This window comes from Uloborus diversus, chromosome 4 (genome assembly GCF_026930045.1).
Source record: "Uloborus diversus isolate 005 chromosome 4, Udiv.v.3.1, whole genome shotgun sequence".
Lineage (NCBI taxonomy): Eukaryota > Metazoa > Arthropoda > Arachnida > Araneae > Uloboridae > Uloborus > Uloborus diversus.
Window position 1 is genome coordinate 98,945,232 of NC_072734.1, and position 106,954 is coordinate 99,052,185.

General features: G+C 34.0%; 1 protein-coding gene and 1 long non-coding RNA gene across 3 annotated transcripts; one reads left to right on the top strand and one right to left on the bottom strand.

The window, feature by feature from the left end:
* Window positions 1-22,218: 22,218 nt before the first annotated feature.
* On the top strand, window positions 22,219-62,692 carry LOC129219706 (uncharacterized). Its single transcript, XM_054853992.1, has 4 exons — window positions 22,219-22,415; window positions 37,993-38,067; window positions 48,010-48,125; window positions 59,307-62,692. The coding sequence occupies exons 1-4, from the start codon at window positions 22,325-22,327 to the stop codon at window positions 59,667-59,669; spliced, it is 645 nt and encodes a 214-aa protein (XP_054709967.1). The 5' UTR covers window positions 22,219-22,324; the 3' UTR covers window positions 59,670-62,692.
* LOC129219707 (uncharacterized) lies at window positions 57,800-80,334 on the bottom strand. 2 transcript variants are annotated; one of them, XR_008580434.1, is made up of 4 exons: window positions 80,185-80,334; window positions 72,357-72,439; window positions 64,864-64,977; window positions 57,800-58,625 (listed from the first exon to the last, which is right to left on the bottom strand). It is a non-coding gene; the product is annotated as an uncharacterized LOC129219707 (long non-coding RNA). The 2 variants fall into 2 exon arrangements; XR_008580433.1 differs by lacking the exon at window positions 57,800-58,625 and having other exon boundaries at window positions 61,191-64,977.
* Between the last annotated feature and the right edge of the window lie 26,620 nt (window positions 80,335-106,954).

Below are 106,954 nucleotides of genomic sequence, written 5' to 3' on the forward strand. Positions count from 1 at the left end.
GATCTCGATTGTCAATCACTCGATTATCAGAAGTACCCGATTCCCGAGATCTCGATTATCAAAAGTTCTCGATTATGCTCATCACTACTGGCTACTATGTACAAATAAAGACATATAAAGACATTTAATCGTTGTTATTCGAAAAAACAAAGAATATCTAAAACCATTTTAAGTTCTAAAGAGACCATCTACTCAAGGAAATGGATGACATGAAGCAATTACAATTCCTTCGCAAAGTTCGTTTTGATGATGACCAAGTTTCGATGTTGCATATCATTATCATTAGTATTAACGTTGTAAGTTCATCTGTGTTGCTCATCAATGCACGAAGTGCACTTGTCATGATGATTATGTTATTTAAAATGTGCCTCCTTTTAATGCATGAAGAAGACAATTTGTGTTACTATGAAACTACGTCTCTAAATCTAGAGGATACTTTGCAGCTTGAATACATTCTAGAATTCGATCATGAAACGAAGAATATCAAGAGTTAGACACATTTTGGTGTATTTCATTACGAAGTTATGATGTAAGAAGATTCATGGAGTTTTTCAGCTGCACATTACTGTGAAACTACGTCTCTAAATCTAGAGGCTAATTTGTAGCTTGTATACGTTCTTGAAATTGAGCATAAAATGAAGAATATCAAGAGTTAGATACATTTTGGTGGATTTCATTATGAAGATGTGATGTAAGAAGATTTATGGAGTTTTTCAGCTGCTCATTACTATGAAATTACGTCTCTAAATCTAGAGGCTAATTTACAGCTTGAATACGTCCTAGAAATTGAAGCATGAAACGAAGAGTATCAAGAGTTAGATATATTTTGGTGGATTTCATTACGAAGTTATGATGTAAGAAGATTTTTAGAGTTTCTCAGCAGCTCATCTTGCAATGAAAGTTTAAGAAGGTGCAAATTCGCATTTAATTTATTTATATCCTGTGTATACTTCATCGTGAAACTTCTGTAAAGAAGTTAACCTGTGGTAGCGTAATCATATGCGATATTCAACTTATTTTTTTGTACCATAGGTGCTGGTCGCCAACATGCTGTCGCTCATTGTCAGACTATGTAAAATGTGGGAATTTCAAGTTTCAAAATTTCATGATGCTTATCGTAATTAAGGTAGTAAATACGAGATTTTTTTTTTTTTTTTTTGATATTTATAGCAATGGAAAAATTATAGCAATTTAAAATATATTTTTATATTTTGATAGAGATATGGTAAATCAATGATTTTATTGTCCTTGACGAAAAAGAGCATGATTATTGTAACCAATCAAGCGTTTCCAAATCATCACATGTCTCACAAAAGCAACAGCATGAATTTTTTTAAAAGCAAAATTTTACGGCTTTCATCAAAGTGTATAAGGCATTTTGCATAAATTTTAATATTTCATTTTGAAAAATTGAAGTTCCCACGAAATCAATTTTTGCAGACTAGTCAGTCTGAAATCATGCATTCATTATATTTATTTTCTTCGTTTTTGCTTTACTTTTTCTACTTGAGATTGAGAAAAAAGGGTATTTTTTAATTTATGTGTTGTTGAAATAAAGTAAAAAAAAATATTTATGAAATATATTTTTGTTTCTTTTTGTATACATTTATTTTCAAAACGCAGTAGAGTCCTGAAAACTCGGCACTCAACAACCAGGCCTCAGTCCCAAAAAACTCCACCAGAAAGTATTTAAAAGACAAATTAAAATGTTTGAAAGCTAGTCACTTTTGTTTAGATAGAAAAAAGCTATTTTAATGCAGAAGAGAATTTTTTTCTTCCACTTTACACTATTATTAAAGATAGCAACATTAAATGTTATGTGAAATGCAGAGTAGAACATGCACCGTGATCACAATTTAGAGACGTTCCTGGAAATTAATGGGCAGCTCATGTGCCCAATTTCTGCCAATAACACCACTTGCAAGAACCAAGAAACGTTTTCCGCCAAAAATCTGTAACCTTCGTAAACTATCCTTTAAACTTTCCGAAGAATATGAAGGTCTCTCATTGAGAGATAAGCACTTAGTGCTTCCTGGACGGGCCGTAATTGAGCTTCAGGACGGTAGGTTTAATAAACGCACATAGTTAATCTTTAAACTGGTAGCTAAAAATATTTTTTCACACCATTAAGGAGTCTACATTCGTGTAAGTTAAAGCGATTCAGGAAACTTTTTTCAAAAGACAATTGATTTTACGGGGGAAAATAGGCGAAAACCCGTGAAATCCCGCAACGTTCCACGAAAATAATCAGTAACGTTTCGGAATTTGTTTACAGTGTGCTATTAGCAACATCTGGCGATGGTAGTTTCCCTACAATTTCATTTCCCGATATGTGGTACATATATACTTCTTGTAGTGGAAAAAGAATAATATTTTGTGCTTCAAAGAACTTTTTCGTTCAACTTTTTCCCCAGAAGAAATGCATAATGAAATCAGTTGATTTGCATATGGCCTGCACTCGTCCAACATAATACGAAAGGCTAATTTTTTCCATAAACTTGACCAACACAAAGTCATTAAGGTTTATGTCATTGGTAGTTTGAATTATACAAAAATAGTTTTAAAAAAATGTAAAGAATTCCTTGGTAAATTGATTTATCACCTTTCAATAAGCAAATTCATTTAATAAGAAAAAGTCTTAAAAATCTGAAAAACACATTGAATCCTTTGTAAATGTCGTCAGTTTATCATTTTCAAAAAATCATTTTAGGAAGCAATTGCTAAAGAATAAAATCCCAAAATTTAATATGATGAGTAAATAAATAAAATTATTTGTAAAAGTACTCATCACTTTACAAGAATCTATCTTATTTTGTAAATTATTCCTAAAATATGAAAAAAATGGGACATGAAATTCCTTTGTAATTGAATGCATACCTGTCGAAATTAATCTAATTAGGCAAATAACGTAAAATATATTATATTTAAATCCTTATTTTTTCTCACTCAAAGGCTGCAAGGGGAGTAGCGTGTGTATGAGTCCACAGAGGCATCATTACCATGTGTCCACAGTAGCCCCATGCACCCATTTGTCCACTATAACCCCATGGGGCAATGTTTTCCTTTAAACTTTTTAATTATTAATTAAAGTTTATTGCAGAGCAAAACTGAATACCCAAAATATATATTTAATACACTTATTTAAGATATATTATCTCCTTTTACTTGAAATAATAAATTAAAAAAGTGCAATCAATTAAATGAAAGAAAATCCAAAATTGACTTTTCCACTATGAAAACCTTCTATTGTAATTTGCTACTGAAGTATCAAATGTGTTTTCATGAAACTACACATGAAAGAGCATGTTGGTGTTGTCATTATGCATAAATTAACAGAGAAATTTTGAAAAACAAATAAAACAATAATTCCATGTGTCCACACTAACCCCTTGTCGACACTTGCCCCCTTCTCCCCTACTAAGTAACGCAATCGCTATCACAATAAAGTATTCTAAAAAAATGTATCATTGAATATGAAAATGCGTTCTGCATAAATATGAAAATATGCATGGAAAATTATGTAAACATAATTTCCATTATCTGCAACATAAAGTAATCAAATGAATATTTTGCGAAACAGAAAGCAATATTGAAAAAAATGTCAGTTGTGAATGAAATATTTTCTTTTTTGTTTACGTCCCTTGGCGACATAAGTTTCATCTCTCCCAATCAATTAAAACAAATTTTTAGCTTTATTCTTACAAATTTTCGTGAAGCTAATAGCTGCATTTTATTAAAATTCTGGTCATTTTTCCTACAATTAAAATCACGCGAAATTCGCAGACGATAGTCTTTTACGATTTCTCTTTCTTATTGTTGCAATTATAAAGCTAATCCCCCCCCACCCCCATAGAGCGATTGGCGCCGAAATTAAACAAACGCCTATTTACATATGGATTCACATTTATTCCAAATTTCATCCAGAACATAGCATTACTTCTTGAGATATGGCACTCACAGTGGGAAAAAAAAGAATGTTCGATTGCGCCACCCCCCTTTTCAGCTGTTGACGCCAAAATAGAATCAGTTCTTAAACCCTCTAAGGGCTACTTGTCGATAAATTATTGTTTGATTCCGTTCATTATTTCTTGAGATACAGCAGTCACAATTGACGACAAAAAACGTTCTATAGCTCAATCCCCGTTTGAGCTATTGACATCAAAATTGAATCAGCACCTGTACCTGTTAGGGGGCAAACATATGGACCAGATTATGTTTGATTCCACTTGTTACTTCCTGGGGAATAGAAGGCATGCAGAATTCAAGAAACGTCCCATTGCTCCAACCCCCCCCCCCACCCCTCCTTAGAGGAACTCAACCGCCGAAAACCAATGGGCACAAGTTCACATAGGGGCACATATGTGTACCAAATTTTGTTAGATTTCATGCGGTAGTTTTTGCTGTAGAGCGACCACAAAAAACTGTCACACACACACACAGACATTTCCAAAAATGGTCAAAATGAACTCAGCACACCTCAAAACGTTAGAATCCGTCAAAATTCGAAAATTTGCACGAATCCAATACTTTCTTCTATATATTAGATATAGAAGAAAGTAAAAATGCAATTTTAAGTTACCTTTAGTGATAACAGGAAGGGTAGCAGGGATCATGTTCTCTGGACACGAACATTTTGTAAAACTGAAGGCTTAAAACGCAATTTTGAACTCTCTTTGGTCTTGTCAAAGGTCCAAAGAGAGTCCCGAACCCTCTTTTGGACCAACGGTGAGTTTTTATCGCAACACTCAAACTCGCTGCATTTAGTCAGAACTTGCTGACCGCAGCATGGCCCGACTCTCAGCCATTCCGAGGTCAAAAAGTAAGGAGGTATATGAAATTGAAGGTCTTTTTTTTATATATATATATCACATGTGTCTTAAATACAGGGGCTTCTCGTCCAGAAAGTTTAAGGATTTGTAATCTTGAAATTGCGTTTCTGACGATCTTTCGAAGAGGTTTGAGCAGGGCTGCGGAGTCGGAAAAAAATTGCCAACTCTGACTCCGACTCCTGGATTTTGAAACGTCCGACTCCGACTCCGGCTTTTTATTATTTATTTTTTTATTTATTTATTTGTTTTTTCAAATACCCCTTCCTCATGGGAAGGGGGGGAGGGAAACCATTAAACAGAGATTGAAATACCAATTCCTTTTTATGAAATTTTCGCGTTGTATTTTATTGTAAACCTAAGATGTATACAACGTTAGAAATTCAATTTGAAAATCAAATTATAAAGTAGTTGCGATTTCTAAAGTCAGGTTGCTTAAAAATCCCATTAAAAAAAATTGAATAGGATTAATTTGCTCCCCTTTAATGTTAAACTAACAGATGTTCATCAAATCCTGTGCTTTCAATTTTTAAAAGCTGTAACTTGAGGATTTTTTTTTTTTTTTTTTTGTTTTCGCTTAGTCAAAAAACTTTTCTTGACGGGGGCGGTCCTCCTACCTCCCGGGTAACACCCATCTGGTGGGTACCACCTCAACTTAATCTCAGAGTTTATAAAAATTGAAATGCTTTAATTCTGAAAAAATTCCCCAATATATATCCCCTAAATCTTAAATTTCATCTTAAAAATTTCAACGAAAATATTGCACTATATTGCGGGGAGTGGTCGGGTACATGTAGGGATTGCAATACTGGACTAAAAATTCAATACCGGTTTTCGGTATTTTGAAAACGTGATACCGGAATACCGGTATTAATACCGGTTTTTGAAATTTCTCAAAAAATGCTTGAAAAACATATTGTTTTGTTGCCATATTTCATATTTTGTACAAAAATTGTATTGCGTATGAAAACGTAATGTGAACAAACATAAAATAAAGGAACATATATCATAATAAAAAATCAATAATAGTAAAAAACATAATGAATCTATTGTATTGTTTATAAGCCTGGAACCCATTTGGTCATTTGCGGGTAATTTTTGGATAAATCCTTTTGTGTGGCGTATATATGTTTTTATTTTGGAGGGGGCCCATATAACTAAAGCCCCCCCCCCCCGTTTTTTTTTTTTTTTTTTTTTTTTTAGGGGGGAGCAACAGTGCTCTGATGTCATTTTTTCGAGGTGGGGGAAGAACTTCATACTGTCACCCACAGGCGCAAACAAAAAAAAAATGTATGAAGGCTTCCTTAAAAAATTCTCGTTTTTGGTGGGCGAGGGGGGGGGCGATCCGGGGGCTCTCCACCGGAAGTTTTTTGAAATTATAGCCGTAAGAACGCAGTTTAGACGGTCTCTGGTGATGCTACGGGAGGAAAAATTCAAGGGCCTTCAGCGGAAATTTTTAGAAATTGATATCTTAACTCGCCATTATTGATTATATTTGTTGTCGGAAGTGTAATGAAAGGAATGATAAAGTTGCCCCCGATTGATTTTTTTTTTAAATAGAGTGAAATCCATCGCCCAGGTTTTCAAAATTGACGTTCTGAAAACGCAGTTTCAGACTAACTTCGATGATGTTAAGGGCAGGACGGTTCTGGGGCTCTCTCCAAAAACTTTTGAAATTAAATACCTAAAAAAAAAAGAAGTTTTAAAAAGATATTCAGTAATACTAAGAGGAGGGATTTAAACACTCTCCACCTTAAATTTTTCGAAGTTGTAGTTTTTTCATTTTTGGATTTCATACGGTAGCAGTCGGACCCACGCCCGAAATGTTTTCGTAATTGAAGTCTTAAAAGCGCGACTGTGAACTATATTTAATAACGTTAAGTGTTCCGCTATTTTTCAAAATTGAAGCTCCCTTAAAAGCAATCTTAAACTATTATTGATGCTTCAGAAGGCAAGGCATTTGATAGTCGTTCCCTGGAAATTTTTCGACATTGAAGCCCTGAAAACGAGGTTGGAGAAGCTCTTTAGTGGTTTTAGTGGGTGGAGGCGGCTTCGAAGTGTAGCATTTTGAAGACTTTCTTATTTTTAGATCGATTAGGGGGAAAAAAGGAGGGCGGGGGGGGGGGGGCGAAAGAAATACGAGGTGTTGGGCGTAATGACCTGATCAGTAGTCAGCAACTTTTGAAATTTTTTATTTTGAGGTTCTTTTCAAAAGCAATTCAGATTTTTTCCAAACATTAAGCAATTTTTGGAACCAAGGAAGAGTTTAAGAATCCTCTTCTGAAAGGTAAAATGTAATTTCAGGTCATCTTTATAGACGTGTAGAGGTATGGAGCGATTTTACAGATCTTCCTCCAAAACTTTTCAAAATTGAACTCTTAAAGGCACAATTCCAGACCATTTTTGGTAGTAACCTTAGTGAAAGGGCGTTGGTTCGGGGACCCTCCCCCCAGAAATGTTTTGAAATTGATGTCCGAAAAACACCTAAATAAATGCGTTTTTAGGACATCAATTTCCATTATTACTCCGAACAACTAAAGCTTATTTTAAATTTCTTGCAGGGGACGAGAGGGAGAGAAACATTTTGAAGACCCTCATTTTCAGACTGACTAGGGAAAAAAAAGGGAGGGGGCAGGATGAAAGAAAGAGAGGGGTACATTATTTGCTAAGCAATTAACTGCATATGTTAAAAATAAAAATTTAACCTAAAGATTTCTTTTTAAAAGTATTGAGAATTTCCCCCCAACATTATTTTCTTTTCTTTTTGATAAAATAACATCGCTAAACCTAAGACACGTTATTTTCTTCAGTAAGGGATACGGATTCCCTGACCCCTTCTGAACATCATAGTCTGGTGCCATCTAACGCAGGATTTTAACACTTTAACGATTTGCAGTCTAGTTTTATATACATACTAGTGGTACCCGCATGGCTTTGCCCGTAATAGAAAATTAAAAAGTCTTTTGGTTCGCTTATATATTTACAAATAATGTATGGTGAATTTTCTCGCCAATTGGCTTGTGCCCATGTTACGGTTCCACGTTATGATAATTCCGTAATTTACTCGTCCATCTTATGATAATTTTTCTCGGGAAAATGTTCTTAAAATTGGAATAGAAAAAGAACCACATCGAAAAATTGCTTCGAGGTGAACACCCCAATGCTACAAACTAACTTTGTGCTAAATTTCATGAAAATAGGCCGAACGGTCTAGGCGCTATGTGTGACAGACAGAGATAGAGAGAGAGATCCGGACAGTGAGACTTTCAGCTTTATTATTAGTAAAGATTATTGTTACTCTGGACACTTCGCAGCACCCCTCACCTCTTCCTAAGACACCCAGTTCGGAAATCTCTGATCTAACGTATTATAATTATGTAATGATTATTTATCACTACCATATTTATTTATTCACTATTATTTTTTTTTTTATTTCTTTATTTATTTTTTATTTTATTCATTTATTTATTTTTTGTAGCTAAAAGTTTGGAAATTATTTGTGAGCAACTAAAACCAGAAATAACTACCTTTATTTACATTTTTTCCCACATTTTGGAGGGGGCCGGGCCCCCTCAGCCCCTCCCTTATATACGCCCTGGTGTGTGTGTTTCTTTTGTATTATGTGTATAGTTATTTATTTATTTTTTTTTTAATTTGTTTCTAGCTAGTTATAATTTCTTTTCGAGAGAAACGATACTTTTTCAATATTAACATCATAATTTATCTTGAGCAGGAGAGTTTAGTGTTTGTTTTTTAGGCCCTTTGGTTAAAATTTACGATTAACGTGACTAAGTGTGACGCGCATTACACTTAATATCTCAGATTCAAAAAACGATCCGAATAAATTTTACTTTGCTCTTTCGCAATAGAGATTTGTTTATAGAATGTGGAAATATTTATTTTTTAAGTGTACGTTCATAACTTATGGAGTTATTGAGTCACAAACTGGCTGCAATGAACTCTGAAAATTTAGGCTTAGCGTAAGCATCAACTTCTAATTTCAATAACAAAGCAACAAACAGTTTTTAAACTTCCATACTTTGCATTCCGTCATAGATATGTATGGTTTACCTGAATAAAAATTTTCATTGAAATCTGTGACTTGTCAGCCACAGTTGATTTGCTCATTTCGCATGGAATGACCCAGTTGTGAAAATTTTCTTAATATGTGACGTGCAGAAGGTTGGGGCATAATACTGACACTGAGTTCCCCAATCCAGATCCCACCCCAAAACTTTTCCGGACACCCGTGCCGTCAGAACTCATATTTTTCCCTCTCTCCGGGACAGGTGACCTCGGAGAAGAGGGGGGGGGGGGTCATTATACTTTTTTTTCCCCGGGCCAAGGATTGGTTTTCGTGCATGAAGGTTGGGGGCCTCTCTACTCAGGGTCTTATTACCGAACCGAATAAGCCAACTACACCGTGGCTTAGGACCCCTGCTATTTGGGTGCCCCCAAATTTCTAAAACTGTATTAGCAAACGAAAAAAATTGTGATATTTGGCTACAAGGACGCCCCGAAAAAGTGTTTGGTCTCGACTTCCCAATATCTTAATTGGCCCCATCTCTACTTGCATTGGAAAGAAGAGCAAAATTTTGGTACTCCAGAACCAATATAAGCTTCTCCAACTTAGTTTGATTAACGAAAAAATGTAATAAAATTAAATGAAAATAGAGCTCAAAAATTTTCGGGCCCCTTCTGACTCCGTCCCCCCCCCTCGCGTTGCGGGGTCGTGCGGTACGTAGTTACGCTACTGTTATTGAGTGTTGTAACCAAGAAATCATGTACTGGTTTTATTTTGAACTTTTTGTGATAACCAAGCATTCTTAGATAAAGTCTTTTGATTAAAAAGAAAAAAAAAATTATTTTATCGGATCTTTTGGATTTGCGCTTTCGGGCCAAGCCAACATTTAATTGAATTTACCAAGCATCCTCAGAAGTTTCCTGACTTGCTCAAGCGATTCATACCCTTCCTTTTACTATTTTATAACTGAGATCGAGCTAAAAAAAAATATATTATTATTATTTTGAAAGTGATTACTTAGGAAATGTTAGGCAACAAAACTTTTTGCATGCAGTTGCTATCATTTAAATAAAGTTAAAAAATAAGCAAATTGGGAGACGGGCGTAGCAAAAGCGCCCATATAGGGGGGCAAGGGGGGCTCGAGCCCCCCCCCCCCCTTTGAAATTAGAATTTTCTTGCTTTTGGTACTTTTTTCTTTTCAAAAATGTAAAAAACATTTCTTCTCCAGCCATTAATGAATAAGTTATTAAAAATGAAATATTTTAATAACTAATCTGTCCTGAAATCGGTTTCCATGGAGAAAATACCCTCCTAACCCATGGGGAAAATATCTGAGCCCCCGTTTACAATTTTGCATATGGGCGCCCTTGGAGCGTAGGTTACAGAAAGCTCGATAAACAATCAAGTCAGTTGGTTGCCATAATGACAAGCATTTCCTTATTAGTAGCATGTAATCAAATTAATAGGTATAGTCAGTTTTTTAAAAAATGCAAGGAGAGTCAGTGAAAATTAAAGAAATAAAAAAGCTCGGAGTTGCAGTCGGCAAGTTTTCGAACGACTCCAACTCCGACTCCTTTACCCCAAAATCAGTTCGACTCCGACTCCGACTCCACAGCCCTGGGTTTGATAGTGCTGCCCCGACAACAACAGCATCTCGTAAATTTTCCAAATTTTTATGCTAACTTATGAAAAATGATCTCCTAAATCCCGAAATCTAATTCTTTTTTCACACAAAAAATTCATTTATTACTTATTAAGCTTTGTAATTGCCCCAGAAGCGCAGAGAGAAGAAACGACCCCTGATTGGCCTGACGTCAGTCGTGCCCTCATAACCAGACACCACGTCTTTCTCCCTCGCTGTACGTTTTTCAATGGGAGTTGAACGCTTATGCTCCTCTAAATTTACTTATTTATTATGTAGGGGAATGTGGGGCAAAGTGAAATGGTTAAGTTGACGGAGTTTTTTCAAAATGAACAAATTGGGAATTTGTTTTGAAAATTACAGAACATGAAGAAAGAATATTGTATTGTATATTAAAACTTTCATTTAAATATTATTTTTTTACTTTTGGCAGTCAATTTTCGCTTTCAAGAAAAAGTGGAAAAGTTTCCTTTTTTTTTTTTTTCCACGGAGCAAAATGAAAAATGAAATATTTTTGCAGTAAAATATTTTCTATTTAACAATAAAAAGTATTTTTGATCAAATGAATCAGTAAATAAAAGGTTTAATGAATAAATGAAATTATACTGAAAAAAAAAAAATAAACGAATAATTAAATAAATTAACTAATAAATGTATGATGACAAATAAATGAGTGAGTAAAAGAGTGAATGCGTAAGAAAATAAACGAATGAATAAATAAATAAGTGAATTTCTAAATAAAGGTATGTTAATAAAGTAATTAATAAAGAATGCGTGAGGAATTTAATAAATAATTAAACAATTAAACAAAATTAACTATTTCACTTTGCCCCATCCAATTTGCCCCGCATTCACTTGTCTAATTGTGCAAAATATTTAAAATACAAATAATCTCAATATTAAGCAAATAAATACTGCACCGAATATTAGAAGGTCTCAATTAATATTTCAACTGTTAGTTACAAGAACTTTATCATTTAATAATGCCATAGTTTTCGACTTACAACAAAATGTTACAACATGAGTATCAATTTTTGAAAATTGATTGTATTATCATATTCTATAATTTTCAGAGGAAATTTTTCCTTTACTGGAATAGATTACATGTGTTACTACATAGTTGCTAATACATAGATGGTACTAAAAGCAAAGTAAATATTTCACCATTTCACTTTGCCTCGCTATTTCACTTTGCCCTATAATCCCCTACATTTAATATTTTGAATACCTTTTCAATTTGCAAAGATTTTTGTACAATAGAACAAGGGTTCTAGAAAGCTGACAGCTATAATTTGCAGAAAATAACGTTACAAACCAGCATTTTTTGGGGGTGGGGTGTTAGTATGAGAATGAAAAAATTTCAATTTTGGAATAGTTTTCAACTTACGAATGTCGAATTGAAAACATGCAGACATCTACAATAGACTGAGAATGCAACAATTTTAATTAGTTGGAAAAAATCTGAATTAATCATGCTATATGATTCATCATTCTTTTACAACGTTTCTTAGTTGAAAACTTCCAAAAGAACTCTTTTTTAAATAAAAAGAAGAGTTTATAAGCGGCGTAAAACAAGTGTTATTTCACGCTGTAGTACCGGATTTTCATCTCATACAGTACCCGTTAAGCACTGCAGTTTCATCATATACCCTGAGTAACGTCAGATGAATAGGTTCCATGGGCATGGGACACTTAGGAACTAGTCCCTTAATTATCTACTTACTTATTTATTTATTTAGAAGCTGAACTTAATTTCACAATGGTAATATAGAAGTATTTTTATCATTCACCAGTAAAAAGACGGGGGGAAGGGACTTTTTTCACATGAATGAAACAATTATAACTATCGTAGTGCATTTAAATTTATTTAGAAAGTAGAAATATTTCGAATGTATTGCGGTTGATAATGAACAACAAAACTACCTATATCAGACTTCACAGAAAATTATGCTTGATATGTTTCAAAGTATTTCTGTCAAACATATCATTATAGTGCACACTGTAATTAAACGATTTATCAAGAAATGTTTCAAGAGAGAAGTAAGAAAAAAATTAAAAGCAAGCACCTAACTTCCGTTTGACACTAATGAGACACTTGAGCCTGCCTTGAGGAGCAAAGACGTTTTGATGTTCTGCTCTATGCTGGAAAGAGCTATACACGAAATTTTTGATCCAAGATCTTTAGAGATAACCACTTGCTGTGTTTTAAAAGTGTGAGGGCTGAGAAACTGAGTTCGCAAAGATATGTTGGAAAATGGTAGTAGCGCATCAATAGCAAGACCAGAGACCACTCATTTTTAACCAGCAACCAAAATTCTTTAAGAGAACGGTCGCTCTTGAGGTCCATAAATTCTTCTCGCGCCTTCAAAGAAAGGTCTTTAACTGATGCGTCCGCAGAGGAAGAGAATAAATCACGAATCCAGTCATACTGTTCTATGTTAGTATTCTTGAAATAGTGCTTAGGCTTGTCCGACTAAATGTTCTGCCACCACATTAAGCAGCTTTTCTTTCATCCTTCACATACCATGCTGATAGTCTCTTTGAATATGTCCAAGGACGCACGATCTACTTCTTCTCTCCACAGCTGAATATTTGATTTGAACCTGTGTAGCTTGTCCACACATGTAGCCAAATTCTCTCCTTGTATTTTCTGGCTCAATTCGTTAAGATGTTCAAAATTGTCTGCCATGCACGCTAGTTTTGCCAGCCAATGTGTTTGTCTTTGAACAAACTGGCGTATGCATTTTTTAAAATTAAAAACTGTCCTAGAATGTCATTGCTGGTGAATTGAGCGTGCATAATTTGTCTAAAATAAACCGAAAAAAATAATAATAAAGGCAATAGCAAACATAAGTTTGAAAAAAAAATTTTTTTTTTTTCTTTTTTGCTGATTTGCTTTGTATAGATCAGCAAAAAAATCTTTAAAAGCAATACATGTCTGAACGTTGGCGCCAACGTATGCAACAGGTAAAGTAAAGGCTTCGCTTCACTCTCGGAATTGTTCAAAACAGCAATCACCGAAAAAATTCATTCGTCCTAGATTTTATTTTTTCAGTTTGATTTTTTTTTTTTTGTTTTCTTTTAATTTCTATTTTGCTAAGTCTCAAAATCGAGCTTTGAGAAACTACGAAAAATTGAAATTAGTATCGGAACTGGAAAAGTGCAGTGGCGTAGCATAGGGGGGGGGGGCAAAGGGGGCACCCGCCCCGGGCGGCACTTTGCTAGGGGCGGCAAATTCTGTAACACTACATTAACATCGGAAAGGCTTTTTTTCTTTTTTTTAAAATTTTTACTAAGAAGGCGCTTTGCTAGGGATGTATCACTAAATCAACACATCCAAAATATTTTTTTACTCTTCAGTTTTAACTTGTCTCAGAAAATTTTTCTCGTTAAGGCACGAGCACGAAATACTGGATACTGACATGCATGCGCACCATTATCACTGGCGCCAAGGGCTTATATAAGGGAGGGGCTGAGGGGGCCCGGGCCCCCTCCAAAATCTGGAAAAAAATGTAACAAAAGGTAGTTATTATTTGTTCCTGATCTAACGTCCTGATCCCTGGGTGCCGCAGGAGGAGGTGAGGGGTGCCGCTAAGTGTCCATAGTAATAATAATATGTACATAAAACTAGAGTAGGATGCCGTGAGAAAATTCTAATTCTTCAAAATGTGCTGCGAATCGTTAAAGTTTGGGAATACTGCGTTAGAAGGCACCAGGCGATGGCGTGGTGTTCAGAAAGAGTCGGGGACTCCGAAACCCTTACTCAAGAAAAGAACGCGTCTTGGGAAAGCGAAGTTATTTTTAACCAAAAGAAAAGCAAATAATGTTGGGGGGAAAATTCGATTTTTTCAATAAGAAATCATTGAATTAAAAATATTTAACAGATGCAGTTTATTGCTTAACAACTGAAGTTCCCCTCTCTTTCTTTCCTCCCCCCCCCCTTTATTTTTCATAGTCAGTCTGAAAAGAACGGTCTTCAAAATGTTTCTCTCCTTAACTCTCGTCCCCTGCAAGAAATTGAAAATAAGTTTTAGTAGTTCGATTGGAGTAATAATGGAAATTGATGTCCTAAAAATGCATTTATTCAGGCGCTTTTCGACCATCAATTTCAAAACATTTCTGGAAGAAGGTCTCTGAACCAAAATCCTTTCACTAAGGTAACGACCAATTATTTTTAAATTATTTAAAAAAAAAGGCAAAAATAATTGGTCATATTTACATATGATTTCCTACCCAAACCAATAAATCAAATTTATTTTACAATGTCAATATAAAAATTATCCAAACTAAACAACCAATTGTAAAATAAACACTGATTTTAAATATTATGCGACAAAGTATTTTAATACCTAACTCTACGATCTCTTAATTTTTATTCACTATTTGAAGTCTGTGCCTCCTATAAACTACTAGCTAACCTAACTGACAACCCACTGAACCCACTGCGTTTAGCTCAGGATCCGGTGGGTTACTTACCGGATCCTGAGCTAAACACTAATTTAACTAACACGAAATTAATCTTTGAAACCAAACCTAGTGAGTTACAATAGGTAGTAGTTTATAGGATTTTAATTTTGAAAAATTTCGGAGGAAGATTCCTAACCTCTCCTTACTTCGAAAAATCTCCAAAGATAACCTAAAATTGAGTTTTACCTTTCTGGGGGGAGGATCCTCTCTTCATTTCCAAAAATCACCTAATGTTGGGGGAAAATCGGAATTGCTTTTGAAAAGAACATTAAAATAAAAAATTTCAAAAGTTGCTGACTATTCATTAGGTAATCATGCTAAAGTTATCAAAACCGCTAACGTTTCCAAATATGGTCCGCAATCACGTTTTTAAGACTGCAATTACGAAAAAATTTCGGACGACGCTCCAACTGCTCCCGTATGAAATCTGAAAATGAAAAACCTACAATTTCGAAAAGTGGAGAGGATTTAAATCCCACCACCTAGTATCACTGGATATCTCTTAAAAACTTCGACTTCGTTTTTGAGGACTTCAATTTCAAACTTGTTTTTGGGTCAAACACCAGAACCGCACTATCCATAACATCATCGAAGTTAGTCTGAAACTGCGTTTTTTAAACTTCAATTTCGAAAAATTGAACAGAAGGGTGATGGATTTCGCTTTCTTTTTTTTTTTTTTTCTTTTTAAGAAATAAATTGGGCAAGCAATTTAAAGAAGTCTCGTTCCTTTCATTACCCTAACGTCAACAAATAGTTCATAATAGCATTTTTAAAATTTTAATTTCTAAAAATTTTCGCAGAAAGCCCCCGAATTTTCCCTCACCGTAGCATTACCAGAATCTGTCTAAAACTACGTTCTTTGCAATACAATACTTTGGACTAATTCCCCCCCCCCCCCGCCCCCTAGAAGCAAAGATTTTTCAGAGTGACTCCTATTTTTTTTTGGTTGCGCCACTGGGTGACAGTGTGAAGTCCTTGCCCCACCTCGAAAACAATGAAAAGATCATGACATTATTGCTCCCCCCCCCCCAAGAAAAATGGAAATTGCAAAAAAGGGAAAGGGGGAGGAGGAGCTGATCTTGGTTTTGGGCCCCCTCCAAAATAAAAACATATATACGCCACTGACTGGCGCTGACATACAAAGACGAGAAGAGAGAGGACAATCTCGTTGGAGAGGATTTTATAAATCACAAAGATCGACAAGCAGGCAGGGGAGGACTGGGTCCCCCAAGAGGGCGACAACCTTAACTACCAAAGGACACGAAAGAACTGAGGTTCAAGGGCTCAAAGGTTTTAAAGGTGCAAAAATTAACGAAAGGGCCCCAAAAATAAATAAATAAAGCAAACGAAGTCGCACAAATGTTAAGGGAGCCACGAAAAAAAAAACGAAGGCACACAGAGGACGTTTGAGGGCGCATCGGCCCGCAGGCCAGTCCGCCCCTGCAAGCAGTCACTGCCTTAACTAACGTGATTGCGCCCCTACGTGTTTCACTTGATGGGACTAAAAAACCTTATGCGTCCTCTGTTTTTTTTTTGCACCCTTGTTCCTGAGTTCCCCTCCCCCCCATCCTTTTTTTTAACGCTCTCAAACCTGCACTTTCGTGTGTGTTTTTCTTTCTTTTTTGCACCCTTGAACCGTTTTTTTTTCTTTTATCTTGTTTTATTTGTGCCTTCGAACGTGTGCGCCTTCGGTTTTTTTGCGCCCTTCATCCTGAGCTTTTTTTTTTCCGCTCTCAAACGTAAGCGCTTTTGTGTGTGTGTGTGTTTTTGCGCTCTTGAACCTTTTTTTTTTTTCATTTCATTTTGTTTGTGCTATCGAATGTGTGTACCTTCGGGTTTTTTTCGCCCTCTTCTCGAACCTGTGCGTCTGTTTCATTTTGCGCCCTCAAACCTGTTACGGCATCGGGGTTTCTTTTCTTTTCTTTTTTTTTTTTTTTTTTTTTTTTTTGCTCTTTTAAAACTGAGCGCCTTCTCTTTTTTTTGCGTCGCCTAACATGTGCGTCTTCGTGTCTTTCCCCCCCCCCCCCCAAACACTGAGCGTATTTTTTTTTTTTTTTTTTAAATTTCACTTGTGCCTTCGAACGTGTGCATCTTCGTTTTCATTTCTTTGTGTCCTCCCCTCGAGCCCGTGCAACTTTCTTATACGAGTATTTGGCCCTTTAAACTTGTGCGCCTTTGTGTTTTTTTTTTTTTTTTCTTGTGCCCTTTGAGAGTCAAAGGTTGGCGCTTTTTTTAGGGGACCTAGTCCGGCCCTGGTTGAAAGATCCATTTTTGGGTCCAAAACGTAAATTTCAAATTAAAAAAAAAATTTTAAATAAAAAAATAGAACAGACTTTAAAAAAAACTGCAGCTGGAAATTTAGTTATTCATTTATTTATTTATATTTATTTTTAGTATTATTATTTTTTTTTCAACCTGAACTTTTTTTTCGGACATGGGGCTCATAGAAATGAAACCTATACTTGGATTTTACATGGAAAAGTAAATAATGATTGTACATCAAAAAGTACACTCGCAAACAAACTGTGGGAAAAAAAAGAAAAAACAGTTCTTTTTGATAATTTTTTAAATATTTTAGGGGGGAGTACCATCCTGTGGGTTCCTCCTTGCTACAAATGCTCATCTTTTTAAACTTTTCTTTCTCTAGTCCTCCAGAAGAATGCTAACGATTAATATAATGCTCCCTCCCACTCCAAATAAAAATATTGGCTTAGAAAATATTGGGAGGGGGAGGAGGTTCATCTCCATATTTGCTGGTCCGAATCTATAAATTTTGGGCGCCCCCCCCCCCAACTAAATCTGCCCTAGAGGCCATTAGTGTATATTTGCAACGTTAATCAGTCTTAGTGCTAGTTTTTTTTTCTCCCCAGTTTCTTGGGCCGTCGGGTCTTTTAAAGCAGTGACCCCTCCCCCCCCTCCACACACACACCCACCCACTGCGAGGTTTACGGGTACGCAGATCCACGCCTACACATTTGGATTCAAGGGGTCGTTTTAAAAAACAACATTTTATACAACATTTTACAGAAACAACTGATACAATCGGTTTTGATAGTGTTGTTAAAGAATTTCCGCTAATGAAAAGTAGAAAATTACAATTTTAAGTTAAGAGGAAAAAATCTTTTCAAGTGTAAAAAAATTTATCGATCAGGTAATTTATAATCACATTTTTTTCTTCTTCTTTTCAAGAAATACTACCAGCATACAGTTTTAGATCATGTTTTAAATGTTTTTATCTAGAGAAAATATTATCTCTCATAATGCAATAATTTTTTTTTAACTATTTATTGTAATGTTTCGATCAACAGTATTTCCTGTTGAAGTAAGATTATATTAAAATGTAAAACATGTTTCCAGAACCGATCCTAGCAGGTGTGCAGAGTGTGCACCGCACAAGGGCTGCCAAAGCAAGGGACAGCCGCATCATATAGTTCTTTTAATCAAACAAAATTCCTTAAGAATTTCTCACAAGATAAACATAGTAAGTCAATTAAATATGCTGAATTTTAAATGTTCAATTATCAAAGTGCCAATTTTCCAACAGCATAGCATATTAAGAAAAATGAAATGTTTAGAGCACATATTGTGTTACTCCATTATCTATTAATATCAACTCATTATACACACATGATTCATTTGGTTGCAAAATTTGTGACAGAACTCGTAATCAGGTATGAATACAGGGGTGGGGCAATGACGAAAATCCCCCCCGTCCCGAATCATGAAAGGGTGCCTTCTAAAGGCCGCTAATGCTTCACCCAGCCTCCCAAGTTTTTATTCACCCTGGAACAATGCAGACATACATACTTTGTGCAAAAAAACTATGCTGATAGGACACTCTCGCAAGTATTTCAAACAAGAAAATTCTATGTTCAGCAGTCGCAATGGAAAATTGCAACTCCATAAACAACGAACTAAAATTTTTATTTTCCCCCCTTTACAGTCAATTTTTTCTAATTAAAATCACGAATGAACTACCCGGTTTCAGATCAAGTAGGACAGGAGGACAGGGCCCTTTGCCTCGGGTTATAAATTTTAAGTGTGGCTCCAAAACGAAGATCAAAAGGATGCTTTGACAAGACTAAAGAAGGTTTCAAACTGCGTTTTTTAGCACTTTAATTTCGGAAAATTTCGCTGGTTGAACCACCGATTTTAAGGATCCAATTAAGTCTCTTATTCACCCTTTCTTTCTTAATGTAATCAAACATAGTCTAAAAATAATAGGCTCCAAAATGTCTTTTCTAGAGACAGCCCTCTCTAACGTCATCAAAAATTGTTCAATAGCATTTTTCGAATTTCTTTTTCGAAATTTTTTGCTGTAGAGGGCCCTGAAATCCATTCCCTAACATTACAGCCGAAGATAGTCTGAATTAGCGTCTTTTGAGAGGCCCCCAATCCCCCCCCCTCCTCACTTACCGTATTCAAAAAACAAACTAAAATTGCGTTTTTCAATCATCAGTTTCGAAGAACTCAGGGAGAAATACCCTGGATCCCCCTTTTCTCCAACGTAATCACTATATAGCCCAAAATTTCGTTTTTAGACGGTTCCATGGAGCCACCAAACCCTTCCTGCCATAACTATAGCCTGAAATTGACTCCAGTTTCAAAAAACAATCCTTGAGGGCACACTGAACCCGCGCCCGCTCTTTGTCCCATCGTTATCAAACAATGCCTAAAATATGATTTTGGGGCTTCCATTTCTAAAAAATTCCGGATGGCTTATATGTAAATTTTCACGGCGCAAGGTCATCCGGCATCCCCCATCAATCGCCGAAGTGAAGTGGAGAAAAGTCTGCAATTGTATTTTTCAGACATTAATATCGAAAAATATTCAGAAAGATCCGCTGAAGCTTCCCGGTTTCCTTATACGTCACTAAAGATAGCACAAAATTGCGCTTTTTAGAGCCCCAAAATCCTTCCTTCACAAAAAAAAAGCCAAAAATTGATTTTAATTCCGAAAAATATTTCAGTTCGGAATACTTTCCCCGTTTCCCCTATCGTGTCCAAATCTAGCCAAAAATGTGTTTTTGAAACAATTGCGCCGATAAATTACCGGAGGAAAGATGTCAGACCCCCTAATGTCATCAAAGACAGCCTAAATTTGAGTTTTAAACTTCAATTTCGAAAACTTTCGATAATAGACGACCGAGTCTTCCTCCCTCCAGCAATTTCAACAAAGATGATCCGAAATGGCGTATTTAAAACTTCTGTTTCGGGAAGAGCGCCGATCCTTCCTAAACTAAGGTCACAAAAAATAGCTGCAATTTGACATCAATTTTGAAAGAATTTCAGGAAAGACCTTCGGCATTACTTTTCCTCTCAAGCCTCAAAAAATTTCCTAAAATGGCAATTTTTGACGACAATATTGAAAATTTCACCATGGACCTTGAATGTTCCCGTCTCATTGTCCTTGCAACCAAACACAACCAAAGATTAATTACAGCTATTTTTCATACGCCAATTTCGTATATTTTTGAGGGGCGTTCCCCCCCCCCCCCCTTCCTCTGATGTCACCAAAGACAGACTATAAAATGCATTTTTACGACTATTTAAATTTCGGAACCTATTACTTTCTCGAAAGATATAAATTGTACCTAACGAGTTTCTAAACTTTTTACATAAATTCATCCTTCTTCTGCTTTTTTTTTTTTTTTTTTAAATTTAGAACTTGATACAGAAATTTGAAGAAAGATTTTATATGGGCGTTAAGTATTTCAAAACATGCGAATTGCTCTTCAGGGGCGGCACATTAGGTCTTTGCACACAGGCGGCCGACACCCTAGGATCGGCCCTACATGTTTCAGATAATGAAATCTTGTTTTCGTTTAGTAAAATATTAAGCATGTCGTTTTGTTGTTGTGTGTGTGTGTGTGTGGGGAGGGGGAGGGGGGCATACAGCAGGACAATGTAAGAGGAGCGGCAAATTTTGTGCCTGCCCCGGGCGACAGAAACCTACGCTACGCCGCACTGTGGGGCGAAAACGCCAAACAGCGCTTAAAAGTGTTTTTAATCCTCTCTCGCTTGTTTGTTTACTCAGGCATGTTATAATGGATTTTTCTGGATTTGTTTGAGCGCAAAGTCCAAAGTTCGCAGGTTACGTAGCTAATTCCTTTTCAGGGTATTTCTACAGACCATTGATGACTAATTAATATTAATTTCTAAGAGGACATAAGAGGACATTTTTTTGTAGAACATTTTGAAAAAAATAACTTTGAATTCCCCAGTTTTCGGTGCTGATCAAAACCAATTATCTGTTTGAATATTCGATTTTTTTTTTTTTTTTTTTTGTTCTTTTACTATTGTCGGACACGAGAGAAATTAAATGTACCCTCCATTAATTACGAAAAAGATATATATAGATTGCTTCAAAGGCAATTTGTCTTTATTCATGGTTCTTCATTTTCTAAAGGCTATCTTTAGCTTTGTAATGGACGAAGAGCTCTAAAATTCCAGTTCTGATTGCCTAAGATATAGGCCTGTGCAAATATATTAATCTGCAATTGGTTGAATATAGAAAAAAATTTGCCCTTTTAAGCGGTTTTTGTCGTTTTCCGCCCCACTGTGCGCCACTGAAACAAAAACTAAAGCTAGGGCAAAAATTTTCTGCGGGAGGGCACGATGCCTGCCTGGCGGAAGGGGGCGATACTACTTTTTGTCAAAGATTTAGAAAAAATTCTGTGTAATTAGTTGATTTCGTGGAAATTAGAAACCGTTTTCAGAACTGAAAGTAACAGGATCACAAGAAATTTGAAAGATGTGGGACAGCAAAATCCCGCCTCTCCCCTTGTTGGGTATGTCTGATTGCACACGATTGACGAGATGAACTGAGAAGTTACAGAACGATACAAATGCTATTCGATAGTAACTTTAAAATAAAATTCATCAAGGCTCTTTCTTTTTATATAAATACGAAAATTCCGCGGCCACACCGGAACCCTTGTCGCGGCGCACCAGTGTGCCGCGGTACACCGGTTGTCTGTAACTACAGAGCCACGGAGGTCCCTACTAGTCCCTTATGTGTAACGGAATTCTAATTCGAAGTTTAGCGACTGCGTACTTGATACTAAAAGTCTAAAAGATCGATTTAAAACTGGGAAGGGATAAGAAAATAAGAATACAAGGAGATTTTTTTTCTTCCTCTCTGAAGAGGAGACACGTATATGAGAAGATGCTCTACGCGGGTTCATCTCTAATTTAAAAACAAAGAGTAACTGCAGCCGTAACTAAAATTTTGTTATTGTTGTTTCTGTTCGCACGTTCGCAATCGCACTTCGCGCTCGTGACTTCTTGCCATGTGCTTTAAAGTGTAAAAACGTGGGTAATATTTTTTGCTTCCTTATTAATATCTGTTAGAAAACAGACACCATGTCTATTGATGAGGAGCGAAATAAAAAGCGCAAGTTCGCTTCTACTTCATCCAAAGAGCTACTCTATTCCGAATATGTCGGTACTTCAGGTATATTCTTCATCTATCCTTCCTTCAATGCTTGTGTTATGATTTGAATGAACGTATGGCAAAATATTATTTGTCTTACTTTTGGTGAATATTTTTGTTATTTTGCTTATCCTGTACTACTAGTCCTAATCCTGTACTACTAATACCCTGTACTACTAATTTATTGCATTTCTACGACAAGGTTACCTCAGCTTTAGATAACAAAAAATGTGTGGATGTTGTTTATATTGATTTTCAAAAAGCTTTTGACAAGGTACCGCATGTTGCTCTTCTCAGCAAGTTAGCTGACATTGGAATAGGAGGAAAAACTTTACTTTGGGTAAGAAATTGGCTTACTGGTAGGAAGCAAAGAGTAGTTGTGAGAGGAAATCATTCTAATTGGAGTGATGTTTTAAGTGGGGTTCCTCAGGGATCAGTTTTAGGGCCTCTTTTGTTTATTATATTTATGAATGACATCAATGAAAATATTTCTGGAAGCATGAATTGTTTTGCTGACGATGTAAAAGTTATGGGGATTGTCGAAAATGAAGAACAAGTAAAACAGCTGCAAGAGGATTTAGATCATATTACTAAGTGGGCAGATAAATGGGGTATGGCAGTTAATGTAGGGAAATGTCAAGTGCTACACTTAGGTCATGGAAATAAGCGTATGAGATATCATTTACAGGGTTCAGTCATAAATCAGGCAGAAAATGTTATGGATCTGGGTGTCTTTATAAATCAGGACTTCAAGTTTAGTCAACAGTGCAGTATTGCTAGTAACAAAGCCAACAAAATGCTTGGGTTCATCAATAGATCTATTTCAAACAAATCTAAGAAAGTTCTTCTGCCTTTATATAGGAGTTTAGTAAGACCTCATTTGGAGTATGCTGTGCAGTTCTGGTCGCCTTATCTGAAGAAAGATATTTTTGTATTGGAAAGGGTTCAAAGAAGGGTAACTAAATTAGTAAGGGGACTCTCAGATTTAGATTATGATACCAGACTTAATAGGCTTAACATGTACAGCCTAGAGCAAAGGAGAGTCAGAGGGGACATGATTCAGTTATTTAAATTTATCAAAATGAAAGATGTAAATGGATTAAATTTTTGCGTGGAAAGCAGGACAAGGGGTCATTGTTTTAAGCTATTTAAATCTCAGGCTAACTTGGAAATCAGGAAAAACTACTACTTTAGCAGGGTCGTGGGCACTTGGAATAGCTTACCGGAAGAGGCGGTAATGAGCAAGGGAGTGGATAGCTTTAAGAGGGCCATTGATCTTCATTGGGGACTAATTAATTGACTAGGACCAGCCTAGCTGGGCCCAGAGCCTGTTGCTGGTCGTCACATTTGTATTTGTATTTGTATATATATATACCAAGGGCGATTCGGGAACTGATGTCTGCGGGAGGTAATGGAGTAAGTTATGCTTTTTTTTATGAGTAAAAATGTATTGATTTCACGCATAATTTCTAGAGAAGGGGGCAATACTCTCATACTTGTTGATATTTTAAATTATTTTTTGAATTAAAGTCATCCCGTCGTCATTGTCGTTTTTCGCTATCAAACTATGACATCTTCTGAAATGACTAGGTGACGATGGCCGTGATTTTCGTAAAGCATCCATAGAAAATGCAAATTAAAGGAAAAAGAACTATAAAAATGGGATAAAGAGTTAAATAAAATCAGTTGCGTTGGTGACCATCATAGTAAGATAAAAATATATGAAGTATCTGTGCACACAACTTAAACTTATCTGCAGGTATTTAAAACAATAAATAGTAGATAAGTAAAATTTTCAGTAGTACAATGCTTATTTTGCTTTCAGTCATGTATCCATGAAAGCAAGTGATTAATTTAACTACAGATTTTCAAGATAACCTTTTTTAATATTGATATTAATTTAAAAATTTTGAGTGAAGTAATGTTTGTAGCAAATGTATCTGGACAGAGGCATATGTATCCACAAGCGCTTGTGCGTCTACAATAGCTATGGTGGCCATTTTTTTTTTTCCTCAAACGGGACATATGGGCAGTTCTCAAAAGGTGGGAACAAATAAGTTAACTTTGAGCAATTTCAAAAATTTTCAAATTTGACATCAATTTTGCTTTTATTCTATAGTATGCATACCTATAACACAATATATGAACATGAAAACACAGCAGGTATTTGTAAAAATTGTTAATTAGCAAATTAAATCAGCAGTCTGTAGGTAACAGATTTTGGACATTGTTGTCCTGTAGGCAGGGTTGGCCGAATTGGACCCAATGGTTTTTTTTGAAAAAACCCATTTAAAAAAACCCATTATTTAGCCCACTTTTGAGTTTTTTAAAATTTTCTGAGAAGTTTTTAAAAAAATTAATTTAAATACTTTCATAATTTTAATCGGAACGGATGTGATATACCCCACCCTTGGCGACTTTTTCCTGTTGGCGCCAAGAAAACGATGTATGACGACATATGTCATACATCGTTCTTAGCGATGCTTTTTTAGCGCCAACAGGAAAAAATCAGATAAAAAAAACATGATCAAAGCACTTCAGAACACAATATATATAAAAACAACATAAAAGCACAACAAAAAACATCACGAATATATGCTTCAAAAATTTACAGGGCCGGGGTTTTTTGTAAACATATTAAAATACAATGAAATAAATTATTGTATTAATTACAAGTCGAAATTAATGCATTAATTTTTTTTTCATCATTTCTCAGGGATACGAGCCCTCGGTCTCATAGTACTTTCGTAATGAGACCTCGAATCGCCGGCCCTGCCTCGGTCTCATTACGAAAGTACTATGAGACCTCTGGCTCGCCAGGACCTCGCTCCGCTCGGTACGTTATCCCTCCGACTGTTAATATACATTACAGTCGGAGTATGTTCACAGTTATGTATACTACAAGAACCCCTCAAGGATTTGTAAAAACAAAGAATTTTGGAAGTGAGAGGTTTTTTTTTTGAATTCTAAAATAAAGAACTTACCTTTTTATATGGTATAAATATTCACACTCAGTCTAAAGCAATACATCATATGACAATGGCACGTTACAGATACACACCACGTTGGAGTTAACTTTTAATTAACCTTCAAGAAACTGGCATTTTCTAAATGTTTTTACTTCAAAACACAACTACTGAATTTAATCTAACACAAAATAAGCATTCCTGTAAGGTATATTGCACGAAACAACACCACGTATCTCTCCTGCGTGAAACCCAAGTAAACAAGTTTGAACAGATCTGTAAGATTGCCTTCGGGTTGCTAAACACAGGTTAGGTTGGCCAGGGATGCCATGCATAAAAAATTATCGCCTCATTGGCGAGAAAAATATTTTAATTTTGTGCAAAAAAATCGAATGTCGCCAAATGGGGGGGTATATCACATCTGTACCTTTAAATTTCTTTTTTATTTATTCTTCATCACAGACAATGAACACAAAAAATGAATTTTGAACTTTAATAGTATTTCTTAACACTTAACAGCATTAAAAAAATACTTCAAAGATTTTAAATAAATATATTTAACTTTTTTCTTTAACTGGTCAATAAATAACTCAAATTATCTTGACTAAGTCCTGTCTCGTCTGATTTGCTCAATATTTGTAGATTGTACAGAGGAAACTACTCTAGTTAAAAGGCTTTCAGGTGAATTATTTTCTGCAAACCAACACGTCACAAATCTCGAATAAACACAAGGTATATTTTTAGAAATTAACAGGTTTTTCAAACGGTCAACAGAAAACAGAACAGGATGTACAGTATTTTCATTATCTTCGAAAAAGTTTAATATTTCTTACTCTGTACACAGAAGTAGAAAAACAGGCAACATTCAATTCAAAGAAATGTGTTGATTAAGCTGGAATTCAGTAAAAACTGATTTAAACTACTTGAGGTTCTACAGTAGTTTTGCATAACAAAATGATATACAATAAAGTAAAATGCAAAAAAAAAAAAATGTAGTAATTAAAAACGAACAATAGATTTTATCACTCGAGAAGTAACTTTGCCTTAACTGTTGGTAATAATGAAAACTAAAAAAAATCTGAAACTTCACCATTCTTGGGTTTTGTAGTCTTTTATACTTTTCTTCAGAATATGCTGAATTTTAACTAGTTTTCCAGCTTTTTTACCAGAAGACAATTTTTGCACTTTGTCTATACACTTACGCTACAATATGCTACAAGTACCCCCACATTTTCCCTAAAAAAAGACAAAAAAAAAACCCACATTTTTTTTAAAAAAACCCAACTTTAGATGGGTTTTTTTGGATTTTATTTAAAAAAAAAAACCCAAAAAACCCTGGGTCCATGGGCTTTTTAAAAAAAACCCGGGTTTTTGCCAACCCTGCCTGTAGGTAACAGATTTTGGACATCATCATAATGTCAGTTTCAGCATTTTTGACAATTGTTAATCTGATTTTTAACTTTTCCAATGAAAATTTTATTTACTACTTTTTGAATTTTGCAATTTAATAATAACGAGGATATTAATGCAGTACTTGAATGGCTATACATACTGCTCTTTACATATAATAAAGTTTTGGAATGATTTTGAAGAAGTTGAAAGGTAAAAAAAAGCTTCAAATTAAAAATAATACAAATATAAAAAGTGACATCAGTTTTAATAATGAATATTTTTTCTAATGTCATAATAATTGAAACGATGTCTAAAAAAAAATTATCGAAAAGAGAAATTCGTATTTCTATTTGGAGATTGTCAAATTATCTTTCCAAAAGAAAGAAGAGAAAAAAAAATAAAGAAAATTAATCTGAATTCTGAAATTTTGAATCCAAATTATGTTTTTCGCAATCACGAACTGAGACAGGACCCTACTCATTGGAGTTATTGTTTCTAGAAACGGCTCCTGTCCCCCCCCCCCCCTGTACCGTTTCCACCTCTTGTGTAAAGACGACAAGAGATTGCATGGTCTTTTAGAGACGTTTAATCAGCATATCACTATGTACAGCTATATTACAAATTACAGATTATTTAATGTTACAAAGATATTTTGAACTGCGAGAGCCGCACTCCGCGACTACTCTGCCCTTTGCATCACAAGAGTCTCCCCCCTTGACCTCTTTACTTTCTCTTATATATGGGGATTCGTTTGGCGGGGAATGCACCCCTGTTTACAACAGTTAGACGATGTCGACAAAATGCGTTAAGATCTCTTCCTCCTGCTGTCTGTGGTTTTCAACCGCGTTGACAAGATGGCTGAAAAATGTTCCCTATAGTGTCACAGACATCATATCACACCAAACGGAGAAAGTTTATGTGCACAACAAATGTCCAGCTTCGGATGGAATTCAGCTATTCTGAAGATCTAATTTCGAACATTTCTCAGAAAAGGGGAGCAAAAACCGTATTTACGTGTGGTCTTGTACTTATCCAGCTCCCATACTGGTGACAGATATAAAACACCCGCGTTACATGTTTTTCTGTTACAACAGCAAACAATCTGGAGAAATCGCATCGGTATAGCTCCTTCCCCCTTAGAAGAACTTTTCGATTAAGAGAAAAGTTTCATTTTTCTGGTGATGACACTCACGTACAGTTGATTACAAAAATAGCACTTCTCTAGGCAGTACTATGCTAATTCTGGAGTTGTAATTGACTCGATAACTCAATTTCCATTTTAAAACAAATAAACTACTTTACAAATTTACTTCTACAATGTAAACACAGTGCTAAACTTGTAAGGGTCATATAATTAAAATAGAAAAATCATATATGAATTACAAAAGAAAACAACAACAACATTAATCATAAAAATAACGCGTTCAAAAATAACATAATTAAAAGTAAGCACATCCAACTACTTTAATTATTCATGAACATTGTTAACGTGCTATTCATTAGAACGCAGTACGAGTATACACAATTAACCAAACCATGCAATGAAATTTAAAATTATACAATTTGTTATAGTTAAGATTAACAACATTTAACAAATATATTCAGCATATTTTACCGGCATCCCGACATATGCTAGTCTTTCCCCCAAGTTAGCAAAACAAACTAGGTCACTCGTTTCTTTCGTTCCACCATGAATCCTTCCCGCTCGCGACACTTCGTATAATGCGCAAAACATAGTAACTTGAGAAGTATCCTAAGTTGAACCCGCGTAAGGGGATTCCGAAAAACGAAGAAGCGATGCTCTTTTACTTGCAGAGCTACTGCGTTCCCTCTTTCTCGCCCTGGAGAAACTCGACACTTGGACGCTCTGATAGCAGTTAGTTTTGCTTTCGGGATCCTATAAAGAAACTTCCCCGTGCTCGAAGATGCCTCTGTATTATCCGAACAAAGTACGACCAAATTTCCAAAACTCTTAATTAAATCATTCACTAATTCTGTGACGAGAACCGGCACCATTTCCTTTCCTAATTCTATAAAATGTATACATTTTAATGGAACGTTTTCCCGAGGATTGCACAACATTACGTTCTCGAATGAACCTGTTTGATTCGTATTTTCGGCTTCGGAACCGTTCCTCTCACTAACTTTCGGATCACGATTTGAACCCCTGTTGCGAGCTGTGCTCAACTCATTACTATTATTATCAAAAAGGACCACTTGCGAGGAGTTTTCCTCTGTTCCGGAAACCAAAACCTGCCCCTCAACATAAAGACAAGTTTTTTTCTTGTCATCAAGGACATCCTCCAGATCTGAATTTATATCAACAACTGCTGCCCCATTGCCACATTTAGTCAGTGAGAAATTTATATCAGAACCCGGGCGGCTCCCTCCCGCTCATCGAATCTACCAGGGAAAATTCATAGCCGGTCCTTTCTTTGATCAACACGGCCGTCCGATTTCCCAACAGGTACCGATTTCGATCAAACACATCTCCGCAAACTGCGGCTTTTGTTTTCACTGTACCAAAAGGCCCTGAAATTTCTATTTGAGCTAGGGGTAATGTTACTAAATCCAGACTTAATGGTTGCCTTATCCTTACCTTTTGATCGCACCAACTCGATTGTTTTACATATTTAGCGTTGACTAAATCAATGGTCGATCCTGTATCCCGATATAAATGTATCGGATTCCCATCCACGGTACCCTCGGTGTACGAAATCAAGCCCTCTGTTAGTTCTGCCGTCTCTATAAAATTTATAGTTTCTATTTCAGAATAGATACAATTGACATACTCCACTCCGGCTCCCTTTCCCAGTTTTGGACACGCAGGCTTAATGTGACCTACCTCATTGCAGTAGTAACATCGCGGAGCCGCGCGTTTTTCGAAATCTTTCCGCATTTGCACGTTAGAAGAATTTGCCGACTTAGATGTCTGTTTTAATTCTCCCGTTTTACTTCCTGTTTCTTTAAAACCAGTACCCTCCGCAGAAAATTTAAAATTTCTCTTAGAATTTTCCTCAGATTTTGAATTATGTTTTCGGGCTTCGTCGTAATTATCAAATTGTTCTGAAAGTTTGGCGGATGATTTGTAACTAGTCCAGTCGTCTAGAAAATGACTTTTCATTTCTGGACCGGCACGTTTTTTTAACTGATCCACTACCATGAGCTCTTTCAATTGGTCAAAACTTTCTATTTCCAGCCCCGCTAACCATTCATTTAAATAATTTGTGATTTCAAAAGTAAAATCTTTCCAGGAATTTTCAGGTTTCTTTTGATGTTGAGTGAACTTTTGTCGAAAGACTTCTGAACTTAATTTATATCTTTTTAGCAACACTTGTTTTACATGATGGTAATCCGATGCTACTTCTTCGGGTTCCCTCGCGATCAGCTGCACTATATCCAGTGGCAACAAGCTAAGCAAATGAGCGACCCAATTTTCCTCGGGAATTTCAGCTCTCTTTGCTTGTCGCTCGAAAATCACCAGATATAGGCTGATGTCCGATTGTTTCGCATCAAATTCAGGAATTAGTTTCTTAATGTTTAAGCGCGACACGATAGATGATGGAGGTACTCCATTATTATTTTCAAAAATAGAAGGGTTTTCACATTTTAATTTTATTATTTCCAGTTCGTGTTTTCTTTGTATTTCATTTTCTTTTAATTCGAGTTCTCTTTGTTTCTCCTGTTCAGCCCTTTCCTCCTCTAATTTCCTAGTAGAAATTATGTTTTCGAAGAGAGTCCTAACAAATTCCTCTTCGTAATCGTCGGAAATTGTAATTGCCTTTTTAAGTTCTACAATTTTCATTTCTGAGGTAACGGTTACCCCTAAATTTTCCGCCAGGATTATCAAATCCTGCTTCTTTCCCTTTCCGAGGAACGCCATTTCAAGGAATACAAAAATTACAACAAGAAATTACTTAATTAGCTAATTAGAAAGCAAAAGAAAGTTAATGTACTCGTACTTGAGTTCCCACAGTTAACTTTTAAATGACTTAAAATGTACACAATTTTCCCGTACAAGATTTGCACTGTCATACATTTAACTAATTAGAGTTAAGCAAATTCCAAAACTTAAAACTTAATATAGCAACAAGTCAATGACAACTCAAGAAAAAGCAAAGGTACATACCCCAGATTTTCCTGCGCGCCTTTCTTCTTTTTGTAATCCACAATTGGCACGTGCACAATAGATTTTCTTCGGCAAGATTTGCCCACCAACACACACACACACACTTTTTTGAAGGTCAGCTTGACCTTTTCACAGTATGGTCAGTTTGACCATTTATCGGTTGATCAATATGATCACAAAAGCAGAACGTTGACGGCGTTTCTGCTCTTAAACAGGTCGGGTTGACCCTCTCTTCAGCGCGAACACAAGCCTCCGTGACTGGATTCCGCTACAGCAACTTGCGGCGAGTTTGACCGTTTCCAACGTTGCACAGATCAAGGTGATCTCTTCAGCATATGGTCAGTTTGACCCATCCAGCGCAAACAGCGAGATCCTGGAGAACTCAGAAACCTTCGGTCAGTTTGACCGTTTCCAACGCTGCAATCCTAAGATCAGGGTGATCTCACAATCTTGTGGTCAGGTTGACCACTCACAAAGCGAACAGCAAATTTTTAAGAGACGCGAAAGTTTCAGTTTCGTTCGTCATTTTTCCTTTTTCTCCGCTTTACAAGAAGACGAAAACGAAAAGCCCCCTTTTCGCAAGAAGGGAAACAAACTCCGCTTCAAACAGCTGTTCGGGAATTCTTCGAGGAGCGGGAGAAAGCATCGACTTTTCTTCTCCCCTCGTTTTCTTTACGAGCAAAGAGTCAGTTCAGGGTTATCTAAAGCATCCCACTTCTGACACCATTTTAAGCTGTACCGTTTCCACCTCTTGTGTAAAGACGACAAGAGATTGCATGGTCTTTTAGAGACGTTTAATCAGCATATCACTATGTACAGCTATATTACAAATTACAGATTATTTAATGTTACAAAGATATTTTGAACTGCGAGAGCCGCACTCCGCGACTACTCTGCCCTTTGCATCACAAGAGTCTCCCCCCTTGACCTCTTTACTTTCTCTTATATACGGGGATTCGTTTGGCGGGGAATGCACCCCTGTTTACAACAGTTAGACGATGTCGACAAAATGCGTTAAGATCTCTTCCTCCTGCTGTCTGTGGTTTTCAACCGCGTTGACAAGATGGCTGAAAAATGTTCCCTATAGTGTCACAGACATCATATCACACCAAACGGAGAAAGTTTATGTGCACAACAAATGCGTAGACATGTGTGTATGCACGTAGGCGTGTGTGAGTGTATGTGTGTGAAGTCGTGTGTGTGTATGTAACGTGCGTGTGTGTAGGACATGGACGCCTCCGACCAGGAGATCGGATAGCTCAAAACCGGAGCAGCCGCGCCGCCAGCAGAGGACGGTGGGCGGTGGTGCTGCAAAGGCTTCTGGTCCAAGTTGAAAAAGGCACGGACACCAAAAACGGTCAAATGATAACAATAAGCAATCGTGATTGCTCAAAAAAAAAATCTAAAATAACAAGGGGGGGGGGAATGCTAGCGCAGGCGATGAAGTCGCCAAAACTAATGCAGCTGACGATAAACTACATTTGTCAAACTGGAATTCCCCTCTGGTAACCTTTAGCTTATCGTATATTGTGTTGTCGCCAACGGAGGTTTGCTTGGCTATTTTAGCGCAAAATGGCTTTCGTTACGATCATAACCAGCCATGTTTCTACTGTAATTAATGTACTGTTCAATGTGTAACATATTAATTATGCAAAATACCAATGGATTAAAGAAGATAACATTACAATAACCTTTTTTATTGAGGTTAAAAGACAGTGGATCATCAAAAATTACGAATAAACGGACAGAATTATCGGCGTCAAGATCGTAACGTCATTTGGACATCTCACATGTATGTTTAAGAAAAATTATTTTTCTTCTAAGATACTGCATAAAAGCTTATGGAAACACTTTAAAACAATTAAAAATTGATTCTGAGGATCGATAAATACCTTTTAAACGAAAACATCATATACTTAATTCTCAAATAATAGCATTGTAAAGATTGTAACTTTTGGACATGCATCAAATTTTAAACTTACTTTTTTCTAAAATCGTTTACAAAGTAAGTAATCTGCCTTTACTTTTGTTATTTGTGTAAAATATTAACAAAAAATTATTCAGTGTTCAATTCATACTTTTAATTTTTTTTTAGAAACGTATGTAAATAATTAAAAAAAAATTTTTTTAATGGTACATTTGCTCTGTTAACATTTTGGTGTGTCCAAAATTGTGCCTTTTAGCAAAGAAAATATTTTTTAAGGGTATTTGAAGAGCATTTTTTCCATAATTTATGTCAGTTCTTGTCTCTATACAGTATTATTATTTTACTCAAAAATTTTTGAGTCAATTAAAGTGAAAGTTATTTGATGTTGAAGCTTCAAAGTTGAGGTCTGTGTTTGCTCCCACCTTTTGAGAACTGCCCATATATACTAATTTTTAGCATTTGTAAAATGCATTATTCACAAAAAAAAACTTTTTTTCAACTATAGTTAATGACAGACAAAAACAGAAAGGAACACTAAAAAGAAGAATTTATGAAATTTTTTTAATGTATGAATTTGTTTGAGTACATCCTTATATATTATTTCTCTAGCCTGTTTTTTGTTTCAATGCGAGATCTCCCTCAATTCTTGATCGATTTTTTTGATTTACCCCTCATTTTATAGCTTATCGTTTAGGCTACTGACGAAACATAGACCCAAAGTCTAAAAATTATTTTTTCTGTTAAAAAAACCTGTTTTAAAGCACCGAACTGAGGTTTTCGGTTAAATTTATAAGTTTAAATTGCTCCGTGACCGGCAGAGCAGAATAGCTTGATTGGCATAGCGTTCGACTGGTAACCATAAGAACGAGTGTTCGGGCCCCGTCCCGGATGATCTGCATCGAAAAATTAGAAAAATATCATGCACTACATGGACACTTACAAACAATAAATAACACACGTGAGGGAGTAAAATAAATGAGATAGGAACGCTCCTTGCTATCACGAAAAGTTGATGCAATCTGTAGCGACTTGCTTCTTAATTATAAGGTGTTTTTAAAGCTTTGACTCCAGTTAGAAAAATAAAGCATGATGTTAGCGATAATATTAGTATTAGGTTTAAGATATCAGACTAAAATGGAATTATTTTTGTTCAGATAAAAAATCGTATACTAAAATGTACATCTTCTGATGACAGTTTTTGACTCTTTGGGCAAAAAAAAAAAAAAACAAAATACTACCCCAAATTGAAATTAGGCTTTTCATTTAGTTAACCTATGAATATTTATTAGAATACAAAGTAAAACATAAAAATTACTAACAACTTGATGTGTAAATATCATTTTTTTTCCTTCTTTCGCAAAAAAAAAAAAAAAAAGCCAGTCAAAATTTTACTACATTCAAAAAACCTGTGCTTTAAAAACTAACATAGTTCAACTGATGTTACATTTTAACCGATCGTTTAAAGGATGAACACGTGCTGCCATCTAAGCCATAATGGTTCAAGCAGCCTGTGATAACAAATTGTATAAATTTTCAAAAACAAAAACACTTCTCTTCAATATCTTATATACTATATCTGTGGATTATTTTTCTGTCGGTATGCGAGATCCCTTAATTTTATTTCTGTAGCTTGTTTGTTGTTCCTACGCGAGATCTTCCTCAATTCTTGATCGATTTCTTTGATTTACCCCTCATTTTAAAGCGTATCAAGCCGGCTAATGATAAAAATCAGACCTACATTCGAAAAATCAATTTTTCAGAAACGCCCCTAGCTCTTGCATTACCTTCGAGTGGCCTGTAGTTCTTATGCAGATTTTTTTTGAATTCAAAATTCTAATACAATTTCCAATGTTTTGCACCGCTTTCGGCGAAAAAAAATCACAATTAAACCTGTTTTTTTCTTTTCTTTATTTTTTTAAATAAAGCTCGAAAGCACTGGGCTTAGTTGCTCGGTTTCATTGATAAGTTTTTTTTAGTAGAGGGTTCGACTATAAATTAGCTGAACTTAGGGTCCGCCATTATAGCTAATTTAGATTAATATTACGCATTACATGTATAGTGCAGCTCTGGTTAGTTGAGCTGTGACTTTAATTATGTTTACCTGTTTTAGGGGAGTTTAGTGAAAAACATGTGTTATTGGCTCGGATTTTAGATGGAATATTTTTGAACAACTACTAAGAAAGTTGCTCAACTCAATTTAGCACCAATTACCACTCCCTATTTACCGAAACAGAGGTAAACATTGTCAGATTCGGAGCTCAACTTTTCAGAGCCTCACAATACTTATTACAACAGATAACACACACGTAATGCAATAACATAAACACGACAGGAATGCTCCTTAGCATTTCAATTCTTTTATGCAGACTACAGTTATTATTCAGATGAATTGACTATTAATCAAATGATGTTCTTTCTTTTTTTAAAGCTTTAACTTCATTCAGATTACTAAACATAATGTAAGCATAAAAAATATTAGATTAAAAAATTCAAATCTTAAGGGAATCCTTTTTGCGCAGAAAAACTCTTCATTGTATGCTGAAATGTAGATTTTGCTCTTAGCAGTGTTCGACCTTTTGTATAAATAAAAAACTACTATGCCAAATTGAAATTACGAGTCTCACCCAGTAAACCTTAAACTATTTATTCGAATACAATGTAAAACATTAAATTTATTATCAACTTCTAAAGTAAGAAATACTTTTCTTATCCTCTGCTTTCGGCGGGGAAAAAATGCAATTTTTCTACGCTCGAAAAATTACACTTAAAAAATGGATTCAGTTCAACTGGTTTTGGTTTTGAAATTTAAGTGTTCGATTAAAAGAAAAACATATGCTGGCATTCAAACCGTAATGGTTAAAGCAGCCTTCTATGGGAAATTGTATCAATTTTCAAAAATAAAAACATTTATTTTCAGTCTAATATATTATTTCTCTAAAATGTTTGTTTTAATCGCTAGGCGAGATCTTCCTCATTTCTTAATCAAATTCCATGTTTTACAAATAATTCTAAAACGTATCAGCTGCTAATGACAAAACATAGACGCACGGTCTTTTTTTTTTGCCGAAAAGCTTTTTGGCTGTTTTTTATTACACATTGTTTCAATGAATAACATTCGAAAACTAGAGACGTACCGAGTAGCACTTTGGCCGAGTACCGAGTACTCGACCTTTCACTACTCGGCCGAGTACCGAGTTACCGAGTACTCGGCCTTTCACGACTCGGCCGAGTTACCAAGTACCAATTATGTTTTAACAAGAACCACCAACACACATGTGATGAATTTTGAACTTATTGAAATAGTAGTATATACCTCCTTGTCCATATAATAGTTTTTAAAACTAAATTCCTGGTGAAATTTAATTACGCATTATATAAACAATTTTGTTTGTCAAAAATTTTACCAATAAATGATTTTTAAAATTAAAAATAAAGAAATAAAAGGTATGATTAATCAAGTTGGAATTAAAACAAATTGCAGTAAAATCCCCCTAATGCGGACACTAACAGGACAATTTTTTTTGTCCGCAATAGAGAGGTGTCCGCAGGACAGGGGTTTAATAATGTTATTTGCATTGGAACTGGGGAATTAAAAATTGTCCGCATAAGAGGGGTGTCCGTTAGGAGGGGTTTCACTGTATACCAATCAATTATAGTTCTAGTCCGCCAAACATAAATATTTTTTTTAAGGAGATAAAACAAATGTGCAAGAACACTGCAGACACATGTTTCCGCCTCCCTCCCCCCTTACAAGGAATGTCTTTTTCAGTGCATAACATGTGAGCTAGAGAAGGTAAAGACATTCAACAAAAAAATCCAACTTTTGTCGGATGCCTTTAAATCCACGAGCTCCCATTTTGTGCATAGAAAAAGGAATTCCTTGTAACTTCAAAAACACGTATCTGCAGCGTTCCTACACTGTGCTTTTATCATTGTTTTATTTCCTTTAATTTTTTAAGCAAAGGTATTTTTATATTTTTTATAACTAATTTTTTTTGTATCAAATATCCATTTTTAATATAAAAATTCCATATTTTCTATACTTGCCTTTTTTTGCATAATTTTTAATAAACAAGTTTAATAAACTTTGGGGACATTAAAAGAAAGATTTATACCATTGAAGCATTACAAACTTCATTATTCTCAAAATTTAAATTTGACTTATCAATTTTAATTGTAAATTATTGCAGAATATAATGCTTGCTTTTTTTTTAATATAAATTTCGGTATCTGTCTTGGACAATATTCAATTTTTTGCAACTACTCGGTATTGGCCGAGTATCTGATCAGAATTTGGCCGAGTACCGAGTACTCGGCAAATTGGCCGAGTATGCCGAGTATCGAGTAATTACTGAGTACTCGGTACGTCTCTATCGAAAACGAAGGCGAAATTGCTCGGTTGGTTGGAGTGTCATGCTGACAATTATAATGGTGCCTGCCAATACATATCTCTTTTATGCCTCTTTTTTTCCCGTCACAGACTCACATAGGCAGGATTGTATTTGCCACAACCCGTTTTTTCATATGCACAACTACTGCTTTTCAGGAGTCACTCGGTCTCGCACTTTTAATGATATTTATGTTTGCATTGAAAATACGTACAACCAAAAAGTGAGCGATGATTACATCATCACAACATTGTATTTAACGATGTTTTGTCGCTGATGTCTTTAAAGTACATGCCTTCTTTTGTACCTTTACTTTTTTCTGTTTACTTACATCCGTTTACTTTTTTCGATTCTTCTTCATAATGTTCTTCTTTGAAGTTTTTAAATAGAGAAATGCCACATGAAACAATACGAAGCAGAGTGCGGAGTTCCACACGGGTCGACTAGTTTGGTACTTAGTTGCAAATAAGAATGACATTCTTGACAGAATTTCATAACGTTTACTTTTAAAGTTGGAATTGCTTTGAGAACTGCAAATTTTACCTGAGCACTTGCTCACATAGTATATTATTAATTTCATGAACCACTAGTTGTTTAATTAAGTTGTATGAAGTATTTTTTTGAAATCATTCATTTGAATTGACAAAAATTTTGTTCATTTGAGTAAGGCTACATAAGAAACTTGACTTGATAGCATCTTTGTATTATTCTCCCAACTATGAATGTAACTTCATGTGTTTGCTTTTGCTATTCATTTATTAATTGAGCCTGATTCTCATTGATTTCTATCTTACAGTGGCTGAACATGCTATTGAGTTACTTGAAGCTAAAAATTACAAGAAACCTGCAATGAAATTTCAAAAAAGTGCTGGTAATATTTCACACTTATTTTAATTTTGTTTAATTTGTAATACATTGTATTATTTTAATTCAACATAAAATTTTGGTTACAATTTTTTCTCTGAATTTTTTTTTAAGACTCTGTTACAGGATAAGCAAATGCTTACATTAGGTATACTGCACATCTACAGTGCTGATTTCTCATTTTTAATGTAATCAATCAAGAACCGAGACTCTTTAATAAACGTTCAAAACTATCATTGGAGCAAAATTTCAAAGTTAATCCATATACTAAGCACCCTCTCAATGAAAAAGAACAAAACAAACATTGTTGTTCTTCAATAATAGACATAAAAGTGTAACCGTTGCAGGGGCGTAGCTAAGGGGGGTTTTTTGGGGCAACCCCCCCTCCCCCCCCCCGAAATGTTTGTCTCAAAAAAAAAAAAAAAAGAGGAAAAGAGAAGAGAAAGAAAAGAAAAAGAAAAATCAAAACGACTTTTTCTGTGTAACAAAGGTCAAAAATTCACTTCATTCCCCCCCCCCCCAATGCCATTGAAAATCTGCTACTCAAGCATAAAGACGCCTCCCTCTGCTGCGACAACTTTTTGATAATTGACTGAAATTTGACACTTCGCTTTAGAAATGAGATTGATTTGTTAAATCCACGTATATGTAGCCTTTCTTCGTCATTGATTCTGCAAATTGCTAAATATGTTTAATTTTATGAGTGGCGCGGTGGGAATATTGCACACAGTCGAATCTGTATATTTCGAATTTCACAGGAAAGAAAAAATCGAAATAAAGAGGTTTTGAGATACGGGGGCTTTAAGAAACTTTATAGAAATTTGAAACATGATGGTGAAAATTTGAAATCGATACTAAAGATAATGTGGGCTCTTGATTAAAATTCCTCTGTATTAGTTTTGTTAGGTATTTATTCTATTATTACATTATTAAGTGCTTTATTGCAAGTTTAAGGAATCATTTTGACGGTAAAAGTAAGTTTAAGCATATCTTTTTCAAGAAAAAGTCTTCTTGCTTTTTGGTCTCTGATTTTTATGATTTTACCAATCTTTGTTAGGTTTTTATTTTTTATAAAATTATTTAGATTTCAATAACGGCAAGGACTGACTTAGACTTAGATGATTATGACTAACCTTACTTTTTAAACAGTATTTATAAAGTAAGAAAATTGTACTCTCCCTCTAAGTAAAAAGATTCATTTAATCTGAACACTCAGATAACTGAAATTTATTCAGTTTGCGATAAAATTTATTCTCTGTCTCTCTCTTAAAAAAGAGAGAGAGAGAAGGAAAAAAAACTATGCTTTTTAGAATTTCTTAAAGGGCCAATTAATCTACTAAGAACATAAATATTATGCACAAATATACTTGAAATGTGGACACAAATTATAACGAGTAGATCGTTCTGTTAGCGCGAATGGAGGCAGGGGAGTTTTCCCCCCTTTGCTTTAGGTTTTCTAATTTGTCAAAATAATCGTCAATTATTATAAGTGTTGCAGCTTAATGTAAAGCTCGTTTAGCCTATATTTTCATTCATATACTTGCCCAAATGGTTTTCAGTCCAAAATAGTGAATTTAGACACGTTTTTATCACCCCAGTGACAGCTGATTTTTTTGTATTTAATGTTCGGTTTTTTTTTCCTTTTCTTTTCTCCCATCAGAAAAGGACATTTGCTTTTCTCTTCCATTTCATTAAACTATTCAAAAAAGAAAAATTCATGATTTTTTTGTTTTAAGATTTTGGAACATACGTTGTTACTATATAAAGTCTTCCTAAAACTGGGGGGGCATTGTCCTCTATGCACCCCTTATAAATCCACCCATACCCTTCTAAAATATTCAAAAAATATTTTTTTTTTTTTAATTTTTAGAAGATGTGTTGTTACTATATAAAGTCCTCTCAAAAGTGGGGGGCATTGCCCCCTCTGCCCCCCCCCCCATAAATCCGCCCATGCTAACCGCCCTTATATGTGTATAAACCACTGTCAATATTGGAAATAAATGTTGAAACCTGGGGGGGGGGGGGTGATTGACTTCAAAACACTGAACTTGGGTATTTTGATTTCTTTCCATGAAAGTTAAAAGCATTTATGAAAAGTTTTTTAAATATTAGCTTGCGAATATTTAGTTGATAAAATATATTTTGAATGTGAAGATTGCAAAATTAAGCCTCTTTATGACCGAGTTTTTCAGACATTTGCTGAAAACTTTCGACGCAGAAGATCTTTTATCACAGTGTCTTGAGAATCAAAGATCAGTCAAAGTCAAAGATCTTTTATCAATCTTGTTGTAGAAAATGCAATTTTTTTTCCCTAAAATTTTTTAAATTGCCATCATTATTATATACTAGAAAGTCGCCCGTCATGGTATGACGGGTGAAAATTGTTTCTACATTTAAAGGAAGCCATTGCCTGTTTGGTGATAGTTTGATAGTTGAAATTTTAACCCTTACATCAGTGGATGAACCCTAAACTCCGATAGGTAGCGTCAATTCGCATCTCCAGAGCTCGAATACGCTACCTTGCTGTAATTTACAATACTATCAAAAAAAGTAAAGCATTCCATTCCACGTGTTTTCTTTGGGGTAAATTACAGGCTTCAGATCGTTTGTAGTGTAACGTAATTTCAGAACAATAGAAAAGAAAGCTTCCTACAAGCACTATGATAAATTACTGTCATTCACTAATTTTCAAAGCAAGTTATAAGTTACAGCATTTGTTTGTTTTACCTTTTTCATCCGCCGTTAGACAGTAGCTGCAGCGTCCCCTATAGTTTATTGGAATTGCAAATTGTTTTAGTACCTTCGTTTTTTCCTAAAATGAGTCTTACCAGTAACACTGTTAAGTCGCTGGATCGAGTTCAGCCTTGTCACAATAAAGCTTATCCATACATGAAATACACCGCCAGCTCAGTCATTTCCAGCCGAGGACTGCAGTTTCATGCTTATTAGCACTCATCAGCCCGGCATAGGAAAGTGACTGAGCTGAAGATAAACTGAATATATTCAGTTGGAAAATGAATATATTCAGCAGTGTTCGCGCTCAATTATCCGTAACTTGGGTTCCCACAGACCCATTAATGAAATAGATTTGGGTCCTTTGGCGGAAAAAATGAGTCCCTTAAATTTTAAACAGAAAATCTTAGCACATAATTGAATAATATACAACTATTTATACTTAAGGAAAAGAAACTATCCACATAGTTATTTGAAAAAGGTATGAAATAAACTAAATTGGTTAATTCTGCCCTTTTTTCTGTGATTATCATATGTTCAAATAATACATTTGCAAGATTTAGTTATTTGAGAAACTATTTAGTCAGTTACAATGAGGTAAACTCAAAATTTACTTTAAAGTTGGATTTTACCATGAAATAAAAAATAAATGCCTTTGATTGATCAAGCAGAAAGCACTCCCTTAACCTTTGCTTTTATGAACATTTTTCTAGGTGAAAAAAAGCAAACGGCCCACCCCTCCATCAATTATCAATGGCAATTTCATAGAAAAAAATCGCAAGCGAATTAACCCAACGCAAAAATCGCGATCGCAAAAACGCAACATTTTCTCACATGAGTATGAAAATTGCTCATTTGCAATCTTAAATTAGAAAATTTGACTTCATTTTGACTCTTTTAAAATATCTGTGTTGGCTTTGGTGCTACTTTAAAAATTTCGCCATTTTCAAAATGGCGCGATCGATTAATACGTGACTTTTGCAAGTCCAAATAAAAATAGCCCCTCAGAAATAGGTGAATTACTAGAAAATGAACAAGGTTAAAGTGTTTTTGTATAAAATTCATATTCATAAGTAATTTAACAAGAAAAATGTTAAGTTCAGAACTTTATGTTTTGCGCGATCGGGAAAATGTTCGCCATTTTTTTTTCACCCATCCTTTTATTGAGGATGCAAGATAATAATTTTCAAAAGTAATTCTGGTTAGGTGAATGCAAAATAGATAATCTTTTACTACTCAGTTGTCCTGTATCAATCCTGAAGATTGCATTGAAACCACTCTTACTTTTGATCTTTATTGTTGTTTTCAGGAATTTCCCCAAGATAAAAGTTGAGGGAGAACTTATTCTTAGAATACAGTACAATGGTCTATTTATGAACTTGCAATATTTTGCTCCTTGAGCTCTGCCCAGGAGGTCACTCTAAGCTCCAGTCTTATCACTAAAATTCCATTGACTGGTCAACAGTAGGGGTGTGTTTGAATAGCTGATAAAGAGATAGGGTCATTTTAACCCTTTTCTGTTGATTCTCCTGGTCATTGAAGCTTAAAAGCATTCACTAGATAGATCTTCAGCATTTTCCACAATTTTTTTTCTGGTTTTTATCTTTTGGGTGTTCTGGGTCCCTAGGACCCGAATTTTCGCAGAAGTTGCGTCCCTTTCCCGCAAATTTGCGTAAAAAACCCACTATAGCGCGTAAACGCGAACCCTGATTCAGTAACTGAATATACCATGCCTTGCATTCAATCTTCGAGTTGAACCGAACCACTGCTTCGGTCACTTGTCTGATTTGTGCTAATTCTATATTAGCTACCAGTTTGTTTAGCACTCTTGGCTTCCTTAAGAGGTTTTCCATCTCCAGCTCAGTCACTTTCCTATGCCGGGCTGATGAGTGCTAATAAGCGTGAAACTGCCGTCCTCGGCTGGAAATGATTGAGCTGACGGTGTATTTCATGTATCTCTTCTTTAGCTAATAGGCGGTAATTTAGTGAATAAAGCTTTTCCATGCTTGTCAAACATTACCAAAACATATTATCAAATTGTCATGCTGTGGAGCGAGTTTTATTGTTGAAACATACGGGTTACTTTATCATCGGCTATTATTTATATGAGGAAAGATTTGCATTAAATGAAATCTGAATACAATATTTTTAGTATGAATGTATGATATTGCCCTGAAAAAAATTTTTTTTGCCTTGAAAAGTGCTTGAATTTTTTTCTCCCTTAAGGGTGTGAACCCTGCTCCTCCTTATTTGGAGCACTTTTGATTGGTAGAGCTCGGCGCCTTTTTGACTCTGGCGCCATTGTGCACTGCACAACCTTGCACATGGAGACGGCACGGCCCTGCATAAGGGTTCTCTACTAGACCCATGAAAAAATTATTAACTGTTAATTTTATTGAAAACGAAGCTACTTTTTTCACACCACTGATTATAAATTATCTCTGAACCTTAATTTATAAAAAGTTATCCTAATTTCATTAGTAAACTGCATGCATAAATTCAGATTTATTTCACAGTGTTTAGTGATGAAGTGAGCTTGTACAAATGATTTTACTAAATAGCTTGTGAAAAACTTTATATAAGACACAAAAATAAGGGAGGGGGAGTGTATTCAGTATAAAAAAGTGAGTGCTCATATAAAACATGAAGAAAGTGCATGACTTATTTATTTCAGCTTTCAAAAATAAAATTTCTAATTTAACTTTCTAATTTTTTTCTACACTTAACAGTGTACTATTATTTCTTGTGTTTTAAATGATAAATGTGTTTTGAGGTATGCATGTATAAATTGGTTTATCTTTGTTTTCCTTTAAATATAATGATATGAGAATAGATTAACATGAGATTTTTATGAAAGTTGTAGAATATTGTGCATGTTTAAAAAATAATAATAAGATGATTAATTTCTAAAATAATAAAAGTTTGTTAAAAAAAAATTAAAATTCCAAGTTCAAGCAAAAACATCAGATTTAAATAAAAAATCTCAAACCCTGGATTCAACTTCTTGGGTTAGGGCAGTGGTGCAAAGAACCTTTTTTCACCTGAGAGCAACATCTCATACTAAGGTGACTATTGCAGGCCAGAACACATATAAAATGAAAATATATTGTAATGGTTTTTAAAATTAAGAACCTTTTAAAATACAGTAAAGGAAAGAAAATTGTAAACCAAACACTGTTTTACCATTACTACTATTGAAAAGAAGATTAGAACTGCATGTTTAATAGAAAATCTCTAGCCTTTGCTTCCATAAAGGTTTCTAGTAGAGACGTACCGAGTAGCACTTTGGCCGAGTACCGAGTACTCGGCCTTTCACTACTCGGCCAAGTACTGAGTTACCGAGTACTCGGCCTTTCACTATTCGGCCCGAGTTACCAAGAACCAAATATGTTTTAAGAAGAACCACCGACACACATGTGATAAATTTTGAACTTATCGGAATAGTAGTATAGACCTCCTTGTCCATATACAGTCGAACCTCCATATATCGAAGTAGCAAATTGCCGGGAAAAAATTCGATATGTAGAAATTTCGATATATAGAAACGATCTTATATTGTCCTAAAAATCTCCTAAACCATTAAAATTAAAGCTAATTTTCATGTATGAAACCTAATTTCTAATTGATACGAACATCGGATTAAATGAAAGTTAATAATTAAAAAAATAACAGAAATCACATTTTTGCGCCTTCATACAGCTTCATTCTTCGGCAATTCAACTTGGTCCGCAACATTAGGGGGTTTTCGTTTTGACAAATTGAGAGAAAAGTAAGAAATTAATCTACTTAACTTGAATGCTTTTTACTGCAGCTAAAATGATTAGGAACGATAATCAACAGACAAAAGGGATGACTTGAAACTGATTTTACAACGTTACTGGTTACAACTAAGATATTTAAAATAAATTTGTTGGGATTTAAGAACTCCAGAACGAAACAACGACCTATCTACACAACCCTCTACCCCAAATTCATTATGAGTTTCGTCGCAACCTTTAGTGAACATAATTTTCTCCCCTAAACTTTATTTTTCATGAGACTAACGAATGTCTCGATGTCATTCTAACGAATGATCTACGAATGTCTCGAAAAAAAATTCGATATATAGAGATTTTTTCGATATATAGAAACAATTTTTCTATGTAATGAACATAGAAATTTGCTGGGATTTCGATATATAGAAAATTTCGATGTGTGGTAGTTCGATATATGGAGGTTCGACTGTAATAGTTTTTAAAACTAAATTCTTGCTGAAATTTAATTATGCATTATATATACAATTTTGTTTGAGTCAAAAATTTTACAAAATAATTATTTTTAAAATTAAAAATAAAAAAATAAAAGGTATGATTAATCAAGTTGGAATTAAAACAAATTACTGTAAAATCCTTCTAATGTGGACACTAACGGGACAAATTTTTTTGTCCGCAATACAGAGGTGTCAGCAGGACAGGGGGTTTAATAATGTTATTTGCATTGGAACTGGGGAATTAAAAATTGTCCGCATAAGAGGGGTGTCCGTTAGGAGGGGTTTCACTGTATACCAATCAATTATAGTTCTAGTCCGCCAAACATAAATAATTTTTAAAAGCAGATAAAACAAATGTGCAGGAACACTGCAGACAGGTGTTTCTGCCCCCCCCCCCCTTCCGTTACAAGGAACATCTTTTTCAGTGCATAACATGTGAGCTAAAGAATGTAAAGACATTCGATAAAAAAAAATCCGACTTTTATCGGATGCCTTTTAATTTACAAGCTCCCATTTTGTGCATGAAAAAGGAATTCCTTGTAATGCCAAACACATGTCTGCAAATTTCCTGCACTGTGCTTTTAACGTTGTTTTATTTCCTTTTATTTTTTAAGCAAAGGCATTTTTACATTTTTTATAACTAATTTTTGTTTGTAGCAAAAATCCATTTTTAATATAAAAATTCCATATTTTCTATACTTATCTTTTTTGCGTAATTTTTTAATAAATAAGTTTTATTAACTTTGGGGACATTAAAATAAAGATTATTCCATTGAAGCATTACAAACTTCATTATTCTCAAATTTAAATTTGACTTATAAATTTTAATTGTAAATGATTGCAGAATAAAATGCTTGCTCTTTTTTATAAATTATAGTATCTGTCTTGGACAATATTCAATTTTTTGCAACTACTCGGTATTGGTCGAGTATCTGATCAGAATTTGCCGAGTACCGAGTACTCGGTAGGTCTCTAGTTTCTAGTAATGATGCAGCTCCTTCTTAAGTACTGTTACTTAAGAAGCTGTATCATTACCAGTGTTCGCGCTCAATTATCCGTAACTTGGGTTCCCACAGACCCATTAATGAAATAGATTTGGGTCCTTTAAATTGAGTTCCTTAAATTTTAAACAGAAAATCTTAGCACATAATTGAATAATATACAACTATTTATACTTAAGGAAAAGAAACTATCCACATAGTTATTTGAAAAAGGTATGAAATAAACTAAATTGGTTAATTTTGCCCTTTTTCTGTGATTATCATATGTTCAAATAATACACTTGCAAGATTTAGTTATTTGAGAAACTATTTAGTCAGTTACAGTGAGGTAAACTCATAATTTACTTTAAAGTTGGATTTTACCATGAAATAAAAAATAAATGCCTTTGATTGATCAAGCAGAAAACACTCCCTTAACCTTTGCTTTCATAAACATTTTTCTAGGTGAAAAAAAACAACTAGCCCCCCCCCCTCCCTCCATCAATTATCAATGGCAATTTCATAGAAATAGAAAAAAATCGCAAGCGAATTAACACAACACAAAAATTGCGATCGCAAAAACGAAACATTTCTCACATGAGTGAAAATTGCTCATTTGCAATCTTAAATTAGAAAAATTTGACTTTATTGTGACTCTTTTAAAATATCTGTGTTGGCTTTGGTGCTACTTTTAAAATTTTGCCATTTTCAAAATGGCGCGATCGATTAATATGTGACTTTTGCAAGTCCAAATGAAAATAGCCCCCTCAGAAATAGGTGAATTACTAGAAAATGAACAAGGTTAAAGTGCTTTTGTATAAAATTCATATTCATAAGTAATTTAACAAGAAAAATGTTAAGTTCAGAACTTTGTGTTTTGCGCAATAGGGAAAATGTTCGCCATTTTTTTTTTCACACCATCTTTTTATTGAGGATGCAAGATAATAATTTTCAAAAGTAATTCTGGTTAGGTGAATGTAAAATAGATAATCTTTTACTACTCAGTTGTCCTGTATCAATCCTGAAGATTGCATTGAAACCACTCTTACTTTTGATCTTTATTGTTGTTTTCAGGAATTTCCCCCAAGATAAAAGTTGAGGGAGAACTTATTCTTAGAATACAGTACAATGGGCTATTTATGAACTTGCAATATTTTGCTCTTTGAGCTCTGCCCAGGAGGTCACTGTAAACTCCAGTCTTTTCACTAAAATTCCATTGACTGGTCAACAGTAAGGGTGTGTTTGAATAGCTGATAAAGAGATAGGGTCATTTTAATCCTTTTCTGTTGATTCTCCCGGTCATTGAAGCTTAAAAGCATTCACTAGATAGATCTTCAGCATTTTCCACAATTTTTTTTCTGGTTTTTATCTTTTGGGTGTTCTGGGTCCCTAGGACCGGAATTTTCGCAGAAGTTGCGTCCCTTTCCCGCGAATTTGCGTAAAAAACCCGCTATAGCGCGTAAACGCGAACCCTGATTACAATGTTACTTAAGAAAAAGCTGTAACTTTAACCGAGAAACTTTTGTAGATGCCCAGGTCTCATGGAGGTTTTCTAGTAAACAAGCTTTGTTTTTTTATGTCTACATGCTTTTTTTATTAATATGAATATTCTATCCTGTTTAGAACCAAATTTCTGTTTGGCTTCAAATTTGAAACATTCATTTGAAAACCCAAAAGAAGACCATCTTGTTTTGAAATGTTCCAGAATATATTTTTCAATTTATAACATTGGATGTAATAATGTGCCACAAAAATCAGCTTTGCAGGCCAGCTGTGGTCCACAAGCTGTATGTTGGCACCACTGTGTTTGTTATGGGAATAAGGGCTTAATATTATATTCTGATTTTACTGTTGTTTAAAGATACCTCCATTAAATTTGTGTAAACAAACTGGGTGCATTCAAAAAATAAAATATTTCCATTGTAATTCTTATATAAACTTTGAAAAATCATTATTTATCATAGCCTAACATTATATTAATTTGCAGTACTTAGTAGAATCCAGAATCTACTGCCATTGATTGAAAAAGGTGAAGAACTAGCAGACAAGAATGCCGATGTTAACATAGAAAATGTGGAAGAGGATAAACCTTATGTGGAAATGGTAATAAGTTCTAAATTTTTGTAACATTTTGATATTATGTTTTGAATTTTAAGCATAAACTACATTGCTGCTAACTTAAGAAGTGTTTCGTACTTCTTAAATTCTTCTTTTAACCAAATTTATTGTTGATCATTTTTTAAGTAGTAAGGATTATCTTCCCTTTTATTGGTAACGAATCAAATGTTGTAATTTGTAATTGTCAGAGTAATTCTGGTTTTCCAGTATAAAGTCACAAGTATATCTGCAGATAAGTAGTCCTCTCTTTCTAATGTCAGGGGTTTTTTTTCTTTTTCTTTTTACATTCTAATTGAGGACCTAAATGCACGAAGGGAACAGCTCCACTTTTAAAAAAGTTTTAGGAATGGCAAAAAAAAAATAGACGTAGAAATTTTGAAAAGTAGTCTCTTCTCTGTATACACTTTTAGTAGTCCCTTCTTTGCGCTGTGATTTTAAATAATGAGAAATTAAAGGAAAAAATATGTTAAGCAAAATTAGCGTAGGGAATAAAAATGCTTCATTTTGCAAAGAATTTTTTTTTTCTTCATATCATCAATTTTCCCTGAATTTTTGTTAGTTTTTCAAAATTCCCCTGATATTTCCCTGATTTTTTCCCTGAGTGATAAAGTTCCCTGACTTTTCCCTGATCTCCCTGATTTCCCTGATGTATCATAAATACACAGTCAAAAACACATAATATAGAATCATTACAATGTTCCTTATTTTTTTTCTAGGGCACGAAAATATTCCTCTCTCTCAGTCTCCAAAACATTAGTTTCCTTTGTATAATTGAAGCAGATACAATTTCTGAGACTATAACTGTTTAGAATCAAACAAAAGGCAGTTTGTCTAGTTCTCACCAAATTTGCTTGAATTCTGCCCCTGCGTGCAGTGACGTAACCAGGAAAAATTTTAAGGGAGCACATTGAAAAAACAAAAAACATATATATTTTTTTTTTGATCTGATAGGAAAAAAGGTCAAAAGGTGTCCAGTCAAAAGTTTGAAACTTCTAGTTTTGAAAACGCAATTTTAGCCTTAAAAATGCGACTATAGGCCATGTTTATTGACGTTATGGAGGAAGCTCAGAAACTTTCCGATCAATGATTTTTTAAAATAGATTGAGATCAATTCCTTCTCCCCCTGCAAGTTTTCGAAATTGAAGTTTCAAAAACGCAACTTTAGACGAACTTTGAAGATTTTATGGACGGGAAAATCTGGAGCATTTCCCAAGAAAATTCAGGGGCAATTCCACTTAAATTTTTTGTAAGTGTTGTTTAAAAAACCAATTTTTTGTGATATTAAAGAGAGGAAGAATGGGGACCCTTGCACGAATATTTTCTTAAACTTATGTCTTAAAACTCAATTTGTAAAGCCATATTTTGTAATATTAGGGCCAGTGATTTTTCAAAATTAGAGCTCCAAAACGCAATTCTGAACAATTTTCGATGTTGTTGAGTATTTGTGGGCTTCTCCCTAAAACTTACAAATATTTGATGCAAAAGAATAACATCTTTGTTTATAACACTTATGAAAGTTGGTATTAAGTTGGCACAAGTAAAACCACAAAAAACTCTTGAAAAGAATCATTGGATGAGCCCAGATCAAAATCTAATTTTGATGTAATTTACTTCAATAAATACATTTTCTATTTATAATTAGCAACTTATTTATTTTTGTTCTTAGTTTGATCAATATGAATAACCAATTCAGTTTTAATTGTAAGTATTTTTATTAAGTGCGATAACATTTTTCTAGATAAATATTTGGATTTTTAACATTTTCATTTTTCCAAAAGTTTTTGGGGCATTAATGTTTTACAAATATTACAAACATGCTCATTGCTTGTCTTTTAATTTGTATTATGCATGGCCCTCTGATTGTTCTGTTCATTAAAATGTAAGAAATTCAAGTATGTATTATGATGTTATAGCTAATTTGATTTTTCTGTGTGTATGGGTGGGAGCGCCAGGAGACGCCCCGAGCGCCGTCAGAGCTTCGGACGGCCCTGAGCCTCTAAACAAAAGCCAGAATTTATTTGTTTATATTTGAGAAAAAAATAGCAACATCTTTCTTCTCATTGATTTTCTTCACGCTACTAATTTTAATAAAAGCATTGTTCAAAATTGGCCCTGATCAACAATGATCTTCTATAATTGAAGGCTTACCTACATTTTAGCATGAAATAGTGAAAAACAATTATAATTCATGTTCTAATTATTTTGGAATATTGGAACAAATTTAATCTGATGCACAAAAATCAGGGGTTTCTGTGGATATTTTATTTTAATTTTTGCAAGCATTTTTTTGCCCTCATATTAGAATGATGCCATATTCATGTCCCAAAATCAAAATTCAAATGGTTCGGTTCTTTTTTGGAGTTATAAAATCCCCCTATGTTCCTTCTCGATTTTTTGAAAATTAATAAGCAAAAAGCATACAAATTCACACAGTTTGAGGATTGAATGAAATTCCAAAAGTGGTTTAGATTATTAAATTAACTCATTTGAACATGGAATATGACAAGGGCAAATCAAAAAGTCTTTTCGCCTATTTTTTTTAAGCCGAAATATGGCTGGGAATACAAAACAAATATGTACATTCCCAGCAGTGACAGTTCCTTTAACTGTGCCATCCGTATCAGCTTTTTGCTCGGAAGAGCGAAGCTGCTATCAGTCATTTAAGATGACGGTCCATCTTCAGGCATCCGCAGCTTATGAGCAGTCACATGTTATTCTTTTTCTATTGAGCAAAAGAGACAAACGCCCCTTGTGTTTCTTCAAGTGAGTCTCCAAGAGAGACACTTTTCCCCCTGTGTGGGGAGCATTTCCTGCGAATTGCTATTTGTGTTTGTCCCTTACTCCATAGAAAACAAATAACATTTTGCTGCTCATAAGCTGTGGACGTCTGAAGAACGACCATCATCTTAAATGACTGATAGCAGCTCCGCTCTTCCGAGCAAAAGGCAGATATGGCTGGTACGGTTAAAGGAAATGTCACTGTTGGGAATGTACATGTTCGTTTTGTATTCCCAGCCATATTTTGGCTTAAAAAAATAAGCGCAAAGACTTTTTGATTTGCCCTCGTACAGTGAATTTTATTTCCTTTACTGAGCTAATTTGTCATTTCAACCATTTTTTACGATTTTTACGAATATCCGCTGCAAGAAAAGGTTTGAAAGTTGAAAGAATTCAACCTTCAAATATTTAATTCTTTCCTTAGACTGAATATTTAGTTCAAGAAGTGCAACTCTGCTACTTGAAAATGTAAATAGATGCAGTCATAATTTGATTTAAATTTTACATAGACATACATGTACATAAAACTAATTTAGATGATGAAAAACTTTAATTTTCATTATAGAAGTTAATTTTATAGGAACTAATTATAATTGATTTTGTGTTCAAATTAGTGGTCCAGACCTGAACATTCGCTCCTTTCTTACGACTTTGTTGAAATGAAATAAAAAAATTTTCAAGCTTACCTAATGAACTCAAAACTTACAGTATTTAATGATAATTGATTTTAATTATGTTCATATATCAACATTCAAACAGTAAAAAAAAAAAAAAAAAATAGGGAAAATGTACGGAGCTAGTATTTATAATCAAATATTAATAAATATCCAAAATATGAATCATAACTAAGAATGCTTACTTTACTTCATGTGCAATTTTAAACTACAGTAAACTTGCACTACAACGTAATTCGATTTATGAGAAATGTTGCATACAAAGAAGTTCTAGCTTAAACATAGGTATAACAATAAAATGTGGATGACCTGTGTTTGCAAAGATAATCAATACTTTAAAAGGATCGTTAATAACAGTTAAAGATCAGTTAAGAACAAGGGCATATATATATAAGGAGTCCAGGGTCCCCGGGATCCTCCCCAAATTAGAAAAAGTTATAGGTAATAAGTAATTATTATAGGGGATTTTCGAAAATAGGTGCACCAAGCACTGTTAACCCCTGTTAATTCCATTACCGAGCAATGCCGGGTACGGGAATGCTAGTATATATATATATATATATATATATATATATATATGTATATATATATATATATATATATATATATATATATAAATATATATTATATGGGGGACTGACAATGGGGAAAGATTGAGAGAGGTAGTTTATTCCTATAAATAGTATTTTCAGAAAAATCCTGAAGCATGTCAACTTTAGTTTGTTTAGTTTTTTAAAATTTTCAATCATAATTTGAATTTTTATAATTGAAATTTGAAACAGAAGAATATATTGTTTTCCTATCAATGTGCAAAGTTTTATTCTAATCGGTGATTCACCCTTGGGTAGGGCTACTTGTTAGCGTCTAAAACAGCAAGAAAGAGAGTCCAGATTTTTGCTTGGAGACTCATTACTACCATATAGGTAGTCAAATTAACAGAATTGCGTGCTATAAGCGGAGAGGGAGAATTAGCAATTTGAATCGACAGTCGTAAGCCTAATATTCGCAAAGGTACTTCCCTGGAAAATTTTCGAAATTGTATTTCTAAAATTGAGTTTGCTTTGATCTCTGGCGATGTTCGGAGAAGAAAAGGTTCAGGGACTTTTACGAACGGTTCAAGCACAGAGCCTCTGCCTTTGAAATTTTTTGAATGAAATCCTAAAACTAAAGTTTTAGACGATTTCATAGATGAATGAAGGGGAGGGAGAATTGTGAATGCTCTCTAATTTTTCGAAAATGAAAATGAAATGTCCTAAATAAGCTCAGTTGTTGACTATCTTAAGAGAAGAAAAGGGGTTCAGGTGAACTCTCCTTGGAAAATTTTTGAAATTGTAGTTCTAAAATTGCAGTTTGCACTATCTCTGGTGGTGTTCAGAGCAGGAGAAGTTCAGAGACTTTTTTGAACCGTTTAAGCTCAGAGACTTTGCCTTTGAAATTTCTTGAAACTGAAGCCTTAAAACTGAAATTTTTTAATGATAGAGAAGAGGAGGGGATAGGTTGGGGATGCTCTCTATTTTTTAAAAAACGAAAATGAAACCTCAGAAGTAAGCTCAGTTACATACCATTTTTGTTGAAGTTAAGAGAAAAAAAGGATTTAGGCCATATTTCCCTGGAAAATGTTTGAATTTTAGGTTCTAAAAATGCAATCATAGGCCATCTTTGTAAACGTTAGAGAAACAAATTTATATTCGGAGCCTCTCCCTCAAATTATTTTTAGAATTGAAGTTATAAAAATTGAAATTTTAGACGAGTTTTAGTGATGCGGGAGGAGAGACGATTGGAGGTACCTCAATCGCAAGGAAGTTTTTCTTCCAAATTTTAAGTCCAAAATAGTAGATTATCTTTTATGACTGAAAGGGAAATGTTTGGAGACCCTCACATGGAATTTTTTTGTCCTATAAACAAAGTTTTATCTACGATCTTTAAAAATATGAAGGGAGGCAGTCGGCACTCCTCTAAAACATTTATCGAAATTAATATCCTAAAAACCCATTTCTTCACTATTTTTGATGAAGGGGATGAGGTGAGGTTCGGAGAAGGGGGGGGGGTGAATTTGGGACCCTTTCCCTGGAATTTGTAGAGATTTAAGCCCCTAAACCAAAGCTTAAGATACTCTTAGAGGATGTTGGGGGCTCAGGTACTCTGGCATAAGAGGGAGGAAAGTAAGCATCCCCATAGCTCTACTCCTGGATTCGTCATCCCGCTCAAATATTTATGCTACTCTAAAATGATGCTATTTTTCACCTCTGTATTTTAATTTTTAAACTATACAATGATGTATTTCTAGATGGAGGGATAATGTCATGACCCTCTAAAAAATGTTTCATGACCCACATGGGGGTCGCGGCCCACAGGTTGGGAACCACTGAGTTAGAGCATTGAAACAAATTGCGTAGAACGTGGAAAATTCTGCTCTTTTCAAACGATAAAAAATATCAATATGTGCAAGTAACTTTTCGCCCCCATATTCAGGAATTTATGGAAATTACACCTCAATTGAAATAAAAAAAGAACTATTCATCGAGTTTTTTTCCAAACCGGCCTGCAAACCTTTCCAGTTCTGAAAGAAAGATAATGTGAAAGTTTCAGTGAAATCGGTCACGTAGTTCTCGAGTTTTGCGTGTTGAATTTAAAAAACGCGCTTTTCAGAAACTTTATTTTATACTATGTAGAGATTAGTTAAATGCATGAAACATACAATTATATACTGGTCTGCAAACCTTTTCAAGACTTAAAGGAACAAATTGAAAATTTCAGCGAAATTGGCCAGTTAGTTCTCGAGTTTTGTGAGTTCAAACACACAGATGCTCTTTGGAGACTTTATTTTATAATATGTAGGGATGGCATATAGCAAGTTTTTCTTGAGTAACAAATTTTGGAGCTAATGTGAATTCCCCCTCCACAACATGAACATTTTCAGAAGGGAACCGTGAGGCTTAAGTATCAACTTTTTTATTGGGTACTAAATATTAGTTTTGTGAATGAACTTTTGCTTTAGCATCACTGAAAGCAGATGTTCCCGACACAGTACTAGTTGAAACATAGCTTTGTTAATGCACAATTCGCCACTCTGCATCTTTTTCATCCTAAATACGAAATTGCTGAAACAAAATTTCACATAAACGGGCTGTTTATCAAAAGTTTGAAAATGGAAGTAAAAATAGAAATTGTCTGACAATCAAGGAAATGTAAAGATTTTCGACATGCTTGAATAACTAAAAAGTGCGGGGAATGTAATTATTGTGTCTACTATTGTCTTATATATCTGTACAATTCTATTGTCATGCTGCATTTTATTATTGCTTCATACTATATGTACCAACATACCATACTGTTTCATTTTATGCCATTCTTTCCTATTGAGTTTGTGCTTCCTAACAGTATTGTTATTCAATAGCATAGCTTTTTTTTATATACAGTAAAATTTCAGTTCTCTATATTTAAATTCAGAAAAATGAAGTTAAGAAATAGGTTAAAACAGTTTGTGTGAGGGGTGTTTTCAATTGTCTAAAATAATTGGCATGTTCATTTAAAAAAATCATATAGATACCCTTTTCCACAATGCGAAATTTCAACCTATGCAAGGAATCTTGGAAAGCATCCCTTGTGTACAGGGGTGCCCATCCCCCACCCCCAAGTCCAATGTCGCAAGTCCCCCCTCCCCCCAAATTTTTCTCAACCCTCTTTTCCTTTTTTATTTTTTAGCTCTCTTTTTTATTTTATTTATTTTTTTTTTAATATTTTTTATTTATTTATTTTTAATTATTATTATTATTATTTTACTAGAAAAGTTCTGACTTCTAATGACCTACACATACACACACACAAAATAAATAAGTGAAATAAAATATAAACAGAGTAAAATAAATTAAAATAAATTAATTTTAAAAAAATAAAAAATCCCCCCAAAACATTTTATGGCACAACTTGCGCCATAATCCCCCCCCCCCCCCCGTGGGCACCCCTGCTCGCTTAAATTGAGATTGGACTGTATGTGCAGCAAGGGCGGATCCAGAAACTTTTCAAGGGGGGGGCGATAGATTTTTATTATTTACCCCTTACTGGTTAGCGTCTTATCCTGATTTGCTCGTGCATACACAAACATTACACACACACACATATATATATATATATATATATATATATGTGTGTGTGTGTGTACTACAACAACTGTCAATAACTTTCGTACGTTTCACATTTTCCAAACTCGCATCTGAAATAATACAAGGCAAGAGGAAAATAAATATGCTGTAAAAAATAAAAGTTTTTCGCATTTAGATGTAAAATATGCCGATTTTTTGAAGAACCATTCTTTCTAAATCATTAAAATTAAATAGTAAGCCAAAGCCAACCCAAGATCGTATGGTTCCCCAGATAAAAAACTGATTGAGTTGTTTTAATTCATTGATAATATTGGAACAAGCTGTATTTGATTCAGAAAAAAAATGTCTTTCGAACGACATCGAATGCTAGGGGGTATGAGAAATCTTTCATCCCGGTAATAGGCAATTAATGTGAAATTCCTGCCTTAAAAATTAATTACAAAAAATCTAATTCGAAGTTTAAAACATAAAACCCCAGATGCAAACCCTGGGGGGAGGGGGCTCAAAGTAATTTTGTACAAAATTTCAAGGTTGTAGGTGCTATGGAGTCTCCTACAGGCAAGCCCGCCACAGACTTCCTTTCATTATTTTGTTGACCTTACTTTTTTTTAATACATAGAGAAAATATAAAACTGACCCCAGCTAGAGTGGCCCTAGTCAATTTATTCAATTTTGTTTTTTCTAATTTAATAAATTTTTGATAAATATTATCATCCCGCGCACGGAACTTAGGTTTTGTGTTTTCAAAGGCTACAACAAGCCTACAAGGCTACAGCAAGGGCTACAAAGGCTACAACAAGGTTTGCAAAGGCTTAAAACACAAACCGTCAGTTACAGTTCACAATATTTTTGAGCCGTCTTTTCGATTTTTAATGCATGTGTTTATGAGGCGTTAAAAATATCTATGCACGCACACTCAAATACAGACCAAAATTTGTCGAACCAGAAAAAGAAAAAACGAAACGAAAATATAAAATACATAAAGGTACCTTGTCTAACAAAATCTGGTAGCTCACCAGTTTCATGGGTTTTTTCTTCGTCTTCTTTCTTCTTGAAAAATCCTAATGAATTGATTTGTTTTCTTTTGGACATAGTCAACTTTTGGAAGTTAGATGTAACCAGTATTCAAGAGAGACAATGACTGAACATTTCCCCCTGTTTCCTAGAGTGACGCTCTACAGAATGACTGGCGTCATCAAAAAATCGGCGGCTCTGAATGTCTGATTGCGAAGGTTATGTTTCCCCCTTTTCCCTTTATGATTTGCATTTTAGCCCGTTAAATTTTTTCTTTCTCGGTGAAGATCTTGAGGTTTCTGTTTCATCATATTTTCAAGCCAAAATTCAATCCCAACAAAGAAGAAAAAAATGTTATAAATTCTTATTCCTATAAAGGCAAGAAAGAATGTTCTTTTGCCTCTGAAGAATATTTTGTTTTGCGAATATTCTTTAGTTTTTTTTTTTTTTTTTTTTTGGGTTAATTTCGATAGGTGCCCGGTTATTCATCTCTTGGCTCAAGGGGGGGGGGGCGATCGCCCCCCCCCCCCCCACCTGTATCCGCCCTTGATGTGCGGATGACATTGATACCGAAAGCTTTTTACTTTACAGCAAATTTTGCATGAAACGAAAAAAAATTCCTTTTTCATACATTTCTATAGCACTGTAATATTTTATTGTTAGACTGCCAGAGCAATTGAATGTCATCCTCTTCTATACCTAACATTTACAGTAGCTTCCATATTAGGTGAATATTGGGGCAATAATCTGATTGACTTCTAAAATGTTTATCCACGGAACATTCTCTGCTGCCAGAAAAGACAAAGGGGGTACTAAATTGCCAGTTATCGCTTATTCTTTTCCTCAAGGCGAATACTGGGGAAATGTGGAAGTTTTGATGCCAAACAAACTAATGGCGTCAAACAAATAGCATGTATGGCGTTGAAACTATATATATAGGTCGGCTTGTATTTTTCAGTCTTATGAATATAATTGGTGCAAGTTTTACTAGCCTAAAACTTGCACCAGTTAGACCCATTTAAAACCTCATTTCTTTCTCATTTTCCCTTTTTTTTAAATCTTTATTTATAAGAGTTTACAAAAGTCACTACGAATGACAATTTTTTTTTCGAACAATTCGCTACTCTTCTTTATTTTAAAAAAAGCGCTACACTGCAAACTTCTAAAAACTGTAGCTATTACAATAGTGTTGCTATTTGTAGCACACTACTTCCAACCACTGATACAAACACTTATACATACACATATATTCTTAATTTTATTTATATAGATTTCTTTCGTGATGTGTACACTGTCCCCTAAATTAGACCAGGCAATTTTTAGTTTAACATATAAATCCAAAACTTCAGAAACAAAATTCTTACCCATGTCATAAAATTCCTAAAACCCCCGACATTTTTGCAACCTCAAGCATAACCCATGACAGCACTAAAAACCCAGGATTGTTCAGCCTAATCCTCAAATTATGACAGGTAGAATAAGAATCCAAATCCGTTTTGAATTTTAAATGATAAACCAAATAATCAGCCAAACTGTTTAAATCTTTATCAATTTCTGTTAGAAAAATAACTTCAGATTGGTGGACCTCACAAATGTGTCTGAAATGCAATTAAAGAAATTGAAATATTTGAAAAATCAATGCAATCAATTCTAAATTTTACAAAAACTGGTTAGAACTTTGAAACAGACATATAGAAACCTAAATGAGGTCTAGCGAATGTGCAGTAATAGAAAAACACAAGGTTCAGAAAGTTCTTACGAACAGGCATCACCACTTGATATGGGGATTTGGATACGCTGTTGGTTCAGTTGTTTGTAGATGAATTTCATGGGAAGACTTATTTATTGGCCACCTTGGATTAAATGCCGCTCCGATTAAAAGAACTTCCAGCTTCTCTATTATGAGGTGGTCAGTACTGAAATATGACAGGAGAGTTGTACAAATCAGAATTACTTTATCTATATGGAGAACAAAAATTAGCAAATGAACCTAGAAGTAAGTAATTTTAAACCAAAAGTAAGCAGTCGGGGAATTTTTTTCAAACCATGGAGAAAATAAATTTCACCCGCCAACTGATTCGTGTTCTATATAATTTTCAGCATTTGAAAAAAATTCAAAAATTTAAAAAAAAAAACAAATATTATATGATTTAAAGCAGTGGTGGACTACCATTTTAACCTGGAGAGCTGCATCTGATATTAAGATAAATCTTGCAGGCCTGATGACTTATAAAAGTTAAATATACTTAATTTGTTTCTCTAGGTAGCATGGGAAAAAAGGAAAAAAAAAACAAGAATGTATGTTGTTATCATTACTGAAAGCTTATTTTATACCAGACAGCCCGGTTATCACATCCAGAGCCCCTGTTTCATTCTTATTAGAACTCTTCAGTCTGGAATAGGGAATAACTAAGCTGGAGGCAAATGTAGCTTGGTTATAGCCAAGAAAAATCTACTTTATTGTGCAAAGTTTTTGGAACTGCACTTAAGAAAATTTGAAAGAAGAGTGAAAATCTTTTCAGATTAGCCAAACTGTCAAATTTTTTCTTTTTGCCTTAATAATTTTGTTTACTGGATGTTTTAAAATTTTTTTACAGAATGTAACTTGCATAAATGAACCAGTTGAAAGTGATGCTGAGAAAGAAAATTCCTGTTCAGATTTGGAGGCAAAAGAAAATAAAGTTAACCTCCCACCAACTGTTGAAGTGATAGAAAACCACGAAAATCAAAATTTGTGTAGTGGTGATGACACATCTAATGTGGATAGCTTTTCCGAACAATTGGAGAATGGCAGCCCTGTTCATTTAAAAAAGACATGTATCATGTCTGAACTGGAGGATGGAGAACATTCTTCTGACTGCACTGATTCTGGTTCTAGTGAAGATAGTGATCAGGAAGTTGAAATTTTGATTAATTCTTGTAAAGCTTTACGAAAGAAGAAACTAGACAGGAGTGTATGATTTTTGTTATAAAGCTTTTGTACATATTTTATTTTCATTATTTTTTTGCTTTTGAGTCCTGTTCAACCCTTGGGGACCAAGCAATCATATAAATGTGTTTCTTTTTAGGAAATATGTAGCCCTAAAAATTGAAGTGATCTAATCTTCTTCAAACTAATTATTAAAAAGTAAATGTTGAAAATGTCAAATTATTAATTAACTACTGATGTTATTTACTCATTGTTATTGAGACTTTCTCTAAGGCTTTAAATACAATGAAATCCTGTTACAACAATTACCAATACAATGAAATATTTAGTCCCCATTTAAATTCCATTACTTTGCTTGAGATTCATGATAATGCAATTCTCGTTAACCGGATTTCACTGTTTATGTAACAAAAGCTGCTCAGCCCGAGTTTGCTAGGTACACCTCAAAAATAAAAGTTATATCAAGTGACACATACTCAAAAATTAGGCTGGAAAAAGAAAACTAAAATTTCCCGTCAAAATAATGATTCTTAAATTTTGTTAACGGCAAATCTGAAAGTCATAACTAAAATCCTATATTATCTTTTAAAAAAAAGATAAATCTCTTCTTTAAATCTCAGCAAAGAATGCTTAAATTACGATTAAGTTCAAAAATCCTTAGTCTTATCCAGCATTATTTCCCCCCAAAATCTGCGTTATTAAGAGAAGGGAACTGCAATGTTCTAAAAACCAAACGTGTGTGTTTTCTTAATGGTAAACATAATCCAAAAATTTTTATTTTATGTTAAAAACATAGCTGCTGTACTTATTTCTTTAAAACTATCGTTGAAGAAATTTTAATTTATTTTCAACTGGAGATGAAACACACTGAGGCATTTAGAAAGATATGAAAATGTGTAGCATTTTGCTAAAACTTTCCCCTTAATTTTAGCTTTTACGCTAAAGAACTTTTGAACGTAGCTTAAACCCTGATGTAGTATTAATAAATCCATAAACGCATTGGTAATTAGCTATTCAATCTCAGGCTGAAAATCAAACAAAAATTCTTTTGTAGGGTTGTGGGCGCTTGGAACAGCTTACCATAAAAAGCTGTAATGAGTGTGGTTGGATAGCTAGTAGGATAGCTTTAAAAGCGCTGTTGCTCTTGATTGGGGTATAATACTAAACTAACTAGGGCCAGCCTAGCTGGGCCCAGAGCCTGTTGTTGGTTGCCAGATTTGTATTTGTACAAAGACAAAACTGCAGTCATTGGTGGTATAACCGAACTGTCAGTGTATTGAATGTATTTCTGCCTTAGCCTGGGCTTAAGGCCTTACTGCTTAATGACTTACTTGGTAGTACTGAGTTTGAACGTTCATTATTCTTATTTTTCAAAATGTTTCAACTTCAAAAAGTTTGTTTCAATTAGAAAAAAATTTAAATCCCATTTCCTAAGAAATTGAAGTTCATTTTTTTTAAACTGTTAATCTGTAAATAATTTGTTGTAATCTAAGTTTCAAGCAATTAATGTGTCAATGTTAAAATGTTTGCCTGTGAAAATACAAACAATAAGTGACACTATTAAAAGGAAATATTTATTTTAAACTTTTGCATTTAACCAAATAAGATAATAAATCAAAACTACTAGCAGAATGAAGCATCTCAAAGCAAAATAAACTGATTGCAGTCACATCAAAACAAACTTATTTCATGCAAAATTCAAATACCATTGAAAATGTTTCACACTAAACAATGATCAAGAAGGATTGCATGTAAGTCAGAATTCATATTGATAAATGTGCACTTATGAAGTACATTTTACCAAAACCATTTATATTCAAATTCCTTTTCAGCACAATGTATTAAGCTCACACTTAAAAGAATAAAATTATTTTAGACACAATGCTGTTTCAAAATTATCAGGAAGAAAACAACCTGGCAGTGCTGACATTCCGACACTCAAAATACCATTTGAGAACCCTTAACAAGTTAAAGCTCAATTGATGCTGTGGCGTGAGTATAATTAATTACATAATTAATAAAATTCTTTGCAAAAAGAGGTACAGAAAGTGGAAAAACACACATTAGGTTACATTTAAGTATATTTTTTTATCTAAAGCACCAACTAAGCTTTCATTCTTTTCAAGTTTAGCGGTTGATTTCTTTCCATCAAAAAAACAATATTTTTCCTTTATTTTTGTAGGTTGGGTGAATTTAAGAACAGAGTTTAAATGTTGAAACATAATTTAATAAAAAGCCAATGTTTATTGATTTTATAAGGCTCATCAATGTTTTGACATAATTTAAAGTTTGTAGGATATAATTTTAATGCAATGTACTGATAAGTTATTTGAATTTATTCTAAGTTTATATTATGAGCAGTTATGTATTCATAAAAAGTAATATAAACCTGATTTTTTTTTTAAATTGTGAAAGGACAAACATGACTTTGTAACCATGTGAGACTATCAAAGTCTTGGTAGCTGAACCAAATGTATTCGCTAAATTACTACCCCTCTTATCACAGCATTGCGATGAGAATATGCAAAATCAAATTAGAGAAGAAAATGCATAGATGTCTACACATTCGGAGAGCCAAATTGACTTTACCGATACATATGCAAGTGCTAAAATTGAGGACAAGTTCTTGCCGAAATTCTGCAATTCCCCTCCAGGACAATTGGCCAGGCAGGAATACACAAAGCTTGGAGGGGAGTATCAATCCTCCAAAAGCTAAAATTTAAAATTGAATTTTAGCACCTGATAGTGACGCACTGGATGTAAGTGGTTGGATGCTGTGGTTGTGTAGATGCTTTTGCTCGGAGCAATGCGTTTAGAGTAATTTAAAGTAAACTTATGACTATTGTCAGTTCGTATTGAATTTCGTCATTTAAACCAAAGTTTTAAGATTTTGAATATAGTAGGAAACATAAAATCAAGTAACACTTGTGATATTTATTGCTAGGATTTAAAATAAAAAGTAGTCTTGCTTTCAGTAATAACCACAGCATTGGCAGTGAATAAACAGTTTGCTAAATATTTAACTTCCTCAGACATTAATAGCATAAAATAAAACCATTTGTACCTAGTAGTTTGGTTTTGACTTTAAAACACAAGTGAAATCTTTGTTTATATTCAGTACATTAATATGTGTCTTATGAATAAGATTTGTCTTATGAAATATATATTTGAGAAAAATTTTGGCTATGGAGGTTTTTTTTCTTTGTAAAGGCAGTCTTAGATAATATTATTTTAATGGAGTCTTAAAACTTTTATGTACTACTTACTAGTTTTATCCTTTTCAACATTCAATATAACTTTACATTTAAGAAATTACTACATCAAATGCACCACAATGTCTGAGGGGGTTAACATCGCAACTTATATTATGCTAGTGGTGTAAATCAATTTTAAGGCATTTTCTTGGTAGTTAGCAGCCTGGCAGTGGAAAACTATCTGAACTAGTCGTTAAACCTGTCTTTAGCCATTCTTGGTGAAGCCTTAAGCCTTTTGCAAAACCATTAGGAATTCCATACTACTGAACAAACATTTAAAGAGTACCACACATTAGAACATACACATAATAATTAAATGTATATCTATTAATTTCAAAAATCTGATTGTAATTTCAACAAAATCCTCTCAGTTATTTTAAAATTTGAAATTATATTGGAAAAAAAATCATGTTGTATTGTTCATCTAAGAAAAATGAAATAATTGTTAAATATTTTCTAAATTTTGAAAACCTTGTTAAATATTTTAGAATAAGGCTTCACGTATTCTGATTCAGTTTTGAAAGTGGTGCTTCCTACCAAACAAAATGTTTTCAAAAATTTAAAAACTAACATTTGCGATGTAAAGCATGTAAAAGTTTCCTTTAAATATCTTTTATATCTGAGGGTTTACACAAATAGTTGCACATGTTGTGCTTTTCAACCCATGCGATTGTAACATTTTCCAAGGTTCAAAGTACAACTGTTATGCCTTTTCACAATAAACATAATTCTGTTATAACTCCATTGCATGTTGCATTTGCATGCATAGCTGAATTTTTTTTTTATCAGATTGATTCAATGTGACTAAACATTCATTTTAACAAAAAAAAAGAAAAATTATGATTTGAGAGACAAACCATTTTTAATATAAAATGCAAATATTATAAACGTTTGTAGCAAAGTTGATTAGTTATATATTTGCTATGCTGAATGATTTAGGCTCATAATTAACTCAAAATCAGATTCATGCATTATTTAAATATTTCATTATAGTAACATCTTTGTGTAACTTGTTCACTAATATTCTCTCAAATTCAACAATTTTCAGTACCATGGCAACATATACCCTTGGACAACAGTTAACTTATACAGTAATCTACATAATAATAAAGAATACAGTAAGTGCTGTAACAGACAGCTATATAAGAAGTAAAGTTAAGTCAACACCACTGTAATACTTAATGCCTTTCTCACTTTTAACACAGAGCAAAAATGAACTCAAAACAAGGACCAGTCATTGTTGGTACGAAGGCCAAGGTTATTAGAAATTAAGAAAGAAGAAAACAATTGGTTAATTCCTAAATTTAAATTTTGTATTGTTTGGATCCATTGCCATAGCAACGCCTTTGTCGGATTGCCACCAGGTAGTGCTGTCCTCCGTACCGGAAGTCAATGCGGACATTCAGGCAAGTTCACTTTTTGAGGCAAATGCAATAGGTATTTAGTATTACGGTGGCGTGGTTAAGTCAACTACAGTGAGATATCCCATTTGGAATAATCTCGTCACCGGGGTTTGAGGATGCAGCGATGTAAATTAAACCTCATCAAAACTGATGAGGATATTTATCATCATTCAATTACATAGTTTTCCTAGACACAATAATAGAAGAAAATTACAAGGTTAAATAATACCTACAACTAGAAATATTCACAATACATTCAAATCATACATTGCCACTGCATTCAAGAACATCTCATGCGCAGCAGTTTGTACAAAGAAAAATTATATAATCTTGCAGAATCAGTGAAATAATAGCTGGTGTGTGCATTTTAACACTGATAGCAGACAAATTACAATTCAATGAAGCATAAAAGACCAGTGCCGTAATAATATAGTTAAAATCTTGTAAAACATGACTGTCATTTTGTGATGGTTTGTATGATAACTGATTGCAATTAAACATTCAATATTGAATTGAGTTACATTTTTTAAAATGTAAATGACAACTAGAATTTGCTTTTAAATATTACGTTTGTAGAAGAGAATCTCTTGATGTGATGAAAAGATGCAACTCAGGATCTCTTGTACACTTTCCCCCCTTTAAATTCCAATTACTTAGTAACAAAGTTTTTATGTATTGATAGCTGTAAGGAAAAGAAAATGTCATTATTTATGTAAGTTATAATGTGTCATCAATTTAATATATTCATTTTCATAAAAAGTAACATAAAGACAGTAACATATATTTTAAGTATTTCATATAATTCCTAAAGTTAGTTAAATAGTATTTTTTTTAGATACTGAAATTAATTTTTCTAAACCTTATAAAAATTTGCTGAAATAAAATCCTTATACTAAAGAAGCTTATGCTGAAAATGTCATAGTCTATGTGTCATCAGTTTAATATATTTATTTTCATAAAAAGTAACATAAAGATGGTGACAATATTTTAAATATTTAAAATCATTCCTAAAGTTATTTGAATAGATTTTCTTAGATAATGAAATTATTTTATGCTTTTTCCCAATCTTTTAAAAAATCACTGAAGTAAAATCAGTAGGCTAAAGGAGTTTATGAAAATGTTTCGCCTTTTGTGAAACAGTTTTACATGCCATAAATTTATGAAGGGGTGGAATGCAAATCCATAGCCAGAAAAGAACATTAGGTCTGGCATCAGATTTTGTAGAGGGGGCATGAAAAAATGCAGCATGTATTTGCATTATGTATCAGGAGTCATGGAGGTTATGACTAAAATGACCACACATCCCGTTTTGAACAGGACAGTCCCATTTTCAGGCAGATTGTCCTGTTCTCTCTGCACATTGTGTCAGGATGTTTTCTGAAAGTTAGCAACCTATTCTAGCAAATTGAAAAGAAGATGAAAAGTGTTTGAAACTGGAGCAGACATGAAAATATGGAGAACATTGATCAAGTTAGTCACATCAGTGAAAAAATCACAGTAACAATCAAGTAAAGTGAGCATAAACACATGGTTAGTAGATCAGCATGTAGAAAGTGGTTGCCATATTGTGGATAAAAAATTGAAAGTCATGTTTTTTTAACGCATACCCTCTTATATTTTTCTTTTTACATCAAAACCGTTGCCAAAAAAATCATCCAGTTTGAGGCACGGTAACCCATGCCAACTTGTGCCTAAACATGTAAATAGTATGTGTATTCCTAAGCAAGCAAACGCATGCAACGGGATACTTTGCAAAGCTCAAAATAGCTGTAAATGGTGCACAGAAAACAAATTAAAACAGAAAAACAGATGTTGGGGCATTGCACATCCATGCAATGTGCAAAACGTTGAACAGGTCAGTACCAATACACTCCAGTCAGTGAGCGCAGTGTAGTTCTTTCATACAGAACAAAACATGGCAGTGGAATTGCATAGCTAGATAAATAAGAGTTATTTTCAATAGGAGTCGTAAAACATCAAATTACGGGCTCAAAACTTCCCTCCAATGAACAAGTTCTCTCTGTTCTGTTTTATAATGTTCAAGAAGTAAATTTAACCATCAGTGAAAGTGCAAATCTTGCTATTCAGGAATGAATTATCTTTGGGAAAAGACATGCATTTCCACCAAATCGTTGCCAAATTGAGTGAAAAAACTTTAAAACCTGTATCAAATTTGGAAAGACTTACAAAGAAATGCAAAAAAACTTCAAGAAGTATTCAGGCAGCGCCAACTAGATTTTGTGAGTAATTTAAACAATTTATTTGATGTTGCACATGCTGATGCACTTCCGTTAATCAAAATGGAGGAAGATAGGCTTTTCTTGCAACTGGAAAAAGTATATCAGAACCTGAAAAAAGAATACCGGAACCTGGAACAAGCACACCAGAACCTGGAACAAGTAAATCAGAACCTGGAACAAGTAAATAAGTAATGAGGAGCGATTTTATTACTCCAAAGTTAGTTGCTGCATTGAACAGGTGCCAGTTTAGTATACAAGATTCTGTGTTGATTCTTGAAGCTACTATTAACGCACTTGGGTATAAGGTCAATGAATTTCCGATAAGTAAATCTTTTCAATTCAAAGAATTCGAACCAACAATGAGCAGAAGGAGCACGAGGAAAGAATAAAAGCTTTGTGTGCTCAAAAATAAGAAGATTGCTAACCTATGGTTATTTCTTATGGATGTAAGGAATAACTCATTGCTGTGCCTAAACTGGATAATTCTACAGGAAAAGAACAGGCACAGGATGTTTGGAAGGCAGTTTTAGATTGGAATCTCAAACACTAAGTTCAAATTCTCTGTTGTGATACTAGTTTACAATACAGGTCGTTATAATGGTACTTGCGCCCTTCTTGAGCAAAAATTTGATAGAGAAATGCTTTCCTTTGCTTGCCGCCATCGTGTAAATATACTGGTATTGCAGGCAGTTTTTGAAGTGAAAATTAAGCAAGTCACGACAAGCCCTGATATTCCACTTTTCAAAAATCTCAAATAGTCTCGGAAAAACAACGATCCCACTAAAATACAGTGTTATAGAGGAGCTGCGGACATAGGCGGATTTAGGACTGAGTTCTTGGGGGGGGGGGGGCATGATTTTTTTTAAGGAACATTTTTATTGTCCCCCACTCCCATGATTTGTCTGTTTCCTGTGATGCATAAGTCCATTCTTTCCTTTTTTGTGTCGTTTTCATTAATGTGTGTTTTCATGCTGTCCTTTTTTAATTGACCTTAAGAGAGGGAGCTGGTATCAAGAGAGTGACGCAGGGCTCCCTTTTAAGTGGGAAATAGAGTATCTCCAATTTTAGGGGGTCGGAGGTTTCTCACTTGGAGGAAATTTTGTAAAATGGATATAAAATTCTGCAAATTAAAGCCTTATAGAGGTTAATTGGACAGACATAGAAACTGATAAATAGATTATGTAGTTGTACAGTATTGTTCAAACTTTGTAAGAAACAGCCATTTTAAGTTTGAAAGAAAAAATAAACTATAGACTTCTCATTATAACAACCTTTTTTTAATTATACGTAGAGTGCAGAAAACGAAAAGGAATAGAGGTAGTGTATCATTTTTTCCCCTGGCTAAACAGATTAACAATATGCAGTAGAAGTAATTGGAGCCCACTTTGCTTAGGATTTTCAAAGACTTATCTAATTATTTTCAAGGACTCTAGAATAAATAAAATTATTTAACACACTTCATTTGTACTTTCCAGTCTCTGATATTTTAGTACTTGATTGTAAATTTTCACAGTCTTGTTCTAACTTTGTGAGAAATAGTTATTTTAAATTTAAAAGAAAAAAGAAACTGTAGATTTCTCATGACAACAACTTTTCTTCAGTTGCAAGTGGGGCAGAAAACGAAGTGGGGGCAGGGTGAGTTTTCCCCCCTTTGATTTAGGTTCTAATTTGTTAAAATAATCGTCAATTATTATAAGTGTTGCAGCTTAATGTAAAGCTCGTTTAGCCTATATTTTCTTCATATACTTGCCCAAATGGTTTTCAGTCCAAAATAGTGAATTTAGACACATTTTTAGCACCCCAGTGACCACTGTACTATTTGTATTTTATGTTCTTTTTTTTTCCTTTTCTTTTCTCGCATCAGAAAAGGACATTCGCTTTTTCTCTCCATTTTCATTGAACTATTCAAAAAAGAAAAAGTCATGATTTTTTTGTTTTAAGATTTTGAAAGATATGTTGTTACTATATAAAATCCTCTCAAAACTGTGGGGCATTGCCCCTATGCCTCCCCTATAAATCCACCCATACCCTTCTAAACTATTTAAAAAAGAAAAAAAAATTTAAAATTTTTGAAAGATGTGTTGTTACTACATAAAGTCCTCCCAAAACTAGGGGGGCATTGCCCCCCTCCGCCCCCCCCCCCCCCCATAAATCCGCCCATGGCTGCGGAGTTGTTTCAAACTGTACTGAACTTGAAAATTTATTTGGCTTTTACTGTGCTGAACTTACAAATGTTAGGGTCAGGGATTGCTATCGAGAGTTGATAGAACTGTCTATCATATTTTTAGGTGGAGATACAAAAAAAAATTTCAAATAAGAGCACCGGGAGCCATGCATTAAGCTTCATGGATGGCTTGAGCGATTTACTCCCTAAAACTATTACTATTTAGTTCACAACTAAAATTAGATACGAAGGAAAAATGAAGCATTTTCAGATGTCTGCTTGTTTGTAGTGACGATATACGTGAAATCATGGCTTTTTTTCTATGCATTTTAGAAGTCAAAGCACTCAACAAAGATTTGTGCTTTTTGAAATCTTTGAAAGCGTACAAAAATGTGGACTCTATTATCTCAAAAGCTGCTTCACAAAAATTCATCCAGCATTTATGGTATTTATCTGACGAAATAGCAGTTTTAGCTCTTTTTGATGATGAGGTAGAAGAAGAAATAAAAGAAAGAATGGTGACAAATTTATGTGGAGAAGCCTTCTCCACCCATGAGAAAAAATACATTCCATCCCAGTAAGATCTTTGCGGTTCTTTGTATGGTAAGTTTTGCACAATGATTTCATCTCGTTGTTTAATTATTCATTTATATTGTGCATTAGTTACTGGTTATTTTATTATTTTGTAGAGAAAACAATTGATGATTTCACATCAGCAAAAAGCCAGTCATTGTTCACTAGACTTAAAAACGGATGATAAGCACTGAATTTAAGAATCATTAATCAAGCTTTTTCAATCATGTTTTTAGTGTGAACTTGTGGCAATTGGAGTAAAATTTAGTGAATAGATAATTTGATAAGAAGCTAGGTATGACAACCCTTCTTTCTCAGGAACACTGAAAATGCTATGTAATGATATTCAGTTGATGTCTTCCTCCTCCTGCTTCTATCCATAAGCCGAGTTTTAAACACATTACTTCACTTGCATCGCATGTTAAATTAAAGAAACATTGAGTGCTTTTAGTAAGCAACAATACTTTGGTTCATGTATCAGCATAGCGGGAAAAAAAGCAGGGGCTCTCACCTTTGATTTCAACAAGAATCTGCTGAGTAATTAATCATATTTTATTTCAATTTTTAAGAAATTTTTGTTTTCCTTGTTGGATCATGTAAGTCAAAAGAGCTACTGCCATTAATATTGTACCACCACATAAGCAAAACTAAATAAATTGTTTGTTGCTGAAATAAGCAGGGTTGGCATGATTTTTACCATCTGGTATTTACCTGTTTTTACCATGGTTTTTACCGCTTGTGGAAAAACCCATTTTCTCCATAGTTTTTACGACCTTGTAGGGAAAAAAATCATGTTATTTTTTAATGTTTCTACCATTTCCATACATATGCTTTTCTTTTTAAAAGTAAATTAAGGTTAAAACTGTTCATGTTTAAGGTTGTAAACACGATCTCCAATTTTTATTTATATTAAAATCAGTTTTCAGCTGCAGTACTCATTCATTCCAAGTCGTTACTTTGTTTACAACAGAAGTGTAACTTTAAACTCTTCCTCCCTTAAAATGTGTTTTGAACTCAAAGGGGAGGAGTTGTAAATAAAAGGAGTTGCAGGGTTTTACTGGATGATGATGTAATGTGAATTTTATGTTGATTTAGTGGATAGCAGCTTGCCAACAGTATAATGACTCTAATAGAGAAAATTGGCTCTAAAAAATTTTGTTTTTAAGTTTTTTGAATAATTGAAAAACTGAAGGATAATTGAAAAATTTTGCTACCTTTTGGCAAAAACAAAACGATTGCTCTTATGGCTTGATAATATGTATACAAATTTTTCTGAATAAGTATTATATTGATTCATAATAAATACGTTATTGTAAAAATTCTTATGCTTAAAAAATATTTTTTTCTGTAGTTTTATTCAAATTAATTTTTGAAGATCTTTGAGCTCATTCACACACAGTAAAATAAAGCAACTTTTTTCTTTCTCTGTTGAGCTAAATTTTTAAAACAAAAGAATAAACAAATTTACCAATCCAATCAAAAGATAAAACACGAATTTATCAGTTTCAATTTTTGTATCTTCTTAACAATCTGCAGCAAAATGTAAGTTTTATGAAATTGAATTATCAATTTAAGTTTCTTGTAGCACAAAACTTGTTCCCACCCCTTCCCTTTTATTTCGGGATTTCTTTTTCTACATCTGGAACTCATGAGATAGCTTTCATCTTATTACTTGCCCAATGCTTCATTAATGTCTGCTAATATATTCATGCAAAACAATACATAGTAGTTAACTATAATGTTATACAGTAAAACCTCGCTACAACGATATTTTGGGGACCAAAGAAATATAGTGTTGTAGAGAATTTTAATATTATTGTATATGCACTACCCAGGCATAAATGTATTTGCCTTGATGATTCTCCAAAATCTTAACAATATTATGTCCCAGGAGAATAACTCAAGGGTTGTTTGGCCTAGATTTTTTTTATAGTTAAAAATAAGTTTTCCGGTGTTATTTTATCCCTATTAAAACAATAACTCATTTATTTTGTCCTTTTTTTTACTAACTGGAAAGTCACTCTTTTGGCGTGCCCCATTCGTTTCTCAAATATACTTAAATTACTTGAAAATGTTATATCAACATTTCACAAATTTGATTAGTGGTACTAAATTAAGCATACTTGAAAGTGTAAAATAATATCTTTGAACCAAATTTATTTATTTATTTAAATAATCAAAGTCTTATGAATTACTTCAATTATTATATTTTTTAAAACAAAATTTTTAATTTGTTGTACTACAACCCTGATTATTATCATCATTTTTAATAATTCTTACAGTGGTGAAAAGGAATAAGTATACAATAAGCGTAAGTCTTCTTTAGTCGGAAAAAAGAGCAAAAGTTGATTATATAGAATATTTTTCATTGTTTGAGAACCAAATTATCACAATATAGGGAGGTTGAAAATTTAAAAAAAATCTTTTTACAGGGGTTTATTGCTGTAGAGAATATCGCAATATTGAGAGGAGGATAACATTAACTCCTATGCGAGTTCGCCGGGACCACGAAATATTATCGTAGTGGAGGGAGTATCGTTGTATCGGATAGCGTTGTAATGAGCTTTTACTGTATATGTAGACTTATTATTAAAAACAATTACTTATTACCTGCCAGCAAATAAATAAGAGCTAATACGGATAGTATTTCCTTGGTTTTTATTACGGTTTTTACCGGTAAAAACCTAACCCTGGAAATAAGAGTTTCAGCATTTTCATAATGGGACAAAAGTATTCTTTTTGTAATACAGTACACCCTTGTTTTAGGCGGGTTTATTTTACGTGAATTCAATTATACTCAGTTTAAAATTTGTGAAGTAGCAAAAAACTTCACAAATAAGAAGAAATAGCAAAAGTTGAGTTAGAAAGAGAGACCAAGGATCTGTAGTAATTTTGACGAAAAAAAAAGTGAATTTCTAAATACAGAAGGGAAAAAAAAGCTGGGAGGAAAAGGAGAATTTATGGCACATTTCTTTCAGACACACCAATTGTCACATAACATTTTCATAGCCATCAAAATCATCATATGTTAAACATATGTGTTTTGAAATACTTAGACATTGATGGATAAAAAACAAATATTACCTTTTACAAAACAAATTATATGTGTATTGTGTTATGACTTTAGCAAAAGAAGTTCTTGTTGTTTTTTCCTTTGTTTCTTGTACCTGAAAAATAAAAATTAAGAGGCATAAATAAATGTAAATGAAGTCATTTTGCTAAACAAAATTTTAGCTTTATCATCGGATGAGTAAGCAGAAAAAGTATTAAAAAAATTTTGTTATGTTTATCTGCCAATAATATTGAACTATTTTTGTTACAGTTTCCACAAATAGAAATTCAAATGTAAGATGTTGAAGTGTGGGTAAAAAAGGGAATTGATTCAAATGTTTGTTGTTTGGTTTCAAACGAGGATATGGTACTGGTTCTTTAACATATGCAAACTTAGTACATCCCCCTAGGGCTGTCATCCGTTCTTTATTGGCAAATAGTAGAGACATACCGAGTACTCGGTACTCGGCGAAATTTTGATCAGATACTCGGCCAATACCGAGTAGTTGTAAAAAATGGAATATTGTTAAGACAGATTTTAGAATTAATTAAGGAGTGCAACCATATAATATACTGCATTCATTTACAATTCAAATTTACATGTCAAATTTAAATTTTGAGAATAATAAAGTTTGTTATGCTTCAATTGAGTAAATCTTTTCAATGTCTGCAAAGTTAATAAAACTTATTTATTAAAAATGGAGCAGTGTAAGAAATATGAAACTTTTATATTATTATGTTTGGCGGACTAGAACCAAGGGCGTGAACAGGGGGGTCAACAGGAAAAAACCTGTTGACTCAAACTTCTAGGGGGCCCAATTATTTTTTTAACTAGGCATGAAATATAGAGGTAAACAATATGGAGGGGGCCCCGGAAAAGTCATTTGTGACGGGCCCCAAAATTTCTGTGCACATTCCCAACTAGAGCTAAAATAGATTGATATAATTTGTTTTAATTCCAACTTGATTAATCATACTTATTATTTATTTGTTTTGCTTTAATTTTGAAAATTACCTTTTTATAAAATTTTTGACACAAACAAAATTCTTTACATAATGCGGAATTAAATTTCAGCTGGAATTTTGTTTTAAACACTTATATGGACATGGAGGTCTATACTACTATTCCAATAAGTTCGAAATTCATCACATGTGTGTCGGTGGTTCTTCTTAAAACATAATTGGAACTCGGTACTCGGTAACTTGGCCGAGCACTTGGTATTCGGCCAAAGTGCTACTCGGTACATCTCTAGCAAATAGCCTATACTGTTTGAGAATCTTACAACAATTATGGTATTTTAGAGAGATGACCACTTTTAATCAAATTTTTAATCACCAAAATGCTGCCTAAATCAGTTAAAAATAATTGTGATTTCAAGTATTCAAATGTAACTCATTATTTTCTATTGTGGCTGCATTTGATATCTTTTTGATTTCACGCAACCTAATGCAAATTCATTCGAAGTGTATTATTGATGTATAAAAAATAGCATCAGGATTCATTAGCAACAGTAAGCACTAGAAAAATTGGTGAATGAGGACATCTTGCCTAGTAACTGCATTCGCCAATGCACCAGAGAAAAATGATTGGCAACTTTTACTTCTACAGCAATACATTTTCCAGTGTTCTATTAACATTCCACTCTCTTTTGCAGAGACAGCTTAGGCTCAGTCAAGGTATGGGTACATGCATGTTCTGCAGGCACATGCCTTTATGATAAACTCTGTAATATATTACAAAGAAAAAATGTTTTAGACTACTTCTAATTCATTTTCAGTTATTCAGTAATATGCTGAAGGTAAACCCCATTACAGCAGACCCTATTAAGTCGGACTTCGCTTTATCCAGACGACTATTTTAGACGTGCATACTGTATACATAGAAGGCGAGTTAGCACAATAATGTCTTTTTGTAGGCCTAATACATACTAGGTACGTACAATTGTACATACTATTCATAATTTCCTCTTATTTAAAGTTTTATGTTTGATTGTGTTCAGTAGTTTATGTACGTTATGCAGTGCATTTGGGGCCTCTGTAGCAGAGTGGTATTGCTCAGCAACTGCTTGCAAGTAGAGAGGAGTGGGTTCGATTCCCGCCTACTCCCCTGGGTGCTCTTCTGATTTCCTTGTATTGTAATAAATCTGAATTGTGCTATCTGTCTTGCGTGTCTGAGCAAAAGTCGGACTTCCACCTAAATCGGGCTCAGTCAAACGGAAGCCGCTCAAAAACGGATTAATGCTTTCGTTATCCATCACCTTGGGTGCTCCAAATTGCATTAAAACCAACATCATGTTGTACATTGGCCCAGTTGTCAATTTATAGGTTACTTTGTTTAATCCATACTTTCATTAATTTGTATGACCTAGATAACTACAGTACAACCTCGATATCTCAAATCTCTCGGGACGGGGGAAAATTTTGAGATATCGAGTTATCAAGATTTTTAAAAAATTACACTAGCAAATCTCACATTTACACACGTACGCTATATGCATTTATATATGTACTATGGGACCACTTCGAATTACAATTAATAAAGTAGTCTTCAATATTTCACCAGATTTGAAATTTTCTAATTGTCAAAAGTGCACAGGATGAGATTTTGAAATAAACAATTTCAACTTGATTTTTTCACCTAAAAATTTAAAAATTCTAATTTTATCTTTAACATAGTAACCTCACATTCAAAAAGTTCTCAGCAGCCATTTTGTAGGAGTTAAAAAAGCTGAATGATGAAAACGAGGAACATATTTTCTGATTTCACTTGAAAACTGACAGATGAAAAATCGAACCAATTTCCTCAAAGTGGACAACATGTTCGAGAGAAATGCACAAAGATTCTAAACTCTGGGGAAAACACTGCACCGCCTTCATGCCAACACTCCCCTATTATCTTGCCCTAATCACCTATTCACAAAATTTCCAAGAAAAGGAATGAAAAACGTTAAGCAATTGTCTCTGGAACTGGTTTTACTACAAAAATTGTCAAAGGAGAACAACAATTGAAATTTGCTTCTGTGCAAAAATTTCAGCATATCAAGGGTTTCGAAAAGTAAATTTCGAGATAACTATGGAAAATACATAGGGGTTTTTAAAGAAAATGCTGGGGAAAATTTTTGTTTCGAGATATCAAGGGTTTTGAGATAAAGAGGTTCGAGATATCAAGGTTTGACTGTATTAGAATGGATTCCTGAGTCTCTGCTATCAGGGCCGATCCTAGGGTGTCGGCCGCCCGTGTGCAAAGACCTAATGTGCCGCCCCTGAAGAGCAATTTGCATGTTTTAACTATAACGCCCGTATAAATCTTTCTTCAAATTTCTGTATCAAGTTCTAATTTAAAAAATAAAAAGAAGAAGGATGAATTTATGGAAAAAGTTTGAAAAAGCTCCTTAGGTACAATTTATATCTTTGAAGAAAGTAATAGGTACAAAAAATTTACTAATCGTAAAAACGCATTTTATAGCCTGTCTTTGGTGACATCAGAGGAAAGACGGAGGAGGGAGAAACGTGGGGGGGGGGGGGGGGGGGGATCGCCCCCAAAAATATTCGAAATTGGCGTATGAAAAATAGCTGTAATTAATCTTTGGTTGTGTTTGGTTGCAAGTTGCAAGGACAAAAGAGTCGGGAACATTCAAGGTCCATGGAGAAATTTTCAATATTGACGTCAAAAATTGCAATTTTAGGAAATTTTTCGAGACTTGAGGGAAAAGCACTGTTGGAGTTCTTTCCTAAAATTCTTTCAAAATTGATGTTAAATTGCAGCTATTTTTTGTAACCTTAGTTTAGAAAAGATCGGCGCTCTTTCGGAAAATTTTCTGAAACGGAAGTTTTAAACAAGCAATTTTGGGTTATCTTTGTTGACGTTGCTGGAGGGAGGGATATTTGGTCGTCTCCTACCGAAAGTTTTCAAAATTGAAGATTAAAACTCAAATTTAGGCTGTCTTTGGTGACGGTAGGGGGTCTGGCATCTTTCCTCTGGTAATTTATCGGCATTATTTTGTTTTAAAAACACATTTTTCGCTAGATTTGGACACGATAGGGGAAACGGGAAAATATTCCGGACTGAGAAAAATATTTTTCGGAATTAAAATCAATTTTAGGCTATTTTTGTGGAGGAAGGGTTTTGGGGCTCTAAAAAGCGCAATTTTGTGCTATCTTTGGTGACGTTAAGGAAACCGAGAAGCTTCAGCGGATCTTTCTGAATATTTTTCGATATTAATATCTGAAAAATACAACTAAAGACGTGTCTCCGATTGATGGGAAATGCCAGATGCCCAAGCGCCGTGAAAATTTATGTAAGCCATCCGGAATGTTTTAGAAATGGAAGTCCCAAAATCGTATTTTAGGCATTGTTTGATAACGATGGGACAAAGAGCGGTTGGGGATTCAGTGTGCCCTCAAGAACTGTTTTTTGAAACCGAAGTCAATTTCAGGCTAGTTTAGGCGGGAAGGGTTTGGTGACTTCACGGAACCAAGTAAAAACGAAAGTTTGAGCTAAAGTGATTACGTTGGAGAAAAGGGGGATCCGCGGTATTTCCCCCAAAGTTCTTCGAAACTGATGATTGAAAAACTCAATTTTAGTTTGTTTTTGAGTACGTTAAGTGAGAGGGGGTAGGATTGGGGGCCTCTCTAGAGACGCTAATTCAGATCATCTTTGGTAGTAATCTTAGGGAATGAATTTCAGGGTCCTCTACCGTAAAAATTTCAAAAAAGAAATTCGAAAAATACCATTGAGCAATTTTTGAAGACGTTAGGAAGGGCTGTTCCCAGAAAAGAAATTTTGGAGCCACCATTTTTAGGCTATGTTTGATTACATTAAGGTAGAAAGGGTGAATAAGAGACTTAATTGTATCCTTAAAATCGGTTTTCAACCAGCGAAATTTTACGGAATTCCTAAAAACGCAGTTTGAAGCCTTCGTTAGTCTCGTCAAGGCATCCTTTTGCATCTTCGTTTTGGAGCTACACTTAAAATTTGTAATCCGGGGCAAGGGCCCTGTCCTCCTACCTGATCTGAAACCGGGCAGTTCATTCGTGATTTTAATTAGAAAAAAATTGCTGTAAAGGGGGAAAATTAAAAATTTTTGTTCGTTAATTATATATGTTTGACTCTCAGGGGAGTCGCAATTTTCCATTGTCTCTCCAGTCTCCACGCATCCACGACTGCTGAACACAGAATTTGTTGTTTGAAATACTTGAGAGAGTATTCTATCAGCATAATTTTTTTTAACATAAAATATGTCTTCATTGTTAAGGGTCAATAACAGCTTGGGAGACTGGGGATTAGCAATAGAGCCCCTTCCCTGTATCCATGCCTGATTACCAGTTCTGTCACAAATTTTGCAACCAAATGAAGCATGTGAGTAAAGAGTTGATGTTAATGGATAATGGAGCAACACAATATGCTCTAACATTCCATTTTTCTTATTATGCAATGCTGTTGGAAAATTGGCACTTTGATAATTGAACATTTAAAATTCTGCATAATTATTCGACTTATTATGTTATCTTGAGAAATTCTTGAGGAATTTTGCTTGATTAAAAGTACTATATGATGCGGCCCGCTGCCGCCCCTTGCTTTGGCCGCCCTTGTGCGGTGCACACTCTGCACACCTGCTAGGATCGGCCCTGTCTGCTATACCTACAATTGTTTTTTCTTTTTTTAGCAAAACTGTTTATACAGCTAAGTACATTGAAATTTGTAATAAATACAGTTTTACCCCGATTTAATGATTGTCAAGGAACTGAAAAAAATTATCATTAAATTAAGGATATCGTAAAAAGAGGAGCATAGACATTCAATGCAGTCAAATCCAGACTAGTGAAATGTATCATTAAATTGGGTATTGTCAAATCGAACTTATACTGAACTACTTAGGCAAACTATTGCATTGAAATTTTTAGAGAAGTATTTTAAAAAGATTTGTCTTCATTAGAAGATCACTTTTCTTCCGGGGGGGCAGACCCCCTCCCTTTTGAGAGGATGGGTACCCCTAGCTATAATCATTTGCATATTAAGATCTGTAATAGTGATAATCGCACATCTTGATAACTAAATATATTTACTTTATTCTGATAATAGCTAAAGCAGGGTGCCCATCTAGGCAAACTACACCATTGAAATTTTTAGGGCAGGTTTGAGGGGTTTTTTTCCTTTTTGTTATGGGGTTAGGGTTCTTCGCGATATTTAGGGGGACACCCCGCTGTTAATACCACTGTTAAATATTATGCATAAGGATATCTAACAACCTCTACCGTGTCGCGTTTTTCTCTTTTTTTTGGAGAGGGAGAGGGTTGGTAAAATTGAGGGGGGTCATCGCATTTTGGGGGGAAAAGCAATCGTGACATGCAGATGATAAATCCTTAGCTTTATCATCTGCATGTCACGATTTGTAATACAAAAAAAGCGGACATTGACATGTGACGGTATATCCCCCAGCCCTAGTTTTGGGCAATTACTCGGATGAAAACTAATATTTTCTTCATTTAATTAATTTCTGAGCTATAATCGCAACACATATTGAACAATATGACTAATGTAAGTCCATTTTTTGTGAAAACTTATTTAAACTTATTTTCAGTATATAAGCGTATTATCAAGATTTTAATCTTATTTTCCAGCACAACAGATGATGAACATGTTAACATATCATTAGGCCTGTGGTTCCGCATGTGTCAACGGGGATTTTGAGACTTAACTCCCCCCCCCCCCTCCGAATCCTACGTTTTAAGTCATAATGCCAAACCCTGTGTATCAAAGTTATTTTACTCCCTCCCCCCCCCCGCAAAAACTCTTAAAATATGCATAGAAAAGTCATTGATAAAAAATCACTTTTATTTATTTATTTATTTTTTATTTATTTTTTCAGTTGAATAATGTGTTGTCAGTTCAAAATTTTCAGAAATTTCGGATCTGAAACACACCTGCTCCTCCCACGGGAGAAAATTCACGCTGCGCACGCACGTTCAATATGCATGTGGAACTTCTCACATTTACTACTAAAATCGTACTAAACACATCAAGTTTGGATTACTGTCCAGAAATATTTTTCTTGCACTTAGTTTGATACATAATTTTATTCAAAACAATTGTATTTTTATGAAATGACAACTTGAAACTTTCCCAGAAATAAGCCTTGATAACGACTTCTAAGAAATGAGGTCATGACCTAATTACAATCGCGCAGTGCTTAAACGTTTAGAAGACTCTGTTGTCTGGTTAGAAAAATTTCAGAACCCAAATATCCATCTGCTTGATTCGTTATTTGAAACTTACATAATGTCACAAAAATTTAGCAACAAAAATATCAAGTACAAAAGAAAAGTTTCTAAATCGACTTTTTTTTTTTTTTTTTCCTTTCCAATTTTGCTAAATACTTTCGCAAAGGCATTAAAATTAACTAGATAACTCTTCTAACTATTAAGATGAATAAAATTATTGATTGGCTTTAAATATAGGCTGTGTTCCCTAGAATGTTAAATTAATTTTTTAACCGCACCCACAAAAAGTATCAGAGTACGAAAATTAACGTATTATGTTGAATTGTATTATAACTGTTTAAAAAATTGAAAGTAAATCGAGTTTTTAAAAAAAAATCATTCATATTTTTTAAGGTTCAGAGACAACTAAGGCTTTACTCGAGGCAATAGGCAGCAATGTATGGATTTTCTGAAGTGACTTTCTTTTAAATTAATTGACAATCGTAACTTTTTATGATTTTCCACCAAACTAATTCTCTTCCCTTTTCATTTTAGTTCTTAACATATTGTATTAGAATTATGTTTCAGATGCATGAAACAAAATTAATTTTCAATTCAGATGACATATTCAACTATAAAATTTTTAAAAATGCCAACATACCAGCTGTCCCGATCCATATTCTCCTTAAAAAATTCTCCCCTCTCCGTCAAGCGACAATGAACTGAAAGATAAGACAGTTCCGATGAGTCGTCGACCCTGTTCCACTGCAGACGATCGAGTGTCGAATGTACCGGTTCCGCGGGACACGGGCATGAGAGGGGGGTGGAGACAGCAAGAAAAGGCGGCAAATTTTCCCGGGACCTGCGCGTAGCTGATGCTTTCCTGCTAGGGTGCAGTTATAGATCGTAGACTACGTCTACGTTTCGTTGAGCTTGTCTGTCTCATTCAGGAATCGCAGTGGCCAGACCTGGTCGTCTGCCGTGGAATGTTTTTCTTTTTTTTTATTTTCCCAATAACTTTTGCGGCGGTGCTTTAATTTTAAACAATGTAATGCGGAAGGGGATTGAACGGCGGTGTGTAAGTTTCAGGTAAAGTGGTTTAATGGAGCAGGTAGAGAGATGAAGATTACTCAGGAAATCTTTTGGAACAAAAATTAGTTGATGGCAATTTACTTACCTTTGAAATCAGAAACACATTTTTCAAAAATTAGTGTGCTGGATAAGTTCTATGCTACAAATATCGATCGACACTTTATTTGAAATCGACTTTTTACTTTTTTAACGCTATTGAAGAATTCCAGAAAACGAAGAATTTGACCTGCATGTGAAACTGTAATTAACTATGCCATTATGTGTTAGTGTTAGCAAAAAGTTCATTCGGAACTAAAAAAGCCTACTTTCCCGTGTGTCATCGTTTTCCCCCCCCTAACAACTGCCAAGTCTGTGTTACCAAATTAGTTCAAATGTATCTTTTTAAGAGTAAAAACACTTTTGAAAGAGAAAATGTGACTTAAGTTAAAATCGAAACAATATCAAATCTCTCGCTTCCCCAACCATGATTTTTTTAAACGAATGTTTTTCAATTCGAGCCTTTTTTTTTTTTTGGTAAACAAGCAAAAATTGGAGGGCGAAAACTATACACATGATTTACGGCAAAATACTCCTTCAAAATTAAATTTTCAAATTGAATTCAAAACTTATAACATTAAATGAAATGAGAACGATTTATATTTTAAAAAGAAGCATGCTATTTTTGACACATATTACAAACTGGCTGTTTGGCTTCACTATATTCTAGTTTTAAATGCCAGATGTCAAAGAAGGGAGCGGATAGTCAAGGAAAAGACAATTACCTGCTATAGCCAAATTTAATGCTTTAACTTGAAAGTTTCTACGAGTTGGAAAAGGACAGTAAGGGAATCTCGAGGGGAGGGGGGCATCGCACGCAAGAACTTCTTCCAGTTCTAATGGAACATATTTTCACGTACACCAACATTGATAATCTGGACACTTCAAAACTATATTAGCTCAAAAAAAAAAAAAAAAAAAAAAAAAAATCGGTTAAAATAATTGCTTCAAAACAATTGCTTCTTTCTTTTAATAGTTTAAGAAAAGAGACTAATAGTTTCTGTTAAAACAGTATCAGGATCATTCGCTCAGATTATTAGGCGTTGTTTTTTCAAAATCCAACTCCCAATTCTTTCAATTGAAAAAATTGTCTTTTTAAGAGACTGTTCCAGTGTGCCTGGAAAAATTGTAAGGGGTGATGGGGATGTAACTAACAATATTATCAAATAAATATATAAAAGAAATAAAATGTAAAATATCATTGGTAAAACATAATTAAATTAGAAGCAATTTTTAGTAATTCTGACGGATAAAAACACCATGCATTGAGAGTCCAATCTTTAAATTCATCAAGAAACGAAATGCTCGTACTTCTTTCTAACAAAAAAAAAAAAAAAATAATGATAAATAAGTAGCATAATAAAATATAATAAATAATGAGCCAGAAAGAAACCTATAGCAGAACAACTAAGTTCTAAACAATCATTCGTATTAAATCTGAAATGTTTTGCAGCTAGTTTTTACCGCCATAAACAGAATGTTTGGAATATTCATAGGGCATAAGACTGATATAGCCATTCGGTCAATCTAACTGCTAAGAAACGCTCACATTGTGAGGAATCCTGCATCCTCTTGACATAAGTTGCTTTTCCTGCGTTAAATATACATTAGTAGGGGAAAGCAATGTACAGGCGCAGACAGTATGCGACAGTCGATTCCTATTTCATAGTTCAATATTGTCTAGAGCTATGGGAAAAAAAATTGCTTTTCACACAATCATCCCCCCCCCCATATGTTTAGCAAAAAAATAAAAATATTTTCTAATTTATTTATTGATTCATTATTTATTTATCTATTTGAATAAAGAAGATGATACAATTTCCAAATCATCATTTGTACAAAATCTGAAATGATTCGCTGTATTATTCTTGGTAAACTAAATGTTTGAAAAATCATTTCTTCATAAGAGTAATTCAACCATTCAATCTAGCGAAAAGACGTAAGAAAAATTCTAAACTTCGTTCTTAAGAAACGCTCACATTGTGAGGAATTCTGTTTTCTCTTGGAATGTTGCTTTTCCTGCTTTTAATGTATATTTGCAGTGAAAGACAATGTACAGGCGCAGTATGCGGCCGTCCTACTTCATGTTTCAATTTTCTCACAAGTTATTTTTCTTCACCCGTACCCCCCTTTTTAACATTTTTATCAAAAAATAGAAATATATTCATATTGATCTATTATTATTTAATTTAATTAATTTATTTATTTGAATGAAGCAGATGCTCCAATATCGGAATCATTATTTGTGCCAAATCTGAAATGATTTGCGGCTAGTTTTAAACTTTTCAAATATTCTCTCTTATTAGACTAATCGGACTATGCAATCTAGCGAAAAAACATAAGAACGCTCATGTGAGGATTTGTGCTTTCTCTTGGAATGTTGCTTTTCCTGCTTTTAATGTACATCAATAGGGAAAGGCTATGTACAGGCGCTGTGCGCGGCCGTCAATTTCTACTTCATGTTTCAGTGGGGTCTACTTCTATTGAAAATTATTTTGTTTTTCTACCAAACTATTTTTTCCTACATTTTTTTAGCAAAAAAAAAAAAAAAAAACTAAAAATGCATATTCAGATTTGTTCATTGTTTTATTGCTTTTTATTTTATTTATTTATTTGAATTAAAGCAGATGCTCTAATTTCTAAATCATCATTCTTACCAAATCTGAAATCAGTTGCTACCGATTAATTTAAGTTGATAAACAAAACTTTTCAAATATTCTTTCTTCATAAGGCTAATCCAACCATTCAATCTAACGCAAAAACGTAAGAAAATTTCCAAGCTTTCAATCACTGTTTTGTGATTTTCCCCCCTTTCCATGAGGTGGAACAATTAAAAAACAAAAACAAGCAAAAGATGGAGTTGGAGTAGAACGTTTCAAAATCCAAGAGTCGCAGTCGGCCATTTTGCTCGGACTCCGCAGCCCTGAATCTAACGAAAGCGTAAGAAAACTTAAAAATTCCCCGTCAAGAAACGCTCCCATTGTGAGGTATTCTGCTTTCTCTTGAAACTTTGCTTTTCCTGCTTTTAATGTACATTAGCAGTGAAAGGCAAAGTACAGGCGCAGTTTGCGGCCGTCAATTAGTACTTCATTTTTCAATGGTGTCTACTTCTAGGGAAAAATTATTTCGTTATTCACTCGAACTATTTTTCCTAGTTTTTTTAGGAAAAACTAAACATGTATTTAGATTTATTTATTGATTTGTGCCTATATTTTTTACTTTATTTATTTACTAGCTGCGTTGCCCGGTCTACCTTGAAAATGAAAATTGTGCCAAGTGATGTATATTCAACAATCAGGCCTAAATTAATAAATAAAAAAAACATCAGGCCAAATTTCCCTCCCAAACAATGACGACAGATATTAAAATACTTTTAAGAAATTAAATCGAGAAAGATGGATTCAAAAAGCGTAACCATGGAAACACAAAATGAAATAAGTTTAAGGAATTAAAATGCGACAGAAAATGGTTAACAATTTGAATGGAAATGAGATTTTTTGAACTTGATTTAATAAGGCTTGTAATTTTTTTTCCTTTTGAGATAGAAGCTTAATTTTTCGAACATAGGTCGAGATGGATCTGAAGTAAAAAATATCGCTTTTTACAATGGTGTCAAAAAGAAAACTGTGGGACAATTCCTCACTTTTTATTGATAAATTTAATGAAGAAAGTAGTGCCTAAATTTAAGCTAAGCTTAAAACAATTAGAGCTTTAACCGCAAATAACTCCCGCCGTAATGAAATTAGAGCATTGAAACAGATTGCGTAGAACGCGGAAAATTCTGCCCTTTCCAACGATATGTAACATTAATACGTGCAAGTGATTTTTCACCCCCATATTCGGGAATTAATGTGAAAAGTGGTCCTAAATTGAAATAAAAAAAGAACTATTTATATCGGGTTTTTTCGAACTGGTCTGCAAACCCTTCCGGTGCTGAAAAAAGATACTCTGGAAATTACAGCGAAATCGACCGGGTAGTTCTCGAGTTTAGCGCGTTCAAACAAACAAACGCTTTTTGGATACTTCATTTTATACTATGTAGAGATATGAATAAAACAGATTCTGAATCTTCATTTGCACCAAATCTAAAATCATTCGCGGTTAGTTTTCAGCTTGATAAACAAAAATGTTTAAACATTCTTTCTTCTTAAGGCTAATCCAAGCATTCAATCTAACGAAAAAACATGAGAAAAATGCTAATTTTTTGTGTTAAGAAACTCTCACATTGTGCGGAATTCTGCTTTGTTCTTGAAATTTTGGTTTTCCTGCTTATAATGTAAATGTTCCACAATTTTAGCAAAAAAGAAAACAGGGTAACGACTCATGTAATTGGCACTTAAACTTACCTCTGTTTTCATTACTTAGAAAAAAATATTCACTTGCAAATATTTTGCATTAAAGAGTGCACATCTGTGCACCTATTTAGTTCAGCTAAATCAAAAATTTTTGAATTAATATTTTTATAAAAATATATATAAATATAAAGTTACCAAAATCACCAGTAGTTGGCACCTGATACCTTACTGTATGACACCTTGTGATCCAGTAATTGGCATATGTTAATAGAACTGGAAAATAACTTTATTTTTCTCTTTTAGATTGCATACAAATTTTATCATCATAAGAAACATAATTAATGCAATTTGAAGTAGATAATTTTACATAAATTAATGTTAAATCACACATTTTGACGTTAAAAATTTTTTTAGGGAAATAAAAATAAATTTGGGGTGTTGCATTGAAAAAATATCGAGATTATTGATGTTTCATTAGCCGGTATGCAGTTTCGATTTTACGAATTATACCTGTTTTCACAGAAAAAAAGAACATTGTCCCGATGATTCAAAGGGACCATAAAAAATTAACTGATTCTCTATAATTGCAATATCTGACCGATGTCCTAACATATTGTTTTTTATTGTTTCTCTAAAAAAGTCAACAGCATATTCTTTAGGTTTCAAATAATAGTAGAACCCATATAATATAGTTGCTGCAAAAGCATCAGAAATCAAAATAGTGACATATTGCACAACATATTAGTGTTTATAGGCACATGTGCCAATTACTGGAGACTAGCAAAACTGAAGCACCACTAAATGGCATCCACCATTATTTCAAAAATCCAAACAGGGACAAAAAATATATTTCTACCCACTCAAAGTAACACCTTTCAACTAAACAAAACTTTTCACAACGAAAATTTAAAGTAAATTTTAAGTCAGATTTTAATGGATTGATGCGCATGGTTCCCTTAAGCCAGAGAAGAAGCTTTTGCAACAAAAATGGTTGATTTGACACAAGCCACAATTGTTTCTCCTTCCTATGCTCTGCTACCATTTAGTAACACGAATTAAAGTTATAATCTTTAAAGTAAATGTACATTCAGTTGGTATATAGCCTTCTACTTTTAAAAGATTGGATATGAATTTTATTTTAGGACATTTTTGTTAGAAGCGCCAATCATTGGTGACCTGCCAATTACTGGGGGTGTTACCCTATCAGGTTTATTTATTTATAACTATTATTCTTATTATTATGTTTATTTTTTTAAGAAAAACCAAGAGTTTCTAGTTCTGAAAAATCATTTGTATCAAAACTGAAATCCTTTGCGGTTAATTTCTTAGCGTAATCAACGAAATTTTTTAGTACCTATTTATTTACATAAAATATTTCGGATAGACAAAGACGACGTCTCTCTTTTCACGAGGGTCCTAATCAAGGAAGCCATGGAGTATGTGCGGGAAATATTTTCATCAGGTATCGCTGATCGGTCCCATCACGTCTTAACCACAACGTACTTCAAGTGGAGCAACAGCATTTACGAGCAGAAGGACGGTGTGGCTATGGGGAGCCCATTGAGTTCTGTTATTGCCAACTTTTATGTGGAGAAATTTGAAGAAGCGGATCTCAGCACCGCAGAAAAACAACCAAATTGTTGGCTCAGATACGTTTGATGACACCTTCGTGATATGGAACCATGGAAAAGATGAACTTCATCAATTTTTCACTTACAAAACAGCCAACATGAGAATCCAATTTACGATGAAAACTGAAAATGACGGGAAGTTGCCTTTCCTGGACGTCATGGTCAACCGTGGAGTTGGCGGAACCCTTAGCCATTGCATTTATTGTAAGCCTACACATACGGATCGCTATCTGCACAAGGACTCCAATCCACCATCCGCGATACAAGAGGGGTGTCCTAAAAACTTTATTCGTCAGGACCAACAGAATCTGCAAACTAATTGCTATTGAGAAGGAACTTTCCCACCTCACAAATGTCTTCCAAGCCAACGGCTTTTCGAAGCAAGAAGTTAAAAGAGCTTTCCACCCCAAAGTTGAAACCACCTGAAGAACAACCGGTCAAATCTAAAGCCTACCTCCCCTACGTAGAGGACGTCACTGACAGAATTTGAAAGAGTGCTCGCAAACACAACATCAAGATTGTTTTCAAGCCAACCCATCGAATCAGCGACTCAGTGAAAGATGCAATAGACCCTTTGTCTGCTGCAGGAGTTTGCAAGATCCCATGTTCCTGTGGATCGGCCTACATTGGAACTTGGAACAACAAAAAGAAGCATTTATACAAGAATAAAAGAACACCAAAGAAATTGCCTTCTGGGCCACACTGAGAAATCAGCAGTCGCGGAACACACTTTTAGTGATGGCACCCATAACATTAAATTCAAAGAAACCAAAATACTTTCAAAGACTTCCCCTCTATTACGCCCGATTAAACAGGGAAGCGATCGAAATTTTCAAACATCCCAACAATTTTAAGTAAAAGGAAGAAGGTATTAAGATCAACAAACTCTGGCATGCTACGCTTAGACAGATTATCCCGAGAGATACTTCGAGCCAACCAGAAATAGCGACGGACGCCCAGCAGCCAATCCCCAAACAGAATGAAGAGAGCTCAAGTTTCAGCCAACCAGAAACAAAGACGAACGTTCATCATCCAATCCTGGCCCCCAACGAATGGAGAGCTAGCTCTTCCATCATAAATAGTGACAACACTTCGATGTCTGCATCAGTTGCTAGGAAGTCGCTTCCCTGGAAGCTTCGACCACGCTAACGCTGAAAACGGCAGCCGCAGATGCAGCCGAAAAGTTTGGAGCATCAACACTCAGACCGCGGCACAACAGCCCGGAATCTTACAACATTATTTATTTTTCGTTCGACTGCGATTAAGACTAATCCAACCATTTCAATCTAACAAAAAGATTAGAAAATGTTTACAACTTCTCTATTAAGAAGTATTGCATGAGCGAAGAAAGAAATAACAGCGTCAAAAAGCACAAATTGCAGATTACTGCTGACACGTGTTTTGACGTAACAAGGAACGCCTTTTTCAATGCAAAATAAATGAGCTTATCGATTAAAAGCCAAAATGCTTTTGTCGGATGTCTTTTCATCCACTACTCTCTAAAACTCAAAAAATCAAACAGGGGTTGTACCCTTTCGAATACTCTACGTGGGGGGGGGGAGGGTTGGAGAGTATTCTAGTGTCCCGGTTGAACATTTCAGAAATCTGGCAAGCCTATCAATATAGCTATTGAAGAACAAACGGTTTTAAAAAATGTTACCGCCCGTAATCCCCCTATTACTTGCTTTACTTATTTTGGGAAATTTCAATTATTGTGGGTTCTTGGTACGATTTAAAATGTTACCAAATTTGCGGTGATCGTTTTGGGGTGCCTTGGATAATGCTCTCCCTCCCTACTTCGTAGAACTGTCTGTTACAAATTTTCACCAAATACTGAGATACTTTTGGTGATGATAAAATGATGCTAAATTCTAATTATTAAAGTATACTTTTGAGTAAAGCAAATGCTCCTACATGTGAATAATCATTTGTATCGAAACTGGAATTCTTTACGATTAGTTTTTAGCGCGGTAATGCGAAACGTTTTTTAAGATTTATTCTTCTTAAAACTGTGATTAAAACTAATCCAGCATTCAATCTAACGAAAAGCGTAAGAAAACTTTAAAACTTCCCTATTAAGAAACGCTCACATTGTGAAAAATTCTGCTTTCACCCACAATGAAAAGCAATGTACAGGAGCAGTATTCCGCCGTTATTTTCTGCTTCATGTTTCAATGTTGCCTACGAATTTTTTTTACCCTTACCTTTTTATTTTTCGTAATTTTTTAGCAAAAAACTAAAAATATATTCAGATCTTTTTACTATTAAATTATTTATTAATTAACTAAATCATTAATTTGAATGAATCAGATGCTTCAATTTTTAAATTATCATTTATATCAAATCTGAAATGATTTGTTTCCAGTTTTAAGCTTGTAAAACTAAACTTTTCAAATATTTTTTCTTTATTTAGACTAATTTAACCATTCAATCTAGCGAAGAAACGTAAGAAAAATTCTGAACTTCTCTGCTAAGAAACGCTCCCATTGTGATGGATTCTGCTTCCTCTTAAAATGATGCTTTTCCTTTCTTAATGTACATCAACAGTGAAAGGCAATGTACAGGCGCAGTGTGCTGCCGTCAATTTCTACTTCGTGTTTCAATTGGGTCTTTTCTACCGTAAAATTATTTTGTTTTCTCTCAAACTGTTTTTTCCTATATTTTTTGCGTAAAACTAAAAATTTATTCAAATTTAATAATTGACTTATATTTTTTTATCTTATTTATTTATTTGAATAAAGCAGATGCTTTAATTACTACATCAACATTTTTACCAAATCTAAAATCACTTGCTGCTAGTTTTAAGCTTGATAAACAGAACTTTTGAAAATGTTTTTTCTTCATAAAGCTAATCCAACCATTCAATTTAGCACAGAAACGTAAGAAACACTGTAAACCCTGTTAAGAAACTTTCACATTGTTCGGAATTCTGCTGGCTCTTGAAGTGTTGCTTTTCCTGCTTTTAAAGTACAGTAGCAGTGAAAAGCAATGTACAGGCGCAAGATGCTGCCATCAATTTCTATTACATAACTAGAAAGTCGCCCGTCATGGTATGACGAGTGAAAATTTGCTTCTACATTTGAACGCATCCATTGCCTGTTTGGTGATATTTTGGTAGCTTTAAGTTTTAACCCTAACTCCAGTAGATAGCGATCATTGTTGACCATTTTTCATTTCTTCGTTCCCCTGAAATGACAGTCTTACCAGTAAAACAGTTAAGTTACCGGATCGAGTTTAGCCTTGTCACAATAAAGCATTTCCTTGCATGTTAAACTCTACCAAAATATATTATCAAATTAGCTGTGGCGCGAGTTTCATTGTTGAAACACGCGGGTTACTTTATCATCGGCTATTATTTATATGAGGATACAATGTTGTCTTCTGAAAAATGATTTTTGTGTCTCACAAATAACTTGTTTTTATATAATTTTAGCAAAAAAACAAAAGTAGTATTCAGGTTTGTTTATTTATTTATCACCATTATTATGTTCATTAAAAAAAGAAAGAAAAGAAAAGCTCCAAGTTCAAAATAATCATTTGTATCAAAACTGAAATCCTTTGCGGTTATTTTTTTTTTTCGCTCAATAAACGAATTGTTTTAAATATTATTTTTCGTTCGACAGTGATTAAGACTAATCCAACCATTCAATCTGACGAAAAGGTTAGAAAAAAAAATTTTGCGCGCTTTCGAAGGGCGCCAAAATCGAACTGATCGGATAATTATTTCTGGTAGAAAGAGCCATTTATGCTATTTTCGAGTCCTAAAATTAAAATTCGAACGATTCGGTTCTTTTTTGGCGCTTGAAAACTCCCCTACGTTCCTTCTCGATGGACCAAGTACCTCCCTGCCAAATTTGGACGAAATCCGACGTAAACTGTGGATTTGTATAAGGAACATACACACACATATAAATATATTCTTTGTTTTATCTATATAGATTCATGTGTCACCCATATTCTTATTATTAAAGTTATTGTAAATAACGCAAATGCTCCAAGTTTTGAATGATCATTTGTATCAAAATTAAAACCCTTTGCGATTAGTTTTTAGCGCGGTAATACGAAATGTTATCCAACCATTCAATCTAACTAGGGCTGTGAAGTCGTGGGCTTCTTTTTTCTCTAATTTTTACTGACTCTCCTTACATTAAAAAAAAACTGTCCACAAATTGGTTCGATTTAAGTATGAAAACCTACTAATTAGAAAATAACTGCCATTTGCAACTAGCTGGCTTCTTTTTTTTCTTTTTTTTTAAATCGAACTTGCACTTTCTGTAATAATCACCTTCTCCGACCCGCTAGTATGCTTGTTCCGATAATTTTCTTTCACTATTAGCAACTGTCAGCAAAGGTTTTGTTCTCTAATATTTTTAAAGTAGAAGCAGTTTTTAGCCTACTTTCCCAGTAAAAGTCAGAAAAAGAAGAAAAAAGCATGAAAGAAGGCTTAAAATGCATCTTAAAAATATCGCAAAAAACAAAAAAAAGTCAAATAAATAAAATAATTGAATAAATATCGAAAAATTAAAATTTGGAAAGTAGGGTATTGAGATGGGGAAAAATATCTGTCGGTTTATCTGTCGGTCTGTCTGTCTGCCCCCCCCCCCCCTAATAACTTTTGAATGAATAGTCCGATTCGAACAAACTTTTTTTTGTTCGAAAGATCTCGGCGAGGACATCTCATTCCCATATTTTACTTTTTGATTTGAAGTATTTTTTGTTCAATTTTGAACAGTTCAAAAAAACTTAACATTAGCGCCTACGGGGAAATTGAAGGCAATTCTGAACCATAAGGCGAATTTGCTTCAAACAAACTTTGTAGGAAAAAGCGTTTGATGAAAAACTTGTATATAAAATATCTTTTTGATTTGAACAATTTTCCGTTCAATTTTGAACAGTTCAAATCATTTAACATTAGCGCCTACGGGAAAACTGAAAGTCAATGTAGGTTCCGTACTTGAAGGCGGATTTACTTCGAACAAATTTTGTTGAAAATAGCTCTTGACGCCGAACTCCAGACTTCGACTCCGAGAATTTAGGGGCACTTGACCCCGACTCCGACTCCTGTGCCCGACAATTAATCGGACTCCGACTCCCCGACTCAGACTTCGTAGCTTTGCCAAAAATTTATACACAGAGGACAAATAACTGACTTCGATTATTGGATATTCGACTCCAACTCCTTTACCCCAAAATGAGATTGACTCCGACTCCGCAGCTATGGTTTTGACAGTGAAATAATTATTGTTGATCTGACTTGTTTTTATTTTTACGCTAAAGTTTTAATTTAGGTATTCAGTTTTCGGCGAATAAACTCGAAGTCATTTATGTTTCTACATAAAGATATGCGCAGACGGTTTTTTTTTTTTTTTTTTGACAATGAAAATTATTTCTTTAAGTTGACATTTTATTGTTTTTATTTATTTTGGTAAGTGCATTAATTCATTTAAAAAATTGTTTTTGGCTACAGGAGAAAAAGAAACGATTTTTTTTTTTTTTTTGATATGATGAATTTATTTTAATGAACTTATTAATTTTAATTAATATTTTTTCGTTTTGAAAGCCGTTAAAGATTTTTTTAATGGAAAAAAGTGTATTAGCTCCTTCGTTTAAAAGTTGCTGCTTTTTTTTTTACGCATCTAATTTGTTGAGATGAGTGAGGAATATTTTATTCCTAGAAATCAGCTTTTAGTGTTTTAAAAATATGTTTTAAAAAATTTGCAATTTTAGCTATTTTTGAGAATATTCATCAGGTACTAGAAAGTAGTATGGGTATGCGGGAAAGTAGACTCGTCTAGTTCTAGACAGAACTTATTGTTTAATCGGAAGCAATCACTCTTTCGAATAATATTTATTTAACTTTGGTTTCAGTTGTAGAATAGTTAAAGAAATGTATCCCTGGGGCAAGTCGGGGTTCGTAGTCTGGGTTGAAACTTTTGGGGGGTGACAAATCCAAATATATTTTGGAGCGAAAACACTTAGCCAAAAGATTTACAAAATATAACACGTTTTCTAAATCTCAACCCTACGCATTCTATAAACTTGGCTCTCACTAAAAATTATGAACTAAAATTGGTATATGATTTCTTGATTGAAACGCTCAATCTAAGTTGTAGTCTTAAAAATCCTTATATTAAATCGGAGTCTTACGTTCAAAATCCAAGACTCAGAGTCGGCCATTTTGCCCCGGACTCCTTTTTTTTGTGTGTGTGTGTGTGTTTTGTTTTGATTTTCACCAATACCCTTTTATTTTTCGATATTTTTAGCTAAAACTAAAAATTCCTTCGAATTTGTTGATTGATAACTTATTTAAATTAACTTATTTAATTATTTATTCTTTTGAATGAAGCAGATACGCCAATTCTTGAGTCCTCATTTAACAAAACTGAAATGGTTTGTGGCTAATTTTCAGCACTGCTAAAGAAATCTTTTCGAAAATTCTTTCTTCATAAGACTAATCCAAGAATTCAACCAGCGAAAAAAAAAAAAAAAAAAAAAAAAAACCGCAGGAACGCTCACGTGAGGATTTTTGCTTTCTCTTGAAATGTTGCTATTCCTGCTTTTACTGTACAACAGCGGTGAAAGACTATGTACAGGCCCTGTGTGCGGCCCTCAATGTCTACCCTCATGTTTCAATGGGGTCTACTTCTACTGTGAAATTATTTTATTTTTCTACCAAACTATTTTTTCCCATATTTTTAGCAAAAAAACTAAAATAGGGTAACGGCACCATTAACAGACAAATGTCCAGTTACACAGATAGTCATATGTCTGGATTTAAATAATAAGAATTTTAGGCGGGTAAAAATAATGCTACTGTGGCCCATGAATACGGTGCAACCATCTAGTGTTTATGAGAGTGAAGTTCGTGAGCCAGTTGGTATTTACAAGACAGTGGTGAAAGGTTATGAGCTGCCACCACGAGATCGGCTGGTGTATCATGTTTATTTCAATTTAGTAAATAGCCCAGTCAATAAAGGTTTCGTGTCGCAACTAATTTAGGGAAAGCTAAATTTTTGCAGGTTGTTAGTACACAAAGTATACACTAAAAAAATGCAAAGTCCCGACCCCCACCGCTCTTGCTTTCTCCCCCACCCCCTCTGAAACATTGCAAAAGCAGTACTATGATTGTACGCTTTTCGTGTAGCAAATAATTAGGGGAAAGCTGAATTTTGGCAGGATGTTAGTACATAAAGTATACACTAAAAAGCCACAAAGTTCCGACCCCCCCCCCCTCTTGCTCCCCCCCCCCCTCTGAAACATTGCAATAGCGGGTACTATGATTTTGCGCTTTTTGTGTCGCAACTAATTAGGGGGAAAGCTGAATTTTAGCAGGATGTTATATAATGTATTTTTTAAAAAAGTACAAAGTCCCGACCCCCACCACTCTTTCTCCCCCCTCACCCCCTTCGAAACACAGCAAGAACAGTACTACGATTGTACGCTTTTCGTATCGCAACTAATTAAGAGAAAGCTGAATTTTGGCAAGATGTTAGTACGTAATGTATTCTTTAAAAAAGTACAAAGCCCCGATCCCCACCCTTCTTGCTTTCCTCCCCACCCCCTCCGAAATATTGCAAGAGCAGTACTATGATTATGCGCTTTTCGTGTCGCAACTAATTTGGGGGAAAGCGATTGTTTTTCAAGATGTTAGTCCAAAGCGTATACACTAAAATAAGACAAAGTCCCAACAAACCCTCTTTCTCACCCCCCCCCCCCCCCTTTCCGAAATATTGCAAGAGCAGTACTATGATTATACGCTTTTCGTGTCCCAACTAACTAGGGGAAAGCTGATTTTTTTCCCAAGATGTTGGTATACTAAGTATACACTAAAAAAACACAAAGTCCCTACCCCTATTGCTTCCCCCTCCCCCACCCCGTCCGAAACACTGCAATAGCAGTATTATGATTATACGCTTAAAGCTCGAAAACTAATGATGATACCGAGGTATTCCCTTTTTTTTATTTCACTTCTTACAATATTATAAACCAGTGGTGCCCAACCTACGTCCTACGAGTCACATCCGGCCCATGAAACTGATCAGTGTGAACCGTTGTTTTGCGAAATGTTACAACTCGAGGACTATGTAGCAACTGGTTTCCGAAAAACAGATTGCATTAAAAAAAAAGACATCAAGTTATTATAACTACAATTTTTCTGTTAGAAGGGGTCATTTAACAGTTTGTTGGCTTGGTCTGAAATATTGTTACAGTGCATTATTCCACTACAGTGTCCACACATAGATGTACAATCGAACCCAATTTTACGACAGCTACAGTTTGTAACACAATGTTTTACAGTTGCAAGATATTCGTAGGGGAATTTCACTTGGAGCAGAGAGGTTACTGTCATGATTTAGGAATCAGTTTGTTGCTTGAAATATATTTCCAAACCCATTCTTCTGCTGAAAGTTTAAAACCTAACCAAGTTTGAATAAAGGTTTGTGAAAAGCAAGTAATCACAAAAATGTCCACCAACTTCAGACGTCACTCGTCAACATCTTTTTAAGGTTTCCACCAGAGTTTTTAGGGTCAACACCAGATTCAAACTTGGTTAGGTTTTAAACCTCCCCCAGAAAAGTGGGGTTGGTACTATACTTCATGTTGGTACTATACATCAGACTGATTCTTTAGTTCTTGAAGATTACCTCTGCTTCAAGTGAACTTCTCCAATTAGTATCTTGCAATTGAAAAGATTATGTGTTTCAAACTGTATCTGTCGTAAAGCAAGGTTCGATTGCACGTCTATGTGTGGACACTGTAGTGGAATGCACTGTAACAATATTTCGGACCAAACCAACGAAACATTAGAAGGTTGCGCCTTATATAAGACTTAAAAATAAAAACCAAAAGTAATATTAAACGTTAATAATATCCGCTGCGAGAAAAATATCAGTTGAAATATATACTATTCCTGATTTATTTAAAGCTTTAGTTAGTCAAGCATTAACATTATTTTGTAGATTATCGCCGACACAAACGAATTATAAACTTTTGTAACAAATAATTGCATTATGGTAGTGAAAACATTAAGTGAACGTCATTACATTGTAGATCCATTTTATGAAAATGACTATTATCATATTATTATCTATAAATTTTGTTTAAACATTTCTTTCCAAAGCGTAATGATCAAAAGCTATTAATTTGTTGAAGTTAATTTTTGGTTTTTGTTGTGAGATTTTTGCATATGATTAAGTTGGTAAAATGGTGAAACTGATCCCTCTACATAAAAAGTGTATGTTTCAGAATTTGTGTATAACAGTGGTCCCCAACAATGTTTTCAGAAACCAATTTCTAAATATTTGGCTAACAATTTATAACATTGTCATTAATCGTGCTCTTCGAGTAGTAACATTTCACAAAACAACGGGCAACACGGATCAGCTTCGCGGGCCGGATACGGCACATGGGCCTTAGGTTGGGCACCACTGGTTTATAATATTGTGAGGAGTGAAATAAAAAAAGGAGCACCCCGGTAACGTCATAAATTTTCAAGCTGTACGCGTATAATCATAGTACTGAACTGATCAGTGTGCAATGTTTCGGAAGGAGGGGGGGGGGAAGCAGGAAGAGGGGTTGGGTTCGGGACTGTCTAGGTTTTAGTGTACACTTTATTTACTAACATAGTGCAAAAACTCAGCTTTCTCTTAATTAGCTGCGAAAAGAAAAGCGAATAATCATAGTACTGCTCTTGATAGTCTATGTGTTTCGGAGAGGGTGGGGGGAAGCAAAAGGGGTAGGGGTCGGGACTTTTTTTTTAGTGTTTTCTTTGTTTACTAACGTCCTGCAAAATTCAGCTTTGCCCTAATTAGTTGCGACACAAAAAGCGTATAATTATAGTACTGCTATTGTAATGTTTCGCAGGGGGTGGGGGGAAATCAAGAGGGGTGGGGGTCGGGACTTTATGACTTTTTAGTGTATACTTTATGTACTAACATCTTGCCGAATTCAGCTTTCCCCTAATTAGTTGCGACACGAAAAACGGATAGTCATAGTACTGCTCTTGCAATGTTTCGGAGGGGGTGGGGGGAAGCAAGAGGGGGGGGGGGTCGGGACTTTGTGGCTTTTTAGTGTGTACCTTATGTATAAACATTCTGCCAAAATTCAGCTTTCCCCTAATTAGTTGCGCTACAAAAAACGTATAATCATAGTACTGCTCTTGCAATGCTTCGGAGGGGGGTGGGGGAGAAAGCAAGAAGGGTTGGGGTCTGGACTTTGTATTTTTTTAGTGTATACTTTATTTGCTAACATCTAGCAAAAATTCAGCTTTCCCTAAATTAGTTGCGACAAAGCCTATTTTTTTACCTTCATTGACTGGGCTAAAAGCTTTAGTTCTAAAAATGAAAAACTTTTGCTTATTTTGAAGAGAAAACGGGAATTTAGCCCATTACTCATCCTTTCCTCACATTATCTGTAACTGGGTATCATCAGATTTTGCGATGTCTGTTACTGGGAGTCGGACCTTTTTTCGAATTGAGCAAATAAAAATAGAATTAACTAATTCAGAGGACGCAGAAGCAGCCAAACGTTAGATGAGATGTAGTTGCATAAGAGAAATATAGTTTAAAAAGTCTAATATATTGAAAGGCTCAGAAAATGAAGTTAACCTGAAAGCGGTGTCTTAAGCATGTCTGTGACTATAGTGTCGTTACGCTATATATTCAGATTTATTCATTGTTCTATAACTTTTTATTTTATTTATTTATTTGAATAAAGCAGATGCTCTATTTTCGGAATCACTTTTACTAAATCTGAAATCAATTGCTACTAATTTTAAGTTTGGTAAACAAAACTTTCCAAATATTCTCTCCTCATAGGACTAATCCAACTATTCAATCTAAAGAAAAAACGCAAGAAAAATTATAAGCTTCCCTTTTAAGAAACTGTTAACGTTGAGAGGGATTCTGCTTTCTATTGAAATGTTGCCTTCCTGCTTTTATATATATATATATATATATATATATATATATATATATATATATATATATATATATATATATATATATATATATATATATATATATATATATATATATATATATATAGATACGTACCGTCAATTTCCATTTCATTATTTTATGTTTAGTTTTAGCAAAAAGTAAAAATATTATCCATGTTTAGTTATTATTCAAAGGGCGCCCACATGCAAATTTGTAAAGGGGGGGGGTCAGATATTTTCCCCATGGTTTAGCAGGATATATTCCACGTGGAAACTGATTTTAGTGCAGATTAGAGTTATTACAATTTGACGTTTTTAATAACTTATTCATTGACTTCTCGAGAAGAAATGTTTTTACATTTTTGCAAAGAAAAAAGTACTTAAAGCAAGGAAGTTCTAATTTCTAAGGGGGGGGGGGGTTGAGCCCCTACTTGCTCCCCCCATATGGGCGCTCTTGTTCTTATTATTAAGTTTACTTTGACTAAAACAGATGCTTCAATTTCTGAATAACCATTTGTATCAAAATTGAAATCCTTTGCGTATAGTTTTCAGCGCGATAATACAAAACGTTTTCTTCGTAAGACTGTGATTAAGGCTAATCCAACCATTAAATCTTACGTAAGTAAAAGAAAAATTTAAAATTTCCCAGTTAAGAAACGCTCTTATTGTGAGAATTTCTGCTTTTAAGGTGAGTTGGGGGAAGTGCAGCCCTTAAATTGTACAGTTCGACTTTATTAAGGCGTAGACATTACAAGGCTTGATACAATTTTTTAAATTTTTATTTCGTATGTTACCTGTTTTAGTGTGTTTCCCAAGACATGAGCCTGTTAAAATCATTGTAGGTAAAAAAGTTGAAAAAATACTTTTTAAACTATTGTGCTCTAGGGCCGCACTTTCTCAATAAAAGTGGGGCAAGAGCATCACCTATCTCAATTTTATTTAAAAAACTGTTTGAGAAAATAAGGGGCAAGTGCAATTCAATAGAGTATTTTTTCCTGATTAAAAACGATTTTTTTATTTTTATTTTCACCTATTCATTGGGAAGTTATTACATTTTTCCTAACGAAACCTGTCAATGTAAAATGAAGAACGTTCAAGGAACAATGGATTAGTAAACAAAATTATGAAGATTTTATTTTAAATTAAATAAGGAACATGAAAGATAACTTTTATTATGCTAATAAGCTTAAAAAAAACAAAAACAAAACTTGCATATCAAGGAATAATCTTTAAAACTTGAATATCAACGAACTTATAAAATATTAACTTAATAATACAAAAGGTAACTAGACAACTGACAAAAGGTAACATGTCTTTGGCGAACTTGAACATATTTTTTTGTATAAGTACACTTAGTATAGTAATTAACAATTTAATTTATATTATACTCTGAAACCTTGGAATATCCAATTTCCTCTACGATCTGAAGAGAGATTTGAAAGGATTGATACAATGTCGTCGTCTTGGATCTCGCTAACGTCGTCTTTTGAAGGATAACTAAACACAGTGTTAACTTCCAGCCGTTTTTAACTTTCAAAATTTAGTTTCAGGGTAATTACCATCATTTATATTAGTAATTTGTCCTACAAAATGTTTAGTCATCTTTTTTGTAAAAAATCTCACAAGAACCCAGTCGCCTACCTTTCTCTCCGTTGGATGTCTTCCCCACTGAATATATCTTCTTGCTGTTTTTGCTCTGTGGCAATCATTTCTTCGACTGTCATTTCATCATGGAAATCTTCCCTTAAACTCATATTTTCATTATCGTCACTTTCTTCCTCCTCTAATAATTTCTTTCGGATGTTCGTTTTTTTTTTTTTTTTTTTTTTTTTTTTTTTTTTTTTTGCATCCTTCTTCACCTTTGGTTTTCATTCTTTCCACAATTTCATCACTAGGGATAACTTCAGCTACCTTTGCAATTTTTTTGCGCCTTTTGTTTGGGCTTGCTGATGAATAACACTTAATTGTGTCAAGAAGCAGTTCCTCAAATGACGTGATATGACTTGATGTTGATGGAGTATTATTAGAAACACTTTGGCTGAGGTTGTTGGAGCTGCAAATTGCGACGATATGTTTACATTTCTAATTTGATCAGAGTTTTCATTATCTGGTGCTGGCGCTGAGTTCTTCTGTGTTCTAGCTTCTTTCCACTTGCAATATAGGGACAATATCTTGCAACAATTGAAGCAATATAGACTAGTGACACTTATTGTTAGTTAGACAAAGATGGAGGGATTAAAAATTAATTACATTGCTTCATTAAATCGTTGCAAACAAATTATATCTGTCATAAAAGAACATTACCAGATTAATGGGAAAGTTCAGCCCCAAAAAATGCGAGACTGCTCTTGCCCCTTTTTTCGGGCCGCACTTTGCCAGTCGTATAATTTTCTGGGGCAAGTGAAGCCCTAAAATTAATTGATTTTAAAGTAAAAAATAATAGATCTCGGCTTTAAAAATACGAAAAGTAGACATGAAATAGTTGTACTTACGTTTTGGAAGCACGAAAAAGTGAGAACAACAACAGAAGAAACGATGATTTCTCGAACCATAACAACATGGACCTGTAGAGGGAATGAGAAAAGTTAGGAAACGAGGGAGGGAGTAGAGTTACCATTCAAGTAGCGCGATCTAACGCAGGCAGTGCAAAGTAATAACGTTTACCAAGCTACTCAGATGGCAGCAGCCTTGCAGATATTCCCGGTTTCTGATTATTAACCTAAGCCGCACTTGCCCCAAGACCGCACTTACCCCAACTGACCTTACTTGAAATGTTGCTTTCCCTGCTTTTAAAGTACATTAGCAGTGAAAAAAGATTTACTGGCTCAGTATGCGGCAGTCAATTTCTACTTCATGTGTCATTGTTTTAATTATTTTTTTTAAAATAAAGCAGATATTCTGAATTTTGAATCATCATTTGTATCAAAACAAAAATCGTTTGCGTCTAGTTTTTAGTATGATAGTAGCTTTTTAATATTCCTTCTTCCTGAGACTAATGCAATGGTTTTTAATCCAACGAAAACCGGTAAAAAAAATTATAACTTCTCTGTTAAGAAACGCTCACGTGAGAAATTTTGCCTTTAAAAAGCGTTAGCAGTGAAAAACAATGCAGGTGCTTTTGATTCAATGTTGTCTACTACAAAATTGTTTTTGTTTTTCCGCCTATAACTTTTTTTTTTAATCGAAGATAAAAAAATTCAACACATATCCAAGTTTATTTATTTATTAATTATTATTATTATTAAGATTTTTTTTTTGAAAAAAGCAGATATGATGCTTAAAAAATAGAAATGCATTTATGCTTTGAATTTTTACGTAAAATTTTTAAAACGGAATAAAATCTATAAATATTACATTTAAACTTAAAATAAAATTTTGTACAAAATATTTGTTATAAAAACTGTTCGAAATGAAATCATTCTTCAAGTTTTAAAACCTAGCAATATAATTTCATTGAAACAGTTCAACCACCAGTTATTTCCGCGCAATAGACATGAGATTCTGCATTGTGTGAGAACAAGATATAGTACAGGACAGTAGCGTACATAGCACCCCCGCAACATCCACGGCGCGGGGGAGGGCGCACGTTCTAAAAATATAACGCTATGTTAAAATTAAAAAAAAAATCTTAATTCTAACTTTTTACACTTATGAATATTATAGGGGAAGGGCGCACTAAAAAATCTTGGAGGGGGCGCATCGAAGTTTATGTACGCTACTGTACAGGACACAAAAATTTCCACACTGCTACAATGTCTGCAATCAAATGTTTTTCGTTTTTCAAACAAAAACAGAGAAGGGAAATTTAATTCAGAATAGCAGAAGCAAATATTCGCCGGGGAAAAAAATAATAATCTTTACTAATAATAAAGCTGAACGTCTCTCTGTCTGGATCTCTGTGACACGCATAGCACCTAGACCGTTCGGGCAATTTTCACGAAATTTGACACAGAATTAGTTTCTGGCATGAGAGTATGCACCTCGAAGCGATTTTTCTAAAGTTCGATTTTGTTCTGTTTTTATTCCAATTTGAAGAACATTTTACCCCGCAAATTATCATTTCGTGGACAAGTAAATTACCAAATTATCATAACGTGGAACCGCAACATGGGAGAGCAAAGGAACATAGCGAATGGGGCTGTTTCCTTCAGTCAAAAGTAGTACTTTTAGTCACTGAAATTAATCTATTGAGCAAAAAAAGAAAATATAACATGGACCCAGAAAATACTTTCATTTTTCCAACAGTTATTTTTTAATTAATTATTGTTAATCTCCCATTTTTCAAACAAGGCGTGGCCTTGATAACATCACAAATGATGCACTTTCTACCGCGATTCCACGTTATGATAATCAAGAAGCACATTAAAATTGCGCTCTACGCTTGCTATCAACCCTATCGTTGCCAATACACGCGAGTAAGGATGCGAATTAAATATTTTGCTCTGTGAATGGCAACACTGTATGGAATTTCATCATTTGTGATGTCATCAGACAGAAGCATAAACATTGAAAGCGCGCTGATTTACGTATTTTTTTTTTTTTTTTAATATTAAACTTAAACAAATTATTTAAAAAGTGGTCAGATCCTATGTTTTTAAGCATGCTCTTTCAGAAAAAAATACTTTTAAAATTTTGGAAACGACCCCATTGGCGAGAAATTCATCATCCATTTGTAAATATACAGGGGAACCAAATGACCTTTTAATTTTCTACTACGGGCAAAGCCGTGCGGTTACCACTAGTAATATATAAAACTAGTTATTTTTTTCTGGAGCATAAGCCCTCAAACCTGGGGCGCTCCCCCGCGTCACGAGCGTTTCGGAGTGCTATTTATGCCACTGTATTCAACGTGTATTATCATAGGCGGCTCGTGCACCAAAAAAGCGGGAATTCAAAAGAAGTGTGAAAAGTAAGGGATTGGTGCCTTTGAGGCTATTTTATTTCCTGTAAAATTGGGCTATATTATTGAAGTTTAACATTACTGATTAAATGAAAATATGAAAATCTAAAAAATGCAGAATATGGCCTCAAAAATCGGGATGGATGGCCGCCGTCGACTTCCCCCTTCCAGTTCAAAGTTTCATTTTTTGTGAAATATGATTAGAAAAGTCTATTTGTTTATTTATTTATTTATTTATTTTTTAAAATAAATCAATCCACATTTTGAAATTTCTTTTTTAATCGATAATTAATTTTTAACTTAAAGTATTGAGGGGGCAGTTGCCCCCTTCCCCACTCCCCTCGTACGGTCAGCCTCTATATGTATGACTAAGGCGTAAGATGCAACCGAATGAATGAACTATTTCAAATTTTGAGTAAAATACGTTCAGAATCAAACCACAGGAAGGCTTTCATTGAAAAATATTTCTAAACCATGCTGTACAGCAGCACCTACCAGGTGCTTTTAGTATCATCTCTTGCCAGAAAACTGATGCGAGGTTCGCCTACCATTTGTACTGATTTTCTCCAAATTTTTAACCCCACCTCTTTTTTTTTAGGTGTTTCAATTAATCAATTTCTTTTCTTTTCAAACGAGGAAATATTGGATAGCATAAAAATATTAGAAAATACAACAAAATCAATTAAAAGTTAAAATAACCGGATTTCGTTTTCAAACACACATTTAGAAGGAGAGAGATAATAAAAGGTTTCCAATTAGCTAATTGAAGTATTTAGGGGAAAAATACATTTTAAGAGTAATAAATTTATTCAAATTTGTTGGACTATCAGATGTAAGAAATCATTCTGGCAATTCCAAAATTAAAGAATCTTTCTCTTCCGAGTTTCACTAAACATGAAGCAGAACAGAATTAGTTGAATGCGCAGGCGCGAAAGGGTTATTGACCCTTTGCTCTAGACAGTGATAAGGCTAGCCGTAGTCGAAAAGTAGACGTACTTCCGGGGTGATTTTCCGATTTTCGAAAAAGAAAAAATGTTGTCTGGGTGAAATACCCCACCTAATGTCCTAGATACGCTTTAAATTTCATAATCGGAAGCTACTTTCGTTTTTTTTTTTCGTTCAATAAAGAGAAATAATAGAAATGAAACAAGTTATTTCGGAAATTGAACACACGAAAAGATAAATCAAACACTGATGAAAATTTTAGGTACATCACAGTATTTTTTCGCCCTTTTCTAGTCTCCGAAAAAGTAGAAGTATACTACGGAAGTAAAAATACTCAGGGCACTGCGACGCGAAATAAAGGAACGCTCCGATGGGAGGTCACTGCGACCTCTCAAAACTTGCCACATTTTGCCTTGTCCATTCGACAAATTAGAAAATACTAACGCAGAATTGCGGGGCTTTTTTTCCTTCATGCCTATACTCTCGAATCCAGACCTTTCAAAAATAAATAAATCAATAAAATCGGCGGTGACAAACTGAATATGGATAGTTTTCCTAATAAGTGTAAAATCTATTTTTAGACATTCCATTTTCTTCCTCCTCTTTTCCAGTGATACCAAATCTTTCAAGATCACCAGTCTGCCTCGCTTATTTTTAGATCAAACTGCTTACTGGTGATATTTAGATCTATCCTACTCACGTGCGTAAAGGAGTGACCGGACCAGTCTTGCAAAAATTCCTCTTCCATCCCCTATGCTTTTTTGGTGTAACCTAGCTTGACCTGTTTCAGTTAATCTGCTTGCACGATTTGCTAGCCTATGTGTGTAATCCGTTTGCAATAATAAGCGATCCCCTTTTTAGATTTTACATGCATTTTTTACATTCAGTGTTATATTCTTTGCAATAGTTTAAATGTGAGTGTTTTTAACCTTTTAAAGTTATTGCATAGACTAGTATCGTTTTTACCTAATTTGCGGATTATCCGCGGTTACCGCGCCACCCTATTCCGCGGATAATCGGGAGTTTACTGCACTCTTTAACTATGTTCTTAATCAAATAGTTGATTCCATTTAATCAAAAAAAAATAAATTCCTGTAAAAATCAAGGAAAGTAATAATTAAGTCATTTTCAAAATTTGATACACATATTGTGATACTTTGCTTTTCAAAATTTATTAAAAATAATTTTTGTTATCACAAAATGAAAAAGTTTTTATAACTAAAATTTTAAGTATTGAAGTCTACTGATAGCCAGTGCAATGCTCGTTTAGTTAATATATAGGCCAGTGCCAATAGCTTTGAAAATGGTAAAAAGTGAAAAAATTTAGAACAGGATAAAACCAGTTAGAAAGGTAAAAAAATCTAGTAACATTAATAGGAAAAATAAATTACGGGCGAGCCGAGTTCGGAAAGGGGGGTGTAGGGGGGGGGGGGGAAATGATTTATCTCGATTTCCGGAAAAACTAAGAGTCCTATCGAAAAAAACTAAATTAGAAAGTTGTTGGTAATAAAAAGATCTACAACTTTTGTATTTGCATTTTTTTTCTTTAACCTCAAAATATATGCGAAAAATTCAAAAAATCGACTTTTTGGTTTTTTATTTTTATCTCTCACAAAAAAAAAATTTTTCCACTAAATTTAATGAAACGTTACCTTATTATGTCCCAAATACACTGTAATTTTTTGGATTTAAAATATTTATTTTTTTCTGCTTATTTTGATTCAGTATTAAAAAAGCATGAGAATTTTCAATCAAAAAATCTCACGTCAAAATATCTGATTTTTTTTTAAAAATCGGAGCAAGTTTTTTTCGTTGGAATCTCTACTTTTTTATGGTATAAAAAACAATACACAATACTATGGAAGCTTTTCGCAAAAAATTAAGAAAATCAAAAAACTCGAATTTGGAAAAAAAAAAAGTCATAACTATGTAAAAATTTTAAGCTCTATATTAAAATGTTACACTTCAATTACTCGAAAAATGAACTTTTCCATGCTACATTGACACAAACTGAAAATAAAAATATACGACAATAATTAAAAATCAAGCTACATCATGCGTTTGTTTTAGACTTCTCATCCACCATTAGACGGTGACTGCAGTGCCCCTATAGTTTTTTGGAGTTACGAATAGCAAGCTACACTGTAGATGGGATAAATGAGCTACTTCACTAATTTTGAACTGTGTTATCTTGAATATTATGAAAAAAATCAGTTTTCTAATTGTGTTTGCTGTTAATTATTGTGTTTGCTGTTAATTTAATAAATAGCTAAAAATTTTCCATAGTGATGATTTTTTTTTCAAATTCGAGTTTTTTTTTTCTTCATTTTTTGCGAAAAGTTTCCATAGTATTGTATATTGTTTTTTACACATTAAAAAGTAGAGATTCCAACGAAAAAAACTTGCTCCGATTTTTAAAAAAAAATCAGATATTTTGACGTGAGATTTTTTGATTGAAAATTCTGATGCTTTTTTACTACTGAATCAAAATAAGGAGAAAAAATAAATATTTTAAATCCAAAAAATTACAGTGTATTTGGGACATACTAAGATAACTTTTCATTAAATTTAGTGGAATTTTTTTTTTTTTTTTTTTTTGTGGGAGATAAAAATAAAAAACCAAAAAGTTGGTTTTTTGAATTTTTCGCATATATTTTGAGGTTATAGAATAAAAGTGCAAATACAAAAGTTGTAGATATTTTTATTCCCAACAACTTTCTAATTTAGTTTTTTTTCGATAGGACTCTTAGTTTTTCCGGAAATCGTGATAAACCGTTTCCCCCCCCCTTAAACCCCCCTTCCCGAACTCAGCTCGCCCGTAATTTATTTTTCCTATTAATGTTATTAGATTTTCTTACCTTTCGAACTGGTTTTATCCTGTTCTAAGTTTTTTTGGTCTCAAACATTATTGGCACTGGTCTAATAGGCATGTTTAGTTTTTAAATGCGCAATACAATTTGTCAAATGCACGCTGGGCAAAGTGAAATAGTTCATTTTGTTTATTTACTCAAATTACTTATGCCTTCATTAATTCATCTTTATTCGTTCGCTTATTACTTCATTATTTTAATCACTCATTTTTTTTTCTCATGCATCAATTAACCAATTTATTTATTTGCTTATGTTTCATTATTTATTCTTTAATTTGTTTATTTATTCATTTAGTTGATGTAATATACAGGGTTAGAGGCAAAATATGAGAAGATGATGTTACGATATTGAAATATTATAGCTTAAAACTGCGATACACACAGTCAATGACTAGAACTAAAAAACAAAGAAAAACTTGCATAATTGACGATGCAACAAAATAAAGGAAAATATGTTTTTTAAAGTAAATTTTAAAAAGTGCACAGGATAATTAAGAAGTACCCTTTCCTAGACCCCCAAAATCAATTTTAGTAACTTGTACGTTTTACAATTGAGTAAAAAGGTTTAAAAGAGAAAATATTGATAAGAAATAGTTCTATTTTTGAACTTGTACAGATATTTGTGTAGGCTAGATAGGCAATATATTGCATTTCAAAAAAAAAAAAAGTATAATTTCTGTGTTACTTCCAAACTTTAAGAACACATTCACAAGAAAAAGGAAG

Bases quoted from the DNA above. Each gene is read 5' to 3' on its own strand.
- LOC129219706 (XM_054853992.1), top strand. From the start codon at position 22,325: ATGTCTATTGATGAGGAGCGAAATAAAAAGCGCAAGTTCGCTTCTACT. The intron at 38,068-48,009 runs GTAATATTTCAC...ATTAATTTGCAG, and splicing joins GAAATTTCAAAAAAGTGCTG to TACTTAGTAGAATCCAGAAT. The intron at 48,126-59,306 runs GTAATAAGTTCT...ATTTTTTTACAG, and splicing joins ATAAACCTTATGTGGAAATG to AATGTAACTTGCATAAATGA.